Here is a 144,179-nt window from a genome sequence, read left to right as displayed (position 1 = left end):
CTTTGAAATTAAGTCAAGAAGCACTCTGTATATAATGTAGCCTAGTTTAAATCTCTATTTTCATATGTGGTTTGGCTTAAAGCAGAAAGTGCCTGGATCTCATTGGTTGAGAAAAATCCTTCTCTGTATCTTGTGCAAGGATTTAAAAAGGCCTACTTATATTCTGCCCTTTTCTTGCTGCAGTTGGTGGCAACAAACTGGGGGACAAGAGAGGCTGAGTGGTCAGCTGGTCAAGGTGCTGCCCAAGGAGGCAAGGGCCTGCCCTCTGTCCCTCACCAGCTGGGCAAACCACTTGAACTTTCTGGGGCTCAGTGTCCTCATCCCTAAAACAATGAAGCTGAACAAGACTAGTTCTTTCAAAGTCGACATTCAGTAAACTAGGCGGAAGGTAGGCAGACTCTCCCAGCAGACTATGGTGCTTACACCACCTGTGTTCTTTGCCTTCGATGCCATTGACATGGGAAGCGCATGAAATGATGTAGTCATTGTGCACGAAGTATTTACATTTCCTTGATCCTCCCTGGTCATCCTGGACTCCCCATAAATGTAAAGGGAGGTCACATCATGTTCCAGTTTCAAAAAGGATGTTAACAGACTAGCAGGACACCTGGCAGTGAACATCTCTTTACCTCTCTCCAAAACTAACTCTGAAAAAACACTTGGGCGTTTTTTTCCCTAACAAATAATCATAAACATCATAAAAGTATAAGATTATTCTGATATTTCATTTTCTACCAAGGGACACTATGATCTAATATAGGTAGAGAGGTTTGGGAAACATTAGGAAAGGGTTTATGAGCTGTATACTGAGTCCACTGAGAGCAATTAAGCATTTAAATTACAGCAATGTGTAAATTTAACAGCTGGTAAGTGTTGTCAGTTGTGAGCTATAGACCACCTGCTTGGCAGAATGTGCCTATAAACAAGAAAATAGATTGTATAGTAGTGAGTAGAATCTGGGTTTGGTAATTTGGAGCATAAATTCAGGTTACATATACAGCTAGAGTATCTTTAAAATTAATCTAGAAGTACAGGATCTCCTCTAGGAGTCCGGGACTGGACACAGGTTTGTTGGGCTATTTAAAATGTGCCTCAATTACAGTGTAATTACTCTCATAGTTAATAGCTTGGGATTGTTTAAAAAAAATCTGACCTTGAAGACTAATGTCTATTTATCTTATAATCCTTTTTTGGTACTAAAAAGAACAGTTATAATAGAGACCTAGAAGCTTCTACTTATATAAATGGTATTTACAAACTTTATTAAAACAACCTTTTCACCATGTCCCAGGATCCTCCCTTAACATTTGCTGAGGGGAGAAAGAGGGACATGCCTTCTTTCTGAGACATTGGTTTTCCAGCTTTCTATAACTGAGCAACTTCTCAGTTAAGTACATCTTTAAATCCTCTGTAATGAAGTGTTGATAATTGTTGAAGGGAAAAAGATCAGGGGATTTGGCTTTATACTTGGTCTCACCTGAACTTACTCCTTCTCTTTTTCATATCCAAAGTGATCCATCCTGGTCCATTGCTCTCTTAACTTCCTTTAAGGGAGCAGCTTTGGTAATTTCTGATAAACCCTGGAAGGACACCCTCCATGTTTTATTAATTTTAAAAGGGAAAGTTTGGAAAAATTTGAAGAATGTCTTAGGGCTCCTATCACTTTTTTTATTCCTTTTCTTTCTTAATTTTATCTTAGAATCTTATTTATTTATTTTTAGAGAGAGAGGAGGGGAGGGAAAGAGAGAGAGAAACATCAAGGTGTAGTTGCCTCTCACACGCCCCCAACTGGGGACCTGGCCTGTGATCCAGGCATGTGCCCTGACTGGGAATCAAACCAGAGACCCTTTGGTTCACAGGCCAGCACTCAATCTACTGATCCACACCAGCCAGGGCTGGTTCTTTTCTCAATCTTCTTACTTTTGTCTTAGAGTAGACAAGATCCTGAAACACATGCTGAGTTTTTTATGCATGCATAAGCTTATTCAACAAATGTGTATAGAGCGCTCACCATGTGCCAGGCACAGTGTTGAAGGTCAATGATACAAAGGTGAGTGAGACTCTTCCCGGCCCTGGAAGAATCCCATGGTCAAGTAGGAGGGACAGAAACAGAAATAATCCCATCATAATAATCATAGCCGTAAGGTTTTGACCACTTACTCAGTGTCAGGCACTTTACCAGATGGCTTACACATACTGCACAGGTAACCCGACCACAGGCCCTATGGGTAGGTGTGCATCTCCCTATTTGCAGAGGAGACCAAGGCTTAGAGAGTGACTGTGTCATTCTCTCACTCTCTTTTGTACATTTAATTCCCTTGCCTAAAATTTTCTATCTGCCTTCATCTAATTCCTGTTTGTCCAAAAAGCCTTCTTGCCCTGGCCAGTGTGGGTGTGTTGGTTGAGTGTCATCCTGCAAAGCAAAAGGTCACTGGTTCGATTCCCGGTTAGTCCACATGCCTGGGTTGAGGGCCAGTCTCCAGTAGGGGTGCGTGCAAGGGGCAACCAATCGATGTTTCTCTCACACATCGATGTTTGTCTCCCTCTCCTTCTCCTTCCCTTCCCCTCTAAAAATAAATAAATAACATCTTTTTGAAAGTGTCTTCTTTGATCTAGAGAAGGGTCAGTGCCTTGCCTAATGCTCCCTGCACATCTCTAGCAGTGCACCTGTCTCTCTAAATTTTAATTTAGTATTTGTCTGAATCCTCAACTAGATTGCATTAGGATTGAATTTCTCTCAGAGTGAGCACAGCTTTGTCATCTTTGTATTCCTGAAACATGGCTCAGTTATTTCATATAATTCATACTCAGTAAAAGCTATTTGATTGAATGGAGCGTGGCTGTCAGGATCTGACCCTGCGTCTGCCTGGCTCCCAAACTCCAGCTGTTTCACTCTGCTGATTTGATTACAATCTCCTGAGGTAAGTGCAATTGTAGAAATGAAACCTATTCAAAATATGGGGCACAGAGGAGAGAAAGTCACGTTAGGGTTCACAGAGATGGTGCTGTTTAAGCTGGGTTTGAAGCATGGGCAGTAATTTGAAAGGAGTAAAGCATCTCAGCTGGAGAAACAGTTTGCAAACAGCATGAGAAAGCAAGGTGCATTTGACCCGAGAAGAGTGGGGAGGGGTTCCATACTGATAAAGCATGGGCTGACGAGGGTGAATGAGAGTGGATGGGAAGGAAAGCCGGGGCTCTTCAGAACGAGAGGGACCTTGTGCCATCCTAAGTAAAGAAATTCAGCCTCTGATAATTTTTAAACAGAGCAGGTCCCACTTGATAGAGAGCAGCTGGAGTCAAAATACTTGGGTTTAAGACCTAATTTTGTCACTTACTATGGGATCTTAGGGATTCCTATGTCCTCAATTTCCTGACTAAACATTATAACACCCTACCAACCACCTCATAGAGTTATACATTCAATTAAAGTATGTAACCTAAAGAGCTTTGTAAATGGTAAAATTAAACACTATGGGCATGCCTTGTTTCATTGCACTTCACAGATGTTTTATTTTTTACAAATTAAAGGCAAGACCCTCCACCGGCAAAAAGATTAGGACTGACTTTATGGAGATTCTTGCTTTGTTGTGGTGGTCTGGAGCCAAACCAACTGAACCTCCAAGACATGCCTGTGTATATTGTAGACCGCTCTGCCTGGTTCTAGGAATTGTCACTCTCTACCCCTTGTGGCTAAGGGCAAGGGATGACCTTTGGAATGCCAGCCACAGGAGACAAACCTTGTCTCTGGTAGCAAACGCTGCCTCAGTTCCTCTCCCTGCCCCTAGAGCTTGGTCGGAAGTCAATGACGGGTAAGACCCCTCACAGCGGGGGGCAACCTAAGCCAAACTCGATCACCTGGGAGGCCTTCATGGAAGGACTCGGGAGGCTGCAACAAAGAGCAATGGACTCTCGCCCCTCATCTTTGTCAAAGCCCGAGTCCCCATGTTCTGTGGGAGCAGCGCTTCCTGGCTGTAATCCCCTTAAGCTGAATACCTGATGGGGAGAGGTGCAGCTCCTTGCCTGGCCAGAGCGTGTCCTGGGAAAATATCTGGCATTACAAAGATTTCCTGATAAACCTGTGAAATCTGCTCTGCTAAGAGTGTTTTCATTAATATGTTAAGGGTTCAAGCAGGAAACTCTAAAACTCTGTTCCTGACAGACTCTGACTCATAGTAAGCCCTCAGATTTCTTTGAAATGTTATCTACTGTTTGATCCTTGCCACCTTGTATTCCTGTGTATTAGAAGGCCCTAGAGGAGGGGGCTCAAGTCCTTTTTCCCCTGAGAAACTGGCCACTGCTCTTGGCCTTTTTCCTCTGGGAAAATGGCCACTTCTCCCTAAGCAGATCCATCATGTCTCAGTCCTATTTACTCTCATCTGTGGCACACGGTGGGACTTGCGAGGAAAGTCACTCCCACATGCGTAAATGTTAATTATTATTAACTTAGCGTGTGAGTTAGTTTGTTAGGGCCATCATGACAAATACCAGAGACTGGGTGGCTCAGATGACAGAAATTTATCTTCTCACAGTTCTGGAAGCTGGAAGGCCCAGACCAAGCTTTTGGCAGGGTTGACTTTTTCCATGAAGTCTCTCTCCTGAGCTTGTAGATGCCATCTGCCCTCTGTGTCTTCACTTGGCCTTTTCTCTGTGTGTGTCTGTGCTCTGATCTCTTCTTATAAGGACACCGGTCACTGGATTAGGGTCACCCTGATGACCTCATTTACCTTAATTACCTTTTTAAAGGCATACTCTCCAAGTGCAGTCACATTCAGAGGTGTTATTTTAACATATGAATTTTGCAAGGGATACAGTTCAGGTAATAACAGCATCTATAATAGAAAAAATGTAACGATTCCACAGTGACTACTCAGGAATGCCAAATGAAAAATGGAAAACCCAAGTTGTTTGCTGACCGCACCACTCAGACCACCAGTGGAGTAATGCCCCATTCCCACACCTTCGTCCCTATGGAGTGAATGCCCTGGTCAGATGCAATGTTGAGTGGGATTTCATATCTGCAGATCAAGCACCCCAAAGGCAATGCTGGCTGTGGCTCTATGAGCAGGAAAGGCAATCCAGTGTCTGGTATCCATCCCTTCCAGGGGTGTACTACCGGCTTGTCCAGGATGGGAGGGGCCTTCAAACTGATCTCTTTTAGGAATAGTTCCATAAGAGGAACACAGTGTTGGTCTATGTTGCTGACAGTTCGGACATTCTTAGGTAGCAGTAGCTCCACTGGCCATGGGAAGCAGAAGTCCATGATTTGGGTCGATATTTAGCTGCCATGATGGCCAGTCTGTTCATGAGCCCATCATGCCTGGTCCAGGGTTGACAAAGACTGGCTAAGATCAACTAGTTGAGAACTTTTGTCTGCTTTGTTCAGCACTTCTGTGGTGGGTGCTGCTGGCAGCCATAAACACAGGACACAAAAATCCTCACCCTCAGTGCCTACTCACTATGTCCTTCCATACGTCTGTGTTCCTTGTCTCCAGTCTTCCAATCCTTTTCTTTCATGCCTCTGACCAGACAGTTAGCCACCGCCAGGAGTCTGTGTATATTTTTGCCTTGGACCATTTCGCCTTCTGCACCACTGCACGGCAGGTAGAGTGAGTCACCTGGTTGGTGACTTTAGAAGATGAGCATCTTCCTTCCTGTTCCTCTACCTGTGAGTGTGTAGGTCAGTCTACCCAGTTCTGCTGCAAACCTACATCCTCTGAACAAGGCTTTGTCAGTAACTAAGGGGATATTTTGATCTCCAACTGTCTGACTCCTGCATCTTCCTCTTAATTAGTTCCAAGCTCTGGAAATGTTACTGATTTGGGGGCTGAAACCCAGACAGAAAATATCAAAGTTGGGGCTTCAGCTAGCAAAAGCCAGTGCTTCCCTGCTCTCAAGTTTCCCCACAGAGGCAGGCACTTTCCTGGGCCTGTGGATATACAGAGTATTTGATGTTGTGGTGGACACAGAAGCTGATGCTTTAAAGAACATTATTCCTTCACAGAAAGTTCTGAGAGACAACCCGGCCTGGATGACGTGGAGATAGGTGCGGCCTGGTCTCTTCATCTCTTGGTCTTCTGCAGGAATCCTTCTCCCAGGCCCAGCGTGATGAGAGCCAGAACCAGGCTCCTGCAGCAACTCAGATCCCTTGAACTCATAGTTCATTTGGACTGCATTGTGCAGAGAACTTTGGAAGTAATGGGGTGAAAATACTTTAATTCTCTTTGAAAACATATGTTTTTCTTTTCCTTTTTAATGCTCACCTGAGGATATATTTATTGATTTTTTTTTAGAGAGAGAGAGGAAGGGAGGAAGAGAGAGAAAGAGGTGAGTGGGGCGAGAGAGAAATTTATTTGAGAAACATTGATCAGTTGCCTACCAAATGTGCTCCAATGGGGGACCAAATCCACAACCTAGGTTTCTGCCAAATGGGAATCAAACCCTCAGTCTTTTGGTGTTACTGGATGACATCCACCCAACTGAGCAACCTGGCCAGGGCACATATTTTTCCTTCCTTCCTTCCTTCCTTCCTTCCTTCCTTCCTTCCTTCCTTCCTTCCTTCCTTCCTTCCTTCCTTCCTTCCTCCCTCCCTCCCTCCCTCCCTTCCTTCCTTCCTCTCCCTAATCTCTCTCTCTCTCTGATGTTGTGATCTTTATTCCACTAAGGGACATTACAACTAAGAAACAGAAACACACTTTTAATATACTAATAGCATAATCTCATCCTATTGCATTGAGATTGGCTTTATAAATCATAAAGCCATTTATAAAGGGTATAGAATAAAGTACTTTTAACAAGTCACTTTAAAATGTATTGATTTTAGAAAGAGAGGAAAATGAAGAGAGAAAAACATCAGTTAGTTATTCCTCTTATTTATGTATTCAATGGCTGATTCTTGTATGTGCCTTGACCTGGTATTGAACCTGCCACCTGGGTATATCAGGAGGACAGTTTAACCAATTGAACTGCTGGCCAGGGCAACCACTTGTTTTTCTTTATAGGCATTTTTATTGATTGTTGTAGAAAGATCCTTTTTATGCTTTGAATTCTACATGAATATTAATTGCCTACTGCATTTCAGGTGTTTATTATGAATGTGTATGTGTGGGGAAAAAAAAGCAGTTCTCATGTTTCTTACAAGTGTTCCGTGAGTGACTCCATGCCAGCATGGAGTAAGCAACTTTTTTCTTTTCAAAGCAATGCTGAAACACTTGAGCTCAAGCTAGAGAATTAGTAGGAAGGAAGAAGTATGGGAACTAGAGCACTTAATTTTACCTCACTAGATAAAAATCTTGTGTCTTTGTCCTAAATAAAAGAAACAGAATATATTTGATGTTCACTCAGTTTTCACAGTACCAACAGTCTCCCCACATCTGTCGTTCTGGTGGCCACACCTGGGGCATCACAAAACTGAAAACAGACGTGTGGGCTCCTAGAAAGCAGAAGTAACTGTCAGATTCAATCAGAGAAGCAGTGGGAACATCATAAGGTAAAGCCTGTGTTTAACCACAAGGTGCCAAATTTGATCAAGGGTTGGTGCTGAAAAAGAGAAGCCACAGATGAGTGGCTGGGAAAGGAAGAGAGGCAGAAGGAGAAAAGAGATGGAGGTAAGAGGTGGGAAAGCAGATACTGATCGACTCAGTGTGATTAGCTGGATGGTGTGTTTGGGGTTTAGGCTGCTTTGAGTGAGGCCAGTGGCACTTCTATCCCTCTCACCTCTCTGCACTGTCCAACATTTGACACCTGTAACATGCACACTCTCAGAGAAGGCCAATAACACAGCAGTTAAAGCCTGGGCTTTGGAGTCAGGAAAACTGTTAAGGCCCAGCATCATTATTGATCACTGTATAATCAATCATTCATTAACTTAGCAGCCAACTTACTAACTCTGGCTTTAGTCTCCTTATCTGTGAAATGGAATGAATTAGGGATTCTTTCTCTTAGAAAGCAGTGGTGATGATTATATGAGATGATAGACTCTAGAGTTCTTAGCACAGTGCCTGGCACATGGTGAGTCCCAATAAAAGTTCGCCTGCATTATTAAACTGGTCAGCAGTGCGCTGACTGACCTCCGGAAGACCCACAGGTGTACGGCAGTGTCTTTGTTTACTCCCCACCTTATTGTATGTGTTTTTCTGTGCAGCTTTTACTTGACTAAAGTTTTGCTTTAAAAAAAAAACAACCCTTCAAAGTCATGATCTAAATCACTGATATAAATCTTGAATCTTGGGCAAGTTCAAGATCTTATTCAGAACACTCTACCAGAAAATTCTCTCCAGACTAGTTTAATAGACTTTGGGTACAATGTCCCATCAGCTGTGAAGACACTTGTAATGCCATCTGCCTGTCTACTCTTTAACATTTTTAAAAAAAGATTTTATTCATCCATTTCAGACAGAGGGGAAGGGAGGGAGAAAGAAAGGGAGAGAAACACCAGTGTGTGGTTGCCCCCCACGTGCCCCGCACTGGGCACCCGACCTGGCCTGCAACCCAGGCATGTGCCCCAACCGGGAATCTAACTGGTGACCCCTTGGCTTGCAGGCCAATGCTCAATCCACTGAACTACACCAGCCAGGCCTCTTATAACATCTTATTCATAAGGAAACAATGGGGAATTTTTTGGTCAATTGCCGTGATCTAATTAGGAAACATTGCAGCCATGGCACATCCCCAATCCACCAGTTGGGGTGATGAAGAAAAAAATTGTTTTTCTTTGTTGTCATTGTTTCCACTGTAGCTTCTCCAGTAACAGATGATCGATGCTGGCAATGATCACTTGTAGGTTCTTAGATTAGCAACATAGATTTATGTCTTTTAGATAAAGGATCTTTTATGTAAATCTTGGATTATTGTCATCCATGATAAAGTTATTCCCTGGATACAGAGTCCAATGCCTTGGAAATTCACATAAGTCAAATAAAGGGAAGGGAGAGTAGGTGTAGGAAAAGCTTTGATTTCTACAATTTTATGTCCAGGAAATAGAATTTGAGTCCAAAGTGTTTTTTTTTTTTAATCTCATTTTGGCATTAGTTATACAGTTAAATGTTGAAATGATTTTCTTTAAGAAATAAAGCTAGATGCATTGACATTTTAAAAGGTAAGCTTAGTGCATCTTTTTATGCACGGAGTGTCCTTTCACATTAGAAGGTCCCAGGTGGGCTCTCAGATTGTTCTATGCTTGAACAATGCCATAAAAATGAGTCTGAGGTTGTATTTCCCAGGCTCCCACCCCCTTTTACCGAACTGCAGTATGATCTCCATCTGCACAGGGATAAAATTCACACTTACATCATGCAGTTCCCAAAGGTGCACACTGTTTTGATAGACAGGCTTGTGACGCCAGAAGGCAACACAGTAAATTTCATAACCTTAGAAGAGCAGGGATCTGGAAAAAGAAAAAAATTCACCACATTTGTTTGACAATGAAAAAAACAACTTTTTTAAAGGAATAGAAATATGTTTTTAATGATATATAAAGAAGTTTAGAAATTTTAACCTAGAAACCAAATAAAATCTTTGCTTACTTGAGTGTATTTGGTCAGAAAATAGGATGTATTGATAATAAAACACTGTGTGTGCACTATAAATACAGTGCTCTGGGAATTAAATCTTCAAAGCACTGAAATATGATGTTACCAAAGTAAAAATTAAATGTAATGATACCATTTAAAATTTTTTAATTACTACAGGAGGCCCAGGGTTATAATTGTTATTGTAGTACAGGGTTAAAAAGAGAAATGTCAGTTAACACCTTTTTTCTTACAAGCAATATAATGGATAGTAGAATTTACTGCATCCAATAACATCTAGCAGCCCATCACCTCAGCTTAAAGTGCTTTGCTTCAAAACTAGATTCTTTAATCTCATTCTACATTCAGTAAGTATTTTTGATTGCCTATCACTGTAACAGTTATAAAATTACAAAAGCCTTCTATGCTTAGCTGCATGAACCCTAAAGAAAGTGTTTTTTTTTTCTGGTTAAATAGTAAGTAATATAAGCAACTTATTATTTGAATATTTTTCTTAGGCAATCTGTATAGATGACCTTTATTTATTAAGGCCATTAAGTTAACTGTAGATAAAAAGCTATTTAAAATGTATTGTTGGGAATCTGCAGTTGTAATTTACAACCATCTGACTAATTTATTCTGGGAAAGGGCTGGGAGGCTGGTGAGCTTCATCTCGGACCTCTCCCAGTTTATCTGATGCAAATCCAGACCAGATGCACCACAACCACACCCGCCATGCTCCTCACAGGCTCCAACTGCTCAGTCCCTCCCCCCTTCCCTCAGTCAACCACAGTCCCTCTGGAGGGTAAAAACCTTTTGAACAGGACAATCTGTTCCCCAGTTAGACTCATGCCTAGATATTCAGGTGATTATGGAATGTCTTTTCACTGAACTTTTCTTTAAATTGAGTCTGGACTTGTTGAGCAAAATGTAATTTGCTCTTGTAGATTTTTTAGGACAGGTCGGTATAATGGAAAGATGAAACATCCAATTAAAGCATGAGAGCCTAAAGAATAAAACATTTGCTCACAGTCACTCAGTTGGAGAAAAAACTGGAGCTTGCATACAAGGTCTGCCCTCAAAACTGTCCCATGGACGGTTTACTCTGCTGTCTCCATTTTGAAATTCTTAAAAATTTTATCTTAAAAGTGTATGAGGGGGTTAGGATGAAAAATAAAAAATAGAAGAAATGTATATGAGTATTTTGTAAGTGAAGCTTGATGGGACAATAAAACCTGCACATAAGCAGAAGAGATAGAAACATCCTCCTTTTTTTTTTTTGGCTGCAAAATTTTCATTAGTTTTCTAGATTTGCCCCCAGAAACGTAAAATTCCAGTGTAGACCCACAATGCCTGAGAGTTCAGTAATACTCAAAGCAAGTACAGGTAGGCATGTCGTGTCCAAAACTAAGCGGGTCCCTAATGGCTGTGAGAGGCCATGCTTTCTGTTCAAACCAGAATTTGCTTCGAAAGCAGAAAGCAAGCAACCTAACAACGCAAGTGACTAAGAAACCGGATCATAGCCTTTCTTCCTTATGTCACTTCCTTGTATTAGCCAACCTCTTATTCTGAATATGATGATACAGAAGGGAAGGAAAAGATAGCAACCCATAGTTCTTTTCCTTTCAGTTCTACCTTAATCATCAGTAAGGTAGAGTTAGTGCTTGTAGAATGTGTGCATCTTAAGAAGTGAAATAAAAACAGTTGAGTTAGTTTTGTGCAGCTTTTCCATTGTCCTTCTGAGAATGAAATTCACGTGCATGCGTGAACTGCAAATACAAGGGTGGGCAAAAGTAGGTTTGTGGTCGTGAGTACCAGACAAAGAGTTTATTCTTTTATTGATATCTATTAATTATTGTATTATTTATTTGTATTACCACTGTAAACCTACTTTTACCCACCCATATATATTAATTGTATAATTTTGGTAATTCTTCATTAGTTAAGTGCTCTTACATTGGCACTTAAAATTGGCATTGCATAATACAAAAATGAACAGTAAAATTCATGCTAATAATTTAAATTACATTTTTTCTTTACTTAGAACACTAAATACCCAATTAAAAACACCATTTCAAGTCTAGGAGACTTTAAAAGAAAGGAAAAAACTTTATATTTTACTACCTTTTAAAAATATAGCTTTAAAACATTTTTTTTAAAATATTTTATTTATTTATTTTTAGAGAGAGGGGAAGGGAAGGAGAAAGAGAGTGAGAGAAACATCAATGTGTGGTTGCCTCTCACATGTCCTCTACTGGGGACCTGGCCTGCAACCCAACCCGTGTCCTGACCGGGAATCAAACAGACCCTTTGCTTCACAGGCCCGTGCTCAATCCACTGAGCTACACCAGCCAGGGCAAAGCATTTTTAATAATGTATTTTATTTAACCCAATATATCTAATATTATCATTTTAATACATAATAAATATAAAAATATTCATTAAATATATTTTATGCTAAATCTTTGAAAGCTAGTGTGTATTTTATACTTAAAGTATATTTCAACTTAGAAGCTAAAATTTTATCTGAAATATTTTATCTGTATTTTATAAAGTGTATGGTTGAAAAATTAGATTCACATGCTCAAGCTGCTCCAAGCATACTATTCTGATAACTAAATTGGGTTTCAGTTTTTTAATTATTTTTTTAATTTTTAAAATATATTTTATTGATTATGCTATTACAGTTGTCCCATTCCCCCCCCCATTTATTCCCTTCTGCCCTGCAACCCCCTCCCACTAGAATCCCTGCCCCCTTAGTTCATGTACATGGGTCACACATGTAAGTTCTTTGGCTTCTTTATTTCCTATACAATTCTTAACCTCCCACTGTCTATTTGTACCTACAGTTTATGCTTATTCCCTGTACCTTTTCCCAATCCTCCCTGTCCCCTTCCCCCAATAACCTTCCACAGAAGTTTACCTCCATTTCTGTGATTCTGTTCCTGTTCTAGTCATTTGCTTAATTTGTTTTTGTTTTTCTTTTTTAGGTTCAGTTGTTGAGAGTTGTGAGTTTGTTGTCATTTTAGTGTTCATATTATTGATCATCATCTTTTTCTTAGATAAGCCCCTTTAACATTTCATATAGTAAGGGTTTGGTGATGCTGAACTCCTTTAACTTGACCTTATCTGGGAAGCACTTTATCTGTCCTTCCATTCTAAATGATAGCTTTGCTGGATAGAGTAATATCAGTTGTAGGTCCCTGCCTTTAATGACTTGGAATACTTCTTTCCAGCCCCATTTTGCCTGCAAGGTTCTTTTGAGAAATCGGCTGACGGTCTTATGGGCACTCCTTTGTAGATAACTCTTTCCTTTCCTCTTGCTGCTTTTAAGATTCTCTCCTTCTCTTCAATCTTGGATAATAGAATTATGATGTGCCTTGGTGTGTGCTTCCTTGGGTCCAAATTCTTTGGGTCTCTCTGAGCTTCCTAGACTTCCTGAAAGTCTATTTCCTTTGCCAGATTGGGGAAGTTCTCCTTCATTATTTGTTCAAATAAGTTTTGATGTCTTGCTCTTCCTCTTTCTGGTAGTCTTATGATTTGGATGTTGGGATATTTAAAGTTGTCCCGGAGGTTCCTAAGCCTCTCTTCATTTTCTTGAATTCTTGTTTCTTCATTCTGTTCTGGTTGAATGTTTATTTCTTTCTACTGGTCCAAACCATTGATTTGAGTCTCAGTTTCCTTCCCTTCATTGTTGGTTCCCTGTACATTTCTCTTCATTTCATTTGCATAGCCTTCACTTTTTCCTCCATTTTGTGGCCATACTCAACTATTTCTGTGAGCTTCTTGATTGCTAGTGTTTTGAACTCTGCATCTGATAGGTTGGCTATCTCTTTGTGGCTTAGTTCTGGTTTTGGAGCTTTGATCTATCCTTTCAATTGGGCCACATTTTTTTTGTCCCACATAGCTGTTGCATTGTAAGGGGCAGGGCTGGGGTGGGGCTAGGGCAGCGCTAGGGTGGGGCAACCCACATTGCTGAGTTGTGGCAGTGTATATAAGGGGTGGGAGATTTGAGAGGCAACAATGCTGCTTGTTTGGGTCTCTGCTGGCTTTTAGTCACTTCTGCTACCCACAAGCAAATTGGTCCCTTATGGTGCTGATTCACACACACAGGTAAGTGTGTCTGTGTATGTTCTTAGGACTCTGTGGGTCTCTCCAGTGAACTCTCCTGTGAACTTGGGAGTTTCTCCTACCACTGCAATCCCCACAAATTTTTACCACCACAGGTTTTCAGACTATTTCCCCATGCTAGAACCCTGGGTTGCACCATCTGTCTCACTCCCCAGTTGTTCTCTTTTGTTATCTGCAGGCAAATGTGGGACCACCTCGTCCACCAGCTGCCACCCTGCCCCTAGTCCTCTCCATTCTGGCTGCCCATTTCCACCCCTCCTAGTGGTCTGAATGGATGTTTCTTTAACTCCTTGGTTGTCAGACTTCCATGCACTTTGATGTTCTGGCAGTTCTGGCATTTTTTGTTTTTAAATTAGTTGTTGTCCTTTTTTTGGTCGTGCAAATATATCTACCTAAGCTTCCATCTTGGCTGGAAGACCTAAAAATAGCTTTATTAAGCCATGGCTGGGTTACTCAATGGATTGAGTGCAGGCCTGTGAACAAAAGGTTTGATTTTCAGTCAGGGCATATCCTTGGGTTTCGGGCCAGGCCCCCCCGCATTGGGGGCTTGTGAGAGGCAACTGATCAATGTTTCCCTCACACATTGGATGATTCTCTCCCTTTCTTTCTCCCCCCTTTCCCCTCTCTCTAAAAATAAATAAATAGCCCTGGCTGGCATAGCTCGGTGGATTGAGCACGGGCCTGCAAACCAGAGGATCGCCGTTCAATTCCCATTTGGGGCACATGCCTGGGTTGCAGGCCAGTTACCAGCAGGGGGTGCACGAGAGGCAACCATACATTGATGTTTTTCTCCCTCTCTCTTTCCCTTCACCTCTAAAGATAAATAAATAAAATATTTTTTAAAATTAAAAAATAAAAATAAAGAAATAAAATCTTTTAAAAAAAGCTTTATTAAGATACAGTTCACATACCATAGAATTCTTCCACTAGAAGTGTATATTCAGTGGTTTTAGATAGGTGCAACTATTACCATAGTCAATTCTAGAATGTTTTCATCATCTCAAAAAGCCAAGTTTCCTCTTACCACTGCAGGTCTCTCTGCCCTGCCCAGCCCTAGGCAACCACTCATCTGCTTTTCTTCTCTATGGATTTCTGTTATGGATATTCCATAGGAATGGAATAATATAAATGTGGGTTTTTTGTAACTGGCTTCTTTTACTTAGCATATTGCTTTCAAGGTTTATTCATGTTGTAGCATGTATCAGTACCTCCTTTTTTATGGCCGAATGGTATTCAATTAGATGGAATATCACTTTTGTTTATCCATTTATCAGTTAATGGACATTTGAATTATTTCTACTTTTCGGCTACTATGAATAATTTTGATATAAAATTACATTTTAATACTTTTTATGGTAGTTCTTTCCTGCTTTTTGAACAAGGGAATCTGTATTTTTATTTTCTCTTTCCCTACATGGTTTGTAAGTTTTTCAATTCACTTAATTCGAGAAGTATTTGTTAGATGTCTTTTCTGCTCAAGGTATTATAGTTGATAGTTTCTGCCCTTAAGTGGTCTATGGTGTGGTAAGCAAGTATTGAATGCATGTCATGTTTGCATCAATTTTAATTATAAATTAAAATTATCATATTTAAATGTACTCAGCACTAAAACACCTCAATAGATAGGGTGCAATTAGACCTGGACAGGGAGTTATCCATGGAAGAAAGAGTGTGCTCCAACTTCTGTTGAGTGTGCTTCCCATCAGCGGTGGTGAACTTCATGAGAATACTGACTCCCGAGTGCTGATCCACAGAGTGCCTTTTCCCTAAGAGGTGCAGGTAACAGCAGACATGCTGATAAGAACCTGGAAAATCCAGCCTCTAAAGCTGCCTGGTACCTCTATCTACTGAAGATAGGGGAGAAAAGATTTAACTTTTGATAAAAGCCATTATAGTGACTTTATTTGATTTTGTCTTTCTACTTTGACTAGTGTTTGCCATTAAAGTAAATCATTGTTGACTGGTGAATAGTCCAAATGAAAAGAAGACTAGGATATCAGTCTGAATCAAAAAAGTAGCTTTACCACTCAAGAGTAAGAACAAGCCTAAAGCTTGTTTTATGTTTCAGAATTGAATAGAATGAGTGGAAATTGAGGAAAGATGGTCTCCAGGACACCCTGGGTTCTCTGTGGTTATAGCAGTGGGAAAGGAAAAAAGAATCTTATGAGAAGGAAACATGTAACAAAAAAAACCCCCATTGGGGTTTTAAAAATACTTTAATGGGTATATGTAGCCTAACTCTAATGGGAAAGCATGGGCAAAAAAAATGCTGTTTTTAAAAGAGAAAAATAAAAAGAAAGTTCATCTAATTTTTGATTCATTACTTATTTATATTGTGAGCCTGCTCTACAATAGAACAAATAAGGAGGAGACACAGTCCTTTCTTTTCAAGGAGCCCAGACTAAAAGGAGAAAACGAGTTACTCAATATCTAAATAAATCAATGTGAATGAGTGAAACATGAAAATGTTAACAAAGTGAACAACAGAAGGAGCTTTTCATTCTGGTACTGATGGAACTAAGATTTAGAACATCTGAACCGGCATTTGAAAGATGAGGAGGAGCTCACCATGTGAAGAAGGAAAGGAAGTTCACTCCAGCATGGCAGAAGACCCAGGGCTAGGGAAGAACTTGTTCTGTTTGAGAAATGTGGCTGTACTAGTAGGCTAGAAAGTGGGGTATATGTTAGGCAGGTACAGGAGAGGAATGTTCTGATAGACCTCAGGCTAAGGGCTCAGGAATGTTGCCTTTACCCTGTGGAATGAGTGGTGTTTGATAAGAGGAGTGATGTAAGATGCATAATTTATACAGACAAGTCTGGGCTGCATAGAGGAAGAATCATTGAAGGGAGAAGAAAATGAAGGTTCAGAGATTTACTTAGTAACACAGGAAGAAATGATGTAAGTTGTGTTAGGGCTGTAGCAATAAGAAAGGAAAGCAAGAAAGAGATCTGAGAGGCATTTTAAGGTAGAATCAAAAAGATTTAGTGGTTAGCTCCATGTGAGTCAAACACAGGATGAGAGCTTTATTGTAAAGCCTATTTGAAAGTTCTCACCCATAAGAAATTTACAACCAATCAGAGAAAGTCAGACAATTACACATGTACCCACAATCCAGCAAACAAACAATAGCCTAAGTAGTAAACAACACGAGCAAGAGTCATTTGTTTTGACTGGTACAAAATAGACACTTAATCTTGGATGAGTGAATGAGTGGTGCAGTTAACAAGTGCTGTAAGAGTTCAGAGGAACACAGCATTACACCATTTGACACAGTGTTTATGAGTACAGGCTTTGGAACCAGGCCTTTTTTCAAATCTCCATACTATTTAGCAGGAGGAAGAACTTGAACAAGTTATTTAATGTCTTTTAAATCATTTTTTATTTTTCAATTGCAGTCAACATACTATATTATATTAGTTTCAGATATACAACCCAGCGACTAGACATTATGTAACTTACTACGTGATCATCCTGATAAATGTCATACCCATGTGACAACACACATGGTAATTAGAATATTATCAACTACATCCCTTTTACATCCCCATGACTATTCTGGAACAACCAATTTGTATGGTACTTCTTAATCCTTTTGCCTTTTGAACCTATCCTCCCAATCCCCTTCCCACCCGGCAACCATCAAATGTTCTTTATGAATCTGTTTCTGTTTTGCTTGTTCATTTATTTTGTTTTTTAGATACGGTTTTTGGATAGATATGTATTTATTGTCATTTTACTGTTCATATTTTAAATCTTTTTGCTTCTCTTTAAAATTTTTATTTATTTATTTTAGAGAAAGAGAGGGAGAGAAGAGAAACAGACGGGGGGGGAGAGGAGAGATGCATCAATTTGCTGTTCCACTTATTTATGCCTTCATTGGCTGATTCTTGTATGTGCCCTGAGTGAGGATGGAACCCCCAACTTTGGCATATCAGGACCACTCTCTAAACAACTGACCTATCTGGCCAGAGCTGCTGCTGCTTCTTAAAGAAGACCCTTTAACATTTCATAATATTGGTTTTGTGATGATGAACTCCTTTAGCTTTTTCTTGTGTGTTAAGGTCTTTATATGCCCTTCTATTCTAAATGATAGCTTTGCTGAGTAGAGTAATCTTGGTTATAGGTCCTTGCTTTTCATCACTTTGAATATGTCTTGCCAATCCCTTTGGCCTGTGAAGTTTCTGTTGAGAAATCTGCTGACATTCTAATGGGAGCTTCCTTGTAACTGCTTTTCTCTTGCTGCTATTAAGATTCTCTCATTGTCTTTAACCTTTTGCATTTTAATCATGTGTCTTGATGTGGGCCTGTTTGGGTTCATCTTACATGTCTATTTCCTTCACCAGGTTATGGAGGATACTTTTTTTTTTTGAGAGCGAGAAGAGAGAGAGAGAAATGTTGATGTGAGAGGAAAACATCAGTTGGTTGCCTCCTGTTTTTGCCCCGCCCGGGCACTGAACCTACAACCCAGGTATGTGCCCTGGCCAGGGATCAAATCCACAACGCTTTGGTATGTGGGACAATGCTCCAACCAACTGAGTAACCCAGCCAGAGCTGTGCTTAGGCCCTTTAATAGGAACTGCCTGGGACTCCTATAGTTCTCTGCCTCATTCAGCCACAATTCCTGATGATTTTTATAGCCAAAAATTATGGGGACTTATCTTCTCAGTGCTGGAACCCTGCACTGAGTTGGGGGGCCTGATGTGGGGCTGAGATCCCTTGCTCCTCAGGGGCTCCTCAGATAACTTCTGAGTTGAAATATCCTTCCTGATTTTTATCTGTCACACATGGGTGTGGGACCAGCTTGTTCCATGTCTCTGCCCTCCTATCGGTCTCAGTGTGGCTTCTTCTTTATGTCCTTATGTTCAGCTATGTTTTGGATGGATCTGAATGATGGTGGCTCTGTAATTTAGTTGTAATTTTTATCTGATTACAAGAGGATGCGACTACTGTATTTACCTATGCTGCCATCTTAACTGGAAGCCTATTTAATTTTTGTAAGCTTCATTTTCTCCTTTGTAAAGTGGGTATAACCAACACTTCCTCAAAGGGCTGATGTGAGGATAATAAAAGTATTGCCTGTATAAGGGCCTAGAACATAGTATATTGTCAATAAATATGTGTTACATTTATTATGTCTTGGGGATAGTGCAGAAAGATTTCTCTAAGCAGGTGGAACTTTATAGAACCTAAGCTGAATTTCATAGGAAGGGCAGATTTATTAAATAGGCAGTAAAAGAGTAAGGCAGTTGTTACAGTCATGAGGATTGATATAAGCAATATAAAGAAGACAACGCAAATTTATAAACCAATTCTTTTGTGCTTCCTCTCTGTATTCCCATAACATTATGTACTTATGGATTTTCCAGGATCTAATTCCCTTAATCCTGGAAAGCAAGAAATGTATCATTTATGGCTGTTGCTCTATTCTCTGTAACTAACATAATGCCTGGTGCACAGTAGGCACTCAAGCATGATGCTGAATGAGTGGAGAAATAAACAGATCTCTGGGTCAGCTGCAAGATTAATTGGAGATGGATTTTGTGGAACAATGTCAGTGATACACATTTCATAAGCAAGATATCTTTTTTTTTCTATGAGGTAGCTATTTCAATTTCAGTCACGACTGGAAGGCAGTTTTACATCCTTGGCAAAGTAAAGGCAGCAGTTTGCTTATGTTCTGGCTTAGGACTTTAAAGAGTAAATATCTTCAAAAGGAAGTTAAAAATCCATTAGAAGAATAGAACTATACAACTTGCAAAACCAGTTATTAACAGATTCTAGAACAGATCTCTGAAAATTCTTTGCAGTGGCTCAAGATCCTCAGTTAAAAGCAAGTGCGCTCAACCTTTTAACACTGTATATTTTTAGCACTTTCTACAAAAATTAATTTATATGAGAAATATTTTTATAACTTATGAAATGACCCTGTTGCTCTTTCAATAGCTCACTATGTTTCTTAAATAGAATCTTGGTGAAAATTATAGCCTTACTTTGCAGCTAAAAGTTTAAGTTATCTAAACCATGGAGGGGGGCAAAAGTACATTTACAGTTGTTTATGTAGAAATACGTATAATACAAGAATAAACCCTTGTTTTTTGTACTTGTAACTGTAAACCTACTTTTGCCCAACCCTGTATCCTTTTAGAAAGCATTGTGGATAATGGAGACACAGGCTCACCTCCACCTCTCCTTGGCACCCTCGTAGTAGTTAAAACAGCAACTTCCTTTCTTCTCTTGTTTTCATTTTTTAAATATATTTTATTAATTATGCCATTACAGTTGTCCCATCCCCCCTTCATTCCCCTCCATCCTGCACACTCCCTTCCACCCACCTTCCCCCCTTTAGTTCATGTCCATGTGTCATAAGTTCTTTAGCTTATTCATTTCCCACACTACTCTTGCCCTCCCTCTATTTTCTCTCCACTGTCTATGCTACTTATTCTCTGTACCTTCTCCCCCTTTATCCTCCTCCCACTCCCTTGGTGCTAACCCTCCATGTGATCTCCATTTCCGTGGCTTTGCTCCTGTTTTAGGTGTCCACTTAATTTGCTTTTGTTTTAGGTGTGGTTGTTAATAATTGTGAGTTTGCTGTCCTTTCACTGTTCATGTTTTTTTATCTTCTTTTTCTTAGATAAGTCCCTTTAACATTCCATATAATAAGGGCTTGGTGATGATGACCTCCTTGAACTTGACCTTATCTGAGAAGTACTTTAGCTGCCCTTCCATTCTAAATGAAAGCTTTGCTGGATAGAGCAATCTTGGATGTAGGTCCTTGCCTTTCATGAGTTGGAATACTTCTTTCCAGCCTCTTCTTGCCTGTAAGGTCTCTTTTGAGAAATCAGCTGACAGTCTGATGGGAACTCCTTTGTAGGTGACTGTCCCCTTATCTCTTGCTGCTTCTAGGATTCTCTCCTTCATTTTAATTTTGGCTAATGTAATTATGATGTGCCTTGGTGTGTTCCTTCCTGGGTCCAACTTCTTTGCAACTCTCTGAGCTTCCTGGACTTCCTGGAAGTCTATTTCCTTTGCCAGCCTGGGAAAGTTCTCCTTTATTATTTGTTCAAATAAGTTTTCCACTTGTTGCTCTTCCTCTTCTCCTTCTGGTATCCCTATAATTTGGATGTTGGAATGTTAAAGATGTCCTGGAGGTTCCTAAGCCTCTCCTAATTTTTTTTTGAATTCTTGTTTCTTTATTCTTTTCTGTTTGGTTGTTTCTTTCTTCTAGTCCACTCCATTGATTTGAGTCCCAGTTTTCTTCCCATCACTTTTGGATCCCTGTGTATTTTCCTTCATTTCACTTAGTGTCACCTTCATTTTTTTTAATCTAATTTGTGACCAAATTCAACCAGTTCTGTGAGCATTCTGATCACCAGTGCTTTGAACTGTGCATCTGATAGGTTGGCTATCTCTTGGTCACTTAGATGTATAGGCTCTGAGGCTTTGATCTGTTCTTCCATTTGAGCCTTTTTTGGGGGGGGTCTGGTTACTCCTGTGATGTATGAGGGGCGGAGCCTTAGGTGTTCACCAGGGTGAGGCGACCCAGTCACTGGGTTGTGACACTATATGTGGGGGCGGGGTCAGAGAGGGCACAGTGGCACCTGTTTTACACTTTCTCGGATTTCAATCCCCTCTGCCACTTCCCACAAGCCAGCCACACCTTTTCAATTGGTACTTTTAGGGTTTATTTCCCATCGCTGGGACTCTGGGTTGCACAGTCTGTCTTGCTGCCCATTTTTGCCTAGTTTATCTGTGCACAAATGTGTGACAGTGGTCAGCCCCACATTGCCTGCACTCCCTGGTCTGGCTGCCATTGCCTTTTCTGCCATGATCCCTCTCTGCTGGCCACCGACTCCACCCCTCTTACTGGTCTGGTTAAATGGTTGTTGGACTTCCGTACAGTTCAATTTTCTGTCTGTTCTGGTTGTGTTTTTGTTTCTAAATCTTTGTTGTCCTTAATTTTGGTTGTGCAAGGAGGCACAATGTTTCCACCTATGCCTCCATCTGTTTTCACATTTTTTATTATCCAATCAGTTCTCCTTATCAGTACATTGAAAGCTGCTTATTATCCTTACAGCTACATGGTATTCTACCTATGGATGTACTATTGTTTATTCAACCAGTTCTCTACAACATGGAAGTGGGAAAGATTTTGTCCCATTTCACCCCAGCACCAGGACACATTTGTCAGTTCCTGTAGTCATTTTAGTTTTAGGGGAAGAATTCCATTAGTGTCTATGGGTAGAGGCTAGAGATGCTGCTAAATATCCCACATTGCACAGAATGCCCCCCACAACAAAGAATTTATTTGGTCCTAAATATCAATTAGTGCTGAGATGAGAAACCCTGCTCTATGGATAGACAGTTGGGCTACTTCCAGTCTTAACTAGTACAAACAGTTCTTCAACAAATAACCTTGTAAGTTTGTCATTTTGTATAAATGCCAACATATTTTTAAGGTGACTTGCTAGAAGTGAGATTGCTGGGGAAAGAATGAATGCAATTGAAATGTCTTTTAAGTTCTGTTCAAGGAGGGTGGGTTTCTTTTATTCCCAAGAACAGTTTATTTATTTCCATGATCTTATAAACAATAGGTAGTCACACTTTTATTTTTTAGCAATCTGAAAAGTGGGGAAGGAGAGAGAGAGAGAGAGAGAGAGATCGGTTGTTTCCACTAGGTTCCCTGACCAGGTATTAAACCCAAAACCAGCAACCTAGCATGTGCCCTGAGCAGGGAAGAAATCTGCAACCTTTTCTGGTGTAAGGGACAATGCTCCAACCAAGATAACATCTTTTTATATGTTTAAGGGCCATTTGAGTTTCATTTTCTGTTGTTTGAGTGTGAGATTCAGTTGTCTAAATATTGCACGGGGTTTTCAGAGGATTTTGGACAACTACTTTCTCTACTGTGTCATGCAAGAAACCACCAGGATAGAGGGTAGAGTCAGGGGACTTTGTTCTGTTATCTAAAAAAGAGTCAAAGCTTCTATTTTAATTGAACTATCAAGATGGGAAAATCACCAAAGATTGATCTTTTAGGACTCTTCCTGTTGTGGGGTTATTATAACTTACGACCTACCTTCCTTGATAATGGAATTTCTAGAGATCCATGAGAATGCAAAAATGTGTCTGTTTATTGATGTATCCCCAGAATCAAGAATAGTGCTTGGTACATAGCAAGTGCTCAGAAAATAGTTGTTGGAATGAATGGATAATCCGCAAATTGTGTTATAAAGATGTGCTAATGAGAATGAAAAGAAAATAACAGGCAAGAGGCCTAGACCAAAAAATCTACTGAATTTGTTGTCTGGGACTGGGAGTGTTAACAGAAATGAAGGAATAAAGAGGATCTGGTGGATTAGCAAACTGGTGACTGGGACATATTGTCCCATTGACATAAATAGGGAAATCAGGAGGGTGTCAGTTAGTTTGTGGGCATGTTACATTAGAGGAAGTAACTGGAAATGTAAATCGAAATGATCAAAAGGCAGAGAAGGGACAGAGTTGGAAGTATTGATTTGGAAGATATTTATTAAGAGAGTTGATATTTTAATATTGCATGAGATCTTTGAAGAGCAGAACATTGAAAGAGATGTTTCCTAGGGAGAAGTTAAATTTTAAAGATTAGTTTGAGAAATAGTTGAGCTCAGCCAATTATTAAAACAAGGCCTTGTTTCATCAATTATCCTCATTTCCCTGTATTTACAAGTTGTCTATCTCTATTGGTACCTCTCTCTCAATCAGTAAAGGCACTCAAATATTTCCATGACTAATAATACCCATACTCACTGTCCTGATAAGTTGCCTTTCTCCTCTGCAAGCCCACAGGGTGTCAGATCTCTGAAGTTGCAAAGGTTTTCCCAAACAAAGAAGAGTTCTGGTGCCAGGGGGTAACATTTTGACCTTTTATTATGAAAAATTTCAAACATATACAAAATTAGAGAGAATAGAATAAAGAATTTCCATCATTCTGATTCAATAATGATCAACTCATGGACAATGTGTTTTAATCTATTGTGCCCTATGGATCTTATCATTTTTAAGTATATTTTATTGATTGCTATTACAGTTTTCCCAATTTTTCATCTTTTATCCTGACTCTACCCTGCACCTCCCAACCCTCCAGCTTCCCCCACCCACTTTAGTTCATGTCCATGGGTTATACATATAAGTTCTTTGAGTTCTCTGTTTCTTATACCATTTTGACCTCTCCCATCTATTTAATTCCTACCAATTATGCTTCTTCTCCCCTGTACCTTTTCCCTCCATTCCTCCCTTTCCCTCCCCACTGAAAACCCTCCATCTGATGTCCATTTCTCTAATTCTATTCCTGTTCTAGTTGTTTGCTTACTTTTTGTTTTCATTGTTTTTCTTTCTTTTATTTTTTTAGGTTTGTTGACAGTTGTGAGTTTGTTGTCATTTTACTGTTCATATTTTTTATCTTCTTTTTCTTAGATAAGTCCCTTTAACATTTCATATAGTAAAGCCTTGGTGATGATGAACTCCTTTAACTTGACCTTATCTGGGAAACACTTTATCTGCCTATCCCTTCTAAATGAAAGCTTTGCTGGACAGAGTAATCTTGGATATAGGTCCTTGCCTTTCATGACTTCAAATACTTCTTTCCAGCTCCTTCTTGCCTGTAAGTTTTCTTCTGAGAAATTAGCTAATAGCCTGATGGACACTTCTTTGTACATAACTCTTTCCTTTCCTCTTGCTGCTTTTAAGATTCTCTCCTTGTCTTTAATTTTGGATAATAGAATTATGATGTACCTTGGTGTGTGCTTCCTTGGGTCTGACTTCTTTGGAACTCTCTGAGCTTCCTGAACTTCCTGAAAGTCTATTTCCTTTGCCAGATTAGGGAAGTTCTCCTTTATTATTTGTTCAAATAAGTTTTGATTTCTTTCTCTTTCTCTCTTTCTGGTACCCTTATGATTTGGATGTTGGAATGTTGAAAGTTGTCCCAGAGGTTCCTAAGCCTCTTCTCATTTTTTTGAATTCTTATTTCTTCATTCTGTTCTGGTTGAATGGTTATTTCTTTCTACTGGTTCAAACCATTGATTTGAGTTCTAGTTTCCTTCCTGTAACCGTTGGTTCCCTGAATATTTTGCTTTATTTCACTTTGGATATCTTTCATTTTTCAGTCAAGCTAAATCAGTTCTGTGAGCATTTTGATTATCAGGGCTTTAAATTCTCCATCAGATAGGTTGGCTATCTCCTTATCATTTAGCTCTCTTTCTGAAGCTTTGTTTTGTTCTTTAATTTTGGCCCTGTTTCTTTGCTTGGGGACCATGATAAGTTGTAAGGGGGTAGGGCCTTAGTATTCACCTGGTCAGGGCAACCCTCCTTGTTGCACTGCTTGTGGGGAAGGGGCCAGAGAGGGAACAATGCAGCTCCCCTCCTCCTCTCTAGCCCACTTTTCAATGAACTCTCTTGTGAGGCTGGCAGTCGCTCCCACTGCAGCACCTGCCACAGTCTACCACCATCTCTAGACTTAGTTTCCCCTTAAGTCAGCCCCACCCATGCAGCCTGCTGCCTTGCTGTTGCCAGCCTGCCTGAAGGGTCACTGCCTTGCCGCAGTCTCTCCATCCACCACCCAACTGGTCTGGTTGTTCTGTTTGACTGTTTCTTTGTTTCCGTGGCTGTCAGAGTTCCATGAAGTTTGATTTTTCTGGCACTTCTGGTTGTTTATTGATTTTAGATTGGTTGTTACCTTCCTTTTGGTGGTGCAGCAAAGCGAAGGGTTTCTACCTACACCTCCATCTTGGCTGGAACTCTTACCAAGTTTTCTTAAAAGTAGGACATATTTTCCTGGGGAGAGGGACCTTGTTTATCCAAATATTTGCAAAGGAGTCCTCATCTTAGTTTCAATCTTACCATTTCATAGGAGCAAATTCCAGACTCATACGGTTTACTCTACAGATATTTCAATGTGTACCTCCAAAAGAACAGGACTTTTACACAAACATAATCACAAAATTATCATTATATGTAAAAAATGAACAATTTCTTAATACTATCAAATATTCCATATTCAAATATCCTTGATTATCTCACAAAGTTTATTTTTTACAATATTTGCATCAGGGTCCAAAAAGTTTTCATGTATTGCAATTGGTTCCTATTATCCCTTAAGTCTTTTTTAATCTATAGGTTTCCCTCTTCTCTCCCAAGTGGATATTTATTTGTTGGAGGACCCAACAAATAATTTTTTTTTGTCCTATGTTTCCACAGTCTGAATTTTGCTTAGTTATCCCCATGATATTGTTTAATATATTATTTTGTCCTCTGTATTTCCTGTAAATTGGTAGTTTAAAGTTAGGCTTGATTAAATTTAGGCTGGGTTTTAAAAAATTTTTTTTTAAAGTTCATATGCTGTGAGGGAGTTCTACCCACAGAGCCCCCCTGTCTGACACAGATGAGAATAAGTCTACCAAGGGGAGGACAGGTGGCCACCCTCTCAGAGGAGAAGGGCCAGGAGCCTGTTCCTCAATGGACTTTTACTGGGTTCAGTTTGCACAGGAATACAGGTAAAGCTCATCAATCATTGTCAGGCAGTGAGGTCCAACCAATGATCATATTCAGAGAACTAAGAGGGCTTATTCTGAGTCAGGGTCAGTTAGCTAAAGGGCCCTGAAACTTGGGGAAATAAACTCAGGCCTAGACCCTTATCAGAAAATTGAGGGCATTCTTAGCAAAGCAGGTTCCACAGGATTTTATGCATTCTTTCTGAGGCCTGATCTCTCCTGGGAACCAACAGCCTGTTCCTGCCCAGGGCTGCACCACCCTCCAGCATTGTTTCAGGCTTAAGTCAGGCAGGGGGAGTAAGGCAGCCAAGAGATTAGGAGACTTCTTACAGACAGAATAAGGACTCAGGCTATGTCAAAGACTTGGGGTGAAGGTCCATTACCCCCTTTTTCTGTAGCTCCCGAAACCCTTCCCTGAGGGCCTCTTCATGACTGTGCCTGTCTGAAATCATCCCTCCCTGGAGGAATCTTACCCACCATTGGTTAACCAGTTATCTACCTGGGGCCAAGCAGAGTAAAGTAAAAGAGGGCAGAGGTAGAGCCCCAGCTGGGAAGATAAGCTTTGTCTCTTTAGTGTTTTATAGTCCCAAGGTCCTTTATTCAGCCTTAGCCATGGACGGTTACAGCTTCTGAAACTAGGCAGGGTGGTTCCCAACAATATTCAGTGTTAGGCACTTACATCAAAAGACAAGCAATGTTTAGTTACCTCTGTTTTTGTAGTGTTAGCAGTCACTGATGATAAAGGTCTACAATCATTAATTCATAATTAATGTAAAATGATGACATTCTACCAGTCTTTCTTCATGTTTATCATCAGATGTTTTCTTTCAGCAACTATTTGGTAGAATTCATATAGGGAAGGCAGAATAAATGCTTGATTCTTACACATTGGTTTCCAGAAAAAAGTGTTGGTACCCCAGCATTCTCTAATTGTGAATGACTAGTTTTTTTCTAATCATTATGAATTAATGGGTTTAAATAAAGTTTGTTTTTAAACTCACTGTAGTTAATTTCTTTATTAATAACTCATTAACACAAACTATTCCAATTTGGCCAGTTGGCTTCTGAATTCTTTTGACGTGACCCCAGTGATCTTTGATGCCTTCTTGATTTCTGGCATTACAAAATATTTCAAGCTTTTTAAAATATTTTCTGCCTTAGATGGAATCAGTCATTTCTCTTAGGACTTCTTTTAGTGGAAAGTGCTGCACACTGGGCATTACAGTTGCTCATTACTTTTGGTTTGTCATTGTTTACAGAACACTTTAAAGGATAGTGATAAGAAATACATACTTAAAGAAAAAATACATTGAGTGCACACTGATATTGCCAATTCAAATTCAGCATTGTGAATTTACATTTATGTCTCCTCTCCCATGGCAAAAATCCTAGTTCTCAATAATGCCAATGTCATTGCTTATTGGCTTTAACCCACAATACACTCATAATAATTTCAGGATAACATCAGCACCTCCATAACAATATGAACACAGGAAAAGCTTTTTATTTTTGAATGTCTTTTGTTCCAATTCTTTTTACCTTAGAATATAGACCAGTAGGAATGTACATTCAAATTCCTGTGTTTTAAAATCACTTGGAATAGTTCCTATCTCTGTGATTATGCCACCTACAGAATATGCAAGTAAATCTGTTTCATTTTGCTTTTAATTTTTAGAGATATAAAAATATTCATTTTGCTGCATAATTATATTAAATATTTACATAGTTTTAGAGTCTAAACTAAAAAAAGCAAGGAGTAATTAAACACATTTTTTATCTGTTTCCTCTGCCCTACTCCTTTCTCCCACAGGTAACCACTTAAAAATTGTGTGATTTATCATTCCATTTTTTAAAAGTATATAGGCAAATGTATATGCATTCATTCTTCCTGCTCTTGCTTAGATAAATGGTAATCTACCAAAACACTTTTCTCCATCTCACTTTTTTCGTTTAGCAGAATATCCTGGTGGTCATGCCATTCTAATACATAAAGGTGTTTCTCATTTCTCCCTACAGCTTTGTAGTTCTGCAGTTCATACATGTATTACAACCTATTCAACTATTCCCCTATTGATGGACTATTGTTTCTTTCCAGTCTTTTGATAATATGAAGAATATAGTTATGAATAGCTCCATGCAAACTTTTTTTTCTTATTTTTGTCTGCACATTTGGGACAAATTCCTAGAAGTGGGATTTCTGAGTGGAATACACATGTAATTTTGCCAGATATTGCCAGTTTCCCTGCCACTAACACTTGCACATTTTGCACTCCTACAAGTGATAATGGAAGTGTACACTTCCCCACACCCTCACTGAGTGTTGTCAAACTTTTGAATTCTCACCACTCTTGTACTGAGAAGTCATATCTCACTCACTTGTAATTTTTTTAATCTTCACATAAGGACATGTTAATTGATTTGAAGAAAGGAGAGGAGAGGGGGGAGAGAGAGAGAGACATTAATATGAGAGAAAAGCATCAATTGGTTGCCTCCTGCACATGCCCTGACCAGGAATAAAATCTGCAGCTGTTTGGTGTATGGGACAATGCTCCAGCCAACTGAGGCACTCAGCCAGGGCTCACTGTAGTTTTGACTTGCATTGTTTTTAGGAGGGAGACTGTGTGCAGTCTCTTTTCATATGGTGAGATTTTTGCTCTTTGTGTGTGTGTTTGTGTGTGTGTGAACTTCTGTCTATATCTCAGTTCAGTTTTTCCATGGGATTTTTTTGTCTTTTATACTTCAGAAACTTTTTTTATATACTGGGGACATTAATCCCTTCTCTATAACAGATGATGCAGAATTTTTCCCAGTTTGAAATTTTTCTTTTCATTTTGCTCATTCTGTTGTTTATCATGTAATTTAAACTTTTTTGTGAAATTGAAATAGTTTTCCTTTTTACTTCTGGAAAATTTTCTTTATTCCTAAGTTGTAGAGAAATTCACTAATTTCTTATTTTTACATTAAAGACTCTAACCCCATTAGGATTTATTCCAGTATAAGTTATAAGAAATGAGTTCAAGTGTATCTTTTTCCATATGATTCCCTACTTATTCCACCATTGTTTATTTAAAAAGCCACATTTTACCCACTAATTCATAGTGCTGTCTTTATCAATCACTGTATTTTGTTATACATCAGCATTTATTTCTTGACCTCTATTGTATTCTCTTTGTCCATCTGCTTATTCATGTGCCAGCACCACTTGGTTTTAATGATGGAGGCTTTGTAAAATGTTCATTTATCTGATATGAATAGCCCCATCTCTCATTGCTTCTCTTTTTTAGATTTTTCAAGTTATTCTTGTTATTCCAAATAAACATTATAATCAACATCTGGTTCCAGTTTTTTAAAAAACTAAGATATTTTTACTGGGGTTGAATTAAATTTATTCAATAACTTAGAGAGAATTGACATTTTTATGATATTGAGTTTTTGTACCTGAAACCATGATATATTTTTCTATTTGTTCAAGTTTATTTCTGTATCTTTCAATAGTATTTTATGGGTTATATAAGTTTTGGACATTTCTTGTTCATTCTTAGGTATTTTCTTTTTTAAATTACCCCTTTATAAAGAGATTTTCTATTATAGCTTCTAAGTGGTTTTGAATATATTAAAAAAGCTAGTAATTTTTGTGTGCTAATTTTATGACCTGATGTTTTACCAATTTCTTTTATCATCTGTAGTAATTCTTCTATTGGAGAATAACATATTTAAACTTGGTGTACTAAAGTGAACGCATGGTTCTGCCATCAAGAAATGGAAAGAAAATTGTCTTTAATTCACTATCTGTACAAATGGGTATTGAAAGAAACTCCTTTATTTTTTAGGCTACTTCCATTTGGAAGCCAACCAGAATAGGGTTAGGAGAGGAAGAAAGAAACTTGAGGCATTTATCTGATTTGAGCCTACATTAGAAGATACTGGAGATTCTCACACCTTTTGTTATTCCTTGATGCTCCCCACGTGGACCTCAACTTCCAAAACTCTAATGGTAGATCAGAGGATGAAAGAACCTCCTGGCACATGCCCATCTTCACGACGGTAACAGACTAATGAGAAGTTTTAAGTTTCTCAGGCCCTTGTTTTTAAGGTATAAACTTTCCTTTGCCTGCCTATAGTTTTAAAGTTATATACCTCTATTCCCACACAAACTCCTTGTTCCAGTAACATAGGCCTAGTCACTTCTCACTCCACACTACTTTTTTAGAGGTGCAGTCCTTGGATGTCATCTATCACCTCACATTTTTATGTCATTGGAAGTAGAACTCCTCCCCGCCCCTCCCACACACACACATAATTTCACTTTCTTCCAGCTCTTTTCCTGTGCAACCTTAAGGGCTTTTCTGCTTCACAGAACTTTTATTCTATTATAGCATTTAATTTGTATTACTTTGTTTATTTACTTTTTTCTTCACTTAAACTATGAGGGTAAGATTCATAAAGGCTTTTTAATTTCTGTATGTCCTATATTTGTGCCTGACACATAATAAACACTAAATTAACTTTTATTCCAGGAAGGATGAAGGAAGAGAGGGAAGCATTTATGTTAGCTCCTGATCATGTTCTATATTTTCCCATATCTGTATCCAGTGCTGATCTTGAAGTCCCGCTCCAGCCACCCAGCTGTCCTCTATTTATACTTATTTGCATTTTAAGTAATTGGTTTTGTACTCTATATTGTAACATTTTCCAACTCCACTTCCAAATATGCTAATTAACTCTGATAGTTAAAATGTCTATACCCTTCTAATCTAAAGTAATAAATATACTTGGCTAATCATTGCTACAGCATATTCAGTTCTATTTGTGTGTTTGTTATTGAGCAGAAACTCAGGGTGTGATGAGAATCTTATTCTTAGAAAACAAAACAAACTCATATGATGTCCCTCTTTCATGTTCTTTGTGAATATTTGATTTCTCACATAAGACTGTGACTCTCATGCCAAGTGAGATACTCTATTTTATAAATGTGTATTATGTTTCAAACTGGATGCTTCTTGATAACTTAGCAGGACATACATTACTTTCAACACTAATAGACTATTAGCATTAAACTGTGAAAATTAGTATTTCAGAAATATTTTTCGAAGACAGACAATGCCATCAACGTTTCTGCTGAGTTCGATAAGTATGTTGTGAAAAGCAGTCTAGTGAGAGTTTGCTCAAAGCTTGATAATTATAAATTAAAGTACTTACTATCTTCTATGTTCCTAGTACATTCTCAGTAACAGAGCAATGCAAACTCGAGTAATACTTATTTCCTACCTCCCAGGAAGTCCCAGAGTAGTGAAAGAAATAAGCAGAAGTTATAATTAATAGAATACAAACCAGGTATGTGGTGGTTCCCCCTCCCTTTTTTTAAAGCCCCAGTTGTGATTATAAGCAAATGCTAAATTAATGTGAAGGTTGAGTCAGGAATAACTTCATAAAACTAGTGACATTTGCTGTAGACCTTAAAGGAAGAATAATATATAGAAAGATGAGAAGAAGGGCCTAGGCGGAGGGAAGAGCAGGAAAAAAAGGAAGAGCAGTAAGTAAAAATATCACACATCTGATATGCCCAAAACAGTAAGTGGAAGTGGAGTAGAAAACAGTAGACACAGAGCCAAGATGGGAACACAAGGAGAGTGGGTATTTTTAGTGGGAGAAGTGGAGGAAATAATGATAGATGATAAGTAACAGTTGAAGGCATGGAAGTTGTGAACTAGCTTAGGAAGAGTTGACTAGAAAATGAAAAGTCAAAGAACTGAGGAAGCAGTGTCCTGGTTTTTATTTATGGGCTCAGCAAGGGAAGAAGAAGAATCAGTAATCACGTAGATGGCAAATCCATCAAGAAAAATATTGAGATTTGAAAATTCATAATATTTTTTTAAAATAATGGATTTTATTTTTTAGAGCAGTTTAAGGTTTACAGAAAAATTGAGTACAAAGAGTTCTCATATACTCCCTGCCTCAGTTTCCCCTATTAGTATCAGGCATTGGTGTGGCACATGTGTTGAAATCGATAAACCAACATTGATACATTATTATTACTGAAGTCCATAGTTACATTACAGTTCACCCTTTGGGTTGTACAATTCAATTTTTTCTTTATTGTGCTTCTCAAAGTTCTTCCTCACTTCAGAGAAACATCTTGATGAGTTTATTCATCTCCTATTGTTCTTCATGTTAATATTTTATAGTCATATTAACATTTTTTTTGAAATCAAGTAACTTTTCTTGAGGATGTCTTCAATTGTGGTTTCATGGTGTTTTTAACATTAGCCTCCAAACTGGATACAAGAAAATAAAAAGTTCATATATACATCTAGTCACACTTCCAGTGTTTTTTCATTTATTTGGTATTTTTAGACACTAGCGCATTTATTGTAGGACTCATCGGTGAAATCCTTAAGATGAACTGGCCGCTGCAACAGCTGCCCTCTCGGGTGTAGGTGTTGTTCCTTCATGGAATCCGTGCCCGAATCTGTAATGTTTAGGTGCGTCATGTAACCAGTCCCCCTGTGTTTCGTTGTTTAGTCTTGACGCTCCAGCTATACTTCCTCTTCTGCTTGGCGGGGTAGCCACACTTGCTGCAGGTGGACTTTCTGCAGGTGGTAGGCCCTAGAGCCACAGCGGCGGCACAGCGAGTGCGTCTTGTTGCGGCGCTTGCGGAGCGATGACATCCCTTTCGTCGTCCTGCTTCTGCCGCTGATACCGAAGGGCACGCTTCTAGTATCTTCTATTTCCAGTTTAAATATGAACCATGGATGTCACATTTCTATCTTCTTTTTAGAAGTGGTTTATGGATCTATTTGAAACCTTAAAAAAAGTGGTTTATATGGGAATATGAACACTAAAATATTATTGGTATTTACCTACACATGGATTATGAGTAATTTTATTTTATGCTTTACGCTTTTTATATTTCTCTAGAAAAAACACCAGTACTTTTTAATTGGAAACAATTTATCTGTTAGAGACAAGTATTAAGTTGTACATTTCTTTTTTGCTTTTGCAAAAATACAGAAGAAATATCTGTTATACCACAATGAAAATATATGTTAACAAAAGAACCCTTTACAGGAGTCTTTATAAACAAAAGAAAAATTAAGGCCAAACAAAACGTCACATACTGGCTTAAAAGCACTTTCATTTCAAGGACACAAAATCTATTAACTTAAACAGTAGGGCTATTGTCTATTATAGTACCAAATATTCCAAATGGATAGAAGCCTCCAGCTGTAAACTGATGGACTTTTGTGATCTAAAAGCAATTGAGGGTTTCTACCCTTTAAGAAACCATTTCTCATGTTACAGCAATTGAGATTGTGAACAATGTATAGAACAGATTATGTTTCACTTTCTTTATTTGCACGGCTTGTTGAAAGTAGGTTAATTCTGTGGGAATCCTTATTCCATTCACAACTCTGAATATGTACTTATGGTATTTATACATCTAGAGTTGAATCAATCACTCTGGTCACCATCTGTGCATGGATAGTTTTTACCCTAAGAGCTATTTGTTCCAGCGTATTGTTTTGACACTGTACACTATAGTTGATTCAAACAGAAGTAAATACCAGGCTCAGGTTTCATGCCGCAGGGGAGACTGTGTTCGTGACTATATATGGTTCATTATATTGTGGAGTTTGAATAATGCTGGTGATGATGAATTAACTATTTGAGTTGGGAAAATCATCAGGAATGTGAAAAAACTACAGGAGGAAGGATGGCTAGAAGGAGAACTAAGTAGAAGAAGAAGGTTTCCTGATAGTTTGGAGAGAGACAGAATCCGTGGATGACAGTTTTCCCATCAAATGGGAAAGGCATGGGAATGCGGCAAGTCTTATACAATGAATAAGCACCTATAGATGCACAGCTGGAGGAATTCAGCCATATCCACAAAACAAAAACTTTAGGAAGACTAAGAAGTGTCAGTGTAAAGTTCTCTTTGAGTACATTCCACAAAATGATGATGAACTGGAGCTGAAAGTGGGAGATGTTATTGATATTTACGAACAGGTGGAGTGGAGCCCTGAACAACAAGTCAGGACTGTTTCTCTCATATTTTGTGAAAGAATTATAGGTAACAGATGATCATTTAACTCATGAAACCCAGGAGTATTCAGAAGTTGTTTGGACTGGGCCTACCTTATCTTCCCCCTCTCTGGGAAGTGGGAATGAAACTGTACCTGGATCAGTGACACAGCCAAAGAAAATTCAAGAAAATGGATCTGGAGATATTTTTAAAGAAGTCTCTGTAAAGCTTAGGACAAGAATATCCAGTGAAACAGAAGAGGAAAAAAACAAAACAGAAAAGACCTTAGTCAAATAGTTGCTAGGTTCCAAAACTCAGAGCATGGAGATAGTAAAAACAGACACTGAAAGTGAAATTAAAGCTGAGGAATATGTTATGACAGTATCAATGAGGATGAACTTAATATTTTAAGAGGGAGAGCTAACACATTTGATAAACAAGGAGACTGAAGAAGCTGGCTGATGGAAAGGTAAAATTAATCACAAAGAAAGAGTATTTCCAGATAATTTTGCTGTTCAAATGAATGAACTGGGTAAAGACCTTCCAAAACCAAAGAAATCACCACCGTGACCATCTCTTAAGGGTTGAGCCCCAAAGCCTGAGCTATCTGCACAGAAAAAGTGTTTTTCTGTAAAATCTGAAGAAAAAGATGTCGCTTATTTTTCCACTTTTAGAAAAAATTTTCCACTTTCCTTTTGTTGTTATTCTAAAGAAAAACATCTCTCCACACTGAGTTATTTACACTGTTATTTATCAAGTGTTCAATGTTTACTTTGCAATGCTCAGTGTTTTCTGGGAGGAAGTACTTTGTTAAGATCCATAGGAAATTAAGACTTGACTCAAACTGATACCAACTTCCATTCATTAAAATGTTAAACCATTTCTTTAGTAAGGATGTAGTATTTATTCATAGTTATTTCAAATAATGTACAAGAAAAGTAAGCATTAGTAGTTACACTTTTACTATTTCTAATAGTGTCCTACTTTAATTAAACTTTTAAAAACTTTAAGAAGAGGAAAATAACACAATTGGTGCCCTAAAACAAAATTCAGCCCAATAATTTTGACTTTTTTTTATGGTGAAATCTAATATACTCATCACTCACATTGAGTTTATCACATAGAGTGAAAGCTCAGGAAAGAAAGAATGAGAGGTTTGGGTAGAAATTAGCACCACTTGCTTGACCAAATATCTTAAGTGAAATTAACTGAGACTAAAGAGTTCAATTTAGGAGAGTTACATAAACTTAGAATTCCCAAAATTTATCAAACAGGATTGTTGACTAATATTTATGGCCTCCCTTTCCATTTCTATTTTGTTGTTTCTTTTCAATCATGATATAGTATAACTTGTTTAATGTTTTTTCAGGGACTGAAGATTCAAAAACAAACTAAACAATTTAAAAGGAAAACTTCTTTGGATTATAGATGCAACCTAGAAATATGAACATAAAATATGGAAAATCTTTACAGTTTTAACTTTTTTAAATCCTTGTCTGAAAATGTGTTCATGGATTGCAGAGAGAGAGAAGGGAAAGAGAAACATCCATTGGTTGCCTCCTGTGTGCCCTGCAACTTGGGATCAAACCCACAACCCAGGTATGTACCTGACTGAGGATTAAACCTGCAACCTTTTGGTGTACAGATGATGCTCCAACCAGCTGAGCCACCTGAGCTGAAAGCTCATTTTTAAAAGTTTGACAAACAGCTTCCCCATAATCATAACACCCTTCACTAGCTTAAAGAAAAAGCAGAATGTTTTTAAGTTTCCTCCCTGTCTTTTCATTGCTTCATACCTCATGTCTTTTTATCATTAAATAATATGTCATTGTCTGGATGTACCACAGTTTTTCCATTTGCCTATTTTTAAATTTTATTTATTAATTTTTATAGACAGAGAGGAAGGGGGAGAGAGGGAGAGAGAGAGAGAAACAGTGATTTGTTGTTCCACTTATTTATGCATTCATTGGTTGCTTCTTGTATGAACCCTGATTGGGGATTGAACCTGTAACTTGGTGTATCAGAACAATGCTCCAACCAACTGAGCTACCCTGCTGGAACTGTCCATTCACCTACTGAAGGACACTTTGGTTTCCTCTAGTTTGGCTGCAAACATATATAACATATACAAACATTCATGTAAGAATTTTTGTGTGCACATATTTATTTGGGTAAACACCTAAGAGTGTAATTGCTGGATTATATGTAAAACCATATCTAGCTTTCTAAGAAACTACTTAACTGTCTTCCAAAGGGCATCATTCTCCAACGATGATTCTCATCAGAGTTCTTGTTGCACTATATATTTATCAGCTTTTGGTATTGTCAGTATTTTGGATTGTAACCATTGTAATAGATGTGTAGTAGGGTCTCATTGTTTTAATTTTCAATTCCTTAATGACAGGATATTGAGCATCCTTTGATATGCTTTATTTACTTCTGTGCATCTTCTTTGGTGAGGTGTCTGTTCAGGTCTTTTGGCCATATTTAATCATGCTGGTTGTTTTCCTATTGTTGAGCTTTAAGATTTCTTTGTGTATTTTGGATATATCCTTTACTGGATGTGTGTTTTGAAAATATTTGTCCCTTGGCTTTCTTTTCATTCTCTTATTACTGTCTTTCATAGAGCAAAATTAATTTTCATAAAGTTCAATTGATCAATTTTTTAAGTCACAGAGCATGGCTTTGATGTTGCATCTAAAAACTAATGCCAAACCCAAGTCATATAGATTTCCTTCTGTCATCTTCTGAAATTTTTACATTTTTCCCATACTTAATATTATTTGTTAAATAAGTTAATAAAGGCTAATGGTAATAGAAATGGAATGGATGAGTTTAGGTGGGAAGAAAATTACTGGCTCTATAGATTTTGAAAGCACAAGCATAAAGTTAACAGCTAAAGCCAGTTGGGGACTAATCCAAAGAACTACATTGCCAGTTAAGACATACTTGAGGCAGTCAGCTGATCAGAAGGGCATGATGTAGGGTAAACCAAGGGCAAATAGGTCAAAAGAGAGACCCAAGGATCTAGTTCATTGATGAAAATTTCAGAAAAGGCAGTCCAGTACCCTGGAGAGCTCCCCCAAAGAGCTCATGTTTTGAGAGCCTGTAAACTTCCGGATGCCTCTACCTGACATCGCCTAAATTTTCTCATGGGTCACTGGACCAGAAACCTATCTCGCTGCACTGCATGAGTTTTAAATAACCTTTTATCTATTACAAGGATAAAAGAATTAGAAAAAAGAGGGGAACAGAAAGAAGAAAAAAATCTTACCGTGTAGGGATAATCATTAACTGTTCTAATTATTAACTGATGACAATGGTGAAACACGATCCACAAATTGACCCTGCTTACTTATTCCTACCTTCCTTTGTCAGCAATACTTAAAATACTCCAGTTTAATGTGCAAATTTTGTGAAATTAAGTTTTGATACTCAAGATTATGTAATTAAATATATTCTGCTTCATTTATAATTACTATTTATGCCAAACTCTTGTGCCTGACATGGGAGAGTCAGGGAAGAGCACTGGTGAAGCAAACTGGACTGGAGTACCAAGGCTGGGTTGGATCCGTAGCTTTTCACTCAGTACCAGCCCTGTCCTTTCTTGAGCTCCACATGCATTTTTCAGCTGCCTACTAGGCATACTCATTTTAATATTCCATGGGCACCTTGAACTCAACTTGTTCAGAACTTACTTGATTAGTTTTTCACTTAAATTGTTCCACATGTTTTTTTTTATCCTGGTTAATTCAAAGCAAGTTACCTCCAATCTTTGCTAAAATGAAAAAGAGAAAAAGAAAGGAAAGAGGAAAGAAGAAACAGGCATTATCTCTCATCTCACTAAAGCCATGAACCTCAAAAGGTTATCCTTAAATCAATTCACTCCTTCACCTATTTCTTCCAGTGACTGCTAAGTTTGTTGATATCTCCTTCCAACCATTTCTGGAGTCTCTTTCCTCTTGGTTCAGTCTTTTGCCCATTATTCACCTGCATAGTTGCAGTGGCCTCTTTATTTGTAGTTTTCCCCCCTCTTGAATAAAATTTCCACACCACTACAAGACAGATATTTCCAAAGGATGGATTTATTTTAAAGCCTCTGATGGTTCTTCTATTTCTCTGTAGGACAGTGGTTGAAGGGTAGTCTCTAGAGTCAAACAAAATTGAGTTAAAATGTGCACTTATTGTTGTGTGACTCTGGACAATTTGCTTATCTTCTCTTTACATCAGTCACTCTATCTGTAACATAGGAATAATTTCTTCATAAGGTCAAAGAAAATAACATTTATGAAGTACTTTCACACAGCTTGGTAGAGGGAAAACATTCAGTGAATGTGGCGATGCTGCTGCTGCTGCTGATGATGATGATGGAAGTCCAAACATCACTGCATGTTAGTGGATTCAAAGTATTTTGACAGTCCAGAATAGCACCCCTTTCTCCAGGAAAACACATTCTTTCCAACTCCAATTATGTACTTCTTATGGTGGCAGCTAATAAAATACTTTAGTTCTTTGGCCACAGGGTTGAGCCAATTATTATTATTATTATTATTATTATTATTATTATTATTCAACATAATACCTCATCTTCTTGCTTGTAACATCTGCTCCAAGTTGGGCCTGTGACACAAGCAGAGCCCATCAGAATGTTTCCCTGGGATTTTTAAAAATTTATGCTGCAACTCTAAGGGTGGGGAGTGGGGATGAGGGAAGGAGGTAGAAGAGAAAAATTCTCTTTCTTAACTATTGGCTCCTAGAGCAAAATGTAACTTTGTTGAAAGCCATGTTTCTCACTAAATAGAAAAGGCCATATGCAAAAGCAGGGAATAAAAACACCATCCAGAGACAGCAGAAACAGAGATGGGGTGGGGAGACAGAGAGAGAGAGAGAAGGAAATATGGAAAGTCCTGATATCTCTCTAGTCCCTGTTTCCAGGCAACACCAGGGTAAGGGTTGCTGCCCTCCCACAGCTTGTTTAGGTTGCAGTTGTGACTTCTGTAATAAAAAAAGTCATGACTGTACCACTTGTCATATGAGGCCTCTTACATTTACGCACAATTTTTCTGTGCCTGTTTTTAACCTCCGCCCTAGGTTCTACTAAACATTTCTTTCATTCCTAGGATACATCACACCCTTTCACACCTCTGTACATTTGTGTTGCATCTTAGTTACTTGATAATGTCACTGTCTCCAGACTCTGAGGCTCCCTGGCCCACTTTTTGTGGATATGACATATTAATACTTATATCCTGTCCTAAATACAGCACAGCTCTTTACATATAAAAAAACATATTTAACATTGTTAATAAATCTCCATTTAAAATTTTAATTACGTAAGGGTTGTTCTGTGGTCCAGGTGTATTTCCAGAAGCAGGGATATGAAGAAGAGTAAGCCCCTCCTATCCTCAAGGAGCTTACAGTTGAATTGAGGGAGTAAGACATGTAATAACTGCTATGAGAGAAATATAAAGCACTTTTACACATTATCTCATTTAGTCTGTATGATAAAACTTTAATGTTGATATTCTTATCCTTCCCATGGAGCTCACAAAGCTCAGACTGTGAGAGCTGAGGAAACTTGTCCAAGATCACTCAGTTAATGGAGACAGAGGTCAGCCAGCAACTGAGGTCCTCTGTCTTCCAGGGTTCCTACTTCTGTTATTCTGCCTCTTACTTTGTTTACATCTTTGAATGCTCAGTGGACAAATTAGCTGTGTGAAGCAAATGAGAGGGTTTATCTTTCTTAACTCTTGGATAATTCATTTTCATTCTCTTTCCCCCCACCCTCATCCCTCCCCACATCAACTGAATTTTGGTGATTTAATCTTCAAAAGCTTGTGTCATAAGCACAGTATATGGAGACGAAAATTGGAACCTAGCTCTTCTGATTTTTAGTTGAGTGGTCAGTTTTCTTTAAGATATATTTTATTGATTATGCTATTACAGTTGTCCCATTTCTCCCCCTTCACTCCCCTCTACCCTGCACACCCTGTCCCACCCACATTCCCCCACTTAAGTTCATGTCTGTGTGTCATACTTATAAGTTCTTTGGCTTCTACATTTCCATACTATTCTTGCCCTCCCCCTGCCTATTTTCTACCTACCATCTATGCTACTTATTCTCTATACATTTCTCCCCTCTCCCCTACCCCTTCCCCTGTTGATAACCCTCCATGTGATCTCCATTTCTGTGGTTCTGTTCCTGTTCTAGTTGTTTGCTTAGTTTGCTTCTGTTTTGTTTTAGGTGTGGTTGTTAATAATTGTCAGTTTGCTGTCATTTTACTGTACATATTTTTTATTTTCCCTTTCTTAGATAAATCCCTTTAACATTTCATATAATAAGGGCTTGGTGATGATGAACTCCTTGAACTTGACCTTATCTGGGAAACACTTTATCTGCCCTTCCATTCTAAATGAAAGCTTTGCTGGATAGAGCAATCTTGGATGTAGGTCCTTGCCTTTCATGACTTGGAATACTTCTTTCCAGCCCCTTCTCGCTTGCAGGGTCTCTTTTGAGAAATCAGCTGACAGTCCGATGGGAACTCCTTTGTAGGTAATTGTCTCCTTTTCTCTTGCTGCTTTTAAGATTCTCTCCTTTTTCTTGTTGGGCAATGTAATTATGATGTGCCTTGGTGTGTTCCTCCTTGAGTCCAACTTCTCTGGGACTCTCTGAGCTTTCTGGACTTCCTGAAAGTGTATTTCCTTTGCCAGATTGGGGAAGTTCTCCTTCATTATTTGTTCAAATAAGTTTTCCACTTGTTGCTCTTCCTCTTCTCCTTCTGGTACCCCTATAATTCAGAGTTGGAACGTTTAAAGGAGGTTCCTAAGCCTCTCCTCATTTTTTTTTTTTTGATTCTTGTTTCTTCATTCTTTTCTGGTTGGGTGTTTCTTTCTTTCTTCTCATCCACACTGTTGATTTGAGTCCAAGTTTCCTTCTACCATGATTGGTTCCCTGTACATTTTCCTTTATTTCACTTAGCGTAACCTTCATTTTTTCATCTAATTTGTGACCAAATTCAACCAATTCTGTGAGCATCCTAATTACCAGTGTTTTGAATTGTGTGTCTGATAGATTGGCTAGCTCCTTGTGGCTTAGTTGTATTTTTTCTGGAGCTTAGATCTGTTCTCTCATTTGGGGCATTTTTTGTTGATGTTGGTCTTGATGTACCTGTTATGTAGTGAGGTGTTTTCAGTCAGTGGTTTGAGGCTTTATTTCCCAGCTCTGGGACGCTGGGTTGTGCAGTCTGTCCCACTACCTAATTTTGCCTGGCTTATCTGTGGACAAATGTAGGACTGCCTGGTCCGCCAGCCACCTTGCACACCACATCCCTCCACAATCCACCCCCTCACTGGGTCTGCCAGCTACTGCCTTGAGCGCCAGGGTCCGCCCCTCCTACTGGTCTGGATGAATGTGCCTTCTTTAACTCCTTGTTTGTCAGACTTGCACACAGTTCAATTTTTGGGGCGTTCTGGTTGTTTTTTTGTTTTTAAATTGTTATTGTCATTGTTTTGGTTGTACAAGGAGGCACAGTGTGTCCACTTACGCCTCCATGGCAGGACATGAGTGGTCAGTTTTGAATGCACACACACTTTTCATTCACTCACTGTTGTGGGGTGGGGGCTCCGCTCACAGAGCACCCCCCATCTGCTACAGATGAGAAGTCTACCAAGACATGATCTGCCTGGGGAGGACAGGTGACCGATCTCTCAGAGGAGAAGGGCCAGGAGCCTATTCCTCGCTGGGCTTTTACTGGGTTCAGTTTGCACAGGAATACAGGTAAAGCTCATCAATCATTGTCAGGCAGTGAGGGCCAACCAATGATCATATTCAGAGAACTAAGAGGGCTTATTCTGAGTCAGGGTCAGTTAGCTAAAAGGCTGTGAAACTTGGGGAAATAGACTCATTTAAGGCTTAGACCCTTATCAGAAAATTGAGGGCATTCTTAGCAAAGCAGGTTCCACAGGATTTTATGCATTCTTTCTGAGGCCTGATCTCTCCTGGGAACCAACAGCCTGTTCCTGCCCAGGGCTGCACCACCCTCCAGCATTGTTTCAGGCTTAAGTCAGGCAGGGGGAGTAAGGCAGCCAAGAGATTAGGAGCCTTCTCGCAGACAGAATGAGGACTCAGGCTATGTCAAAGACTTGGGGTCAGGGTCCATTACCCCCTTTTTCTCTAGCCCCCCCAAGTCCTTTTCTGAGGACTCCTTTATGACTGTTTCTGTCTTAGGATGTCCTTCCCTTGAGGAAACTTACCCATCATTGGCTAACCAGGCATTTGCCCAGGGCTAAGCAGAGTGAAGTAAAAGGGGTCAGAGGCAGTGCCTCTGCCAGAAAGATAAGCTTTGTTGCCTTAGTGGCTTATGGTCCCAAGGTCCTTTACTTGGCCTTAGCCATAGGGGTTTACAGCTTCTGAATCAAGGCAGGGCAGTTCCCAACAACTCACCTTAAATTTCTGACTGCTAAGACAGCACAAATATCACTTGATAGAAGGACGTGCAAGTTCTTCTGGGGTTAGTCTAGTAAGATGATTTGACAAGCCTGAGGAAGGTGCGTGTGCTGCAGGATCCCAGCTCTGGGTAAGCTGTGCACACTGAAGGAGGTTGCTGAGAAAGCACTTTGGAACCAGGGAGGAAAAACACTATAATACATGGTCTCTCCACTGACAAAGCTTAACATTCTGCCAGCTGAGAAAGTAAAACAATTAAAGGGCCATATCTATTTTCACAAAGCATGTAATGAAAGGTAGATTTGGAAGTGATAGGTAATAAATTAATAATGGGCACACTATATTTTAAGGTGTATTATACAAAGAGTACAAATTTACTATCTACACTTTTTATAACAAATAACTGGGTTTAAAAGCAGTGTTCATACTATATATGGATTCTGTGACTTTTGAATGATAAAAATTCGAGAATTACCTAATGTTTTGAATGTTCTGATTGAATTTTCCTATTTTTTCAATTTTGTTTCTGATTACAGAAGAGGATTCAATACTAGTTCTGAGTTCTGTTACATATCAGCATATCTACATTGTATCAGTCAGAGGAGATTAACATGCTGGATGGCAGACAACTCCAAACTGCAATTGCTTAACACAGCAAAAGTTTATTTCTCCAATTGAATATCCACATGCAAAAAGATGCATATAGACCTATGAACTCAAAATGGATCATAGACTTACATGTGAGAGCTAAGCCTATAAAACTTCTAGAAGAAAACATAATAGAAAATCTCTGATCTTGAGTCAAGCCAAGACTTCTTAGGTACAAGATCAAAAGCATATGGCATTAAAAAATAAATTGTATTTCATCAAAATTAAAAATCTTTTGTGCTTCAACAGACACCATTAAGAAAGTGAAAAGCTATTGACTGGGAGAAACTATTTGCAAATCATGTATCTGATAAAGGACTTGTTTCCAGGATATATAAAGACCTCTTATAATTTGGTAATAAGACAAACAACCCAGTTAAAATAGGTGGGTAAAGGATTTTAATATATGCTTTACCAAAGAAGATCTAAGAAGAGTTAATAAGCACATGAAAAAGTGCTCAACATCATTAGCCATTAGGGAACTATATATTGAAATCACAATGAAAAACCACTTCCCTTTCAGTAGAATGAGTAAAATAAAAGAGATAGACAACAGTACAAATTGGTGGGGATGTTGACAAATCAGAATCCTCAAACATCATTCATATTTTGGAAAAACAGTTCAGTAGTATCTTAAAATGTTAATCATAAACTTACTATACAATACAGCAATTCCACTTCTAGAAATCTACACAAGCAAAATAAAAGCAAATATCTACACAAAGACTTGTATGTAAATGTTCATAGCAGCATTATTTATAATAGTCCCCCAAATTGGAAACAATCCAAATATGCATCAACTGGTGAATGGAAAAGCAAAATATGGTACAGTTATACAAGAGTATTATTCAGCAATATAAAAGAAAGAACTGACACATGGCACAACGCAGATGAACCTTAGAAATACTGTATTGGGTGAAAGAAGCCAGAACAAAAGACTATATATTGTGTGAGTCCATTTATATGAAGTGGCCAGAAAAGGCAAATCTATAGAAACAATAGGTTTACCTGGGGTCGTTAGTGGGGACACGGCTGACTGAAAATGGGCATAGTGACTATTTTTGGGGTGGTGGAAATGTTCTAAAACTGGATTGTGGTGATGGTTGCACAAATCTAGTCTCTGCTTATTTTCGCTTAGGGACCCAGAGTGACAGGTATTCTATCTCAACACATGCTTCCATGATCACCAGTGCAATGGGGATGGGACTGTGCCTCTCTGCCTCTTAAAGATTTTCCTAGGAAGTGGTATCACTTCCTCTCTCATTTTATTGGTAAAATCAAGTTGCAGGGCCATGCCTAACTTCAAGTGTGCAAGAGAGTACAAGTCGAAAGGAAAAGAAGAATTTTGGGGAACCCTAATGACTTTCACAGAAATAAATAATGACGGCAATAAAGGGAACAGTGTACTCTGACTGTAGTTATTTTGCTTTGTACTTCTGAAGGACTTGACATTTGTTCTTTCTTAAAGTCCTAATCCTTTCCATGCTCCTTTGAGATTTCTAAGAAAACAGTAACAGGGATTCTTTGTGTATTAATTACTGTGACTCCCTCAGTGTCCTTAATTCCCTGAGCACCTAGTTTCCTTATATTAGAGGACTGACTGCGCTTTTGCAGTCATATGTTTACACAGAAAAACAAGCTTTTTAAAAAACAGGGATCATTGACTTCTCTAATGTTTAAGGGATTAGAACACTTCTGTTCTAAAGAGGCCAAAATTATAACAGTAAACAGAAATTATAGGAAGGCAAATTGTGCATCCAGATAAGGGAGAATTTTCTAATTATTAGTGTTTTTGAAATTAAAACGAGTGTCTCTGAGGTGCTGAACCACTGAAGATGTTCAAGTTGAGAGAAACGTGGAGAACTTAAGACCAAATGTTCTCCAAAGCTGGTGTTCTATGATTAGGCTTAGTTGCACAGCAAACCAAGCTGTTTGTGTAATATCTTTATCTATTTTTGACTATATCTACATTTTTTTAAAAGTCAAAACTCTCCTACCAAAAGTGTGAAAGGAATTGAAGCAGAATTTATGAAAAAATATGTTACAACAAAATTCAGAGAAAATGAAACTTGAAAGGTAGCAAATAGGTTAAGGCTGTAGTAAGAAGACAGACTTAAAACCTGATTAGGACTATTAGTCTGGAGAAGCAAAAGAGTGGAAGGGTGTAATTAAAATATTTAAAATATTTAATAGTGTGAATAATATGAATGTTATTTGCCAGATCAGAGGCTGAGGGAATATCTGTTGAAATATGAGCAAAGTGAGTTTAGGCCATAAAAGATATTTTTGCTGAGAGAAAAAAAAAGCATGGTATTAATTATCGCTGTAATATAATATGAGATAAAAACATGAAATATTTTGAAAATATTTTGACATACTTATAAACAAAGGTACCACACGTGGCTGCTAATAGGAACTGGGTTGTATCTAAGTCAGAGAGACAAGCTTGCACTCTCAAGTTTGTCGCTTGGGACCTCTGACCGCAGCGGTGGATTGGCAGGTCTGCCCTAGTATCAAAAAGTTTGTGTTCCTAAAATAAACTACTTTGCACAGGATTATTCTCAGATTTCACCACAATTAGGAAGGATTGCAAAGCAGATACACAGAAAAACCTTTCACTGTCAGGGGAAAACCCTCCGAAAACCTTCCATAGAAGCAGCTCCTGATTAGCAGGAATTTAGGGCTGGGCAATAATCGCCGAACGAAATTTAATTGTAACCTCCAGGGTATTTTGCTCAATGAAGGAAATTCGACCAGCAGGCCTCAGGGTGAAGTCAGAAGAAAGGTACTGTATCTAAGGTTTTCTCCACGGAAAAGGAGTCGGCACGGCAAGCCGGAGCAAGCAATGTTCCATTCTCCAGGAGAAGACTATGCACAGCACACACCCGACACTTCACAGAGGAGAAACCACAGAGCCACAAGCGAAGGTCAGAAGCGCAGCGCTCACTATTGTGTTAGCACCGGTGGCGGAAGGACGTAGTCCCACCGCAACATTAAAGAGTCCTTCTTTGTTCAGTTTTGGTCGTAGACGCTGACAGTGGTGTTCTTCCGCGCTCGCTGCGCAGACCCCGCCTCCTCACGGCCCTGGAGAGCTGCCATTCGGCACTGGAGCGGCTCTGCGCTCCCAGAATGCACCGGCAGTCCGCGGGAAACCAAAATGGCGAAGGGCTGTAGCGGAGTAGGCTGTGTTTAAGGCTGGTGTAAGAACACTCACTGTTAGCCCCCAACCCTCGTCCTCAGGACTTTGGTTTGTGCGTGTGTATGTGCGGGGTGCCCGGTGGGGCGGGTGTCCAGTAAGTGCTCAGACTCGCAGGGGAAGCGCCCACGGGGACGTGATTGGTTGTTTTTTCCTGTATGAAGCGGTTGGCACCACTGAAGCGACCGAATGAGGTGAGAGACCTTGGCCTGGGGACCATGCTTTTCGGGAGGAGATTGTGGGGGGGGGGGCGAAGAAAGGAAACAAGTAATAAAAGGGAAAGATGGAGGATCGAGGTGGGGGTGGTGGCTGCAGTATGTGTTATGTGGGTGCCTTGCATTTATGCTTATAATGAAAAGAATGGATGAAAAGGAGTAGTCAGGTGTTGGGGAAACTAGAGAATAAGGGAGGTAGCTGGGCATTAGGGAAGTCGGTTGGAGGAACGTTGAGACGGGGAAACAGTATTTGGAGGGGCAGGAAGGAACCTGGGGGGGGAGACGGTTGGAGGGGCAGGATGAACCTGGTGATGAAGGGGTGGGGAACTGAGGGGAGGAGCCGTTAGGAAATAAGGACTGAGGGAGATGTGGGGTACAAAGTGAAGGGGCTGCCTGGGACCTTAGGGGGCGCAAAGGGAAGTAGGAGATTTGAACGGGAGTGTGGTGAAATTGAATAGAATTGGAGTATGGGGGTATAGTAAAAGGGCTGGATGGAGTACAAGGATAAAGGGAACACTAAGTTCCCCTGAGGTAAACCCTGAAAGCTTAAAGGGAAGAGCTGCCTTACATTTGGAGGACACCAAAAATCTGAGGCCACTCTTCCATTTAATTGAGTCTAATTGATATGTCTGCTTAGATGTAGACTTTTGTTATTGTGTTCATTTTTTTAATAACTGAGGTAATTGCGGTTTAAGGGATTTAAACTAATTTGCCAAGATTTCTTAACATATTTTGGTAGTGCCAGAACTCTGAACTCTGGGTGTTTTACAATCTGGTGTCCTTGGTTGCTAGAATTTGTCTTTGGAAGCAACTAGAAGGAACAGATGGATTTGTTGGGGCGATATGATGAACAGTGAGGGTTCATGAACAATGAGAAAAAGTATATGGAATGATATTCTATTCCTTAAAGCGTTTAACTTTAGTGAGAGAAAGAACCCATTTACTAATACAAATAAGAAAACCTAGGTCGGCCTGTGCATAACATAAGAAAGCATGTGAGGTCAGTCATAACTAGAAATATGTAAATAGTGCCTGATTTAATTTGACTCCAGATGCTCTGGTAGTAACTTTCTCCTTCAGATTGATTCCATGTGACCCTCCTGTATACTTTGCCTACAGGCTGGTTTCAATTTCCTTGTTTTCATTCTCTCGAGAATTCCTTTTTTGGCAGTGGATTGCAAAGACAGTGAATTGAAAAGTAATGTGGGTAAGGTAAATACTGAAATTCTTGAGTGACTTTTTAAAAAGGTTTAAATTGCTTTAAATGGCACCATTTTTACTTAAAGTTTTAGGTACCCAGTCTTTTTGACAAGGAAAGAGTTGATTTTAAATTTTTAAAAAGATTTTATTTATTTATTTTTAGACAGAGGGAAAGGGAGGGAGAAATACAGAAACATCCGTGTCTGGTTGCCTCCTGCATGCCCCCCACTGGGGACCTGGCCCCATAAACTAGGCATGTGCCTTGACTGGGAATAGAAATGGTGACCCTTTGGTTCCCAGCCCTCGCTCAATCCAATGAGCTACACCAGCCAGGGCTGATTTTAAATTTCTTAACATACAGCATTCTATTCTTGATATTTGGAAGATTGTTCACATTCCAAGTATTTGCTGTGATAGCTTGAGAAGGAACACAAGGTGAAATCTTTTGTTTTTGTTAGTTTAGGCTCCTAAATTTAAAAAAATTTAATTCATAATACCTACAGTTGTGTGTTTTTTAAAAATATATTTTCTTTCCATATTTTTTGAGAGAGGGGAAGGGAAGGAGAAAGAGTGGGAGAGAAATATCAAGGTATGGTTGCCTCTCATGGGTGCCCTGGTGGGAACTGGACTGCAACCCAGGCATGTGCCCTGACTGGGAATCGAACCACGATACTCTGGTTCGCAGGCCCACGCTCAATCCACTGAGCTATGCCAGCCAGGGCCCATAATACCTACAGTTGTTTTTAAGATACTAAAAATATTCTAAAATATTTGAATTAAGAGTGCACCTGTTTCCTGACAATGTGTGTGATGTTAATGGGCATAAACAGTAATCTATACCTGTTAGAATGAAAGCACACACAATTTTAGAACTAGAAGTACAGAAATTACCTGGCTAAACTTTTTTTCTACATGAAACAAAATATATTTAACAATACCTGTTACCACAGAGCTCAATTTTGCAAGGGATTTTATTCTGTGTATTTTGCTATGTATGGGTGCTTTGATGTCATGGATTATAAATATACCTTTTTATTAGATCCTTGACTAAAAGGATAATTTGCTTCATTTATATTTCATCATAATCTTTATATTTGACTTTGGGAAACTAGCACTATAGTGATCATCTATTTTTCTAAATTAATTAATTTGCTAGAGAGGGAGAATAAGGGAAGGGGGGAGGAAGAAAGAAAAAGGGAAGTGTTGATTTGCTCTTCCACTCATTGATGCATGCATTTGTTTATTCTTGTATGTGCCTTGACCTGGGATCAAACCCACAACCTTGGTATATCAGGGCAATGCTCTAACAAACTGAGCTGCCCACCCAGGGCATGATAATCTACTTTTACACATGGGGAAATTTGCCTGTGAGGTGTTTCCATGGCCAACATCTGTAGCTCGGTGGTTCTGAAAGTAAAATTGACTGTTTCATTTAGTCTAAACTTGTACAAATGATATTCCTTGTTTGACATTTTTATGCTGTGTTTCTCCTGTTTTTCATTGTTTATTGATACAGTATAACAACCCCAAATTGGAATGTGGAAGTTTCCCTGTGGGTGTGTTTATGTATTAGGAGAGTGCTGTCCAATAGAACTTTCTACACTGATGGCAGTGATGTTTTATTGGCTCTATTCAGTATGGTAGCCAATAGCTACATGTGGATGTTGAACACTAAAAATGTAACTGGTGAGACTTGAGAACTTAATTTGTAATTTAATTTAATTAATTAAAACTAAAATTTCAGTGGAGCAGCTAGTGGCTGCTCTATTGGACAGTACAATCTTAGGGGTGATTGCACCTGTTTATTAGGAATTGTCACATCAATTAACCATGGAAACCCAAGGGTAAAGAATTATCTTACAACTAAGGAGATTGAAATCTTCTTAGTACATGTTTAAGATAAAGTATTTTTCTTTTTTGCTACACATCATGTCTTCTGTCATATCTCTGTTTTCATATAACATTGCCAAAAAATAATGAAAGTAGCAACCTCTGTCTTTTCAGGAGAGAAAAGATTGTTTCTTTTGTTGAAAAACAATAAAAATGGAATTAAGGAAAGTTTATTTTATTTTTTTTTTAAGATTTTACTTATTTATCTTTAGAGGGGAAGGGAAGGAGAGAGGGAGAGAAATATCAATGTCTGGTTGCCTCTCGTTCATCCCCTGTTGGGAACTGGCCTGCAACCTAGGCATGTGCCCTAACTGGGAATCAAACCACGATTCTCTGGTTTGCAGGCCTGCACTCAATCCACTGAGCTACACCAGCCAGGGCTGGAAAGTTTATTTTTTAAATATTTAATTTGTTATTTTGAGACATCAGTTAAAAACTTTATTAAGGAAAATTTCAAACATACACAGAGTGAACACATATATTTATTATAATGGACTTTTTTTTGTATCCATGCTTGTTTCATCTATACCTCTACCTATTCCCCCACTTCATTCCATTGTTCCTACTATTTTTTAAAGTTGTTTTTAAGTAAGATATACTTGTATTGAAATGCAGAAATCTTAACTGTACACTTAAAAATAGTAGATTTAGTGTGATATAATATACATACCATACTTATATGTACATAATTCACATGTGTTACCTTTTAAGATACAATTCAGTTATTTTTTTTAATAGTCACAGAGTTGTACAACTGTCATCATTATCTAACTTGAACATTTTCATCACCTCCAAAGGAAAGTCTGTATCTGTGGTCAGTCACTCTTTATTTGTCCCTCCCCCTACCTCTGGCAACCACTGATATATTTATATTTATATTTATATTTATATTTATATTTATATTTATATTTATATTTATATTTATATTTATATTTATATTTATATTTATATTTATATTCATATTTTACCTCTCCTGAACATTTCATATAAATGGAATCATACGATTCTTGACCTTTTGTGTCTGGCTTTTTTCACTTACCAAAGTGTTTTCAAAAGGTACATTCAACTTGTAGTATGTATTTCTACTTCATTCCTGTTTATGGCCAAAATATATTTCATATTATATTTTGTTTATTAGTTGATCGACTTTTGGGTTGTTTCTACTCCTTAGCCATTATAATGATGCTTTGAACATTTACGTACAGGGTTTGTGTGGACATGTGTTTCCATTTCTCTTGGGTACATACCTGAGTGGAATTGCTATGTCATATTCCTCTGTGTTTAACATTTTGAAAAACTTCCAGTTTCCAAAGATCCTGTACCAGCAGCTATGAATATTCTAATTTCTCTGCCCTTGCCAATATTTAGTGTGTCTGCCTTTTTTTATTCTAACCATCCTGGTGGGTGTGCGGTGGTACCTCATTGTGATTTTGATTACCATTATCCTGATGTCTAATGATGTTGAGCATCTTTTCCATGTAGCCATTGGCATTTGTATACCTTTTTTTTTTGAGAACTGCGTATTCATGTCCTTTGCCTGTTTTAAAAATTGAATTACTGCTTCTCTGGCTGGTGTGGCTCAGTGGATTGACTGTTGGCTTGAGAACCAAAGGGTCTCTGGTTCAATTCCCAGTCAGGGAACGTGCCTAAGTTGCCCGTCAGGCCCCTAGTTGGGGGCACACAAGAGGCAACCACACATTAATGTTTCTCTTCCTTTCTTTCTCCCTCTCTTTCCCTCTTTCTAAAAATAAATAAATCTTTAAAAAAAAACCAAAATAAAAATTGGATTACTGCCCTGGCTGGTGGGCAGTAATCCTGGCTCAGTTGATTGGAGCATTGTCCTGTAAACCAAAAGATTTCAGGTTCGATTCCTGGTCAGGGCACATGCCCAGGTTGCAGGTTTGGTCCCTGGTCCAGGCACATAGGAGAGACTACAGATCTGTTTCTCACATGGATGTTTCTCTCCCTCTTCCTCTGTAAAAACTAATAAGCATGCCCTGACTGGTATGGCTTAGTTGGTTGGGCCACGCCCCACAAAGTGAAAGGTCACTGGTTCCATTCTTGGTCAAGGCACATCCCTGGGTTGCAAGTTTGGTCCTAGTCAGGGTGCACAACCAATCAGTGGTTCTCTGTCATGTGGATGTTTCTCTCCCTCTTTGTCCCTTTCTTCCCTTCTCTCTAAAAATAAAAAAAAAATTAAAAATCAATAAGCATGTGCTTGGGTGAGGATAAATAAAAATTGGATTTATTTTACATTTTTTAATTTATGTAAAAAATGATTTGAGAGAGAGAAAAAGCGAACGGGGGGGGGGAGAGAACATTGATTTGTTGTTCCACTTATTGATGCATTCTTGCTTGATTCTTGTATGTACCCTGAGCTGGGTTCGAACCTGCAACTTTGGTATATTGGGAAGATGCTCTAACCAACAGAGCTACCTGGTCAAAGCTGGATTATTTATCTTTTGTTGAGTTATGAATAGTCTCTCTTTATGTATTTTGGATACAAGTCCCTTATCAGATTTATGATTTGCTATTAGTTTTCTCCCATTCTGTGTTTTTTTTTTCATTTGGTGGTGTTCTTCAAAGGACAAAAGTTTTTAACTTTTAAGATTTATTTTATTTTTTAAAAAGATTTTATTTATTTTTAGAGAGAAGGAAAAAAAGGGAAAGAGTGGGAGAGAACATAGATGCTAGAGAGAAGCATCAGTCGGTTACCTCTTGCATGTACCCTGACTGGGGACCAAACCCGCAACCCAGGCATGTGCCTCCAGACCAGGAATCAAACCAGGACCTTTCGCCTCGCAAGATTGTGCCCAACCAACTGAGCCACACTGGTCAAGGCTGCTTGTGCTTTTGATATATCTAAGAGTAGCGTGCCCTTACACAGTGTTACAAAGATTTACTCCTATGATTTTTATTTTTAATTTTTTAAAATCCTCACCAAGGACATTTTCTCATTGCTTTTAGACAGAGAGGGAGGGAGGGAGGGAGAGAAGGAACATTGACTAGTTGGCTCCCATAAACGCTGAGACTAGGGATGGACCCCACAACCTAGGTATGGTGCCCTGACCAGGGATCCAACCTGCAACCTTTCGGTTTATGGGACAGTGTTCCAACCAACTGAGCCACACTGGCCAGAGCACTCCTATGATTTTTTTTTAAAGAATTACATAGTTTTAGCTCTTATATTTAGCTCGTAATTCATTTTGAGTTAATTTTTGCATGTGGTGTGAACTCTGGGTATCTAGCTCCATTCTTTTGCATGTGAGTACCATTTTCCCAGAACTGTTTCTTAAAGTCTCTTATTTCTGACTGAATTGTTTGACAAACTTCACAGATCAATTGACCATAAGCGTAAGGGTTTGTTTCTGTATTCTCAACTTTAGTTCAGTGATTTGTGTGTTCTTATGTCCGCACCATAATATCTTGATTACTTTTGCTTTGTATAAAATTTCAAAATTGGAAAGTGTGAGTCCTTTGGTTTTGTTCTTTTTTTCAATATTTGGGTATTATGCCTTAGGATCAGTCTGTCCGTTTCAACAAAAAAGTCAGCTGGGATATTGATAGATGATGCATTAAATCTGTAGATCGATTTGGAAAATAGTGTCATCTTAATGTTAACATCCATGAACATGATGTATTTCCAATCCTATTGGTCTTATTTAATTTCCTTTCTCTGTTGCTATGTAGTTTTCACTGTACAAGCATTATGCCTTTTTGTTAAATATATTTTGTAGTTTTTGGTACAATTGCAAGTAGAATTTTTTTCTTAATTTAAATTTCAGATTGTTTATTGCTAAGTGTGTGGAAATGCAGTTGATTTTTGCGTATTAATCTTGTATTAATCATGCAACTTCACTGAAGTGATTTATTAAATCCAATATAATAGTTTGTGTGTGTATATTCTGAATCAACTTTTGAGTTTTATAGCATATTCCCTCACAGTGTCAGTTTTTGTGCCATCTTGAGTGTTATTGGTGACAGCATTTTTTAAACTAAAATATTAATTCAGAATATATAAAATGTTACATAAAAGTGCTGGCCTCTCTACCAGGTTGGTAGTTAAGTGTAGTTAACTGTAATTTGTTCTTGCTTCTTACTTTGGGAAACTAACTGAACGTGTCTGATTTACTATGTACCCCATCATCTCCCACCACTATGTGGTTTCTGGAGAGGTAAAAGATGCCTTAGTATTTTCTTTAATATTTTCTCCCCAGTGGCTGCTGATACCCATTTTCTATGTTTTGATGCTGGTGCTCTTAGTGTATGTGTATGCATTACCATTGAGGAGTACTTTGCTACTGCTGCCTGGCTAGTTAGTGATTATAAGATACTATCAGTTATAATACAGATCTACAGTTCATGAAGTTAAAAAGTGAAAATTGTATGCCCTTTAGTTAATGACTTCTCAAGGCACCCCTAGGACTCATTGGAACTCTTTAAGCAAAGAAGTGAATGATTAAAAAATAGGTTTTCCTTACTGAATTGAAAGTGCATTAAATAAGCAAGAGGGTTGGTGGCAGGAAGAAATATTAGGAGTCTATGGTAATAATGAAGGAAAATAAGACTGATTATAGGAGATCTTTGAGAGATGATCATTGAGGGAGTGTCAGCAGGATTTGGTGAGTATTTCAAGGGTTAAGGAAGAGGGGAGAGTAAAGAATAACAGATTTCTAGATTGAGAGATGTTCAAATGGTAATGGCATTAATTAAGATGGAATAATAGAGAAAGGAGAAATTTGGAGAAAATGTTAGTTTTGTTAAGGTGTCGAGGGAATCCAAGTTGGATATCTAGTGGGCAATTGGAAATAAGGGTCTGAAGCATGAGATAGAATGGAGCTGGAAAGAAGAGGATTTAAAATTGTAAACAGGTAAAAAGTAGGTGAAACATTAGGAGAACATGACTTTTTAGGACAGGTAGAACATGTAGAACAAGAGGAGGGAATCCTAGGCAACTTCAGCATCTAAAAGGTTGGCAGAGGAGGAAAACTGAATACAGAAGAGATGGGAGAAGAATCATTTACTACAGGTGACAAGTAATTCAGAACTCAAGGTAAGTGAATTTCAGGAAATAGATAATCAATTACTATACAAATAGTGGGTTCAATGAGAACCTAAATTAAAGCACTGTCTGGTATTTCGTCATTTGGAGGTCCTTCATGTGATTGTTAACAGTAATTAGGAACAGTCAACTTGCCACGGATTAAATGGAGTGTGCTTTTGTAAGTTTTTTGGTGAAAAGAATGAGAAAAATGGAGAAATAATTTGTAAGGACTTAATGTTATTGCTTTGTTTTTGATTTTGGTTATGGTAGATAAGCACCAAAGAGAGTTGGAGATTTAAAATAAAGGAAAGGAGAAAAATTGATAACGTGAAATTCTTAATGTGAAATCTCTTTAATACTGGAGAGAAGAACCATGGCCTCCTTAGAGAAGCAAATTACATAATGCTTTCGTGGATAGGTTTAGGGGGGAAAGGGTGGGGAGGAAGTTGAGGAATTTCATATTTGTAGCATCTGTTTTATCTGAAATATAACCCAACCTTGAGAGTGAAGTTGAATGCTCCAACAGACCTGCCATCAAGTTCTTCTTTTGAAGGCGTATACATAGCAGAGATGATTATAATACATATAAAAGTTTTCTTTGGTCATTAATTACTTTGCATATATTTAGTTATAGCACTAAGCTTTTTGAAAAATATGATCAGTTTTCTGAGATTATTGTAATTTTTCTGAGGCCAGGAGACTAGGTTTTAATCATCAAACTTTTAGCTCTTTGAGGAGTGTCTGGCACATACATACCACTTTCCTATTCCTAGAAGAGGTTTTTTGGTTTTTTTTTTTTTTAATGTTCTTTTATGGGTGCCCGATCCTCTCTATTGACTGTCTGCAACTTTTTGATAGCAGTTCACAAATTCTCTATAGATAGAAGAGTTTATGCAGTTCTGGTTAAGAGCGCTACCTAGTGCTAAAAATATACTGAATTTCAAAACATTCTCATTAGAGTATAGTTTTGGATCCTAATGACATTAGCTCTTAATTGTGAGTTAATGTCAACAAATGTCTGTTGATTGCCCATCTTGAAGAAAGTACTATACTTTGGTGTATTATATGCTACAAAGAATTAATTTACTTATTTGTTCAACAAATTTTATTGAGGATCTCCTATGTGGAATATAGTTTTAGATGCTACAGGTGCATTGTTGAACAGCATAGACATTTTCACTGCCCTTGTGCAGTATGCAATATTTTGTGGAGTGGGATACACACACACACACACACACACACACACGTAAACACAGCTTCTGTATGGTTTTTTACTAGAACTGTTTAACCTGACTTTAATCATGAGGAAACAATAGGTCAAATTCTGTATGCATAGCATACTATTTAGATAGCTGATTTCAAAAAATGCCTAGTGTTTTATAAAAACAACCAAAAACAAGGGTATAGTTGAGATTAAAGGAGACAAAAAGGACATGACAGATGCAAAGCGTGAACCTTGACTGGATCCTAGATTTTGAAAAAAGGTTTAAAGAACATTTTTGTATCAAAAATTGGGAGAATTAGGATTGTACATCAGTGTGGGGGGGCTCTGCCCACAAACACCTCCCCTCGCGGCCCCCAGCTGTCACGGATGAGAATAAGTCTACCAAGACATGATCTGCTTGGGGAGGACAGGTGGCCAACCTCTCAAAGAAGGGCCAGGAGCCTGTTCCTCAATGGGCTTTTACTGGGTTCAGTTTGCACAGGAATACAGGTAAAACTCATCAATCATTGTCAGGCAGTAAGAGACAACTAAGAGGGCTTATTCTGAGTCAGGGTCAGTTAGCTAAAGGGCTGTGAAACTTGCGGAAATAGACTCATTTCAGGCTTAGACCCTTATCAGAAAATTGAGGGCATTCTTAGCAAAGCAGGTTCCACAGGATTTTATGCATTCTTTCTGAGGCCTGATCTCTCCTGGGAACCAACAGCCTGTTCCTGCCCAGGGCTGCACCACCCTCCAGCATTGTTTCAGGTTTAAGTCAGGCAGGGGGAGTAAGGCAGCCAAGAGATTAGGAGACTTCTTGAAGACAGAATGAGGACTTGGGCTCTGTCAAAGACTTGGGGTCAGGGTCCATTACCCCCTTTTTCTCTAGCCCCCCAAGTCCTTTTCTGAGGACTCCTTTATGACTGTTTCTGTCTTAGGATATCCTTCCCTTGATCATTGGCTAACCAGGCATTTGCCCAGGGCTAAGCAGGGTGAAGTAAAAGGGGTCAGAGGCAGTGCCTCTGCCAGGAAGATAAACTTTGTTGCCTTAGTGGTTTATGGTCCCAAGGTCCTTTACTTGGCCTTAGCCATAGAGATTATAGCTTCTGAAACCAGGCATGGCAGTTCCCCAACACATTGGGCAATAATATTAATGTTAAATTTTGTTGGTATGGTATTGGTCTTCTGGTGTCGTAGGAGAAGATTCATTGTTTTAAGTAGGGGGTACATCTGTTTACTGGTGAAATGTCATGATTCTGTAACTTTCAAATGGATCAGCAAAAATTTGTTGGGGGAAGAAAGGGAAAGAGAAAGAAATGTGAAATAATGGAAAATCTAGGTGAAGAATACACTGATTTATTATACTTTGATTATATTTGGCAATTGCCAAAAGAAAAAATTGGGATAAAAGAATATAATTATAGGTTATAATAAAGAACAAGACTTCTCTTATAGAGAATATTTTAGAGTACAACCAGTTTGATAGAATTACTTAGAAGAAAGCTGTGTAAAGAATGGAGGAGTTGGGAGGGCAATTGTGGTAGGAGGTACAGTATCTATGAATATTTCAAGTGGGAAAGATATTTGTTTTTGAAGAATTGAGAGGAGGCCTATATGGCTAGGTTTTGAGATATAAAGATGTAATACACCAAAGAGAGGAGAAAACTAACATGCAGTACTTGTAGCAGTTTCAGCCTAGTAAGTATCTTAATGTCCCAGTTTATTGGTGTTTGAACTATAAAGGTTTTTTTTTTTTTTAAATCTTTTAAAAATAAACTGGAGACAGTTGTCCTTGAGTTTTTTATTTTGTCAAAATCAGGGATAGGTAGATATTTCTATCTCAGGAAACTGAGCAACCAGATTGAACCATCTCTAGAAACACATTTCATCACTTCAAAGCATCAAATGCATTTTATCACTACTAGACTTAAATTAGGCCTATAAAAGTCTTGGCAAAATATTCTATGGACAAGTGGCTTGAAAAAGGACAATGAATGACTGGATTTCACCACTTAAGTCTGAAAACATTCTTGGCCTTTCCACTGTATTTTGTGACATCAGTACATAATTGGGATCCAAAATGACAAGTATCTATAATAACTTAGTTTGTCTCCGATAATGTGACCTGCTAGAGTTTACCATGCTAGGAGTTGAGAGTTTTGAACTGTAACCCAGCATTACTTGACTTTCTTTAGAGTTTTAAGGAAGTGATTTTACTTCTGAGTTACAGATTTTTTACTTGTTAAAGGGAATAGTAGTATCCCCGTTCTCTCTTACGGTATTGTTTTTAGGAGAAAATGAACATGTGAATGCTCTTGAGAAAGTTAAACACAATATAGTAAAGTGAAGGGTTTTTTCAGCCCTTTAATTTTTTAAAAATCCTTGCCCAAGAATACATTTATTGATTTGAGAGAGAGACATCAATCAGTTGCCCCCTCTGAGTGTCCTGACTGGGATCAAATCCATACCTTCCTGGTGTACTAGACGATGCTCCAACCACTTGGCTAGGGCTCAAGCTATTTTAATCTGTCTGCTCTGCTACCCATGATTCAGTTAAGAATTTTCTTGTAAGAATTGAAACTTCTTAGCTCTGTGGCAGAGTTAATGGATTACAGCAAGGATACCTCAGTTCTATGATACCTTCTTCCCTGGTCTTAGGGCCAAATTCTCCAGGGTCATAATGAACAATTTGAACTTCTCATTCAGTTCCTTTTTCCTGAATTGTTAGTGAATTTCATTTATGAAATTGTAATCAACCTTACCAGTTACAGACTTGAAGTTAACTATGGTTTTTATATATATTACTAGCATTGTTGGTTTTCGGTGTTTTAAATCTGTAGTTACCTGTCTGTTGCATATATAAGATAACTAATCATTTCACAGCTAATATTGTCATCAGGGGCCTCCAGAGTATTTGTTAGCTGGTATTAAAATGTCATTGTGGAGATATTTTGCTTTTAATTTGCACAAACAGTTAAGTATTTTTAAGTTATGATTTTTGATGATTTATACAGATCTTTTACTGATTATACAAATACTGTGTACAAGTTGCAAAAGCCTAAACATACAGAAATATTCTATCAGACTGATACTTTATTTTTAATTTTAGGATATTTAAACATATTTTCTGTAATATCACAATCAGAGCCAAAGTCACACTCACCGAAACTGTATATACCACTGTCATTGCTTCACCTGTTAGGTGGCTAAGCTATTTTTAATTCCAGAGGGCTCAGGCTAAATCCAGGATCATGGTGGCAAATTTGGTCCTTCCTTTAGTTTCAATCTTGAAGAAAGATGAAATTAAGTACAATTTTAGAAAAGTTTTTGTCTTTTAATTCTACACTTAAATACACAGATTTGGAGCTGTGCGTATTGGAATGTGCACATTCATAGGACAGTGGTATTTGATTAATGGAGGCTTTATTGCCTAGTGTATATTAGTAAGTATAGGCTATAATTATTTATTTAAGAGATAATTATTAAGTACCTGCTTCATGCCAGGCACTATGAAAAGTTTTAGATATCTAGTGATGAGCAGAATATTTTCTTTAAATTGTAATTTGAAATGCATATTCCACTTGTTTAGTTGGGTTATTTAGGTCATAGGTTCTAGAAAATTATTTAATTCTGCTTTAAATATGTGTTTTACACAGAATATTCAGAATCATCAGTGTATGAAAATAAAAGTAAATTTGTTAGAATTTGAATATTTATGGTTGAGCTATTTTTCCTCTAGTTTCAAGAACTTCTTGTAACTAGTAGCTTGTATTAATGCTCAAATTATTCCTACCCCAAAACCTTCTGTATCCTTCTTGAGTAGTTAAACTTTTAGAAAGAGTAAACTAAACATATTCTGTTAGTCTTCACTTCTAAACCCCATGTGGCCTGACATTTGAACCCAGTGGTGATAGGTGACTTTGGGATTGTTAACTTTAATAACAGTTTTTATTATCCATTTTACCTGACCTTTTGGTAATTTGATAAACTATTTTATCCTTTTTTTGTTTGTTTATTGGCTTGTATAACCAACAGTTCAGAAGTATATCTTCAAGGTGGAATAATTTTAAGGCCTCAAAGATCATCAGCAGAATATGGTTTATTTCATTTTACATTTATTCATTAAGCTGCACCTGTTTGAGCTCTATTTTTAGGCTCTAGCATCTCCCTATGGAGAATGACACTTCCCCAGTGTTTCCAAATGAAACAGCTTAATGGAGTTTTAGAGGGCTCTGATTAGTCTAATTTGTGAAAGTGCCCACCTGAGAACCAGCCATGATGTCCAGAGACCCAGGGAGTGCTGATTCTCCACCAACACCATGTATCCAATCTGTGAAAATGCTATCCTGTGAGTCCTGTGACTTTTTCTTTATTTTGATGATGATGATGATGATGATCTTTCTGGGTTGTCTTTCTATTTCTGTGGTGACTTTTTTTCCCAAGAAGATTCTTTTAGAAAAAAAATTTATTTTGCCCTGGCTGGTGTGGCTCAGTGGATTGAGTGCTGCCCCGTGAACCAAAGGATCTCTGGTTCGATTCCTAGTCAGGGCACATACCTGGGTTGCAGGCCAGGTCCTTGGTAAGGGGGTGCACAAGAGGCAACCACACATTGATGTTTTTCTCCCACTTTTTCTCTTCACCTTTCTCTAAAAATAATAAGACCTTTTAAAAATAAATGAATTTTTTAATTGATTATGCTATTATAGTTCCAGTTTTTTCCCCTTTGCTGCCTTCCACCCAGCACTTCCCACTCCCTCAGGCAATCCCCCCATGACTGTTCTTGTCCATGGGTCATGTGTATAAGTTCTTTGGCTACTCCATTTCTTATACTGTTCTAAATATCCCCTTGACTATTCTCTAAACTACTTATTTGTATTTCTTAGTCCTCTCACCTCTTCACCCATTCCCCCACATCCCCTTCCTCTGTAGCAACCATGGAAAGTGCTCTCTGTATCCATGATTCTGTCTCTGTTTTTGTTATTTGCTTAGTGCGTTTTTTAGACTCAGTTATGGATAGATATGTATTTATTGACATCTTAATGTTCCTAGTTTTGATCTTTTTCTTAAATAAGTCCCTTTAACATTTCATAAAATAATGGTTTGGTGATGACAAACTCCTTTAGTGTTTTCTTGTTTGGGAAGCTCTTTATCTGCCCTTTGATTCTAAATGATAACTTTGCTGGGTAGAACAATCTGGGCTATGGGTTCCTGCTCTTCATAAGTAACTATCTCTTGCCAGTCCCTCCTTGCCTGCAAAGTTTCTTTTGAGAAATCAGCTAACCATCTTGGGGGAACTCCCCTGTAGGTAAATAACTGCTTTCTCTTGTTGCTTTTAAGATTCTGTCTTTATCTTTAACCTTTGGCATTTTAATTATGATGTGTCTTGGAGTGGGCCTCTTTGTATCCATCTTGTTTGGGCCTCTCTGTGCTTCTTGGACTTGTGTGTTTATTTCCTTCACCAAATTAGGGAAGTTTTCTTTCATCACTTTTGCAAATAGATGTCCAACTTGCTGTTTTTCTTCTCCTTCTGGCACCCCTATGATGCAAATGTTAGACCTCTTGAAGTTGACCCAGAGGCTGCTTACACTGTTCTAGGGTTTTTTTTGGATTCTTTTTTTCTTCTTCTTGTTCTGATTGGTTGTTTTTTGCTTCCTTATGTTCCAAATCATTGATTTGATTCTCAGCTTCGTACACTCTACTGTTGTTTCCCTGTAAATGTTTTGTATTTCAATTAATGTAACCTTCATTTCTGACTGGATCTTTTTTATACTATTGAGGTCCTTACTAAGTTCCTTAGGCATCCTTACAACCAGTGTTTTGAACTGTGAATCTGATAGATTCCTTATTTCTATTTTGTTCTTTTTCTGGAGTTTTGATCTGTACTTTCATTTGGGCCCTGTTTCTATGTCTCCTTGTTTGGGCAGCCTCCCTGTGTTTGTTTTCTATGTATTAGGTAGAGCTGCTGTGACTCTGTCTTGGAAGCATGGACTCCCTGTTTAGGTGTCCTGTAGGGTCTAGTGCACAGCCTCCCATATCACCCATGCTTGGGTATTCCAGGTACACTCTTTGTGTGGGCTGAGTACACCCTCCTTTTTCAGTTGAGCCTTGATTGCTGTTGGCAGGTCAGTGGCAGGGATTTTTCCAGGCCAGTCAGCTCCAAGGACTGGCTACGATTATTGGCCAGCAACCTCCACCCTCTGTGTAAAATCAGCTGTACAGGGGCAGGATGGTGGTGCTCCAACAGGATCTGCAGCTTTCCACTGGGTGCACAGGTTCTGGGGTTTCCTGGGTGGTGCAGGCCAAGGTCAGCCCCTACCTGTGTTCTGCCCCAGCCACTCTGTATAAGCTGTAAAGGAGTCAGAGTTGGCTGCTACTTGTGCTGGGCTTGGAGATTCCCAGACAAAGCCAAGCTATGAATCTAGGCTGGCTGCTGCTAGTGTGTAGCATGGGGCTACTTAGCAAGGGTTACAGAGTGGGGAAGGGACTGGAGGCTTACTGGGGCCAGCTGTTGCTTGTTTGATAGGATTTAGGAAGTTGTGAAACATAAGCTAAGACCAGCCATTCATGTGGAGCAGTCACCGTTAATGATTTGGGTGTGCTGGTAATTTGGGTAGAAAGAGTCTCGGGATCTCCAGGGCAGGACACGTGGTGTTGGCCAGGTGATTGAATCTCAGATATGGCACCCATCTGACAGCTCTGTAGCTCTTTAGCTCTGTGGCTCTGGGGGAGGAGTGCTCAAAACAGTGACAGTGGCCTCTGCCCAGAAGGCTGTTCCCCAGCTCCTTCCTGGATGCTACATACTTTCATTTCCTCCCTGTATGCCATTGATGCCTCTAAAGCTGCTACCTTGGTGCTGGAGCTCAGAGGTAGTGAGTCTGAATAAGTCCATGTGTGGGTTCTTTAAGGGAATTACATGGGATTCCAGAACTTTCTTCTACCCACTCAATCCCCACTGGAACCCTAGGTTGGGGGGCCTGGTGTGGGACTGGGACTCCTCATTCACGAGATAATCGCTTTCAAATTTTTATCCACCACACATCAATGTGGGACCAGCCTTGTCCACTTCTCCACCCCTCCTACCAGTCTAGATAGTTTCTTTAATTCTGTAGTTATCAGATTTCTGCCTTCCATTTAACTTGTTTTCTGATGGTTCTGAGTGATGGTTGTTCTGTATTTTAGTTGTAATTTTGATGTGGTTTTGTGAGGAGGTGAGCTGTGTTCACCTGTGCCACCATCTTAACTGGAACCCTCCTAAGAGGATTCTTTTGCTCATCGTTTGGATAAGAATTTTCCAGATTTCCAGATTTGACTTTCGGGAACCATTAACTTTTTTGGTGGGATAAGGGTAGCGTATTGACATAGGTTTGCCATCTTTTTATGTTGGAAAGTCAGAAGGTTATTAAAAACTGCCTTTTAACACCATCATTTTATAAAAGAAGATTTTATCTCTAAGAGTGCAAGGAAGTACTCTCAGATTATTGAATGGTTTCTTAAGTTGCTTAATTTTAACTTAATCAAAAACTCAGTACATTGTCCTTGCATTTGTTTGTAATGGTCTGTGGACTTAATTATATTTGAGAACCACTGCCTTAAACAGTAGTTTCTCCAGGTGATTCAGGAGGAGGGAGTGGGTAATTCTTGTGGTCTAATGTTAAGGGAAAACTATAAAGTATGTTTTAACATACATGGTGGGGCAAAAGTAGGTTTACTGTTTGTATGGAAAATAATACAGTAAATTAATAAGTAATAATATAAGAATAAACCATGTATTTTGTATACTCACAGTTGTAAACCTGTGTTTGCCCCATCTTGTATTAAAGGCTCCAAGTTACGCCCTGGCTTGCGTGGCTCAGTTGGGTGTCTCCCAGAAAAGCAAAAAGTTGCTGGTTGGTTTCCTGGTCAGGGTGCATAGAGGGGGCAACTGAGTGATGTTTCTCTTGGTGTTTCTGTTCCTCTCTTTCTCCCTCCCTTCTCTTCTGAATGAATGAATGAATGAGTAAATATTTTAAAATACGTGCTCCAAGGTAATCCCGTCAAATGCTTTCCCCCACCCCAACCCCCTAGTTTATACATACCAACTAGTATTAGTATTCTTTAGAACTGTTATTCAAGAGGATGCCCTTTGGGAAACACTGCTATGGATGTTGATATTATCAATGGTTTCTTTTCACTTTTATCACTTTCTTTCTTTTAAAAGTCAATGTTATAATATTTATCAAAAATGAAGTACTTGTAACATTATAAAATAATTAACCAGCTCTGGCCAGTATGGCTCAGTTGGAGTGTCACCCTGTGAATTGAAAGTTGCAGGGTCCGATTCCTTGTAAGGGCATTTGCCTAGATTGAGGATTGGTCCCCAGTTGGGATGCATCGGAGAGGCAACTGATTGACGTTTCTCTTCGTACCTTCCTCTCTCTAAGATCAATGAGCATGTCCTTAGGTGAGGATTAAAAAAACCCATAAGAAACTTTTAACCAAAAGATACCATGTCTTAAGGGAACCCTGGTGCACTGTTGGTGGGAATGCAGATTTGTGCAGCTGCTGTAGAAGACAATATGGGGGTTTCTGAAAAAAATGAAAATGGAACTGCTATATAACCCAGCAGTTCTACTTCTCAGTATATATCCTAAGAATCCCAAGATAACAGTTTGAAAGAATATATGCACCACTATGTTCATAGCCATAGAGTTATGAACAATAGCCAAGGTCTGGAAACAGCCCAAGTGTCCATCAGTAGGTGAATAAATAAAAAAAGCTGTGGCACATTAACACAGTGGCATACTACTTGACTGTACAAAAATAAAGGAAATCTTATCTTTTACCTTCTGCAACAACATGGATGGACCTGGACAGTATTACGCTAAATGAAACAAACCAGTCAGAAAAAGACAAATTCCATGTGATCTCACTTATATGTGGAATCTAGTGAACACTATAAATGAAGAAACCATGACTAGACTCATGGATACAGAGAACAGACTGATGGTTGCTCGAGGAGAGGGGTTGGAGGACTGGGAGAAAAAGGTAAAGTAATTGAGGACGATAGTAATGGGGATGTAAAATACAGCATAGAAAATGTAGTCAGTAATATTTTAATAGCTATGCATGGTGCCAGGTGGGTACTGGAAATGCCAGGGAAACAGTTTGTACCATATTTGATTGTCTAACCACTATGTTACACACTTGAAACTAAAAATTAATATTAAAGATCCAAAACCAAAAAAATTAAAAAGTACAGTGTCTTACTGTTCCCTCCATCCTTCTTAGAGACAACTATTTACTCTTAGCTGTATTTTTTGTATTTCTAAATATAAAGCAATAAAACATTGCTGTAGCTTCATTTATCAATTTTAAACATTTTATTCCTATAATGATAGATGAGGAATTTCTCACATAGCCTCTTATCCCATTCTTTCAATATCCTTATACAAAATATTTTGAACCCTATTTTCTTTGTATGATCATATACAAGTTTACATGTGAGCCACATAGGATATGGTACTGTAATGTTGAAGATGAAATGATTTAATACATGCAAAGTACTTAGAACAATGGCAAATATTTGTTAGATATTTTTAGTTGTTATTTTTAGTATTACATTTCTCATACAGTTGGGCTTAAAAATTCCCTCATTAAAAAATATAATTTGCTTAGTATTTTTTGAACATTGAAATCTTCGTGTATCTTGAAATAAAACCTTCCGGACAAGATGGAGGGAGATGTCAGTAGATGCACTTTGCCTCCTCACACAACCAAAAGAACAACAAACTTAAAAACCAGAACCGCCAGAAAATCAAACTATATGGAAGTCCAACAACCAAGGAGTTAAAGAAGAAGCATTCATCCAGACCAGTAGGAGGGGTGGAGATGGGCAGCCAGGGAAGAGAAGACACTCAGTAAAGCGGCAGCTGGAGGACCCACATTTGCATGTGGATAAACTGAGAGGAACAACTGGGAAGAGAGACAGACCATCTAACCCAGGATTCCAGTGCAGGGAAATAAAAGCCTCAAAACCTCTAGCTGTAAAAACCTCTAGGGGTTGAAGTGGTGGGAGAAACTTCACGCCTCACAGGAGAGTTTTTAGGAGGGACCCACAGGGTTGTAGAACATACGCAAACCCAGCCACCTGGGAATCAGCACCAGAAGGGCCCAATTTGATGGTGGGTAGCAGGGGAAGTGAATGAAAGCAGCATAAGAGCCGAGCAACTGGCATTGTTCCCTCTGACCCCTCCCCACATATAGTGCCATAATGCAGCAACATAGGTTGCCCCATCCTGGAGAATACTAAGGCTCTGCTCCTTACAATGTAACAGGAGTGCCAGCACAAAGAAATATGGCCCAAATGAAAGAACAGATCAAAACTCCAAAAATAGAACTAAGCAATGAAGAGATATCCAACCTATCAGATGCAGACTTCAAAGCACTGGTAATCAGGATGCTCACAGAAATGATTATGGTCACAAAATAGAGGGAAAAGTAAGGGCTATGCAGAGTGAAATAAAGGAAAATGTTCAGGGAACCAACAGTGATGGGAAGGAAACCGGGACTCAAATCATTGATTTGGAGCAGAAGGATTCAGAAATACACATTCAACCAAAACAGAATGAAGAAACAAAAAAATGAGGAGAGGCATAGGAACCTCTGGGACAATTTTAAGCATTCCAACATCCAAATCATAGGGCTGCAGGAGAAGAGGAAGAACAAGAAATTGAAAACTTATTTGAAAAAATAATGAGGAGAACTTCCCCAGTCTGGCCAAGGAAATAATAGACTTCCAGAAAATCCAGGAAGCTCAGAGTCCCAAAGAAGTTGGACCCAAGGAAGCAAACACCAAGACATGTCATAATTACATTACCCAAGATCAGAGACAAGGAGATAATCTTAAAAGCAGCGAGAGAAAAAGGATACAGTTACCTACAAAGGAGTTCCCATAAGATTGTCAGCTGATTTCTCAAAGGAAACCTTGCAGGTAAGAAAGGGTTGGAAAGACATTCCAAGTCATGAAAGGCAAGGACTTATATCCAAAATTACTTTATCCAGCAAAGCTATCATTTAGAATGGAAGGGCAGATAAGTGCTTCCCTCCCAGATAAGTTCAAGTTAGAGGAGTTCATCATCACCAAATCCTTATTATGTGAAGTGTTAACGGGACTTGGATATCTAAGAAAAGGAAGATCACAATTATCGACAGTAGAAATACCACAAACTCACAACTCTCGACAACTGAACCAAAAAAAAAAGCTAAGCAAACAACTAGAACAGGAACACACAAATGGAGATCACATGGAGGATTATCAGTGACGAGTGGGGAGAATAGGTTAATAGATGCAGGGAATAAGAAGCATAATGGGTAGGTGCAAAATAGACAGGGGGAGGTTAAGAGTAGTATAAGAAATAGAGAAGCCAAAGAACTGTATGTACAACCCATGGGCATGAACTAAGGTGGGGGGGAATACTATTGGGCAGGGTGTATAGGGCAAAGTGAGGAAGAAAAGGGACAACTGTAATAGCATAATCAATAAAATATACTTAAAAAAGAAAAAAAGTCTTCACATATCTTTCCCCTGTTCTGTAAAATATCTCAGTGTGTTTTCCCATACTTGGATGTCTGCCATATGATTTATCAGTTACATTGATTTTTTTCTTTTTTAAGAGATGCTACCTGGAGCTCTTCTGGAGTCCTTCTCTAATCTGGACTTGTTGCTCTCTGGACTTCTGCATAGATGTGGTGATCGCCTTCACTGTTTCCTTTGTTTTCAAGCTGTGTTGACAACCTTTCATCTCATGTCTGCCTTTTTTGTTTTTTGGTCTCTCCTGTCAGGCCAAAGAAAAGTATGCTTGAGCAAGAAATCTTTATAGACTTTATATGCCTGAAAATGTACCTACTTCACCCTTAGTATTGATTGATAATTTCATTGGCTTTAAAGTTGATTTTCACTCATCTTCCCTTTCACTTAGAATTTTGAGTGAATAGTTAGTTCCTGTCTTCTAACTTCTGGGTTTGATGTAATAATTTCTTTACTATTCTCAGTCCTGTGTGAGTTGCCTGTTTTTCTGAGTCTCATTGATTGTCTGTAATCTCTTCTCTTTCATAGGTGATTTTAGTTTTTGGAAAAGCCAGAAGTAGCAGGGAACCAAATTGGGTTGCAGAGGGGGCTGAGTGACTGGATAATTTGATGTTTCGTCAAAAAACTGCACAAGATGCGATTCACCGTAGGTGTGTTGTCGGTGATAAAGGTACCAATCACCAGTTGCTCATTCTGTGGTCTTCTGAATCATCCTAATAGTTTCCATGGAGGAATATTCAAACTTCATGCAAAATTTGATGCAGATTCTTCGCTCTACTCATTCAGTCATTTTGAGTGTGACTGCCAGACAGTACACATAGTTACTCAGTGGTGTTTGCTGTCCCCATTGATTGGTACAGTGAAGTCATCTTGTTCAAGCATACTCATTACAGTCTGCTCTCCTTGGCTGCCAGGTTACATCAGTGTTGTGCCAACCATTCTCATTATGTTAACAGTGGCTGCAATTTTTCCAAACAGACCTCGTAAATACTGCATTTTCTATATCCTTTTATCCATCGATGGACCACTAAGGTTGTTTGCATACCTTGGCTACTGTAAATAATGCTGTGAACAAAGGGGTGCATATATCTTTCAGAGTTAGTATTTTTGTTTTGGATAAGTATCCAGAAATAGATTTGCTAGACCACATGTAGTTTTGTTTTTATTATTATTTTTTCATCCTCACCCAAGGACATTTTTTTATTGCTTTTAGAGGGAGGGGAGAGAGAAGGGTGGGAGTGAGGAGAGACAGAAAATACCTATATTGTTTGAGACAGAGAGAAAATACCTATTGTTTGCCTTCTTGTACATGTCCTGACCGGGCGTCAAACCTGCAACCTGGGTATGTGCCCTGACAGGGATTCGACCCTATAACCTTTTGGTCTGTGGGACGATGCTACAATCAACTGATCCACTCCAGCCAGGGCTGTGTTTCTAATTTTAATTTTTTGAGGAACTTCCATACTGTTTTTCATAGTGGCTGTACCAGTTTACATGTCAACCAACAGTGCACAAGGGTTCCTTTTTCTCTACATCCTTACCAGCTGTTGTTGTTTGCTGGTTTGATGATGGCAGCCATTCTAACAGGTATGAGGTGATACTTCATTGTGGTTTTGATTTACCTTTCCCCAGTTAGTGAGGTTGGGCACCTATACACCTACCTCTTGGGCATCTGTAAGTCTTCTTTAGAAAAATGTCTATTAAAGTCTTCTACTTAATTGGATTGTTTAGGGATTTTTTTTGTTGTTGAGTTGTAAAAGTTCTTTATATATTTTTTGGTCATTAACCCCATACTAGATATGTGATTTGTAATATTTTCTCCCATTCAGGAGGTTGTCTTTTCATTTCATGGATGGTTCCCGTCTCTCTGTAGAAGATTTTTAGTTTGATATAGTCCCACTAGTTATTTTTTGCTTTCTTTGCCTTTGCTTGGTGTCAAATCCAAAAAAAATCATCAAGGAGCATACTGTCTATATTTTCTTCTAGGAGTTTTATGATTTCAGGTCTTATGTTCAAATCTTTAATCCATTTTGAGTTGATTTTTACATATGGTGTAAAATAGTGATCTAGTTTGATTCTTTTGCATGTGACTGTCCAGTTTTCCCCAGCACCATTTACTAAAGAGACCCTATTATATATTCTTGCCTTCTTTATCATAAATTAATTAACCATAGATGTGTGGATTTATTTCTGGGCTTTATTTTCCATTGGTCCATGCTTCATTATGTGCCAGTACCATGCTGTTTTGATTACTATAGCTTTGTAATATAGTTTGAAACCAGGAAATGTGATGCCTCCAACTTTTTTCTTTTTTCCCAAGATTTCTTTAGCTATTCAGGGTCTTTTGTGGTTACATCCAAATTTTAGAAGTGTTCTATTTCTGAAAAATATTCCTGGAATTTGTATAGGAATTACATTGAAATTATAAATTACTTTGGTTAATATGGACATTTTAACAGTGTTAGTTTTTCAGCCTGTGAGATGAGATAACTTTTTGTTTGTGTCTTCAGTTTCTTTCATCAGTCTTTTACAGTTTTCACTAGACAGGTCTTTTACCTCCTCGGGTAAATTTATTTATTTATTTTTATGCAGTTGTAAATGGGATCGTTTACTTAATGTCTCTTTCTGATTGTTACTAGTGTATAGCAACACAACTATATTTTTGTTTTACGGATTTTTTTTATTTTCGGAGGGAGAAAAAGAGGGAGAGAAATACCAATTTGTGGTTGCCTCTTATGTGCGTGCCCCCCCAGGGTCCTGGCTTGCAACCCAGGCATGTGCCCTCACTGGGAATCAAACTGATGACACTTTGGTTTGCAGTCTGGCCCTCATTCTACTGAGTAACAACCAGCCAGAGCAGATTTTTAGATATCGATTTTGTATCTTGCAAATTTTATTAGTTCTAACAGTTTTTTTGTTTGGAGTCTTTAAGGTTTTACATATATGTAAATATAAATAAAATACCATGTTATGTGCAGATAGTGACAGTTTTACTTCCTTTTTAAATTGGGATCTTCTTTTCTTCTGTAGTTGCTCTGACTAGGACTTTATTACTCTGTTAAATAAAAGTGGTGTGAGTGGGCTTTCTTGTAGTACTTCTGATCTTAGAGAAAAGCTTTCAGCTTCCTACCATTGAGTATGATGTTAGCTGTGGGCTTGTCATATATAGCCTTTATTATGTTGAGATATTTTCCCTCTGTATACCACTTTATTGAGTTTTTTATTATAAATGGATATTGAAGTTTGTCACTTTTTCTTTTCTGCATGGACTGAGATGATTATGATTTTTCTCCTTCATTTTCTTTTTTAAAAAATATATTTTATTGATTATGCTATTACAGTTATCTCATTTTCCCCCCTTCATTCCCTTCCACCCTGCACATCCTGTCCCACCCACATTCCCCCCCTTTAGTTCATGTCCATGTGTCATAAGTTCTTTAGCTTCTACATTTCTCACACTATTCTTGCCCTCCCCCTGTCTATTTTCTACATACCATCTATGCTACTTATTCTCTGTACCTTTTCTCCCTCTCTCCTCCTCCTCCCACTCCCCTGTTGCTAACCCTCCATGTGATCTCTATTTCTGTGGTTCTCTCCCTCTTCTAGTTGTTTGTTTATTTTGTTTTTGTTTTTGGTGTAGTTGATAATAATTGTGAGTTTGCTGTCATTTTACTGTACATGTTTTTTTATCTTCTTTTTCTTAAATACCTTTAACATTTCATATAATAAGGGCTTTAACATTTCATATAATAAGTGATGATGAAGTCCTTTAACTTGATCTTATCTGGGAAACACTTTATCTGCCCTTCCATTCTAAATGATAGCTTTGCTGGATAGAGCAATCTTGGATGTAGGTCCTTGCCTTTCATGACTCGGAATACTTCTTTCCATCCCCTTCTTGCCTGTAAGGTCTCTTTTGAGAAATCAGCTGACAGTCTTATAGGAACTCCTTTGTAGGTAATTGTCTCCTTTTCTCTTGCTGCTTTTAAGATTTTCTCCTTTTTCATGTTGGGTAATGTAATTATGATGTACCTTGGTGTGTTCCTCCTTGGGTCCAACTTCGTCGGGACTGACTGTTTGAGCTTCCTGGACTTCTTGGAAGTCTATTTCCTTTTCCAGATTGGGGAAGTTCTCCTTTATTATTTGTTCAAATAAGTTTTCCACTTGTTTCTCTTCCTCTTCTCTTTCTGGTACCCCTATAATTCAGATGTTGGAACATTTGAAGATGTCCTGGAGGTTCATAAGCCTCTCAATTTTTGGATTCTTGTTTCTTCATTCTTTTCTATTTGGTCATTTTTTTTCTTCCTTCTGGTCCACTCCATTGATTTGAGTCTCAGTTTTCTTCCCATCCCTGTTGGTTCCCTGTGCATTTTCCTTCATTTCACTTAGTGTAGCCTTCATTTTTTCATCTAATTTATGACCAAATATAACCAATTCTGTGAGCATCCTGATTACCAGTGTTTTGAACTGTGTATCTGTTAGGATGGCTATCTCCTCATGGCTTAGTTGTATTTTTTCTGGAGCTTTGATCTGTTCTCTCTCTCTCTCTCTCTCTCTCTCTCTCTCGTGTGTGTGTGTGTGTGTGTGTGTGTGTGTGTTTTGATGCACCTGTTATGTAGTGAGGGGTGGAGCCTTAGGTGTTCACGAGGGTGGGTCAACCCAGTGACTAGGTTTTGATGCTGTATGTGGGGTAGGGTCTGAGAGGGAACAGTGGTGCTTGCTCCACTTTCTGCTGGATTTCAGTCACTTACCCCACTTCCTACCAGCAAATGGGCCCTTCTGGTGCTGATTCTCTTGTGGGTGGGTTTGTGTACATTCTAGGGAGCTGTAGGTCTCTCCAAGGAATTCTCCTATGAGGCTGGGAGTTTCTCCTGGCACCTCAACCCTCACAGGTGTTTTCAATCAGTGGTTTGAGGCTTTATTTCCTTCCCTGGGGCCTGGGGTTTCACAGTCCCTCTCACTCCCCATTTATTTCTCTTGGTTTATCTGCATGGGAATGTGGACCCGCCTGGTCCACAATCCACCACCTCACTGGGTCTGCCATTCACCACCTTGCCACTAGTCCTCTCTGCCTGGCTGCTTGTTTCCTCCCCTCCTCCTGGTTTGGATGAATGTGTCGTCTTCAACTCCTTGGATGTTGGACTTCCATACAGTTTGGTTTTCTGTCAGTTGTGGTTGTTTTTTGTTTTTAAATTGTTGTTGTCCTTCTTTTGGTTGTGCGAGGAGGCAGAGTGTGTTTATCTATGCCTCTATCTTGGCCGGAAGTCCGAGATTTTTTATGTTTGTGTATGTAGGCATTTATTGATGTGAATTTCCCTCTTAGAACAGGTTTTGCTGTATCCTGAGTTTTCAATACTACAATACTAATTTTAATTTTACCCAAGATATTTTTTTAATTTCTTGTTTTATCTACTGGTTCTTCAGTAGCATGTTTAATCTCCATGTTTTTGTGAGTTTTCCAGTTTTCTTCTTGTAGTTGATTTCTAGTTTCAGACCATTTTGTTCACAAAACACTGTAATAATAGACACAGAAGATTGTTTCATATGAAGAGGGATGAATAGAGCAAGAGGATATAATATTTGTAATTATCTATGCACTCAAAAAGGAGCACCTAAATATATAAATATTAACAGACCTAAAGGGAAAAATAGGTAGAAATTACAATAATGCTAGGGGACTTTAATACCTGACTTTCATCAGTGGATAGGTTATCCATACATATAATCAGTAAGTAGACATTGGCCTTAAACGACATGTTAGAACAAATGGACTTAATAGGTATATACAGAACATTCCATCTAAAAGCAACAAAATACACAATCTTCTCTAGAATAGATCATATTTTAGACTTCAAAACAAGTCTTAATTTTTTTTAATAACTTGTTAGACTTATCTAAGTACTACTTTAGCTGCTTTTATGAGTTTTAATATGTGATATTTTGATAATATTCACTTCAGCATACTTGCTAATTTTCATCATGATTTCTTTGTCCCATGGGTTATTTAGGACTCTGTCTTGATTTTCAAACTTTTAAGTTATCCTTTTCTTGGATTTTTAGTCTTACACCGTTGCAGTTAAGAACATATGCAAAATGATTTTATACCTTGAAATTTGTTGATACTTGCTTTGTGATTCAGTATTTAGTCAATTTTTATAAATATTTTGTGAAACATACACCCTGCGATGAAGCATAAATAATTTAATCTTAATTTTTCATCATCAGTGCCAACTGCTGAATGTAATAGTATAGGAATATCAGGAAATTTGTATGGGAAAATTATTTTCAACATAAAATACCATATGTAGAAAAGTATTTGTCAGATGCGAGGGTAGAACTGAAGTAATTTTAGATACATAAATTCTCAGAATATTCACATACGTACTTCCTTTTATTAGCAAGCCATTGCTTCAGCAAAATAGTATATGATGCAGAATACAGAGTAATAAGGAGAACTTTGAAGGTGACAAGGGCTAGACTACAGGGCAATAATCCAGATTGGTACAGGAACATGGAGAGCTCTAGAAGCATGTTGCTTGTGAAAAAAAGAAAGGTTTGAAATGATCCTTGACAATTTGAAACAAGGGAACAATAAAGGGACACATTGATAAAGAGCTCTGGGAAAAATAAAAAGTGAGTAAGAAAAGATGTTTAATAAGGTTATGCCATTTAGCTTCTGCTAGTAAATCATTGATTATTGTGTTCCTAACATTCTTGGCTCTGTGTTAGGTACTTGGAAAATAATGATAAACAAAATGGGACAGTCATTTTCCCTCTCTGAATACAAATTATTAGAAGATGGGGAGTAAAGATAAGTAAATGGGCTAATGGGACACAGTGTGAGAAGTATAATGATGGGAGAACTATAGCAAACCAAGAGAACATCTAACTTGAACTTGGTGGATGGATCTCAATCAAGAAAGGAACCTTAAGAAGGAAGGTCTAACTGAGTCTTTGCCTACCAAAATCTTGGGCTTTGAAGGTAGAGACTTTGACTGTTTTAAAGGGAAAACAGTTAACCTGAAAGTGAATTGAAATTCTTCCAGGACTTACAGAGAAATTATACTATGTCAGATCCTTAACTCATGTTTTTAAATATTAGCCTGATAGTAGTCCTCAGAGATTATCTAAGATAGATGAAATAAACTGTCCATGGTCTCCACATGTAATGTTCAGGTAGTTTCCTTGTTAGTTGGGGGAATAAAGTGGGGATTGGGTAGGGAAGGGGGGAAAAGCCATATTATTTGAATTATACATTCAATTCCCAAGTTCTTGAGTCAGGTTCATATTTATTATGGGAGTCAACCAAGAAGGAAGAGCTTTGTCCGGGCATTGTCTTTCAAGATGGATATCAGTTGCAGTTATGAAGAAAATACTTCACTAATAATAATAGCATTATAGATAGCAAGGGTTTATCTCTGTGTGTTGTCAAATAGGAAAAGCAGACAGCAAATAGTGATGATAGTAGTGACTATTCTTGAGATAGTGACTTAACTATTCTGCTACTCCTGTAATGTGTACTGTGAGGAGGGGATGTATTGAATGAATCAAATCTTAGAAACATTGGAAAAAGTATACAAGTCTGTGATAGGATATGTTCAAATTCCCTAGTTTTCAAGTTTCCACTTTAACCTACCAATCATCTTAACATACCCACTTGAATATATTTAATATACATCCTGCATATGTGTGTGTCCTTGCAACATGTATGGGTTATATGCATGTTTTCAGTTTGCATAGATGGTAATTGTGGTCTAAATTTTGTCCTGCTTCTGTTTTCATCAACACATTTGCAAGCTCTTTTATGTTTCAGAATGTGTGCTTCACTTCGAAAATCACAATAATATTCTACATTTTCTGGAGTTCATTTGTGTGTGTGTGTGTGTGCTGTAAGTTGGTGATACAGTTTCTTCTTTAAGTTGGCCAGTTTCCCAAATACAATTTACTAAATAGTGCATCCTTTCTCTACTGATTTGTGTTATCACTTTTATCATTTATCAACATCCCATAAATCTGTTTTGGAGATACCTATTTCTATTGCATTGCTTTTTTAAAAAAAAATTCTATTTCACTTTTTCCAATTTCCTGTCCATTTTTTAAAAGATTTTATTTATTTATTTATTTTTAGAGAAAGGGAGAGAAATGTCAGTGTGTGGTTGCCTCTCGGGAGCCCCCGACTAGGGACCTGGCCCGCAACCCAGATATTCCCTGGCTGAATTAAACCGGCAACCTTTTGCTTCATAGTCTGATGCTCAGTCCACTGAGTCACACCAGCCAGAGCTATTGCATTACTTTTATTGTCTGTTTGCTTTTTTTCTAGAAGTTTTCCTCTAGAATCTGTCACAGTGTCTGATAGGGCAAGTATATTCTTTGTTCTTTTAAAAGCTGACTGAGGTAGTCTATAGACTTTTCATTTAATTTTATAAAATATTTGCTTAAAAGAATCCTGCTGGAATTAATTGGAATTTTATTAAACTTCTGTGGTAAAATTATCTGCCAAATACATAGAATTTAACTTGAATCAACTCCATTGATAGAAGCAAGAGTATTCTAGATGCTTTTAACATCCTATAAAATTAAAAGGTATGCACTAGAGGTTTAATACATGTTGGGAAAATGAGGGAGCATCTTACATAACCCCACAGCAGACGTAGGGAGTATAGAGCTTAAGGAAAGGGCATTGTGGGCCAGTTCCTTTGTTTTGGTTTTCTGTTTAAATTTTCTTTGGTCTGACCTCTTAATCAGGAAAGGATGCCTATCCCGGATGCAATATGAGTAGCTTTGTAGCTACTGACCAAAGTAAACTGGGCACACAGAAATACTGATTCCTGCCCTGGCTGGTGTTCCTCAGTGGATTGAGTGTGGGCTCTGAACCAAAGGGTCACTGGTTTGATCCCCAGTCAGGGCACATGCCTGGGTTGTGGGCCAGGTCCCCAGTAGGGAGCTTATGAGAGGCAACTACACATTGTTATTTCTTTCCCTCTCTTTCTCCTTTCCTTCCCCTCCCTCTAAAAATATATAAATGAAATCTTAAAAAAAAAAAAAAGGAAGAAAGAAATACTGATTCCCTTATCAAAAAGTCTATTTATCACAGTGATTTTACAGTGTATGTACTGGGGAAAATATTTCTAACAAGTATAGTAATACGTTATTGTTTATAATATATAAAATGCTCTTGAAGATTATGAAACAGATTAACATTTTAGTTTATAAAACAGGCAAAGAATATCAACCACAGTTTCCAGAATATGTACAAATTGTTACCAATTCTATGAAAAAAAAATGCTTCTACAATAATAGAAATGCAGATAGAAACTGCGTGTGTGTGTGTGTGTGTGTGTGTGTGTGTGAAGTTGCAAAAGGATAATAACTCATTGTCAGTGAATGTGTGGGCCATCAAGTTTACTCTCAGTGTGAGTGAGAATGTTAATTGGTACTTTTTTTGGAGATTGATTTGACGATATTTATCACATTAAAATATATACATAATATGGGTTAAGGGGAAATGGAGTCTTTAAACAAAACAGTATTGGCCATGAGATCATTGAAATTGGACGGTGAATACCGGATGGTTCGTTTTAATTGTTTTATCTACTTTTGCATATATTTGTAATTTTTTCAATAAAAAGAAAAAATGTACATATTCTTTGATTTACTAATTATTCTCTATGAATATATATTATATAGTAGTTGGAACACTTAAACATAGGATGTGAAAGAATGAAATTTATATTATTGTTTGTAATAGTGAAATATTGGGAATATCCTGAATGTTCTTTAGTTAGATAATAGTTTTAAACTAGCTTAGCAGTTGATGAGATTATCTTATATACTTTTATATGTATACAGGTGGACATTACATTGTCAAAGATACATTGTTGTATGAGAAAAGTTACAGAATAGTATATAATCTACTTTTTGTTAAAATAGATATGTCAGTTATATCTATGTATGTAGTATGTACATAAGAAAAATCAGAAGTTTAACAGTTTTATTTTGTGGGAGGAGGTAGAATAGGAAATATTCACTTTGACTATGTATTTCTATATTATATATTTTTTCATGTTTACCTTGAAATCACAAAGGAAAGAATAAATTCGAACATTAGAAAAATTAGCTTGACTTCTAATAAAGGTGACATTCTAGAGAGGAGGGAAGTTATCAGTGACATTAATGGAGGGCGAAACCTTAGGGAGATGTGTACAGTATTTATCCTAGCTGTGTTATATGCATTGTTTATTTACCCTTTTCTTTTTTGCTTTTCTGTAAAATTTCTTAGGGCAGAGAAGTTTTAAAAGAGAATAATACTTTCACAAATAGCTTTATTAATGCAGTTTTATATTTGACTTCTGTTCTTCATGTTTATTTATACGGATAAAGAATTGGTGTGTATCTGCCTTAGAATGTAAATTAGAATTTGTTGCTTACTCAAAACAGAACAGATTATTTGTGCATGCAGTTATTTTTAGAAGAAATTTAACTCTTTAAATACAATTTTTTCTTGAATTAATCCTGAACTTTATAAATTCCATTTAACCTGCTTATTATGTAGTACACACTATGCAGAACATTGAGACACATCTGTAAATAAGAGTAAGAGAAACACATGCACTGTTTTTGATGTGTTGTTTGCTTCAGGAATGGTAGTATGTGTTGCAGTGTGCTTCAGACTAAATGGGCAACACTAGGAGTAGAGAGAGTTATGTGTGCCTAACTTGGCTGCAGAAATTCGTGCATGGGAGGGAAGAAATAGGAACACAAGGAATCAAGAGAATTTTAGTTGTCTTTACCCTATAAATTCTTGAAAATATTTAAGCATAGTGGAATGTCAATGGAAAGATGCCAGTGGAAAGATTTATTGAAGGCCGGCTCCGGCCTATAATTATATAACCTCGGTCAGTTTCTTTAATCTGCTTTCTTACAGTTACAGTTTCTTTTTTTTTTTTTAAAGATTTTATTTATTTATCTTTAGAGGGGAAGGGAAGGAGAGAGAGAGAGAGAGAGAAACATCAATGTATGGTTGCCTTTCGTGCGTCCCCTGCTGGGAACTGGCCTGCAGGGAACCCGCCTACAACCCTGGCATGTGCAACCCTGGCATGTGCCCTGACTGGGAATTGAACCGCGATAGTCTGGTTCCCAGGCCTGCGCTCAATCCACTGAGCTACACCAGCCAGGGCCAGTTTCTTTTTTTAATTGTTGTTCAAGTACAGTTGTCTCCATTTTCACCCTCCTACTCATCATCCCTAACTCTAACCCTCCAACCTACACCCTTTGGCTTTGTCCATGTGTCCTTTATACATATTCCTTGTTGGCCTTTCCCCTATTATCCCATTATCCCTTCCTCTCTAGTTACCGTTAATTTCTTCTGTATATGTAAAAAGGGATCTGTGAAGTCAGCATTTGTAATAATGTCTCTGTAGCATTGTTTTGAGTATTAAGTTATTTTTGTTCCCCTGCCACAGTAAATGGCTCATAATAGGAACTCAAAATGACCTGTGAAAAATAAATATGCAGAATGCTTAATGCATAGTTGAGCACATAATAAGAATTTAGTAACTTTTCTCCAGAGGTTCAGCTGTGTATGGAGGGGAAGAATAAGAAGGTGGTAGTGGAGGGGGCATAAGGAATCAAGGGTAACTATAAGATTGGGTATCACTGAACATTAGGGCAGAAACACTAGGAGACGAAAACGTAAGGAAATGTTTGTTTAAGGATATACTGTGCAACGAGAGTAATACAGTGGGAAGTAATGTGGAGACAGACCTGCCATCATGAAAAAGGGAGAGAATTTGTAGAAGCAATAGCAGAGCATGTGAAACTAACTGGGAATATTTGCATTTTAATTTTTGTACATCTTCCATTCTCTAGAATTGGTAGACTCTAGGTCCTAGTAGTCACCCTGACATTCTATTGAGGTCATTTCTCACCCATAATTATGTTGCTCAGGCCTTGGTTCATTTCTTTAACTTGAAACAAAAATCCCTCAACCACTGGATTTATAATAAGCTTTTTAGAAAGTTGTAATTTTAATATCATGATTTGAAGGCATTAAATTGTTTTCAGTGTCTGGAGAAAGAAGGTTCTCAGCCTGGCATTGAGCATTCCTGATGATAGAATTCACTGTAGTGATTCATCGGACATTTTTACTCACCTCTAGCACCTATCTTGTTAGACTTCTAAATCTTTTAACCCCTCTGGTCATAGTACTAAAGTGCCTTTTCCTCACAGCTATGTCAATATTATATGGCAATATATATATATTTTTATTTATATCATTGGTTCTGAGAGTCAGGGGATATACAATGTCAAAACTGGTTTCATTATAATACTAAGATGTTACTTGCCTTTACCACTGTTTCAGCATTTGTACAGATGGTATGAAAACAATGTGTTGTCACCCTGGCTGGTGAGTGCGGGCCTTCGAACCAAGGGATTGCAGTTCAATTCCCAGTCAGGGCACATGCGTGGGTTACGGGCCAGTTCCCAGCAGGGGACACACAAGAGGCAACCATATATTGATATTTCTCTCCCCCTCTTCTTCCCTTCCCCTCTAAAGATAAATAAATAAAATCTTTTTTTTTTTAAGAAAACAATGTGTTGTCAGACTCCTGTGTACCTTAGCATGAAACAAGTCAATGGCATCAAACTGCAACTAGTATACTTCATAGTGAGAGAAAAGTAACCCTCAGTCTCTACTTTTTGAAGGTCAAGGTCAAATATTTCAACTTGGTCAAGGCTTCATCATCGTCAACATGTTGTTTTCCTAAGCAGAGTTTTTGTAATGTGATCTCATAGAGCCTCTCTCAAACCTATTGCTGTGTTCATCTCATCATATTGTAATTATTGATTAAGTGTCACTCTTCCACAAATTACCATGAACTTAGCCAGGAGATGTGTCATTTACTCATTTGTGTGCTATTTTTTGGTTATTACGATAAAGTTCACCGAAACTGCAAAAAAAATCAATTCGGTAGTGATTTCCTGTAGCAAGGTCATGACTACCCTTTCAATGAATTGAATATACTCAGCTTCCCCCAAATCATTGATTAATTATATTAATCGGTGTGTTTAATTATATGTGGCATAATCATTTTTTATCTTTTTCAAGTGCTTATGAAATTTTGCCATGTAACTTTTTAGTTTGCCTAAACCCACTTTTGAGATTCAAAGCATCCTTTGCTGATGACCATGGCCCCTCCACTTGCACTTAGAGCTGTTGTTTTGATGATAGCTGCCATTATTATCTTGGAGTGGTTGTTGAATCCTGGCCTTGCCTCAGATAGGCTCTGAATGAATATTGAGAACTGTCATTTTTGTTTTAAACTTCTTTGTTTCTGGAAAGTGTTTGTGATTTGAGGTATTGGATATATTTTCCCTCAATTTAAGGATTTTTATAAATCAAAAATTTTAATATATGATATCATTGGTATAAAATAAGCTCTGCAAGTAAATTAATCTTACATATGCTTATCTTTTATTTTCTAACCAGAGACTCTACAGGGGCAGGTAATTCACTGGTCCACAAGCGGTCTCCTTTACGCCGAAACCAAAAGACCCCAACATCCTTGACCAAGCTGTCTTTACAGGATGGACATAAAGTCAAAAAGCCAGCATGTAAATTTGAAGAGGGTCAGGATGTCCTAGCTAGATGGTCAGATGGCTTGTTTTATCTTGGAACTATCAAAAAGGCAAGTTACCTTAATATAAAATATTCTTTACAGTTTTATAGTAAACTTTTAATAATTTTGCATTTAAGTTTAACTTCATGTTTTTAATTTTAAAAGAAATCACAAGTATTCCTCTGTATTTCAGATAAACATATTGAAACAGAGCTGCTTCATCATATTTGAAGACAGTTCTAAATCCTGGGTTCTCTGGAAGGACATTCAAACAGGTAGGTGCTATGGTTTCTCGTGAACATGATTTATAGTAACGTTTGATATTTTTTGACTTGTCCTTGTATTAAGATATCTCAGAATCACTTTTGGGGAGAGGCTAAAAAAATCAATATTGCTTTCATAGTCTTCAGGGAGTAGTAATCTATATCAGTGATTTTTATCCTTTTTCATCTCATGGCACATATAAACTAATTACTAAAATTTTGCTGCATACCACAAAATAACATATTTTGCTGACATGGCCCCCCAAAAAGTATAACTTTGATTCATTGATTTATTTATACGAGACAGCTATTGTGTTGGCTTTTGTCATTTTTTTATTTGACAGTCTAAGGGAAAAGAGGTCAGTGTCCCTGACTGAATATAGTCACGTATTACATATTTAAAAATTCTCCCATCACACTGACTGAAAATCACTGATCTATAGTAAAGAGCACAAAAGAAAAAATTCAGTCCTCTGGCGCAGAGGTAGACTAAAAGACAGATAGATGTGTCACTGATGTACACCTACCTTTAAGCTTTTTAGGACCCTTCTAAGAACTTAGAGAAGAAATACTTTGGGCTTCATCTTAACCATTAATTGCTTATATTAATACAAAGTAATGTAGAGAACTGATAGGTACCGAGAACATAGTATTTGTTAGATGGGGAAATTAGGATATATTAAACAGGCTTAGAGTACTAGCAATATTCATTTATAAGAATGGTTTTAAATTACTATTTTTTAATGTTTATATGGGGAAATAAGGCTATATTGGGTACAAGTAAAAATGAGTACAAGTATGCCTTGGCTTGTTATAGGTATGTTTCTTACAATGCTTTCTGTTTTTACAAACTGTAGTTGCTGTATGCCCTTTGCATCTGCTAAATAAAGGTGTTTTCCTAGGAATCTCTTTCATGGAAGGTGCTTTATTTTTACAAAGTGTGAATACTAAAAATCTTAGTATTTTAGCTGCACACTAAAGCAACGGTTTTGGTTTTCCTTTTACCAAGTTAATAGGCCTGCACTAAGACCTGTGTTTTATATTTCCTGTTGTAGAAAGGAAATGTAAATTCTCTTTGGGTACTTTTCTTAAGTATTTAGCTATTGGGCTTTGTATTAGAATCCCAAGTGCAACTTTATGATAGGTTACTGCGTGTTGTATTATATTTTTGAATCTGCTGCAATTGATGGGTCAGTGAGAAAAGCAATAGGAGGATAGGATGTCTTCAGCAGTAGTGATATTGGGCAGATCTTACTACCCCACGTACAGAATTTCCCTTTTTCAGTTTGTAAACCTTAGTCTGTGGTGGGACCGAAACACATTAAACTGCTTCTGTTCCGTCTCTGTTAGTTCTGAGTCTTTCAACTCTTCTACCTTTTCAAGGTTCCTGTGAGTTAAATACTGGTTTCTCTGGTTTTTATCTCCTTTTTTTTCTCCCTCCCTCCCTCCCTCTTTTCCTTCCATTCTTCCTTTCTTGCGAAGATAAGTGAGTGGTACATAGGGATAGAAAGTTGTCATGGAAGTTAGGGTCGTGTCCAACATGTGCCCCACCCAGTATATCAGTTTAGTAGTCTGGTGGTTCTTTCCTCACTGGCTGCTTTTACTGTCCTTAGAATTACCAAGGATTACTCCTTGGCCATTAACTCTTTGTGACACCCAGGAAGTAGTACACATATAACTTGGAGTTGCTATAGAATGAGCAAGTGAACCTGAAACTGCATTATGACAGATTTCAGTGTGGAGAGAAGTTTTAGTGGTTTTCTTATTGTAAGAAACTTGCTAATAATAGATAATATCAAAATAACTTAATAAATTATAGTAATTTCACTCATCTAATAAGATTCCTTTGAAAAGTTTACATAAATAAGGAAATATAGTCATGTTAGTAGTCAAAGAAATGTGCATTACAAAAGGGAGGTAACACGTTAGAATCATTAAATGAACTTAAAGGGACTTTTAATTTTAACACCTAATGCTGTTATGGTTTTTGTGAAAATGATAAACTGCTGTTGACAGTGTAAATTTCTATTTTGGATATTACTTTCAACAGTTGTGTTATATGCATAAAATGTTTTATATTCTTCAATTTATATAGCAGTTTATTCAAAACAAATTCAAAAATAAAAATAACTAGATGAAAAATACTTACTGTAGTTGTTTTTAGCAACAACAAGAAAGTTGGTATATTGAAGATGAAATGGCTTGAACTTTATAGTCAATTGGATTTAGAATGAGGGAGCCTATAGAAGGCCAGTAAACTACAGAGCAAGTTCTTGTCAACTTGATGATAAAAAAGGTGTGCTTCGATTTCACAGGTAAAGGCAATTCCCTACTTTCTCATGATTGTTTCCTGAGGTGAACACATATTGTTTATTGAATCAGCATCTGCTTTTCTGAGGGAGCTACCTTCTCCCACACCAGCCCACATAGTTGCAGAAGTTAGATCAGGCACCTACCTCAATCTGGGATTATTGGTCCTTTTCCAGGCAATTGCAGATTTTGGCAGAGAGGTCCTAGTGTCAGTCTGGTTGCTCTCCTGATGATAGCCATAAACTCAGAAACTGTGGGGGGACATGTTTAGCCAACTGTGCAAGGAAATAAATAAACCTTGGAAAAGCAGGAAGCTAGAGAAGACAAGAAACCAAAGCAAACCAGGAAAACTGCAAAAATTGAACAAGAAATTTGGTTTAACTTGTATGCGTAAGAATAGAAGCATAATAAAGTAAATTTGGTTCTTTCTACTGGATAGAATAATAATGTAAGTATTTGAAATTAAAATTTTGAAAACTGGAGTGACAAATGCTTTTGATAGAAGAAATATTATATAGTACTAATGAAAGGAAGCATCTCACAGTGGATAGAGTATTAACTGGCATATCTGGGTTTGAATCCTAGCCTTGATACTTTATGACTGAGCATCCTTGATTTAGTTACTTTATTTTTCTGAGCTTCAGTTCTTCTCTTTAAATAGAATACTTATCTAATAAGTTGTAAAATTAAACAAAATAGTATATGTCCAAAACCTAACAATGCTTGGCTCATAGCACAGAATTGAAATTTTTTATTGTTGCTTTGGGAATAAAACATATGTGTTAATATTTTAACTATGTATGTTGAAATTGACGAGAATATTGGAAATATGTTAGAGGATTAAAATCATATTCTGAATTTTATAGAATACAATTGTTTTTAGCATAAATATGTTCAAGAAATAATTTACCTGTGTAGGTAAAAAGTATACTTAGTAACTAGAACCCCCAAATTTTGTGCAGTGGGATTTTCTTGGGATATAATATTGAGTACCATATTCCCAGATTTCAGAAGCTAGACATTAAATAATAGATATTCAGTTCCTTTTATAAATTAGTAAATAAAAAGAAATGTTCCAAATCCAAAGAAAAGGAGATATTGATATATCTTCTTTGCCCTTTTTTGTTAGTCCTTAGGCAGTGTAGATGGAGTGAACACACCATACATGGAGTAGCTACAGATGTGTGTTTTGGAAAATAGTTCTTATGTTAACAAAACACATCCTCTTCCCTACCCCCTACTCCTCAGGACAGTGAAAATATTAGAAATAAATGATAAGGTATCCTGCCTGAGAGCAGGTTAAATTATGCCCTGTGCCAAAAATCAGGTTAAATTTTCAATGTAGACAGGTATGCATATTGAAGGTGGGAAGAACACAGCAAAGGAGCAGAGAGATAGCATTTTTTATATAGTATTTCACCTTGAAAAAAAATAATGGGTCTAGTGAACAAAAATCTCCAATAAGGGCTACTCAGTGAGTCAAAAGTAGTTTTGTTACAAGGAATACTTCTTTATTATTTTAAATAAATAATATTTATTATTTTAAATATTTCAGGAGCCACTGGAAGTGGGGAAATGGTCTGTACAATATGTCAGGAAGAGTATTCAGAGGCTCCCAATGAAATGGTTATATGTGATAAGTGTGGCCAAGGTAAACATTGATTTCTTTTAATCTTGTGGGAAAGTTTTGTTACATATGTAATGCCCCTGTTGAAGATTAATGATTAAAATTACTTTACATTGGTAATTTGAAGCTGTTTCAATAAATTTATTCATCAGTTGTAATTATATTAATGTAGGAAAAGAGAATACTAAAATGCCTTCTTGAAATTGTGTTGCAGTATTTATTAATAAAATAGAATTTGCTTTATGCTTTTTTTGATATTAAGGATATCATCAGTTGTGTCACACACCTCATATTGATTCCAGTGTGATTGATTCAGATGAAAAATGGCTCTGTCGACAGTGTGTTTTTGCAACAACAACAAAGGTATCTTTTAAGTGTTTTGGGCTAAAGCCCTAAATGGAATTTGTAAGGCACTATCAACATAACGATTGTGTATGTTGAAAGTTTATGTGAATGAAATGAGCAATCAGTGCTGGGTAGAAAGAGGTGCTGCTTATTGTTTGACTAATGATCCTTAAGTGACTTGCAACTGTTCTTGCAGTTGTTTTCTGAGAGTGGTCTTGGAATTGGGGCAGTAATTTGAAAGAAAAGATAAAGATTATTATTAGTCCAACAGTTTGTGATATGGTAAGAAATTTAGAATGGAAATTTCTTTAGAAGTGTCAGAAGCATTTTTAAGTTACAGAATTGTATATAAATTTTATCCTTCACTCTTTAAAATAAACTTTTCCCTCTAATATAGAGGGGTGGTGCGCTTAAGAAAGGACCAAATGCCAAAGCATTGCAAGTCATGAAGCAGACATTACCCTATAGTGTGGCAGACCTTGAATGGGATGCAGGTCATAAAACCAATGTCCAGCAATGTTACTGCTATTGTGGAGGCCCAGGAGAGTAAGTAAATATAATTATTTAATGCCCTTTAAGTAATTTTTATTTGCTTATATTGTTGGTTTTATTTTTGTTATTGATTGTAGTGTTGGAGTGATAGTGAATTGTAAATTCATGAAAGTATCAATAAAGAAAATGGGAGGAGGGGAATTAGAGGTTGTAGTTTTATTCACCTTTTTCATTAAATATTTGTTGAATAAATGAATCATTTCTAACAAAGAATGTTTAGAAAGTTACCTTTAAGTTGTTTAGTGTTCTTAGTTCTGCTCTTTGGAACTAAACAAATAAGTCGTATCTCCCTGAGGAGGTAACTCTTAAAATATTTCAGTCCAACCCTGATAGTGCGGCTATGAATTGAGTGCCAGCCTGTGAACTGAAAGGTTGCTGGTTTGATTCCTGGTCAGGGCACATGCCTGAGTTCTGGGCCAGGTCGCCAGTTGGGGGCATGTGAGAGGCAACCAATCAATGTCTCTCTCTTTCCTTCTCCCTCCCTTACCCTCTCTTTAAAATTAAATAAAATCTTTAAAAACTTTTTCAGTCCAGCAATCATATTTCCCACTCCCATGATTCAAATACTAATGGTGTTCTCTTTTCGAGGCAACAATCTCCATTGCCATAAAAAAACTCTATGTGAAACAACTCCGAAACCATGTATTTCTTGTTCACCAGTTCTTTTCTTCAATATATTTTGATTATGCTATCGCAGTTGTCCTATTCCCCCCTCACCGTTAATTCCTCTTCACTCTGCACACCCCCTCCCACCTGCATTCTCCCCTTTTAGTTCATGTCCATGGGTTATACATATAAATTCTTTGGCGTCTACATTTTCTATACTGTTCTTAACCTCCACCCGTCTATTTTCTCCCTACCATTTATGCTACTTATTCTCTGTACCTTTTCCCCCCTCTCTCCCTGCCATGTGACCTCCATTTCTGTGATTGTCTTCCTGTTCTAGTTGTTTGTTTAGTTTTTTGTTGTTGTTGTTTGTTTCAGGTTTGGTTGTTAATAGCTGTGAGTTTGTTGTCCTTTTACTGTTCATATTTTTTATCTTTTTTTTTCTTAGATAAGTCCCTTTCACATTTCATATAATAAGGGCTTGGAGATGATGAACTCCTTTAACTTGACCTTATCTGTGAAGCACTTTATATGCCCTTCCAATCTAAATGAAAGCTTTGCTGGATAGAGTAATCTTCAATGTAGGTCCTTGCTTTTCATGACTTGGAATACCTCTTTCCAGCCCCTTCTTGCCTGTAAGGTCTCTTTTCAGAAATCCGCTGACAGTCTTATGGGAACTCCTTTGTAGGTAACTGTCTCCCTTTCTCTTGCTGCTTTGAAGATTGTGTCCTTATCTTTAATCTTGGCTAATGTAATTATGATGTTCCTTGGTGTGTTCCTCTTTGGGTCCAAATTTTTGGGGACTCTCTGAGCTTCCTGGACTTCCTGGAAGTCTGTTTCCTTTGCCAGATTGGAGAAGTTCTCCTTTATTATTTGTTCAAATAAGTTTTTAATTTCTTGCTCTTCCTCCTCTTCTTCTGGCACCCCTATGATTTGGATGTTGGAATGTTTAAAGAAGCCCTGGAGGTTCCCAGTCCTCTCCTCATTTTTTTGAATTCTTATTTGTTCATTCTGTTGTTGTTGAATGTTTCTTCCTTTTGCTCTAAACCGTTGATTTGCATTCTAGTTTCTTTCCCATCACTGTTGGTTCCCTGTACATTTTCTTTTATTTCACTTTTCATAGCCTTCATTTTTTTGTGTGATTTGTGACTATACCCAACCATTTCTGTGAGCATCCTGGTTACCAGTGTTTTGAACTCTGCATCTGTTAGGTTGGCTATCTATTCATCACTTATTTCTATTTTGGGAGCTTTGACTCTTCTTTCCTTTTGGCCATATTTTGTCTGGGCACACCTGTTATGTGATAAGGGGTGGGTCCTTAGGTATTCACCAGGGTGGGGCAATCCATGCTGCTGAGTTGTGGCACTGTATGTAGGGGAGGGGTCCAAAAGGAAACAATGCTGCTGTCTACGTTTTCCGCTGGCTTTCAGTCACTTCCCTCAAGCAAATTGGGCCCTTCTGGTACTGATTGCCGGGCAGGTGGGTTTGTATATGTTCTAGGACCCTTTGGGTTTCTCCAACGAACTCTCCTGTGAGACTGGGAGTTTCTCCCACTGCCTTCTCAACCTTCACTGGTTTTTACAGGTAGAGATTTTGAGGCCTTTATTTCCCCATACTGGAACCCTGCATTGCGGGGTCTATCTCTCTCCCCAGTTGTTCCTCCCAGTTTATCTGCATGGAAATGTAGGACTGCCCCATCCGCCAGCTACTGCCTTACTATGCGTCCTCTACACCCTGCTGACTGTTTCTGCCCCTCCTACAGATCTGGATGAGTGTTTCTTCTTTAACTTCTTGGTGTTGGACTTCCATACAGGTCAATTTTCTGGCAGTTTTCTGTTATTATCCTCCTTCTGGTTGTGCAAGGAGGCACAATGTGTCTACCTGTGCCTCCATCTTGGTTGGAAATCCTTTTGTTCACCAGTTATTAAAAGTTATTTTTGAATACAGTGTTACGATTAGAAACTTCACTGTTTCTAGTGCATGGAGTATAAAGGGGTTATTAGAGTTCTGGACATTATGTTTACGTAGCTTCAAAGAGGGATTGTGTTACTTACCCTTCTTTGGTCATCCCATTATATTCTTTTGGATCATTTTGGGTTTGTTAGGTGGTCAGCTAATACCTTTAGCTTTTTTTGTGTGCAGGCTGGTGTTAATCCAAGTTGTATATCATATATTTGTACTACATTTAAAAAATATTAGTGAATAACTTTATGTTTAACTTTATTTAAACTGTAATTATTGGTTTCTTATATCTTTCTTTTGAGACTGCTTCTCTTAAGATGGTGGTATTTAGGAGAATGCTGGGACATATAGGTACTCAGTGATGAAAACATGAATAAGCGAATATATAAATGAATGAAATTTTAGGTCTTTGTTCTATGTCATCTCTGATCTTAGGGAATTTTTTTGATTTAACATTTTTATAATATTTTTCAGTTTTTGGTTACCTACACATTTAAGAAACTGTTTTTGTTTTTTTTATTTTTTTGTTTGTTTTGTTTTTTTGTTTTTTAAAATCACTTATAAAATAGAGAAAATGGAAGACTTCCACCAACTTGGAGGTGTAGGTGGAAACATTTTGCCTTTTCACACAACCAAGTGTAAAAACAACAAAGTTTTAGCAATAAAAAACACAGCCAAACCACAGAAAATTGAACAATGTGGTCATGAGTCTGACCACAACCAATCACTCAGCCAGGCTGGTAAGAGTCAGCAGCAGAGCAGGTCGGGCAAAAAGGATTCCCGACCCAGGCACACAGGCAGCCAAGGGTGAATCCCAGGTGTGGGGTAGTGACAGGTTGACCCAGTGAAGGCGCAAGGCGGCAGGCTGACCTCAGTCACACATTCGTGCACAGATAAGCCAGTGAAGGAACGAGCAGTGAGACAGACCGGGCAGGCACCAGTGGTGGGAAGAGCAGAGGAGATCGCCATTGCTCCCTCTCTGACCCCAACCCCCACGTACAGCATCACAAGTCAGCGACCTGAGTGGCCCTACCCTGGTGAACACTTAAGGCTCTGCTCTTCATACGTAACAGGTGCGAACAGATCAAAACATGGCTCAAGAACAACTCAGAGCCCCAGAGCCGATAAATCTAAGTGAACAAGAAATTGCCAACCTATCAGAGGCACAGTTCAAAACACTGGTGACCAGGGTGCTCACAGAACTGGTTGATTTTTGCCACAAATTAGAGGAACATATGAAGGCTAAACTAATTGAAATGAAGGGAAATGCACAGGAAAGCAATAGCAATAGAAAGGAAACTCAAATCAAGGGAGCGGACCAGAAGGAAGAAAAAAATGACCAAACAGAAAAATATGAAGAAACAAGAATTCAAAAAAATGAGGAGAGGCTTAGGAACCTTCAGGACATCTTTAAACGTTCCAACATCCAAATTATAGGGGTACCAGAAGGGGAAGAGGAACAGCCACGAGTGGAAACCTTATTTGAATGAATAATAAAGGAGAACTTCCCTGTTCTGGCAAAGGAAATAGACTTCCAGGAAATCCAAGAAGCTCAGAGTCCCAAAGAAGTTGAACCCAAGAAGGAACACACCAAGGCACATCATCATTACATTAGCCAAGATTAAAATGAAGGAGAGAATTCTAGAAGCAGCAAGAGAAAGGGGACAGTCACCTACAAAGGAGTTCCCATCAGACTGTCAGCTGCTTTCTCAGAAGAGACCTTACAGGCAAAAAGGGGCTGGAAAGAAGTATTCCAAGTCATGAAAGGCAAGGACGTACCTACATCCAAGATTGCTCTACCCAGCAAAGCTTTCATTTAGAATGGAAGGGCAGATAAAGTGCTTCTCAGATAAGATCAAGTTCAAGGAGTTCATCATCACCAAGCCCTTATTATATGAAATGTGAAAGGGACTTATCTAAGAAAAAGAAGATAAAAAAGATGAACAGTGAAAGGACTGCAAACTCAACAGTTATTAACAACCACACCTAAAACAAAAGCAAACTAAGGACAGCTAGATCAGGAGCAGAACCATAGAACTGAAGATCACATGGAGGGTTAGCAACAGGGGAGTGGGAGAAAGATAAGGGGGGAAAAGGTACAGAAAATAAGTAGCATAGACCCTAGATAGAAAATAGATAGGGGGGGGGGAATATAGAATCTAAAGAACTTGAGATACAAGGTCATAAACTAAAGGGGGGATGATGGGGGAGAGGTGTGCAGGGTGAAGGGGAATGAAGGGGAGGAATAGAACAACTGTAATGGCATAATCAATAAAATATATTTTAAGAAATAAAATAAAATAGATTAAATGAACAGGCCTACAGATTGATTTTTTTCTTTATTCATTTATACCTAACATTTAGTTTAAAGCATTATTCAAAATAGGCGGAAACTGTTATAGACATTATTTTATGAAGCAAAATCATGCATTGTTCTTTAACTACCTTAACTACATAAAATTAGATTGCTAACAACTAACTTCAGCAGCTAGTAGAGTATTTGGAACATAATATTCATTAGTCTTTGATGAATGAATACTTTAGTGAATATCAGTTTTCTTGCTTTTGTGTATATGTGACTTAAAATTTATGGGGAGCTCACTTGTTGAGCAAAAGAGTTATTTGGGGGAAAAACACATTATTAGGGTGGCAGATAAGGATACCAATATATCAAAACCAGGTACTAACTGAAAAGAGAGGATACCCTCAGCTGAAGATTCAGTTTTATCATCCCCAGCTCTGTGAAACAGAACAAAATCTTTCACAAAGCCTTTACACCTGGTAGAGTCTTAGATTAGATTTACAATTATGTTAATTAAATTATTGATTGCTATATAGTTGTGTACCCCTTAACAACGGGGATACTTTCTGACTAACATCATTAGGTGATTTCATCATTGTGTGATGTGATATGAATGTACTCACACAAACCTAGGTGGTATACACCTGGGATATATGGTATGTTGCTGATGTATACGTGGTCTGTTGTTGACCAAAATGTTATGCCATGCATAACTGTACTTCTTTTCGTTTTAGTGGACAAGCATAATATAAGCACAATGAAGATATAAAGCTGCTTATGCCCATTTGGTATATGGAGCAAACAGCTCTGATATCAGCGCTATCTGAAACTTAATCTCTTCTAGAGTATGGAGTTGATATGAAATCCCAGGCTTGTTTTTTTTGTGGTGGTGGTGGTGGTGGTTTTAATCCTCACTGGAGGATATGTTTATTGATTTTAGAAGAGAGGAAGGGAGGGAGATGATAGATAGATAGATAGATAGATAGATAGATAGATAGATAGATAGATAGATAGATAGAAAAACAAACAAACATCAATGTGAGAGAGCGAGATTGATTGTTTGCCTCCTGTACATGCCCAACAGGGAATCAAATTTAGACCTTTTTGGTGTGCAGAATGATGTTCCAACCAACCAAGCCATCTGGCCAGGACCCAGGCTAGATTTTTTCCCAGTGTAGGAACTATGCATTTGTTGACTAGAAATAGATGTGTCTCTCTAGAACTTATAAATTCTCATGAATAAAAGAGAGTAACGAAATGGTCAATATTAATAATGTTTTTGGGAAAGAAAAAAAACCTAACACTAAGTATAGGGAGAACTGGATTCTGCAGTCTTTTTACTTTTAAACCCTTTACCTCATTTTAAAAGGTAGTAATTTTAATTTTTTTTTCTTATAGCTGGTATTTAAAGATGCTACAGTGCTGCAAATGTAAGCAGTGGTTTCATGAGGCTTGTGTGCAATGCCTTCAAAAGCCAATGTTATTTGGAGACAGGTGAGAAGGGCATTTGAACTTTACTGTTTGATTTTTTTCTTTTTTCTTTTTAGCTTTTTAATTGTAGTTATATTTTCAGTTTCAGATTTCTAGTTTTAACAGTGATTTGTAAAGCAGACACCTTAGAGGGAAAATATTGAGTAATATACTTAAATTATATATCATTTTTAAATAACATAATTTTTGTACTTTTAGATGTTATTCCAATAAGCATTTAAGTATTTGATTAGTGATTGCATTTGCTCATATCACCCCACAGTGTTCTAAACTATTCTCATTGGTATCTTCCTTTAAAGAACCTCAAAGGGATCCTATGACAGAAAATTGGAAAAGACCAAAGAACCTTGATACACACAGGTCATACCTCAGATTTAAAGAATTTCTAAAGGCAGATTTAATGTGATTTCTGGATTAAGAGAATGTGGAATAGCAGAGAGAAGTCTAGGAAGAAAAATTAAAGGTAGAGCACTAAACTTGGCATCAGAAATCTGGTTTTAAATCTTGACTTATGTCGTGTACCATCTTTCCGAATTTAGGAAGGTCAGCTCGTCTCCTCTGGATTTATTTTACCAGATTGTTTTAAGCATTAAAGATAACAATGTAGATGAGTAGCCACCACAATTCCTGATACACACAAGCCTTTAGTAAAGTATGCTTGTATATGAATCAATGTATGAACTCTGAAGATTTCTAATGGTTAAAAAAGGAATGTGTGTTCTCCCCAGATATGAACTATTTCATTATTTGTCATTACTGGAAAAGAAATTCTTTAAATCACAGACAAGGTCATAATTCAAATTATATTTTGCTCTATCATTCCTTGTGTCACCTGTAGGATATGCATTTGCTGAATATTAGCTTTAATTGATAAATAATTTATGTATACCATTGATTATTTAATGTACAACTTTTTCTTTTTCTTTAGGTTTTATACATTTATTTGTTCTGTCTGCAGTTCTGGACCTGAATACCTCAAACGTCTACCATTACAGTGGTAAGTGAGGACATTTCTGTTAAGGAACAAAAGCACCATATTCTTAAACTTACATGATGAAATTTTATATATACATTTACTTGGCTTAAATAAAAATTTGATCTTCTTTATACCTGGCTTTATTTCTTTTATTTATCTTCAAACCTGATGTTAATCTTCACTGATAATTATCTAGTTTTATTGCTAAAGTAATAAGGCCATTTATTTATTAATGATATAAAATGTAACTTTTAAAAATATTTTTTAGATCTTCAAAACATTTTTAGTTCTTTTGGGCCTTCAGAATAGCATACAGTAAAAGAAAGTTCTTATTATAAATATTCCAGTTTCTGCTTCAGTGTAGTAATTGGGCATGGGAAGTATGATGAATTTTGAGGATTTAATGATAAAATGTTACGTAGTAGTTCCCCCTTATCTGTGGGGGATACGTCCAAGACTCCAAGCGCATGCCTGAAACTGTGGATAGAATCAAACTATATTACACTGTGGTTTTTCCTATACATAACTACACTTGACAGCTTCTCTTTGGTGAATTATTAGCATCACTACTCTTGGCCTTTGGGCCCATTGTACCGTAAAATACAGCTTACTTGAATACAGCCACTGAGATACTGTAACAGTTGATTTGATAACCAAGATGACTACTAAGTGACTAATGACTGGGTATAGTGTATGCAACCTGGATACACACAAGGATGATTCACAGGTGGGACAGAGTGGGGTGGCACAAGATTTTATTATGCTACTCAGAATGGTGCACAGTTTGAAATTGAGGAATTGTTTATTTCTGGGATTTTCCGTTTAATATTTCTGAACTGTGATTGACCACAGGTAACTTAAAACATTGAAAGAGTACATACTTAGAAATTTTTATTAAATGTTTTGTATATTTTAGGAAATAATAACACTTGTGAATGTGCTAAAGTCTATTAAAGTATAATCTGTAGTTTGTATGTAGTAGTGAAACACAAAATTTTTTATTGTATAAGCATTATACAGCATTATCCAATATTTTTGGAGTTAGATTCTTTTTTAATGCATTTTAACACATTATTCAAATACCTTTAGTTTATAGTTACTTCAGGATAACTAAATGTTTAGTTAATGCTTTCCAATAATTATCAATGAAATGATTTATTACATCATAAATATTACTTAGAATATTGACCCTCTGTTCACCTAAATATTCCACATTGGTTTTTTAAATTGGTGGTGTTATAAAAAATTGTGTATTTTTTTTTAAACAGTTACCAAAAACATTGTTTTTGTATATTTTGATTACTTTTGGATTCCAGGGTAGATATAGCACACTTATGCCTTTACAACCTAAGTGTTATTCACAAGAAGAAATACTTTGATTCTGAACTTGAGCTCATGACATACATTAATGAAAACTGGGATAGATTGCACCCTGGAGAGGTAAGTGGTTTTAGATCTAACTATTAGCTACTTGATATGGTTTGTTTTATTTTGTTTTAATTAAAAGAAACTAAGACACATGTATGAGCCACACATCTAAAGTAGAATTTTACTTTTAGTTCAGGGAGAAGTAGCTCTGGTAAGATTATCAAGACTAGCCCTTTCATCGTCTTATATGTTGCCTGTTGATTAGGGGGAAAATGTAGGAGGAGAAAGTAAATTTATAAAATGTTAAAATTTTAGTTAAGAGGCCGAGAACAGAAAACAATAAAAATCATAATTAGACTATTTTTAAAGAAATGAGTTCACTTTATGAATTTCAGGTATCTCAGTTACAGCCAAACTTCTGATAAATATCAGAAGAAATTTATTTCAGCAATAGATACAAATCTTCATTTCTCTGTAGTTGGTGAGATAATGTCTTAGAAACAAGAAGTTTCCATTTTTTATTTTTTGACAGTGGAAAAATGTTTTTCTTTTTATTTAAAAATTAGGAAAAACATTATAATCAGATAAAACTTGATAACAAAAATATTTTTGCATTTTATTTTGAACCAGTTTCTGCTTCAGTGTAGTAATTTTTGGGCATGGGAAGTATGATGAATTTTGAGGATTTAATGTTCAGAACAGTCATTCGAATCATTTCTCATTGTTCATCCTCTGCACTTAAAAAAGAAAAAGAAAAGAAAATGTCCAGACTTCTTAGATTAGTCTGGACTAACCTGGTTGTTTACAGATGGAACTTCAGGTTTTACTTCTTTGTTAACTTTCTACATCTTTATATAATAAAGAGACCATAAAATTTATGCGACTCGTTAATGTTTATTCAGTGATTTTAATTTAGTTCATTTAAAAATTTTTTGTGGTAATAGAAATCATTCCAGATTATTAAAATAGTAAATAAATCTCTAGTTAACTGAAATTGAATTGCAAATTAAATTTTGTTACTAATTCAGGGGGAAAAAAACTTTGTTTATACCTGTGTTCAACATTTATAAAACAGCAATTACTACCTTCAAAATGTGGGAACTACAGTATGCTATGTACATATCGTTGGCTAATTGACTTCCTTGGAGTACTCAGGGGTCCTTTTGAACATCAGCTCTTACTATACATGTGACATACGCACTTACTCTATAAGTTTTTCCCTGGAAATGACACAGAGCAGGAAAGTAGTTGTCATTTTACTCTCTCAGATATGGGCTTTCCTCCCTTATTCCATTGAATAAAAAGGAAAAAAAAATCTTGTGATGATTTGAGAAGTTTTTTATGGCATTTTGTTTAAGTACTTATAAAAGACACCTAGTCAGGGACACACTCCTATTTATCATTTCTGACCTGCATTATAACGTATTTACATGTGACAATGGGCTAAAGTCATACAGTATTCTATGTTGAGAAGCCATATAAGCATCTATTTACATTTATTTATTTATTTACTCGTTTATTTATTTATTTATTTAATACGTGTTGGAATTATACCCAGATTGCTTTTTTTTTTTTTTTTTAAAGATTTTATTTATTTATCTTTAGAGGGGAAGGGAAGGAGAGAGGGAGAGAAATATCAATGTATGGTTGCCTCTCGTGCATCTTGTGCTGGGAACTGGCCTGCAACCCAGGCATGTCCCCTGACTGGGAATTGAACCACAATCCTTTGGTTCGCAGGCCCACGCTCAATCCACTGAGCTTCTCCAGCCAGGGCTATTTACATTTCTAATAGGAGCAATTGTATGTTGAAATGACGGTATCTGTTTAGTGTTCTGTGCTGCTTCTTTTTTTTATTGTATAAAGGAAGTATTATGACCTCTTTTAATGACAAAAAAGTTTCAAAAACATTAAACTTTTGGAGAGTATATCCTTTCATACTGAAAGGCAAATTTAACATTTATGTAGCATATGTATATTTCAGTTGATTACTCTATGATTTCTGTGAAGAGAAGCTGAAACTTACAGAACATATTCTAGAACACATAATTTGATATGTTTCCTTACATAAATTGTTGGGGTTGTTTGCTTGTTTGTTTACATCTTTGAGAGTTAGTGACTTCATGATGATATAAATTGAGTATAGCTATTTTAGAAAACTATGTTTTGAAATATTTTATTTGGGTTAGTAAAAATTTGTAATACAACATTTGAGACCCCAAGTAAAGCTTGCTTAAGGTTTTTATTTAGAATTGCTGTTGTAACGAATTTTTGTGGGGAGTTAAAATGAAATACTGATATTTTATGGAATCTGTCTGTTATTATTTGTTTTTGATTCCTAATCTGATTTTAAATATTAGTCCTGGGAGGACAATTACTTTTCTGTTAACTGTGCTAGTCTTAACAGTGTGTTGAGTATCTCACTTTTGAGGGATGTAGGGGAAAAAAAGCATAGATAAAACTCAAATGAAATTTCATGGCAGAAATGATGTTTTGGCCAGAGGAAAATGTAGCATAGTAGAAGTAGTATACTAAGAAATCTAGTTTAAAAAATATGTGGGGCCTTGAATATTATATGGTAGCATACAGTGTATATGTCTGTAAACAAATTACTTAAGATGTTTGTCATGTTTAAGCCATTGTGGCATGGAATTCAACATGAGTGCTTGAAGGGTATATTTTGTTGAAGTAAAAGAGGTATAACTGTACGTAATAGCATTTATATGTGTACAGAAATATACAAAGCCCTGAAAATAAAAGCGCGGTGTGAGAATGGTCTTCTCATATAGATTATTTGATGTACACTATAATAGTTTCACTCTTTTATAATAGTGTTTAAAATACAGAATGGGATCCCTTCATTTATATGAATTGAAGTATAGTCCTATGCCAAATAGAACAGTAATGTTAAAGGAACTTAACAGATAAAATTTCTGAGAACCATAGAGAATAAATACTAAAGGAAAGATAGTAGTTCATTGTGATTCTTCAAAAGTAGAAAGGAGTAGATCTGAGAAATTAGAAAGTCAGTTTTGTTGTTGGTTGTCAGCTAAATTGTAGAGCACATTTTTCACATACACAGTTTGTGAAGAATTAAGAAGCAATAAGAAAATAATACCTGGAGCACGGGCCTGCAAACCAAAAGATCGCGGTTTGATTCTCAGTCAGGGCACATGCCTGGGTTGCAGGCCAGTTCCCAGCAGGGGCCAGTTCCCTGCAGGGGATGCACAAGAAGCAACTGTACATTGATATTTCTCTCCCTCTCTCCTTCCCTGCCCTTCTAAAGATAAATAAATAAAATAAAAAATATTTTTAAGAAAGAAAGAAAATAATGCCTGATATATTAGAATAAATCATGTTAAATACTCTAGATTTTTTATTTAATTTGTTTATTTTTAGAGAGGGGAAGGGAGGGAGAAAGAGGGAGAGAAACTTCAGTGTGTGGTTGCCTCTCAAGTGCCCCCAACTGGGGACCTGAGCCACACTATCCAGTACCCTGGATTCTTTTTTGTCATGATTAGCAAAACTGTTGTGGGCATGATGTAGCCATAGTACAACACAACTCAATTTCATATGAGATACTGAAATGTGAATAGTTAAAGCAAAAATTAAGTAGATTTGTAACTAATTGAATTATAGTAACAAAAGCAGTCAATGACTTAGAAATATTCTTGAGGGAGAGTCTAATGGAGAGAGCCCCAGGTTCTCTCTTTGACTCTACTCTTAGTATGACAGAATCAAGAGAAAAGATCATTTGAGCACTTAGCTGCAAACAAAATCAGTTATAAAGTTCTGCTCTTAGATTTAAATACATAAAAAGTACAGAAGAAGCATGTATGATAGGGGATATTTTATTTGACAGAACTTCATTTGATCAGATTTTAGAGTTGGGGAGGGGATGGGGGAAGGATGATGAAAGATGGAATTAGTCAGCCAGTGCTTAATATGAAATACTCATGTGGTGTTGCTGCTAAAAACTTCAACCTAATCTTATACTTAGACATGATAGCTGCTGTCAAATATTTGAAGAACTATCTTGTAAAAGAGGGAATAGAAGAATTCCAGGAAGGAAAGTTTCGTGCACCTATGGAATGGGCTCTCTCAGTAGGTGCCTCATCAGCTTTCATCAATGGTAATAGTTAAGCCAAGGTTCAATGACATTTGAAGTCTCTTTCGAGCTTTAAAGTCTGATTCTGTTATTTTTGCTTTAATAGAAATTCTTTATAATTAGACACTTCATAAATTACAATAGGAGAAAATGGTAGAATGATATGGAGGGATGAGCACAAAACTGCCCCCCCCTTTTTTTTTTAGCATCAGCATATTGGCGCAGGGTTGGTTCTCAGTGAATGGCAAATGAATGGATTAATTGTCATTTGGGTGCAGGGTCTGGTTCTCTCACTAACCAGCCCTGTGGATTTGAGCAGTTCATTTCATCCCTATATGTGTTAAATAATAACAAGTTGGAGTAGATGACTGTAAGTCTTTTACCTCCAGCATTCTCTTTGGCAGGTTTGTTTGCTCTTTTTACTAGAAGCAGTTCTGAGGTTTGGAAGTTTTAACTGGTTAAAACATAATTGGTATAATTTTGAAAGTCAGCTATGATATTTTGAAAGTTTTTTTGTTTTGTTTTGCTTTGTTTTTGTGGCTTTAATAGAGGATGGCCCTTTTGTAATTTAGATTCCGACCCCCACTCTGGTGCCACAGTGTTTAAACTGAAGAGACAGAAATGACTCTGCAGGAAACCCTTTTGAAACAAAATAGAATATTTTATAGAATTAATTCAAATTTAGTTAGATTTTTAAATGGTTTTGATGATAAAAAATTGCTGAGTTAATTTTGGTTTTATTGCGAGGTGGAATCTATAATTGTTATAAAATGAAATCCCCAAATTTCAATTAAAAAAACTTTTTTAAAAGATTGATTAATCGGTTTATTTATTTCTTGAAAGGATTTGTTTGTTTGTTTGTTTGTTTATTAAAGATTGGGGATGGGAGGGAGAAAGAACAGGAGAGAAATATCAGTCGGTTGCCTCTCCTATCCATCCCAAATGGGAACATGGCCTATAGTTCAATCATGTCTCCCGACCAGGAATGGAACCATCTACCTTTCACTTTTTGGTATGATGCCCACCCAACTGAGCCACATGGGTCAAGGTCCCACATTTTACAGTTTTAAAAATTATAGCAATTATCAGTTTGTACTAATACTAGAAGTACTGGGAAGTGAAATGATATGTTCACTCATACCATTTCACTTCCTCACCATATGCACTATCTGTTAGAAGCTTTTATGGTTGATATTAATATAATTCAAATGTATTATTTTTCTAGGTTATAAAATGAAAATAAATTTAATGATAACCTCATTTTTGTAGTGTTACATAGTTTATATCGATAGTTCTTTCAGATATATCATTTAATCCATACAATTACTAGTAAAGTAACTTGTGCGGGATTTATACTCCCCATTTTTTAATAGATGAGAAAACAAGCCTTGAGAGGTTAAGCGAACTTAGATCTTCTATCAGTCAGTACACTTCTCTTCTGTGTTACATTGCCTCTACCTAGCACCTGTATATTACTAATTGATGAAATTAAACTACGTTAAATTGTTTCTTGATACTTCACAGCTGGCAGACACACCAAAATCTGAAAGATACGAGCATGTTCTGGAGGCATTAAATGATTACAAGACAATGTAAGTTGATTTACTTTATGTATCCCTATGAAGGAGACTTTATTAAGTATAAGGAATAATGGCATGGTTTAAGAATCGTGGGATTTGTGTGTAGAACTCATACATACAATTTTAACATTTCTAATGTCCTATTCTCTTTCAGTTAGACTACAGCATTGGTTTTCAAGGATCAGAGAAGGGAAGAGCAGTCCTATAGGAAGGGGGCGTGGGAGGTGGCATATCAGTGTCTCGGGGCAATTTGACCTGGTCATTTGAAAAAGTGTAGTCAGTAATGACTTGTTTTTATATTGCACTCTACTGAAAGTAAAATAAAATCTTGTTAGCTGGTGGAAATATGCAAAGGTAGGGAAATATATTGTAGAGAGAATACGGGTTTTTAAATGAGGTCTTTCATGGTTTTAAAATTAATTATTGCCATCAGGTATAGAAAAGTAGTATTAGTGGTCTGAGTTTTGATAATGAAGTTATATTGTTTAATATTTTCTTATCTGGGTCTTTCCTTTGTTAAAAAACCCCAGTATATCTATATTTCTTTAAAATATTTTCATAATACAATAGAAATACATTTTTAAGTGTATATGCTGGCTCCAGCCACTGAGTTACATTATAAAATTTCTGTAACGAGTTCCTGTTTTTTTACTTGACTGCATGCTTTTTCTCATTTTTAAAAAATGTTATTACTAGCAGCTAGATCTTTAGACTAGCTCAAAAAGCCATAAAGTATCTGAGCAGTTACTGTGTTGATAAAAATACTTAATGGAACAATGAATTCTGTAAGTTTAGGGTGCCAGAAATATATGTGTTACTGTTATAGAAGAAATGGGAGCTTTCCTTTTTCACCCCTACATAAAAGAACAATACAAGCATTTAATAGTTGTTCTGTGGCTAAGCAGGCAGAGCTCAGACCGATTGGAGTGTTTTGGAATAAGGACCCTAAATGCTTTTGGGGGAAGGGTGAAGAGCATGTTTTTCAGAGATCCAAGCCCACACTGAAGTAACATGTCTGTGCTCCAGGTTATTTCCAATTTCAGATCTGACACACTGGGTATCCCTTTTATTTTCTGGCCTTCTAGAACTGGTTTTCTACTTTCTTTAACAATGTTATTACCTGTTGTTTTCTGGCCATAGTTTCTCACAGATACATTTCAAATACACTTCTTCTTTTCTTATACTTTTGGAGATATTTTTAACAGAAGGCACTAAAATCTGGAAAAACATAATGGGACTAACGAGACACCACTCTATACTCTCCTTTAAGAAGTTAGATGCCATGTTTTTAGAAGAAGGTGGACATGTGCTCTTCCCTCTTCCTTCTGATCCTATCCCTCTCTCCCTATTCTTCCATCATATCCTACTGTGGACTGGCCCTGGGGCAGATAATAATCAAGGAAAGCAAGGGGAAAGAGTGAGTATTGGGTGGACTTCCATGTATAAAGGCTTCATATCTGAAAGTTGAGTTATGGTCTGCCATGTATGTATGTTCAGTTTTAAAATTTTTAGTTAATTTTTTTAAAAATTTAGGTTTATGTCTGGGAAAGAAATAAAGAAGAAGAAGCATTTGTTTGGGTTGCGAATTCGTGTTCCTCCTGTGCCACCAAATGTGGCTTTCAAAGCAGAGAAAGAACCTGAAGGAACATCCCATGAATTTAAAATTAAAGGCAGAAAGGCATCCAAACCTATATCTGATTCAAGGTAAAAGTTGATCTGTGGCTTAGTTTTTTTCTTTAGCTTATTTGTAACTAAAAATGTGTGTTTAGTCTTCATTAGTATATTTTGAAAGTACAAGTGGTAGTTACCCTGATTTGTTTTACTGTTTATAATTTTTTGCTTAGACAAAAAGGTACAAAGAGTTAAGGTACAAAGGTAAAGAGTTAATGCTAGATGTTTATTTATTTTAGATCTTAGGTTTTCCAGGAATAAGCCTGACTGATGTGGTTAGCAAACAGCTTGAGTTTGCTGTTAGCCTGTTTATTTGTTTGTTTACTTCTCATTTATTCATTCATTTCATTTATCAAGCCTCTTACTATCTAAGTGCTGGGGATACAATAACAAACAGGACAGAATTCCTTTCTGCCTTGTTGGGGTATACATTATAGTGGGGAAGAAAAGTGATAAAATAATTATAGGTCATGCTAGTGCCATTTTGGAAATAGCATACAGATTTAGACTATACTGGGATGGATAGAGAGCATTGGTTCTAGTTAATTTAGGAAGAAGGATTGAGGGAGGCCTATTTACATTGAAACTTTAAAAATGAGAATGACCTAATAATTTGAAGAATGAAGGGAAGAATACTCCAGTAGCAGAAATAACAAGTATGAAAGCCGTGAGGCATGTTCTGGGAAGTCTTAGGATTTGGAGGTAAGATTAGGGCTGGAGAGTAGCAGCAAGTGTTGGAAAGGTTGGGTGGGGCATGATCATATAGTCTTTCAGGTGTCATAAGGACTTTTGGTTTCCTACAAATAATGAGGAACTGTTTAAAGATGTGAGGATTGGATTATCCTTTTAAAGTACCTCTTTGGAAAAGATAGGTATAAAGTTAGGAACAGAAGCAAAAGAAAATGAAATTAAACCCCTTAAAGTTGTCTAGGTAAGAGATAGACTGCTTGTGCAGTGGTAGGTGGTAACAGTGAAGTGGAGAGAAAATAGGTTGAGGATCTCTATTGGCAGCAGAATTTAGTGGCTTTTGTAAATGAATTAAATTTATGAAAGAAAGGGAAGAATGAAGTTAAACAATGCCTAGATTTCTGACTTGAGCAACTGGTGGGTGGTGGTGTCTGTTACCAAGATCTGAAAGAACAGAATTTGGCAAGGCAAATTGAAGCATTCTTCTGTTTCATACTCATTGAGTTCAGGATTCTTAAGGGGGATTTCTAAGTGATGATGATGTTAAGGATAGGCAATTGGGTGTGTAAGTCAGGAGCTCAGGAGAGGTCAGGACACATGATATAAATTTGGAAGCCGTGAGAATGAATGAAATTACCTAGGGAGCAAGAAGAGAGAAGAGACTGTGGCCCAGAACAATGCACTGATTTTATTTGGAGATTTGGAAGAGGTAAAATAAAAGAAAGAGATTAAAAAACAATGATCGGTGACACAGGAGGAAACCAAGAATGTTTAGTGTCAGAAAAACCAAAGAAGGTAGTGTTTCAAGAAAAATGGGTGTGTTAAACAATATTGAATGCTACTAAAAGGTGAATTAAGATGAGAGAAAATGTTTATTGGATGACATTCTGTTAGTAAGTGACCTTGACACAATTTTTTTTTTAGAGGTAAAGATAGAATTCAGATTGAAGTGGGCAGAAGTGTGATTAAATATTGCATTGCCCAATGTACATGTCAGAACTGGGCTTTTTCTACAAATAAAGGGCATAGGGAGATTCAAAATTGATAATAATAAAGGAAAAGGAAAGAATTTTTTAAGAATTCTGAGTGAGAAAGGAGAAAGTAGAAAGGGTATGTTTCTTCAAATCTCAGGTAGTTTTACTGTGAAGGGATGTAGACAAATGAAACTGAAGAGGCATAAGGGAGTAATCAAGTGATAATTTTTAATAGGTGGAGGTTAATTGGAACCTTTTTTTGGGGGTGGGGGTGCTAGTAGGAATGATACAGTGGAAAAGAAGAGATTGGTGTAGGAGATAGGGAAGGTAATTGAAGATGTTGTCAAGTCTTTGGGAAGCCAAAAGGGAAGGGATTTTAGAGCCTTAATGTGGGAGTGACCTTTGATAGGAGGATTTACACCTTTCTGTTGAAATGGGTGAAAAAGGAGAAGATGGGTACAGATGCTGGTTCTCTTGTAGATTTGCCACTCAGAAGATGACTAAAGTTATTGTTGATAGCTTCTATTTTCTCAATGAAATAATGAGGTAAAGATAACTGAGAAGGAAGTAAAAGGTATGAGGTAGTCATCTTGGAGAGTAAGAAAATGTAATTACAGAGGGTTGACACTGCTTTATATCATTTGAGTTTGTAATAAAGTAAGTACTACATCAAGATTTTTTTTGCCCTGCAGGAAAGAATATGCGTTCTTATTACTTGCAAATTTTATTATTAATCATTTGCTAGCAGTTGCCCATATTATAATTAGGAGGAGGTTTGCACAAACTTTCTCATTCCTATCATGAATTTAATAGGACACTCAATTTGTGGTAGCTGTCAGGTGATTTGATGCCACCAGGTAATGGTTGGCTTTCTTTAAAGGCTTTCTTACTTCTTTCTGGGCCCCATGTATGAACTGGTCCTTTTAATCAGAGAGTACTTTCCTCAGTGTAGGGGTCGGTCTGTTATAAATGTTATGTGATCATCTTTCAGAAAAGATGTATGTTCTCTCCATCTTATCATTAAGACTTTTGATTATAGTTTTAGTTAAGGTTTGTTACTCTAGTTCTCCTACTTGTATATACTTCCACCTTGATTCCCCAACCTTAATTTGGTGTCTGGAGGGAGAGTCTTTCCTACTTTTCTCCATTTACCCCTTCCAGCCTATTGTATATTATTTTCCCTTCTTTTTATTTGTTTTAATTTCATTTTCCTGGGTAACTTTCTTATAGTGCTTTACCCATTTTATTAGCTTGCTTGTATACACATTTGTCACCTTCTAACTATATTGTGAACCCCTTTGCACAGGGAACATCTTGGTATTCCTATTATCTCCTTTATATGAGAATATTGAATAAAGTAGATATTTTTATTGATAGTACCCTTTTTTTCTTCTTTTGTAGTAATTAGGGGTATTCTTGACTATTGCTTTATTTCTTGGTATTGCTTGATATTTGTCTTTATATTTCAAAAATGGTTTTCTAGATCTTTCTTATTTTGCCCTTTGAATGACCCACTCACTGCCCGACATGAAGGATTCTTTGCTCCTTTACCTGCCTCTGTCACCCTGGGTTTCATTCTCTTTCTGATGAGCATCATGCAAGAACTGTACTTCCAAGTTTTATATATATAAAATTTGGATATATACATCTAAAGGCAGCCTTTATAGACATTGTATTTTAACATAGATACTTCTGGCTGTATGAAACTAACTACTGAATTCCTAAATGCTTTTAATAGTAAATCCTTGGGACTTTTAGGAATTCTGAACTCTTCCATTCTAAATAGTCTGCTTTTTGCTTTTTAAAAAATTTTTAAGTGGTATATATTTTTTATAAGTGTACTAAAGAAATTTTTTATTAAATCTTTTATGTGTAAATATCTCTAAGTCAAGAAGTATTTAAATTAGAATTTATTATTTATGTATTTGAACAAACTTGTGGATTCAACTAGTTTATTGTTTTTGTATTACTATTAATATAAAATAAAATAAGTATAACCTAATTATGTAGGTAGAGATGTGACTGTATATAATCCATTTTTCCCTCATTATGCAGAGATTAAATATATAATAATTTTACATTTCAGGGAAGTAAGCAATGGCATAGAAAAAAAAGGAAAGAAAAAATCTGTAGGTCGTCCACCTGGTCCATATACAAGAAAAATGATTCAGAAAATAGCTGAGCCATCTTTGGTAAGAAAATATGTTGGTATATGTTCTCAGAGAAGAAGAATGCTTGAAATAACTGAGAGATTAGTAACTTTTCAGCTGATTTTAGAACCATGTTGTGTGTGTGTGTGTGTGTGTGTGTGTGTGTGTGTGTGTGTGTGTGTGTATATATATATATATATTTGTTTTTGGTTTGTTTGTTCGTTTGTTTTTCAGGATAAGGAATCAATTTCAGAGAACCCTACCTTGGATTTACCTTGTTCTATAGGGTAAATAGAAAGTTATTTTCTCCTATCCTAGGAATTTTCTTTTGGGTAAAATTAGTATTTCTGTTGTTACGTAATACAGTCATTTTACCATTTAATTTTTTTTTCTCAGGAGAACTGAGGGGACTGCACATTCATCTAATACCTCAGATGTGGATTTCACGGGTGCTTCCAGTGCAAAAGAAACTACCTCGTCTAGCATTGCCAGGCATTATGGGTAGATATTTTATGTTCTTATTCTTTGTTAATTTTCCTGTAGACTCTTTTCCTTTGTGAAGTGATGATAATAAATTTTTTTCCAACTGAAAGTGATACAAGTATGTTTTTCACTGATACAGCTATGTTTTTCACCCTTTGAGAAGTAATCCATACGTTGATTCCTTAGGTTGTTAATATTCATTTGAATAATACTGCTTTTCAGAGCCCAAACATTCAGATTTTCAAATGTGTTAGAAAATTTGCTATGTGCATAGCGAAGAGGTATACTAATGTTTATAAGCTGGGGTTTTATTTTTTTTTTTGAGAGACCTTTTTATGTTTTTGATATACAAGAGTGCCTTGATTTAGAAAGGCTTATTATTACTATTATTATTATTATTACTATATATTTTTGTAAGTTCCCATTGGGAATGTAAGTTCTTTGGTTAGTAAAAGGATTTTTAAGCTCAGGATTTTTATCAGTAGCAGATTTAATATTTTATTTAACATACTCTTCAGAAAGATGACTTTTCCCTCAAGTGTAATTATCAGTTATGAAAAGTTTTGTTTACTTGGGGTCAGAGTTATAAGCTTCCAAAAATTACTTTTTGTTTAATTTTTGTTCACAATTTAAGAACTGCTCTTGTAAATTATATAAAATTCTAAGTATTTAAAAGCTTAAAATGTAACATTTTAAAATGAATCATGAATAATAATAAGGTATGTTATTTTTTGTCTTCTTACCAAGTATTATGCTAAGCTTTTTACATACTGTTTTAGTTTTTTTTTTTTTTTACCCTCACCTGAGGACATGCTCATTGATTATAGAGAGAGGGGAAGTAAGGGAGAAAGAAAGGGAGAGAAGTTTTGACTCATTGCCTCTAGTACTGGCCCCACCCAAACCTACAACCTAGATATGTAATGTACCCCGACTAGAAATCGAACCCAAGAGCTTTCAGTTTACAGGATGATGCTTCAAGCAACTGAGCCACACTGGCCAGGGCTGTCTTACAATTCTGGAAACAATCTTTAGATTTTTAGGTCCTGGGTGGTTTTTTTGTTTGTTTGTTTTTGTTTGTTTGTTTCCATTTTACAGATAAGTAAACTGAGACTTAGAAGGTTTTAAGTAACAAACCCAAAGTAGCATGTTTAGTGAGTATTCAATATAACAGAGCTGAGATGTTAACCCATGTAAAATGATTGTAAAGTCTTTGAATTTAGCTGGTATGTTCTATTCTCCTTTTGTTAAGAAGGCCATAAAATCATTGACTTTTCGAGCCAGAAAGGACCTCAAAGATTATTTACTTCATCCCCTTCACTTAATCTATTTTACTTACGAGAACATAGCCCTGGCTGGTGTAGCTCAGTGGATTGAGCGCAGGCCTGCGAAGCACGTGATCACGGTTCGATTCCCAGTCAGGGCACATGTCTGGGTTGCAGGCCAGTTCCCTGCAGGCCAGTTCCCAGCAGGGGATGCACGAAAGGCAACCATACATTGATGTTTCTCTCCCTCTCTCCTTCCCTTCCCCTCTAAAGATAAATAAATAAAATCTTTAAAAAAATAAAATAAAAAAATTAAAAAAGAGAGAACATAGAAGGTAAGAAATTTGAATTTGACCAGTATTATATAGAGCTACACCCAGTATACCCTGCTTCTAGTTTGTGCTTACTCCAGTTCATTTCATTACTTCACCAGGCTTAGAACTGATAATCAGACACCCTTTATTCTAGTTTTATAATCTCTTTAAGCACATGGCACAGTGTCTTATACATAGTAGGTGCTTATTGTTGTCACATCAAATAAAGGAACTGAGTTTTTTGTGTGTGTGATTGTATGTGTTTTTTAAATGATAAAACAGTTGACAAAACCTGACTTATGATTAGGTCCTTTGGTAAGAATTTGACTCAGTCTCATAATTAAAATTTTTCCTATGATTCTTTTAAGTTTAATAGAACATAGTTAAGGAAGAAAAGCTCTTCATAGGTCAGCCACAGAAGATATGGAATCTTAACAGAGGCAAATAGTGGTCCATTTATATGGCGTTTATTGTTTTGATTTGACTAATTTTTGTCACCAGGGTATATACTTGTAACAGAGTGATAGAAAGCAGAGAACATGTTCTGTGTGCATGTGGATGCTTTGTAAGTTTAGTGACAACATTGGCCTTTTTTTCTTCCATAGTTTATCTGACTCCAGAAAAAGAACTAGAACAGGAAGATCTTGGCCTGCTGCGATCCCACATTTACGGAGGAGAAGGGGTCGTCTTCCAAGAAGAGCACTCCAGACTCAGAACTCAGAAATTGTAAAAGATGATGAAGGCAAAGAGGATTACCAATTTGATGAACTCAACACAGAGATTTTGAATAACTTGGCAGATCAGGAGTTACAACTCACTCATCTAAAAAACTCCATTACCAGTTATTTTGGTGCTGCAGGTAGAATAGCATGCGGTGAAAAATACCGAGTGTTGGCGCGTCGGGTGACACTTGATGGAAAGGTGCAGTATCTTGTGGAATGGGAAGGAGCGACTGCGTCCTGACTGTAGGACTGAACATTATGTTCACTGCACTGTCATTCTCTGTAGGTACAGTTCAAAGCCCTAAAGAAGCCTGGCTTTTACTATCTTTCTTTAAAAAAGTCAAAAAATTCCCAAAAGAAGATGATACTAGCCTTAACGTGTGTGTACCTGTCAATGTTATGGATATTGTGATAAAAAGATATCTTTTAAAAATCAGAACAGAGACTTAATTTTTTTAATCTTAAGATTTGTAGAATGTTTCTAGGATAGGATATTAAAAATGATTCAAATCCATGCATGGTGTTAGGTAATTTTTCTAATTATTCCATTGAGTCAGATTTTGTGATTAGTGAGTATCAGCAAACAGATCATGTAGTTAGATAGCACAAGTATTTGAAAAAATTGTGTTTTGTTACCAAAATGTTGGAAAAAAATTATTTCAATACCCTTTAGATTTCATAAAGTGCAGTGTATATAATGCCTATTAAAAGACTGTAAAATATTGAAATTTTCTTTCAAGCAAAATGTAAAAAAATATATTGAGCCTGTAAATTGCTCTGTGACTAGACTTCATTGTCGTCTTAATATATTCTTTGCATGTGCATATATATATACACATGTGTATATATATGTGTGTGATTATGTGACCTATGCAATACAAATTATGGGAATGGGCAGCTTTGGAGTATATATCCCATAATTCTTTTTTCAGGAATAGTTGCAGTATTTACACAGCAGCATTTCTTCTCAGGCTTTTTTGGGTGCTGTTGCTTGCTATGTATGAAGAGAAATGTGTCAGACGAGTTTAGTGTGTTCTGAAAAAGGGTGTGAACAACATTGTTCATGGGCTTTTAGATGCTTTTCTCTTTCAGTCCTTGTAACTCAGCTGTTCAGTACCTAAAACAAATTCAAATAATATGAACATTATCTCCTACTAGAAGTGACGTTTTCAAGTTTTCATGGCACATTATGATTGTAAATGTCTCTCAGTTTTAACAGTAAGTCTTTGGGAGTCCTGTGAAGATTCCTGAAATGTCTGTAGTAACTGTTAGTCATGTTGAATAAGTGTAGTATGAACAAAGTATTTTATTGCACAGGGTTAACAAACAGTGTGTCGCCTGCCAAGGCTACAGCTGTTTTATTACAACATTACCTCTTGTTTTTATGAAATGTACCAAGATTTAAATTGATAACTTTATTTTACATGTAAAAAAAAAAACGATTTCTTTTATCACCAGTGTTAGAGTTGTCTTCTGATTTATTTTTCTTTTGTTTTTGTTTGTTTTCTTTTTTAGCCAAAGAGTAAACAGAAGAATTATCTCATTTTGGTGGCTATTCATTGTATTCTTAAAAGTGATTGGTGGATTTTAGCTTAAAAATTGGGGAATTTGCTGCCAAAATGAAAAATATATAAAGTGTAGTGATTACAGAGCGGTAAAAATGTGGGTTAGTACTTATTTATTCCATTGATTGATTATTTGACTGTTTATAAAGAAAGTTGCTTTATTTCTTTAAACATCTTCAAAAGATGATCTTTTCTTGTCATATTATAGCCAAAAGAAGCAGAGAACTTCGTTGCCCTGCGTTTGGTTCCTGGTTGGCCAGGTATAAATGAGCTTTACAAAAGTGCGAATTAAAAACTGTCTCTTCTGTTTACCTCCACCAAAACTTGATTTCCCCCTAGCTATTAATTTAAAGTTGCCTTTCCTGCAGCTGCAATATTTTGAATAACACACAGAGTTTGTGTTGATTTTGAATGTTTGTTTATATCTAGGGGTAATGGAAAATGTAAATCCCGTGTAACCTTACTTACTCCACTTGTATCATATTATTTCATTCTCCCCAAAGTCCTTTAATTCTAACTGAACACCAGCAGTATTTTTAGTAACTCTTTGGCATACTTGGAAGATGATTTATTAAGCTGAACTGTCTTTAGACGTAATTATTGTGAATGTCTGTTTTTATTTTATCACAGTGGTTCACATGGCTCTGATGTTCAGTTTGTATTTTTGGAATTGCTTTACTTAGAATTAAAACAGACCATTAAATGTGTGTATTTTTTAAAGAGCTAATGAGTTTTGGTTCTGTATTTGCTTGAAAATACACACTGGTACAGCAGATGACTACTTTTATTTTGCCAGGGAGCTAAGAGTTTTCCAATTCTGTTATAAAAATGTTCACGTGAATTAATCTTCATAAAACTTTGCTTTCATTTTTCTTGTCCCCCTAATAATATTAATAATTATTGCACAATAATCTTAAATGGTCCTTAAAATTTTACCTGTTTAGCCAGGTTTGTACACTTTATACTTGAAAGACAGTATACCTCCCTCTCTCTACCATATCCCTGAACTTGAACAAAATTCAGGCTTTTCAACTGTGGGTTTTTTTGTTTTGTTTTGTTTTGTTTTGTTTTTCTTACATAGAAGGTGTCAGGGATCAAATAAAAGAATTTCCTGTTTTTTGTTTTTTGTTTTTTTTTCCCTAAAAGCTTTGTACCTAGGCTACAGAAAGAAAAGATGTAAAAATAATACACCTTACTCTTTTAATTCCATTTTTGTTTCAAACAAATACATATTTATAAATACCCTGATAAAAAAATTATAAATATGGGTTCTTAGGCCCACAGGTTATCAAACAAGATTAGAACATGAGCTGTCAGAGTTAATCTATAAATTCTAATGTGGGGATGATGAAGTCAGATTTTGCTAGTTATATTTTATTACTTTATGTTCAACAGAAGTGAGTGTTGACGGATATGTGAGTTGAGGATACCTCTCCTGTTATTTTGCAAGATACGTCCAAGTAAGCGTGTTTGGTTTCTACTGTGAATACAGAAGATTTCTATTAGCAGTTTTGGGGGGTAGAACTAATTCTGTTTTGGGGGGTTACTTGATTGAGTTTCTATTAGATACTATTAAATTTTTATTGGAACATAATCTGACTTGCATTGTTGTAGCACACTGTTTTATAATGTGGTTCTAGAGTTGTTTGACAATGTGATGGCAAAGGAAGATGTCCATGCAACTTTGGGAAATAGTAAAAAAAAAAAAACCTGTGTGTGAGGATGTTTTCCTCTTTAATTACATTTGAGTATCTTTATGAATACACATTCCCAAAATTCTCCCTTGGTTTCCTCTGTGGCAGTTGGTGGGTCGTGTCCATTCCTCAGGAAAATAAAAACTTGACAGTTAAATGTAAAGGAAGAATTTTATCTGATCATGGATTCTTTTCTAACTAATAGCAGTTAAGATACCAGATGTCTGATAATCATTTGTAGGTGAGTTTGTTGTGGAAGCAGACTGGCTTTTGGAATAGCAAATAGATGGGTACAAGTACATTATTTGTAACCTTTAAATTATAGTATCAAAATGTCTTGGAGAAACAGATAAATACTATGTTGCCTTTATATTTGAAATTAGAATAGGAGTGCAAATGAACAGGCTCCCTCTTTTTTTCTCCTCTCCCCTCACTTCTACCCAACACAGTCCCTCTTTGCTCCCTTTGGAGATGACAAGTATTAAATCTGGATGGTTAGTAAGAGCTCCTCATTTTTGCAGCATCTTCAAGGAATGTGATGTCTCATTCAGGAAAACTTTCCATTGGATTTAAGCAAACATGCAAATGAACAAAACCTCCATAGATGAAAAACCATACATATTAAATAAAACAATATATTTTGTCATTATCATTAGTGTAATTTCCATTCCCACGGTATTCAGTCTTTATTTTTCTTAAACTCTAACTTGTTTAACAATAAGGGTAATGTAGTCCATAAACTGGCGTGCATTGATTCCTGAGAGGCAAGGAAATCTTACCGATCACCCTGATAAATCTAGTACCCATCTGACACTATATATAATTATTACAATATTGTTATCATTTTTAAAAAATTTTATTTTTAGGAAGAGAGAAAGGGAGAGAAATATGGATGTGAGAGAAACATTGATTGGTTGCCTCTCACACACTCCCAACTGGGGACCTGATGTATAACCCAAGCATGGAAATCGAACTGATATGCTTTTGTGCTGTGGGATGACACCCAACCCACTGAGCCATTTCAGTCAGGGCATTATATTATTGATTATATTCCCTGTTTACTACTATTCATCCACATGACTATTGTGTAACTACCAATTTGTACTTCTTAATCCCTTGCTCCTCTTCACCATCCCCTCTACCCTCCTCCCAATCTGGTAACCATCAAAATGTTCTGAGTTTCTTTCTGCTTTGTTTTTAGATTCTACATTTAAGTAAAATAATATAGTATTTTTCTTTTTCTGTCTGACTTATTTAGCATAATATTCTGTAGGTACATATGTTGTTACAGATGACAAAATTTCATTCTTGTGACTAATACATTGCATCTATGTACCGCTTCTTCAGAGCCACTTAGGTTGCTTCCATATCTTGCCTGTGGTAAATAATGCTGCAGTAAACATATGGATTAATATGTATTTCTGAATTAATTTTGGGTGTCTTCAGATAAAACCTAAATGTTGAATTGCTGGGTCCTTTGTCTCTTAATGTAGCCTTTGTTTTTAAGTCCATTTCATCTTGTATAAATATTGCTACCCACCTTTGTCCTTCATTTCCATTTTCATGAAATTTTTTTCCATTCATTTACTTTTAGCCCATGTGTGTCTTTTGATCTGAAATGATTTTCTTGTAGGTTTCATATGCAGGGGTCTTGTTTTCTTTTCCATTCAGCCACACTGTCTTTTCATTAGAACATTTAAGCATTTACATTTAAAATAATTGTTGATAGAGATGTAGTTATTACCATTTTACTGTTCGTATTCTTGGTATTTTATTCTTAAAGAAGTTTTTTTAACACTTCTTACAGTACTGGTTTGGTGGTGTCATTGAGTGTTCCTGAGTATCACAGGAGCAGCACTGACATTGAATTCATGGAACATACACACAGTGTAAGCAAGATCAGTCCTGTGAGACTAGTGAATGGATAGCTATGTTTTGGGGAACTTGGATGGTTTAGCCTTGAGGTCACATAGTCAGGGGTGGGTCTGTACATGCCCGTTGTCCTCTATTGACTCCCTTGTAGATGGTCCTCTATTGACTCCCTTGTAGATGGTCCTCTATTGACTCCCTTGTAGATGGTCCTCTATTGACTCCCTTGTAGATGGTCCTCTATTGACTCCCTTGTAGATGGTCCTCTATTGACTCCCTTGTAGATGGTTATGTTTGATCCTCGCTGCTTTTTGTTTGTGACCTGGGCTTGGAGAATTAAATAAAACTGGTTCATATTTTGTTATTTATTCAACCAAGGTTATTCAGCCCATCATTAATTATGTCAAATGCTGAAAAGAAAAAATATTGACAATATCTGAATGAATGTCTAGCAGGTAGTTTAAAGTAGTTTACTGTATCAATCAGGAGTTAAACGTAAGCTCACCAAAAAAATTGTACAAAAGAAATTAAGTTTCTTGAAGATAGAGGCCTAGGTAGATATGCTTTGCTTTTTCACACAACCAAAGAAAGATAACAACCAATTTAAAAACAAAAAACAACCAGAACTGCCAGAAAATAGAACTGTATGGAAGTCTTGACAACAAAGGAGTTAAAGAAGAAAGATTCATCCAGACTGGGAGGAGGGGTGGAGGGAGGCAGCTGGGGTGGGGAGGATGTGTAGTAAGGCAGCCACTGGTGCAGTCCCATATTCATGTGAAGATAAACCAGGAGGAACAACTGGGGAGTGAGACAGACCATGCAACCCAGCGTTCCAGCATGGGAAAATAAAGCCTCAAAACCGCTAACTAGAAAGCTGTGGGGGCTGTGGGGACTGTGGTGGCAGGAGAAACTACTGGTATCCCAGGAGAATCCATTGGAGAGACCCATTGGGCCCTAGAACATACACAAGCCCACCCACCTGGGAATCAGTACCAGGGCAGCAACTGGAAGGGCACAATTTGCTTGTGGGAAGCAGGAGAAGTTGCCTGAAAGCGGGGTGAGAGCCAAGCAAGCAACATTGTTCCCTCTGATTCCTCCACCACTTAAAGCACCACAGTACAGCAAAGTGTTGCCCTGCCCTACAAATACCTAAGGCTTTACTCCTTACATGTAACAGGTGCCGTAGACAAAGAAATATGGCCCAAAATGAAAGAACAGCTCAAAACTCCAAAAATAGAAGTAAGCTATGAAGAGATAGCCAATCTGTCAGAGGCACAGTTCGAGACACATAATCAGGATGTTCACAGAAATGGTTCAGTGTAGTCGAAAATTAGAGGAAAACGTGTAGGCTACGCAAAGTGAAATAAAGGAGAATGTACAGGGAATGTACAGAGACAGGAAGGAAAGTGGTACTCAAATCAACAATTTGGACCAGAAGAAACAAGAATTCCAAAAAATGAGGAAAGGCTTAGGAACCTCTGGGACAACTTTATACTTTCCAATATCTGAATTATAGGGGTGCCAGAAGGAAAAGAGAAAGAGCAAGAAATTAAAAATTTATTTGAAAAATGAATGAGTATTTTCTTCAATCTGGCCAAGGAAATAGACTTATAAGTCCAGGAAGCTCCAAGAGTCCCAAATACGTTGGACCCAAAGAGGAACACACTAAGACACATAAGTTACCGAAGCTTAAAAATTAGAGAATCTTAAAAGTGGCAGGAGAAAAGGAGACAAAAGAGTTCCCATAAGACTTTCAGCTGATTTCTCAAAAGAAACCTTGCAGGTAAGAAGGGGCTGGAAGGAAGTATTCAAAGTTCTTGAAAGGCAAGAACCTACGTCTAAGGTTACTCTATCCAACAAAGCTATCCTTTAGAATGGAAGGGCAGATAAAGTGCTTCCCAGATAAGGTCCAGTTAAAGGAGTTCATCATCATCAAGCTCTTATGTGAAATGTTTAAGAAAAAGAAAATAACAATGTGAAATGTTTAAGAAAAAGAAAACAACTATGAACAGTAAAAAGGCAACAAATACAACTATCAACAACTGAACCTAAAAAGCTAAGCAACCCACTAGAACAGGAACACAATCACAGAAATAGAGATCACATGGAGGGTCATCAGCGGGGAGGAGGAGGAGGGATAATGTGGGAAAAGGTACAGGGAGTAAGAAGCATAATTGGTAGGTACAAAATAGGGGCAGATAAAAATAGTATAGGAAATAGGCCAAAGAATTTTATATGTATGACCCATGAACTAAGGTGGCGGGGGCTGGTGCTGGAGGGAATGGGGCTATTGGGCAGAGGAGGATATAGGGGAGTAAAAAACGAGACAACTGTAATAGCATAATCAAAATGTTTTACTTATGGAGAAATATTTTTAATCATTCTTAAATATTTAATACGTTGCTATTTATGTAAATTGGTAACTTGCATATGTAATCTTAGATACATTACAATTTAAGTAAATAAAACTACAGTGGAAGATACACAAAATGAAGTAAGTTGAACTTAGATGAGATGTTAATACCAGTATTAATAATAATTGAGGTGTGTTCAGAAGGTATCTAGCCATGTAAGTTGCAACATGGAGACATTTATTGCCCTGGCTGGTGTGGCTCAGTGGATTGAGTGCTGGCCTGCCAACTGAAAGGTCACCAATTTGATTCTCAGGCAATACCTGGGTTGTGTACTAGGTCCCCAGTTGGTGGCTTGCAAAAGGCAACCAATTGATATATCTCTTGCACATCAATGTTTCTCTTCCTCCATCCCTTTCCCTCCCTCTAAAAATATAAATAAATAAATAAATGACACTTATTGAAGATACAATAAACATTATACATTGGACAATAATGCCTCAGTCTCCCTCAAAGTAGGCAGCTTGGGACTTAACACAGTTTTCCCAATCGCCATCAGCTGCCTCACTGTTTTCCTGAATGTCATAACAGCCTGAAATCTCTTCCTTTCCAAGGTGATTTAGTTTTGGAAAACCCAGAAGTCGCTGAGCACCAAATCTGGGTTGTTGGGGGCCTGAGTCACCTGGGTGATTTGATGTTTTCCCCCAAAGTTGTACAAGACATGATGCATGAGCAGGTGCTTTTTCAGTGATAAAGCTCCCAATCACTAGTTGCCTATAGCTTTGGCCTTCTGAATCATTCTAATAGTTTCTGTGGAGGAATGTTCAAGCCTAATACAAGGTTTGATGCAGATTTGTTGCTTTACTCAGTCATATTGAATTGCAACTGGCACACAGTACACAGGCTCCCTCACTGGTGTCTGTCACCCCCACTGACCAATACAGTGAAATCATTGTTCACATATGTGCATTCCAGTCCACTGTCTTTGGCTGCCAGGTTACATCGATGTCACACAAACCATTTTCATTATATTAACAATAGGCGGACTTTTTCTGGACAGACCTTTGTAAACTTAGTAGAGGATTATAATCATTGTTTTAATAATTGACTTCACATTCCACTGTAAGGAAATTTTTTGCATATAGAATTAGTGGAATGTAAGGAACTTTTTCTGTGTAGAATTTGAGGCAAAAACCAGATTTTGTGAGAATTTCTGTCTCCTTTGAGAATGTGGAAAGCTTGCTTAGATATCCCTGAAGTTCAGCTTTTCTCCTGAGGAGACATGGAACTTTTAGGAAATGAAGCTTGTTGGAGTTCTGGTAGGAGAGTTCTTTTTTTTTTTTTAATTTATTTATTTTTATTGATTATGCCATTACAGTTGTTCTATTCCCCCCTTCATTCCCCTCCACCCTACCCCCCCATCCCCACCATTACCCCCCTTTAGTTTATGACCATGTGTCTCAAGTTCTTTAGATTCTATATTTCCCATACTATTCTTACCCTCCCCCCTATGTATTTTCTATCTACTGTCTATGCTACTTATTTTCTGTACCTTCTCCCCCCTTCCCCTCCTCCCACTCCCCTGTTGCTAACCCTCCCTGAGATCTTCATTTCTATGGTTCTGCTCCTGATCTAGCTATCCTCTTAGTTTGCTTTTGTTTTAGGTGTGGTTCTTAATAACTGTGAGTTTGCTGTCCTTTCACTGTTCATCTTTTTTATCTTCTTTTTCTTAGGTAAGTCCCTTTAACATTTCATATAATTAGGGCTTGGTGATGATGAACTCCTTGAATTTGATCTTATCTGAGAAGCACTTTATCTGTCCTTCCATTCTAAATGAAAACTTTGCTGGGTAGAGCAATCTTGGTTGTAGGTCTTTGGTTTTCATGACTTGGAATACCTCTTTCCAGCCCCTTCTTGCCTGTAAGGTCTCTTTTGAGAAATCAGCTGACAGTCTGATGGGAACTCCTTTGTAGGTGACTGTCCCCTTATCTCTTGCTGCTTCTAGGATTCTCTCCTTCATTTGAATCTTGGCTAATGTAATGATGATGTGCCTTGGTGTGTTTCTTCTTGGGTCCAACTTCTTTGGAACTCTCTGAGCTTCCTGGATTTCCTGAAAGTCTATTTCCTTTGCCAGATTGGGGAAATTCTCCTTTATTATTTGTTCAAATAAGTTTTCCACTGGTGGCTGTTCCTTTCCCCCTTCTGGTACCCCTATAACTCGGATGTTGGAGTGTTTAAAGATGTCCTGGAGGTTCCTAAGACTCCTCATTTCTTTGAATTCTTGCTTCTTCACTCTTTTCTGTTTGGCCATTATTTGCTTTCTTCTGGTCCACTGCATTGATTTGAGTCCCAGTTTCCTTTTCATGGCTATTGGTTTCCTGTGCAATTCCATTCATTTCAATTAGTTTTGCCTTCATATGTGTGTCTAATTTGTGGCTATAATCAACCAGTTCTGTGAGGGTCCTGATCACCAGTGTTTTAAACTGTGCATCTGAGAGTTTTGCTATTTCTTCATCACTTAGATTTATAGGCTCTGGGGCTTTGAGATCTTCTTGAGCCATTTTTGGTCTGTTCTCGCCCGTTAGGTATGAGGAGCGGAGCCTTGGACTCTCAGGTCGCTGGGTTGTGACGCTGTATGTGGGGGCGTGGTCAGAGCAGGGAAATGGCAGCGTCCTGTGCTGCGGCTAGTTGTGGGGCCTGCTCAGTCCCCTAGTCTCACCGCCCACTCCCTCGCTTGTCTATCTGCGCACGAAAGCGCAACCACAGTCAACCCACAGCCCTGCTCCCTCGCTGTTTCCCCGCGGTAGCTCGCTGAGTCGCTTACTAGGTCCAACTCTGCGCCTGTGTTCCGCGTGCCTGAGTCCGTCTGACAGAGTTTTTTCTGCTGTGTACCCCTGAAACAATATAATATGTATGTGCAATGCTGCTCCGCCAGCTGCTGGCTTCGCCCCTCTTACCGGTCAGGCTGAAGAATTTGATGTTATCAGACTTCCAAAAAGTTCAATTTTCTGTGTTCTGGCTGTGTTTTCTGTTGCTATATTTAGTTGTCTCTAAACTTGGTTGTGAGAGAAGGCACGGCGTCTCCACTTATGCCTCCATCTTGGCGGAAGTCCTGAACTGATTCTCAGGAGAGTTCTGTTGGAGTTCTTGCTAGCTCACCTAAGTCTCAGGTGTACGTTGTCTATCATGGACTTGTAATACAAGAATAATATCATTATAGATAATAGCATATTGTCATGGTTTTATTACATGCATATATATTAGTCAAAAAAATAGCCTAAAGGTCAATCAATAATTGAATCTAAAAAACTAAGAAGCAGAACAGAAATGGACTCACAGATACAGAGAACACTTTGATGGTTGCCAGTGGGGAGGGGGGAAAAGGTGAAGGGATCAAAAAATAATAAAAGAAGTATACATTGTTTGTTACGGAGTGGTCTTGGGGATGTGGAGCACAGCATAGGGAATAGTCAATGGTATTGTGACTGTGGTGTCAGATGGGTGTGGGATTTATCAGGATGAGCACTTGGTGGGTCATGTGTCTGGTCACTGCTGTGTACCCCTGAAACAATATAATATGTATGTCAAATGTAATTGAAATATAAAAAAATTATTAATAGAAAAGTAATGTGAAGGAATAGAGAGGGGGTGGTATGTCCATCAGAGCAAGAATTCGATGCTAATTCCCATGACCACATAGGTTAAAGTGAACTTAAGAACTGATGATAGTAATTTAACTTCAGTAATTTTTTAAGTGCTGAAACTGAGTGAACTTCAAGTAAGTTTAAAATGTCAAACTTCAGAGGATCCTAATTCTTAAGAAAATAGTTGTTTTACCAAATACATGTAATAATGTTTGATCTTGGCTACGTAAGTCAGAGAAATGAGGAAAATTAAGTTACCTGTACTGGTTATTGCATGTATATGGAAGGTATCATTTAAAATGTGTCAGTAGGGTAAAGCTTGTATTTTCTGAAATTACTTTGAAATACTTTTCAAAATTTTGAAAATATTTTAAAACTAAATTTGTACTTTTATTAAAAAATAGTAGTTAATTGAACACTCATGTACTTGAAAATATAATTTATATTTATTTTGGGACTCTTTAGATAAAATATGTATGTTGGCAGCCATGTTACAATCAAATTTTATTTGCTAATTAAGATTATATTAGTGTTATAGATAAGCAAACTCAGCAAAATACCCAATCATTTCTATTATATTTGGAATTGAAAGGCTTTAAACAAATGATTCGAGAAAGAGAGAAACATCCATTTGTTGTTCCACTCTTGTGCATTCATTGGTTGATTCTTATATGAGCTATGACTGGGGATTGAACCCACCACCTTGGCACATTGAGATGACACTCTAACCATCAGAGCTACTCAACCAGGGCTGGAATTGGAGCACTTTATTATTCATCTAGGATTCTTTAAGTTATTTTGTATTCCTCAAGCATACTGTGACTTAAAAAAGCAAAAATTGGATAATTTAGAAACATGGCATAAGGATTAAAGGGGAGCACTGGATTAAATTTTTTATACAGAAAAAGCAAAATAGCAACTCATACCTAATATCAAAGTACATTGATCATATGAACCTTCTCCATTAAAAATAACATTTAAGATTTGTATTGTATCGCTGGCTGGGTGGCTCAGTTGGTTGGAGTGTCATCCTGTACACCAAAGGGTTGCGGGCTTGATCCCCAGTTGGGGTGTGTACAAGAGGCAACCAATCGATGTTTCTCTCCTACCCCCTTTCCTCCTGACTCTCCCCTTCCCTCCCTGCCACTGTCTCTCTCTTCTCCTTCCTCTCTAAAAATTAATAAACATATCCTCAGGTGTGGATTTTAAAAAGAAAGATTTATATTGTAGTGGAAATACCAATAAAATAGAACTTCATCTATTCACCAGGATTATTTTCTTTAGAAGTAGCATGAATTTTTAAATTACAGTATATATGAGTATAACTATGGTTTTACATCTTTTAAAACTTAACACATTCCATATTTAGTGGTTTTACTGAATTCAGTGTAACACAAGCCACTGCTTATTTATAAACAAAATCCATTTTATACAAGTTCAGGTAAAATATGGTTTTAATTTTTAAAATCTGTTTATTTCTTAACCTTATTTTGCACATTGTTTATTTTTCTGAATGTTTAAAAAGGTATACTATTGAAGTATATGTATTATTGCTAGGGCTACCGTAAGAAATGACCACATACTTTGTTCCATAAACAATAGCAATTCATCTCATAGTTCTAGAGGCTGGAAGTAAGAGGTCAGAGCGATGGCCCGGTTGGTTACTTCTGCAGGCTTTGAGAGAGAAGCCATTCTGGTAGCGGCCAGTAGTCCTTGGTATTCCTTAGCTACAAACTAGCATTACTGCAGTTTTCCGCCTCTAATTTACACAGCCTCTGTGTCAAATCTCCCTCTCCTTCCTCTCATAAGGATACCACCAGGGTGGTAAGTCCAGGGTGATCTTGTCTCAAGGTCTTAATCACATTTGCAAAGATCCTGTTTCCCATAAGGTCACATTTACAGGTACTTGGAGTTAAGACTTGAGAATATCTTTTGGGGAGGGACACGATTTAATCCACGTTAGTATTATTACAGGGTTTTTTGGTATGCTTCAGTTTCTGAAAACATTTTTAAAAGCCATGTTCTGTTGGAGAGCAGGATGAGAGGGAGGAGGAGGGGAGTTTAGAGGGGAGGGGTTGAGCAAAAAGGGAACGGGACTCATGGACAAACAGTGCGGTGATTGCTGCAGGGGGGAAGGATAACGGGACTAAATGGTAATGGGGAAAATACAATAGTGTAAAAAAAAGCAGCAGTCATGCTTCAAATACCTGTGAGTTGCTGTGAAAGTAGAAATGAAATGTTAGGATCCTTGCTCTGACATTTTAAATTATGGAGGACAGGAGTAAATATAACTAAATTTGAGCTGAAATGTGATAAGTGCTATGGAATATCGGGGCATGTTTCCATAGGAATGGAGAATAAACCCAGGACCTACTAAAGGGAATCTTATTTGAATTTGGATTTGAAGGATGACAGAATTTTGGCTGGCAAAGATAGGGTAGACTAAGAAACAGTATAAATGAAAGAGATGGACTTTTGGGAGGAAGGACAATGAAAGGGATATACTTTAGGGACTTGTACAGTCTTGGGGAGTTAGGACGTGAAAATTAAACAATATTTGAAGACAGTATCTGACAGTATTCAAGTATGCAGCATATCCCTAGAGAACTGATAAACTAATTTGGAGTGAATTATTTGTTAGGTTGTACCTTGAAGGGAGAGAAAAGCTTGGTTCCAAATGAGCAAAATGAGGAAGCAGGGTAAGAATAGGCCTGCTGCTGAGAAGTAACATCTCACACAGTATGTGAAGGCCTGTTTTCCAGGACACCACTGGGAGGACAATGAGAACGAAGTGTGATTACCTCCATTCGTGTTCTCAGCCGGAAAGATAATTAGAAGGGTCACAGTGGCAAGAGGATGTAAAGGAGAGATTACTTTTGCATGGGGCCCGGCTATAGAAGACATTTGGGAAAAACGAGTTGTATTTTGCCATGTATAGTGCGCATATTTTGCCCAAGTTTTTGAGGGAAAAATATTTCAGGCACTACCCATCCACATTACAGATGGGTAGTGCCTGAAATACCTTGTATCTATTCTTGTGTTTTGTAATTATTTGTTACATAAAATTTCTTATACAGAATAAATGCCAAAATTCCTTTATAACACAAAAAAACAAGCCCTGGCTGGTGTAGCTCAGTGGATTGAGCCCGGGCCTGTGAACCAAAAAATCATGGTTCGATTCCCAGTCAGGGCACATACCTGGATTGCAGGCCAGTTCCCAGCAGGGGGCAGCTCCCAGCAGGGCACACATGAGAAGCAACCATACATTGATATTTCTCTCCTTCTCTCCGTCCCTTCCTTTCTAAAACATAAATAAATTAAAAATAAAATTAAAAAAGACAAGTATCTAAATATCAATTAGTGCATTAAAAATTAAAATGAGAGTCTTTTTCCTGAAAGTTTGAGCCAGAAATGTGGGTGCATGTTATACATGGGAACATGTCATACATGGCAAAATATGGTATTATGGAAGACTTCGTGAAGGTGAATGAGAATGAAGGTTTTGAACCTGTAGAGAAGGGAACACATTGAGACATTCAAGTGCAGGAAGAGTGAACAAAGTCATTAAGTCCACACACAGAAAAGAACAGTTGAGTTTGGGTAGTGTGTAGTATACCTGAGGCTGGAATGATTTGGATTCTGATAGGACTACTACCCTAAGGTGTTTTTTAAGTTAATTTGGCACCAATGTGTGTGTACGATGATTCAGAGGGAAGTGATGTGAGGCGCAAAGCCAGGAAGGGCTGATCTAAATCTAGGCAGATCTGAGATAGTAGAAGCAGTAGGAATGTTAAGAATACATATGAGAGATTTTGGGAAAGGACTGAGTAGGTAAGACGTCTTTAAGTTTTGAGGACCTAGGAGGCTAGTGATGTCATTACACGGAGGAAAGAGGAGGAGACCTGTTCAGAGGACAGGAAGGAATAACACATGCGTGAAAGTAGTGGAAGAAGTAAGATGTTGAATGGGATTGGATTGTGAAACAACACACATTAGTAGCTGTTGCCTCTGACAGGCACTTCCCAGAAGCTTCTGCATTCTGTCATTCAAAACTTGCCTGTTACCATTCTTTGAGCAAAGACTCGGTTTCTTTATGGTAGTACTGTGGCAGGTATGTAGAAAATTTTCCATAAAACTGAATTATTATTTTTTGCCTGTTACCATAAGATTGGGATAATAATTAGAGAAGATTTAAGATTATTAGCTGAATTAGAAAAGTATTTGTTTTTTGAAGCATTAGTACTTGTATTTGTAGTGAGAAACTATTGTGTTGTTTTATTTAAAAGCTTATCCTGCCCTGGCTGGTGTAGCTCAGTGGATTGAGTGCAGGCCTTCGAACCAAATTACCACAGTTCGATTCGCAGTCAGGGCACATGCCTGGGTTGCAGGCCAGTTCCCAGCAGGGGATGCACAAGAGGCAACCATACGTTGATATTTCTCTCCCTCTCTCCCTCCCTTCCCTCTAAAGATAAATAAATAAAATCTTAAATTAAAAAAAAAAAAAAAGCTTATCCTGAGGCAAGAGCACTTGGAAGTGTTTCCAGGAGAGTACTCTGTGGGGCTTTCTAGGTGGATGATCTGTTAGGGATTCAAAAGCCCATACTGTATTCAAAAGTGGTGTTGTATAAAAAGCAGGTTGTAATAAAAATCAAACCTGAAAAACTTTGTGAAAAAAATTGAAGCAAAGTAATGTACAAATAACGTAAGCTCTTTTTTTTTTTTTAATATTTTATTTACCTTTAGAGGGGAAGGGAAGGAGAGAAACATCAATGTATGGTTGCCTTTCGTGCGCCCCCTGCTGGGAACTGGCCTGCAGGGAATCGGCCTGCAACCCCAGTATGTGCCCTGACTGGGAATCGAACTGTGATTGTCTCAAATAATGTAAGTTTTTAAATGAATGAGGAAAATATTTTATCCTGGAAGGAAAATGCACAGCAATACATAAAATATAAGATATATAGAGTGGTGAGTAAAAATGTCAAGTGGTTTTTTTGGCTAACCCTGGAAAGCAGCATTAAAATGTTTCAAGTAAGTGAAATTGACCTTTTTTTTTAAATTGATTTTAGAATGAGAGAGAGAGAGAGAAACATCAATTTGTTATTTCACTTATGTATGCATTCATTGGTTGAGTCTTGTATGTGCCCTGACGGGATTGAACCTGCAACCTTGGTGTATTAGGATGACACACTGACCAACTGAGCTACCTGGCCAGAGATGAAATTAACCTTTTGAAAATTACACTGTTACACTAATTTATCTTTTGTATTGAAGAATATAACTTAAGGTTAGACAAATAAGAAATATTCTCTGTAGTCCAATAATAGGGAAGCCTTGGTAACTTACTATTATACTCACCAATTAATTTATCCTCTTCCTAAGGCAACTGCTATAGTCTCTCCAATCTGGATTTTCTTGCAATAGAAATTATTCACATCTAGGAAAAAAAACTCCTTTACTCAGCTAAACTTAACTTAGAAGGAAGCAGTGCTAATTTACATGTTTTTCTTCTTAAGCTTAAATTGTATCTGAGCTGGCAACAAAAAGACTTGGTTAAGCAGTTCCAAGAGAATGAAGATGCGGTGTATGAGAAAGGGGCAATGATAGCGAAGAATGGAGGAAGTAGTTGAGGAAAAGGGGCGGAAGTTTTATAGCAACTGTTGTTTTTACCCCCCAAATGAAAAAGCTTTACTGTTTCCTAAGTATGATATACAAATATTTCTCAGTGAAAAAAATGTAGAAAACACAAAAATATAAAATATTCTAAAAATCCTCCCAGATCTGCAATCCAAAAGAAAATGGTATGTAAGTCTTACTTTTTACTTAATAATATGCCTGACCTCCTCCCAGCAAATACTGTGGCCTAACCACCAGGTGCAAGGGATTGAACATGTTTGTCCTCTGCCTTCAGATACTTTGTTCAGAGTCTAGTAAAGGGTTTATATACATTAAATGCAGTATGATATGTTCAATGCTCTGAAAGCGAAGTACAGATGGAGCACATGATAGGGGCACAAGCTAAATTTGAGGGAGCTCATCAAACTTCCCGGAGCAATGAATGAGAAAGCTGACTGGGAAAAATTAGTGGTTGATAATTCCTAAATACTAGTCTCCCTAGTTATACTGTCAAGTCTTTAAGGGTAGATTCTTTGCTTTTCTGTTTCTCAAAGGCCTGGACATAGCAATGCTTAAATTTTCTTTCTTTTTTATTTTTTATTTATTTATTTTTAGAAAGAGGGGAGGGGAAGGAGAAAGAGGGAGAGAAATATCAATGTGTGCTTGCCTCTTGTGCACCTCCTACTGGCAACCTGGCCTGCAACCCAGGCATGTGCCCCTACTGGGAATTGAATTGGCAACCCTTTTGTTTGCAGCCTGTGCTCAATCCACTGAGCTACATCAGCCAGGGCAACATTTTGCATATAGTACAATATCAAATCCAGTAAATTGTCACCAGTACAATTCAGAGTTTATTCAGATTTCACCAATTTTACAAGCATTCATTTGTGTATGTAATTTTATCACCTGTATACTTATTTAACCACAATTAAGACAGAATTATTCTACCACAAAACTGCCTTTATAGCCACATTTCCTTTCTTCCCTCCATCCCATTCACATTCCCTTTCTTCCGCCCGTTCCTAACACCTGAGGACCACTAACCTGTTTTCTATTTCTGTAATTTTGTTATTTCAAGAATGTTACAGTGTATAAAAGGAATCATACAGTGTATAACCTCTTAAGATTGCTTCCCCCCCCCCCCCGCTCTGCCACTAACCTAATTCTCTTGAGGTCCATCCAAATTGTTGCATGTATCAATAGTTTATTCGTTTTTTATTGCTGCATAGTATTCCATGGTGTGGATGTACGATTTAACCATTCACTTTTTCAAGGACATTTGCGTTATCTACAGTTTTGGGCTGTTACAAGTGAAGCTGCTTACATAACATGTACAGGATTTTACCTGAACGTTTTTTTCATTTCTCAGGGATAAGTGTCCAACAGTAAAAGTGCTGGTTTGCATGGTAAGTTCATGTTTAATTTTATAAGAAACTGCCAAATATTTTCCAGACTGACTACCATTTTATGCTCCACTAGCAATGTATGAGTGACCCAATTTTTCTTGCATCCTAGCATCAGGTGTTGTGTTTTTATTTTAGCCACTCAGGTAGATGCGTTGTGATAATCTCACTGTGGTTTTAACTCAAATTTCCTTAATGGCTAATGATACTGAACTATCCTTTACATGCTTATTTGCTATCTACATATCTTAAGTGAACTGTCTGTTCATGTTTGTCCATTTCTAATTGATTTTATTTTTTTCTATTAAACTTTGAGAATCCTTCTATATATTCTAGTCCTTTTTCAAGTAATGTGGTTTGCATATATTTTTCCCCATCTGTAGCTTTATTTTTCATCCCCTTTACGAGTTCTTTGATACAGCAAAAGTTTTTACTTTTGATGACATCCAGTTCATCAGTTTTTCTTTTTATGGGTTAAGCATTTAGTGTCAAGCGTAAAAACTCTGTCCACCCATGGGTTCTTAAGATTTCCTGATTTTTTTTTGAAATGCTGTATAGGTTGGGTTTTGTTTTGTTTTTCATTTAAATTCATGTTTTTGCCTATGTTTGTCCCAGTTGCTCCAGCACTATTTCTTTAAAAGGCTGTCTTTTCCCTTATTGAATTGCTCTCGCACCTTTGTCAAAAATCAGTTGGACTTGTTTTGGTGTTTCTAGAATTTGTTTTATCGACCTATGTGTCTTTTCCTCCATCAGCATCACAGTGTTGATTATTGTAGCTAAATAGTAAGCTCTAACTTAGGCAGTCTTTATTCTTTTCCAAAGTTGTCTTAGCTGTTCTTGGCCTTTAAAAAAAAATTATCTTGTTCAAGTACAGTTGTCTGCATTTACCCCATTCTTAGTCTTTTGTCTTTCCATGTAAATGTTTTAGAATATCTACAAAAACAAACCTTCCTGGATTTTGATAGGAATACGTTAAATTTATAAATTCAGGAAGAATTGAACTTTTTACTATGTTGAGACTTCCAATCTGTGAACATGGCATTTTTCTCCATTTATTTAGGTCTTTGATCATTTTCAGCACACAGATCCTGTACTTGTTTCGTTAGATTTATACCAAGATGTCATTTTTTTAAGTGATTGTAAATGGTATTGTTTTTCATTTCCAATTTTTTAGTGTCAAGCAAGAATCCAGCAAAATACAACTCTAAAATGTATCTCTTGAAGCCGTGGCATATCTTTAAGCCTCTTCCTACATATGGTATTATTGGGTTGGCCAGAAAGTTTGTTCTTTCCCCGCTTAAGATAGCTCTAGTAGCATTTAGTTGTCTTTGACTTTGTTTTAAATAATTTTGTTAGATTGTATTGTGATGGCTGTCATGTCAGCATGCATTAAAAAAGACATCAAAATTGGTGAATTTTTGTGTGGCCATTTTAATATTGAAGATGGAAGAAAATATGCAACATTTTCAGCATATTATGCTTTATTATTTCAAGAAAGGTAGAAATGCAACTGAAAACACAAAAAAGATTTGTGCAGTGTATGGAGAAGGTGCTGTGACTTACTGAAATGTGTCAAAAGTGGTTTGTGAAGTTTTGTGCTGGAGATTTCTTGCTGGACCATGCTCCAAGGTTGGGTAGACCATTTGAAGTTGATAGTGATCATATCGAGATATTGAGAATCAACATTATACCATGTGGGTGATAGCCAACATGATCAAAATATCTAAATCAATGAAATTATTGGTGAAAATGAAGTATATGTCTTTTATGAAAAAAACCATAGAGTTTTTGACCAACCCAATACTAGTTTAGATTTGAAATAAGGGTAGAAAGAATAGGATAATTAGTCCATCCTCCCACTTGATATCAGATGTAGAAGTAATCCCTTTTAATAACATCTGATTATTGCCACTTGAAAACTTCCAGGGTGGGGAAGTAGTCTCTCTATACATACAAAGGAGCTCATTTTAGTGTCAATACTGATTGTCGTTGTTTATTTTGCTGTTGACTCACAATAATTAAAAACCTCCAATTAAAAAAAATTGTTTTAGAGATGGGGGAAGGGAGAGGGAAACATCAATGTACAGTTGCCTCTTGCGTCCCCTACTGGGGACCTGGCCTGCATCCCAGGCATGTGCCCTGACTGGGAATCAAACAGGCAACCCCTTGATTCACAGGCCAACACTCTGAGCCATGCCCGCCTTGGCCAAAAAACCCTCCAAATTTTTAACCTGCCCTGCATTTTCTTGCCTTTCTTGTTCAGATTCAAGGATAGAGTCCATCATCGTAAGAGTTTTCTTTCACGTAGCATCTTAGATATGGATTACCTTGTGCCTTTCCCCCAGACATACACACAGCAAACGTAGTTTGACTGTAGTTTCTAATGACACAAGCCTTCCGGAGCCCAGACACCTGAAAGTGAAGAGTGAAGTAGAAAGGTGCCTTAGCTTGTAGGGTTGAGTGACTTTGTCTAGATGGTGTGAAAGAAATGGACTGTATGGTATGCTATTTTAACTGAGTTTTAAGATGTCTTGAATTCCCAAGATTACCCAGTTAACAGTCCAAGGATGATGGACACCCGAACCCCAAATTGTGTTGTTAATTTAAGATTCTGGAGTCATATTCCAGACTGAAACAAACTATTTCTGGGGTGGGACAGAGGAGTAAGCAAGCTCCTCGGGTGCTTATTTAGCATTCCTCTTTCAGAACTGAAGATCTTTGCCTCTGCAAGTATTTTGAGCACCTTTTAGTTATAATTCATGCTTGGACAACAAATGAATAACTATACATGTAAAGAGAATGCTAATGCAAGGTAGAAGGAAATAGTGAACTATGGCTTTTTAGGAGGCCACTGCCTTATCGGTGAGGCCACTGGGGCTTCTGAACTACGGCTTTTTAAATGGAAGGGAGAGCACACTTGGCTAAGAGGAAGTCAATGACGACTTGGAGGATTAGACAGCACTTACAATGACTGGTAGATAAGCTAGACTTTTTCCTTTTAATTTTTATTATATATACTTAGTGCAGTATTCATTTCTCACTTAATATGGCTGTTCACAACTAAAAAAGCAACGTGAACAACGTCTGCATTATTACATTTCAAATGAAAAACCACTATATGCTGAATCAATTTTTTAAAATTTCATCTGGGGAGGCATACAATTATAGGTACTCAGTCTTTGTCAATTTTAAGACATAATAACAATGCTTAAGAAAGAAATATAATATGAAATTACATTAGAATTTGTGATTTCAATGCTATTTCAACCACTTATTTACCCTCTATGTTGATATCCACATGAAACAGCAGCATACTAATTATGAATGATCTACTTGCAAACCAGAGTGAAATGCTAGGCCCTAGTAAAATATTGTAGTATTTTAAAAGTTTAATTAAAAACCAATGATAAAAAGCTGTTGATTTATAAATAGCTTACTCAGTTTTAACAAATTTTAATTTTGAAATTGAATACTGACATTAAAAAAACATGAAGCAAATAATACATCCTTAGAAATATTAAAGAACTTAGTTCTTGCTTACAAATTTTGTTTTTGGTTAACACAGGTAACATGCTTCTTAAATCTCTCCACTTTGTGTCTATAAAAATAAAATTGTCCTCGGTATCCCTAATTTCTCTTTTCTAAATAAGGCTATTGTTACATGGTAAAAAGTTACTGCATCACAGGTTTAATTTAACATCATTGTCAAAATATGTGCGGAAGATGTAACAAATTCATTGTTAGGTAAGGAATCAAGAGTACAGTTCAGTACAGTATTCTAGTCATTCATAAGAGGTAGAATTCTTAATCACAGTTTTATAAAAAGATGCAGTAGTTTATATCTGTACTGTCTTATTACTTATAGTACTATAAGTTTCCTTCCTATTATAAGGTTAACAGCACGGTGTATGGGAGGGCTCCTTAGAGGCAATGACCTTATTGGTCCTTATTTTGCAAGTGTTACAGGGATGATTCCTGGACACTGAGCGCACTTAACCAATGAAGGTAATTGACCGTATATGACATTTATCTAATTTTTTAAAAGTTACAGAGTAGGGAAATCTAAGTTTCTGTTCTCCCAAAAGCATAAAGAGGAAAATAAATCTCTTTTTGCACCACTCTGTAAATCACAAATGAAACCATTCTCTCTGGCTATTAATTATTGCTTAAGAGTTCCAGCAGTACTAACCTACGGGCTCTATACTTTAAAAGTTGATTGTTTTTAATATTTGTCATAAACCTTATGAGTAGCTCTATACCCTAAAAATCCTATTCCATTCATGATGTAGCTGAATTACTAGTATCTGAGTAACACTCCACAGACTGCAGTAAGCTAGGATGGCACAGACTTTATTTACATAGTTACTAACACATGTAGTTCACACAGGATTCTGTGGGTTTCCAGTCTCACTTGAATGTCAATAAAATGATCAGAGAAGTCATTTTATGAAAATTATAATAAAAATTGTAATAAATATGTATACTCAGTGCTAAACTACAGTAGGCCTTATATTTCATAAAATATACCTGAATATGGTACTTAGGTAACTGAAAACAGAATAAAACAGTTGTAAAAAAATAAAACTCATAGCCAGGTAATGTTTCTTCTAGTTAACTGGAAATTATGATTTGTATTAGGATTGGATCATTATGTGAGCCAATAAGATTAGAGATAACTTACCTAAATCCCTAAGTGATTTTATTAGTTTTTTACTGATTTTGAGAACTCAGAAAAGGAGGTATTTATTTATGTTAGGCCCAGATTCTTTTAGCAATATTTCCTTCACAACTGCTGGTAATAATGAATCCAACTCAATAATCATGTTAAAATTTACATTAACACTTCTGACAAAAAATGAAAACAAAATTATTTCCCTCATATTTAAATTTCTACACCTTGGACCAAGGTGTCAAACTCATTTTCACTGGGGGCCACAGCAGCCTCTTGGGTGTCTTCAAAGGGCCCAATGAAATTTTAGGACTGTAGAAATGTAACTACTCCTTAACTGTTAAGGAGTTGAAATTACACTCGGCCCTTTGAAGGCAACCACGAGGCCGATGTGGCCCCGCCCCCCCACCCTGTGAAAATGAGTGTGATACCCTTCCCCTAGACAGACTGAATGTATCCTTAAGGAAACTGAGCAACCTATAGCTATTTTACTTCAAAGAGATAATTTGTCCTAATTTTAGTATGACTTGGCTTTTAAAAGAATTATCACAATGTCAGCTTTAGGAATGTTAAGACAAGTATATAAAATTAAAACTTTTTGTTAGTATTTTAAATTGAAATATAGTTGGTTATAAAAGTCTCACGAATCTGTTTTTTAAAGCCATGCTTCTCCTTAGAGATGAAAACATAAAAAACAGAAAACCAGAAAAGTCAAGTGTTTGTCTTCTAAAGATATAATCAATCCATGATTAAGTAATTCTCAGATGATTTATAACTTAACATATTGAAAACTTCTACAATTAATTTGTAATTGCCACATTTACAAAGAAACTTCTGGGTAATAGAATCTTTTAAAAAACATTGTTTGGTGTTACATTTAAGCCCAAAGTTCATTTATTTTAATCACCCATGACACATTTGTAAAAAAATTTTTAAACTTAGGAAAATGCAATTATTAATATGGCTTAATTCAATTATACCTATATTCTGTAAAATTTTGTCATACACTTAAGTACTACTAGAGCAGTAAGATTACTTGCACAGAAAAAAAGCAAAGACTTTCACATTAAAATTATAATTGTTTCATACTTATGGTAGTAACTGAAAATATTTTGGAAAATATTATTAATGGTCTTGACTGTAACAGTTTATTGCATTTTTTTGTCTCTCTTTTTCAATATTAGGTTCTCTGATTTGGAGTTTTAAGTTCGGCTTTTCCTCTTGTCTTCAAATAGACTCTTCAGCATATAAACTTGAATGGCTGACACCACCACCATAACCACTAAGTTAACCATGGACCAGAAATTGACTCTGTCGAAATTGCTTTCTTGTATATTTCGATCACGAGCTTCAAATGCTCTAAGCAGAGTTTGGATATGACCACTTTTGCTTAGTCTGGACTTGATACTGTTGATAGATTCCTGGAGATAAAGAAAACAGTTTCACTATAAAAGAATAATCAGTAATTTTAATTTAAAAATGTGTTTCATAGCACCCTGATATTCATAACAGTTCTATATCTAAATACAATGTTTCTTAAAAAAGATTTTATTTATTTATTTTTTAGAGGGAAGGGAAGGAGAAAGAGAGAGAAATATCAGTGTGTGGTTGCCTCTCATGTGCCCCCCCAACAGGGGGGGCTGGCCCGAAACCCAGGCATGTGCCCTGACTGGGAATTGAACTGGCAACCCTTTGGTTTGCACGCCCATGCTCAATCCACATAACTACATCAGCCAGGTCTACATACAGTGTTAATTAAGGGACAGATGCTATTTAGATTACCTTAGAGTACCTAAAGATCTTCTTCTGTAAGTTTATGTAATAGTTCTGACACTTTAAATTATTGTTACAGAATTATTTAACAAAGGAGCAAAGCTACTGTGAACTCAAAATAAATAATATAAATATATATTCCAATGGCATTATGCCAGGAATTTCACATACATTATTTCTTTCTTAGCCCTCATAACCATAATGAAGTTTTAAAAAACTGAGCTGGTAAGTTTTTAGATACTTACTTCTATATAATGCATTGTATGTTAGTATTTTCCCCTTTAATGTTAGTCTGGTCCAAATTAGTATTTAGCAAAACACCCAATGTTTTTATCTCACAACACAGTGAAATTAGAAAATACTTCAATTTGCCCTGGCTAGTGTAGCTCAGGGGACTGAGCACAGGCCAGCGAAGCAAAGGGTCACTGGTTCTATTTCCAGTCAGAGCACATGCCTGGGCTGCAAGCCAGGTCTCCATTTGGGGGCACAGGAGAGGCTACCATATACCGATGTTTCTCTCCCTCTCTTTCTCCTTGCTTTCCCCTCTTTTTAAAAATAAATAAAATTTTTTTAAAACTTCAATTTTATAAGTGCATTCTATACATATAAAAGTATCATGTATTTTTAATAAAAACATATTCCAGTCCTGGTCAGTGTGGCTCAGTGGATTGAATGCCAGTCTGAAAACCAAAGGGTTGCTGGTTTGATTCCCAGTCAGGGCACATGCCTGGGTTTTGGGCCAGGTCTCCAGTTGGGGGCATGTGAGGGGCCACCATACAGTGATGTTTCTCTCCCTCTCTCCTCCCCATAAATAAATAAGTAAATTAATTAATTAAATCTTAAAAAAAAGAGAAGTAAAAACATATTCCAACATCACAATCATTGAACAAACTTACCAGGATGCATTCTAAGTTACATATCTTCTGAAAAAGCTATTTTACAGGAGGGACTCGGTCAGAAATCATTTGAAAACTAACTACAGACTATATGAACATAAGGTAAAATTAAGTTGAGATTTAAAATGATGTTAAAGTATTTATGGCAAAAATAAGAAAATCCAAGAAACAGACTTTTCTGGAGAATCACTTTGCTTTAAAATCCTCATTTAAGCAAAAAATATACTCAAAATTTCAGCCTGTTGTGTTAATTTTACAAAACCACAAAATATAATATTTATCATATGGTCATATTTGTAAAGAAATACAAATATTTTCCAGAAAAATAAGGGGTTCAGCTCCTCAAAGAGAAAGTATAATGATGATAGTCATACATAAAGTTATTTGTTCCAGTTTGCTATTGTAATACAAAATTAGGGGGAGTAAATGTCAAAAAGCTCCTGAAAGACACTTTTTTTTCCTTAAAAAGGGATTTGTAAGTATTTTAAGCCATATTTAAACCTAAACTTTCTAGTCATTTTGTTTAACTATGTGAATAAAGTCAATCTCTTGAGAATGCAGTGAAGCACTAGTAAGATTTACAATTACTTGTATCTTATTCCTGTTGGCAAAATAAATTTTAAATGGAACAATATACACATGTGATTGAGATTTTTAAAATGGGTGTGAAAAGCCCTGCCTGGTGTGGCTCAGTGGGTTGAGCACTGGTCTGCAAACTGAAAGGTCGCCAGTTTGATTCCTGGGCAGGGCACAGGCCTGGGTTGTGGGGCCAGGCCCTTGGATACGGGCTTGCAAGAGGCAACCAATCAATGTTTCTCTCCCTCTCCTTCTCTCTCCCTTCTCCCCTTTAAAAATAAACAAATAAAAATGGGTGTGAAGACTGGATTATAGTGAAAGTATAAATATATCATTTGCATTTTAATTTTACGCCAGTACACCTTATCTAAAAAATGGAAGGGGAAAGGAAGGAGACTGGAACTATACTAATAATAAGTAAATCACCTTCTAGCTGTAAACTTCAGCTAAGTTTAATGCACTTACAAAATCAGGGTGAGATCCAAAACTGTCATGGTAAAAATTCATGCCAGTCAAACTTAATACTTTCAGTTTGTGTTCACAGTAACATCGGTGGAAAAGGTAAGAAAACTGACATTTGTTGTGTGCCAGACACTGCTGAAAGCACTTATACACATGGTATATCACATTTCATCCTCACGCTCGTGAGGTATTGTCCCCATTTTGCAGGCTGGAAGCCCTGAGGCTCAAGGCTCAGAGGCTCTCTGAGGCTCAGAGAACTCAGTCATCAAGGAATTATGCATACAATAGGACCATTTAATATTTCAACTTAACTGATTTATGTCTCTTCCGCTGTAATTTGTTCCTTTCCTAAGAAACTTAAAATGACCAAAATATCACATTATAAAAAGGAAGTTCAGGTGATAAGCATATAGAGCTTATACCATTTCAAACTTGCAATAACAATGTCATTTCTCTTGCAGGAATCTCTCTGATAAAGTTATACATGCTGTTTACATATATCACTGAGTAAATTCCTTTTTTAAAAAAACATTTTCCTTAATTATTTTTAGAGCCAGGGGAAGGGAGGGAAATAGGGAGAGAAACACTGATGTCAGAGAGAAACATCGATCCACTGCCTCTCATATGTGCCCTGGCCCCAGGAACAGAACCTGCAACCCAGGTACCTGACTGGGAATGGAACCGGCGACCTTTTGCTATGGAGGACAAAGCCCAATTGAGCCACACTGGTCAGGGCTCACTGAGTAAATTCTATCCTTTGATTACATCTAGCTGTGGCTGAAGGGTTATGACTTTTCCCTCTATTGTTGGCAGTACTATTATTAAATGCAAATAGATTCTTATACATGTACATTTCAGATGCATGTTTATAATAAATGAAGTGTAAAGGAATTCAAGCAAAGAAGCCATATCCGAAGTTTTTACTCCTGAGTGTAATGCTAGTTTCTGATAACTGCTAGCTTTGGTTTGGGCAATGAAATCAGTGTTACCAAATTACTCAAATAATATGAAATCTCATGTTATAAAAACTGTGCAGGAAAAATGACCGAACATCTTAAATTTCTACAAATTACTTGGGATTATTCTATGTGCAAGTATATTATAGATCATTACATTCTTCTATTACTGGACGTTCTAAGGGAATTTTGTAGTTAAGAGCCTGTATTCAATTCTAGTTCTCCCTCTCTCTGGTTATATGACAGAAACATCACCTAATCTCCCAAAGATGACAATGTCCTCAATGGAAAGATGGAGGATTACAGGAGACAGTGCAATTGAAATACTTAGCTCAGTGCCTGTCACACAGTAAGGCCTCTGGATGTTATAATTTTTATTCTATTAAAAGACCATACTGACCAGGATATCTTCCAGCTTCATATCCAACATGTCTGTGCCAGTAATATATTTCTTCCAGTCCTCCTGTTCTTGCTCCTGTTCTCCCATATCATCCAGGATTAATTCAAAGAAAATCACCTTCTCAGAAATGGTGCTGAATGTATTATCAAAGCAGAACATGTAGTCACCAACTTCAGTCTCTACCCTGTATTTAAAAAAGTACACCTTCAGTTATTTGTACTTGTATTTTCGATAAAAGAAAAAAAAAAGCTACTACACAGTAATGGTTTATAATAATTGGGCAGCTTACTGATAGACTTCCTTAGTATTCAAAGTTAATTTATAAGTTCTTGGGAAAGAGGCAACCTGGAAATATACAGGTGTGGGCAAAAATAGGGTTATAGTTATAATACAAAATACAAATAACAATACAATAATAAACTGCTTCATGTACTCAGAACTATAAATCTACCTTTGCCCACCCTTGTATATTCAGGTACTTGAAATCTACGTGTGCTTGGCATTATGGTAAATGATCTTGACCTCATTTTTGGAAAATAATATAATTAAAAACCTAGACACATGAAATCTCACAATAAATTTCAAGATTTATGTTATAAAAAGTAATTTATCATGAGTTCAATTCATATAGAAATATGACTAGAAACCTCCCCTTCAATTGAGATTAATGTGTAAAGTGAGTTTTGTTTTCAAAAGCAGTGATGTATTTAAATGCTTTCTTTCACACCTCCCACCAATTAAGTGCATCTTTGGAATATAGTTAGGGTAACAGTAATTCAGTTGTCTAGAAAAATACATTTACATGTAACTCCTCATTACAGGCAGTGCTAGACAAATAGATATTATTTATACTCTTTAAGGTTGTATTTGGAGAAATTTTTGCTAACCCTAACTTTTAGAAGGGCAGTATTTATTTTAAAAATTTAACTTAGAAGGGGCGGGGGAGGCTGGGAAGGGAAAAACAGACAAAAAACTGTACTTGAAAAATAACTAAATAAAATTAATTAAATAAAAAATAAAAATTTAACTTAGGAAAAAAGATTTCAATGTCATAAATGAGATTTTAGTTGCCTTTAAAAAGTTAATATAGTTAAAAGATACAATTTTTGTTATAATCTAATTTTGACAAAGTAGATGTGTAAATTTGATATAGTGATTAAGATTGATTTGGACTGCCTGGGTTTTAAACCCAGGCTTTGGTGATCACTAGCTGTGGAACCTTCCCTCAGTTTACCAAACAGCTCTACACCTCACTTTCCTCATTGGTAAAATGATGATAATAACATGTACCTCAAAGGACTGTGGTGAAGAATGAAAACATACAAGTTCATGTACAGTGCTTAGAACAGTGTCTGGGCACATCAAACTCAGTAAATGTGAACTCTTATAAACTCATTTTTATCTCCTAATGTTTAATGAGAGGTAATTCTATGCACTAAAGCAGTAAAATACTTTTTCCCCCTGAAAGTCAATATTTATCACTAAAGGAAAGCAGAAAATTAAAGAACAAAAACTAATAAATTCTACACATTTTTTATGTTCAGAAATGTAAAGATGAACTACATTTTTAGTTCTTATTCATATATCTATCAAAGTATAGTGTATAATGCACACTTTTTTGCCCAACTTTTTGAGGAGAAAAATAAGGATGCATATTATCCATGGGTAGTACTAATTCCATATCTATATGTTTTAACTTCTTTTACTTATGCTTATGTGTTAAAAGTATAACTCGAGAAAGCAGTAATAATATCCATATGCAAAATACCCCAGAACATGATAATCACTTTTGTTCCTAAATATAAGTAAATAAATAAATAATTGAATTAAAAATTAAAATTAAATATTTTTTTCCTGAAAGTTTTGGCCAAAAATGTGCATGTGCATTATACACATCAAAATATGGTAGTTAATCCCAAGTATATCAATCTAAACTGACCTTTTAAATTACTACTCCTCACCCTGGCTGGTGTGGCTCAGTGGACTGAGCACTGGCCTGTGAATTGAAAAGTTGCTGGTGCAATTCCTAGTCAGGGCACATGCCTGGGTTGCAGGCCAGTCTCAGGTTGGGGTCATGTGAGAAGCAACTGATGGATGGATGTACGTCAATGCATTTCTCAGAAATCGCTGTTTCTTTCCCTCTCTCTTTTCCTCCCTTACCCCCTTCCTAAAAGTAAATAAAATATTTTAAGAAAGTAAATAAATGACAATTTCCCTATTTTATATATTAATAGTTTATGCAAACTATTTTTCTGAACTCTTCATAGCTAAAATGCCTCTTTACAAAGCAATCTAAAATTAATACCTTAAACTATGATGGAGATATTTCCCCCCTCATTTTGTCATACATGTATTCAGTTTTTACTATCAATTACATGCCAGGTACTTTCATTACCAAAGACCAATAATTACAATAATAGCTAGTACTTACATAGTGCTATGTGCTACGGATGTTCTAAGCATCATATAGTAGAAAGAATTTTGGCCCATCCTGCCTCCTCTTAATAAATGTATATCCCTGCAGACTTATTTAACTTCTCTGAGCTGCCTTGTCTGTAAATATTCCTTGTCTGTAAAATGGGAATTAGGGAATCAGAGAATCTTTCTCACAGTGGTTTGGAATAATTTAGAAGCATATAAAATGCAAAGCCTTAGGAAAAAATTCCACTTCAAATAAGTCACAAGATTTTCTCTTTTGGTACAATGTCTATCTAGCATTAAATAAATAGTTGTTACAATATTTATTACTGTACCCTCACAACTGAGAGAAGAGCACAGTTCTGAGGATGTCATAATTGAATAAGAGATAATTCTACTTTTCTTAATGGGCAAACTGACCATATCTGAGGAACTGTTTTGGTTTCTCTGGTACTACACTTTAAGAGGAGCTTAGAGCATCTTCCAATGAAGATAAAAGAATTCACAGTCTTACAAAAAAATGGTCAAGGGAAGGAAGAATGATTTACTTGGTATAAAGATAACTTGAAGGGAACATGGTATCATATCTATCTTCAAATATTTAAACAGTTATCCCATAAAAAAAGAAGGAAAGCCATATTAATGGGCAGAAATTTCAGGAAGATACATCAAAAAATGTAAAGTTTAGTTTATGGCAAATTATTAGATACTCTGTATTCTTTCTTCTTCCTATAAACTCAAAGAGTTTTGTTTTAACAACAATACTGAGTAACAAAAGTGGTAAAGTACCAAAAAGGAACACTGAAACATCAGTGACAGATTAAAAAAAGGGAAATAAGGTTAAGAAGCGAATATATGGCGTGTTGTCAAATTTAAACTCAAAGTGTTGTAACAAGTATTTTCTTTTTATATGGTTTTCTATGGTCAGATTTTTTTACTTTTGGGTCTTCCAATGGTCTAAAAAAGTGAGGCCTGAGTAAAAAAACAACTTTTACATACACACACACAAATGTATTTATTTTACTGTTGTTTTAAGGAAGAAAAGAATGGGCAAAGATGATAGCAAGCAGCTCAAGAACTTTAGGATACACACCCGGAATGGTAACTGAAAGTTAGAACAGAAAGCCTGTGCTAGCCAGAAAGGCAGGTTAAAATTGCCAAAATAGACTGAATGCAAAACCTAGGGAATGCTCATTTATTTAACCAGAGCAAGGAAGAAGTTTAATCAGGATCAACACAAAATGCCTAAACAAAAAGAAAGAGGTCAATGGAAAATACTGTAGTTTTTAAGGCAGATTACTATCAAGGACTGGTTAAAATGTTCATATAGAATTGATATTTAGTACCAAATGTGCTAAATTTCCCTGCCCCACAGAGAGCCCAGAAAAATCAACTAAGAGGTTACTTACGTGTGAACTCCATCCGATTTTCTTTGCTCAAAAACTAAGGTTCTTCCTTCTGGAGAAGCAAGATGGAAATCAATATCTAATCCTGCTCCATCTAAAACCTGTAGAATAGTTCAGAAGAGAAGAACATATATTACAAATTCTGAAAATAAATGATATAAAGTAGATGATAAAAAAATGTCTTTATAAACCTCGAGGGGAAAGAAAGCCAATGGACTCATTAGGGCAAGAAAAAACAGAAAGATCATCTAGTTCAATTTCAACAATTTTTGGAACTGGTCCCCTTCTTACCAATTCCTGTTGGCTATCATGGAAATTTAGACCTTATAGGTATTACTAAAATAATCTTTCTAAAAGCAGTGCCTTCACTGAGAATCCTGTAGAGTAAAAAGAGACAGAAAAAAGTTCAAATCTAGGACCTTTCACTTAGGCAATTTATGGTATGCTATGTAACTTTTCTGAGTTTGTTTTCTCTTCAATAAAATAAGAATTAGCTATTTCTTAGCCTAGAATTCAAGACCTCCATGATTTGATTCCAATTGACTTCTTCAACAGATTCATCTATTGTCCCCAGTATGAACCACATATTCAAGGTAGGCTGTGTACTTGCTGGCCAGTGAACACTGTTCCTTTACAATCCAAACTGACCTCCTGCTGCTGCTGCTGAGAAGACAGCTGCTCCCAATTACAGTTTATACCACACATGGTTGATTATTTATTTAATTTACTTACGTACACATTTATTCAGAGGATATGCTTATTGATTTGACAGAGAGAAACATCGACCAGTTAGTTGCCTCTCATACATGCTCTGACTGGGGATCAATTCCAAAACCCAGGTATGCACCCTGACTGAGAATCGAACCAGCCACTTAACTGTTTTAGTCTACAGGATCATGCTCCAACCAACTGAGACACCCAGCCAGGGCCATACATTGTCTGTTAAGTGCTTTATATGGATTAATTTATTCCTCACAACTCTAAAAGGTAGGTCCTATTATTCTCCTTTTAATAAAAAATAAAAAACTGAGGTTCAAAGAAGTTATTTTCCTGAGGTGATACAGCAAGTAAGTGGCATGGCTAAAATATGAACTCAGCAGTCTCTCTCCAATGGCTACTCTTTTCCTTATGAAACACTCCATTTTATTTTTCTTGGAATGGGATGATATAACAGATTACCTACTCCTGTTCTCTACTTACTGATCAAAAGAACCTATTTCAAATGACTAGTTAAATATACACAATTCTTTCTCCTCTTTAAATCCCAATGAAATGAAGAAAATATAAATACTCCATAACAATACTGGAAATCTCAAAAGCCTGTTAACAGACTTGAAGAGGAAGAAAATTCTGAAAGATAACTACACCGATCAAAGGCTGTATCTAGCTACAGGTATCTCAAAACTCTCAATTAAATGTACTTTACAAACAAATGTAATGTTAGCAGAATGAACATGGATGGAGACTAAAAATCAGAGAACTAGAAAGAGCCAACGAATTCTCAGAACAAGATGAAAAAGTATAAATGAAAAAGTATGAGAAATAGTAAGACCCTTCATGAAGGACAGAGCTAAAGATCTGAAATTATCCATCTAATAAGCAGTTCAAAAAGAGAGGCACCAGAGAAATAAAGGGAGGAAATTATCAAATAAGGGAATAAAAATTCCTGTTTCAAAAAATAAAATTCATTAGACTGAAGCAGAATAAATAAAAGATCTAAAAATCCTACCATCTTTCCAAAAGGATTTAAAAAGAACAAACTAGAAAGAAACTTCTAACACTAGTAATAGAGAATTGCCAAAAATAAAAACAAAACCCAAAAACCCCTCGCCACCCCCAAACTAAGCAAAACAAACAAATGAACAAGAATTGGGGTTGGTGACAGAATTCTTATATATAAGAATGGGAAAACCCCCTACAACGAAGCCATGTCTTCAATGTTCCCAAGTAAAAAAATTACACAGTTTACTGAAGTGAAAGCAAAAGTAAAGCCACTTTCATATTATCCAAGGCCTCAAAACATTCTACGAGAATCACTCAAGGCTATCCCCCCCCAAAAGGTATCCATTAAATCAGAAAATGAACTATAAAACACCTAAGCAAATTTCAATAAAATTAAGTTTAAAAGATATTTTTCATGGTGGCTATCAGGCTTTTAAAAATGGTCCTTAAGAACAGACATTAACTATAGACATTAACTTAAAAATATATAAAATACATATTCAAAATGTAAATTTTTAAAAATATAAATTTTATTTAAAAAATGTTAACCACCACAATCCAAAACTAAACGTCCAGATAATTTCAATGGAACATGGTGGGCCAGTGCCACTTCCCCCGTCTGTACACCGTGGTAACAGTGTTTCAACCCCTCAAAAGCAGCCTTCTGTCTTATTCCTCAGGGCCCTGTCACATGCTGCTCTTTTTACCCATCACCTTGTTCTACTGACTTCCTTAGGCCTAGCAAGCCTGATTCTTCTGCAGATCTGAATTCTACTTCCTCTGAAATGTTTTCTCCCAATTCCCAGATCAAATCAAGTCCTCCTTTTAAATACTCTCATAGCTGTATACATTTATTTACCTTCATAGCACGTGTTAGACTTGTAATTTCACTCTAAATTTGTGTAAATTTGTGTAATAATTAACATCTGTCCCCACACAAGATTGTGTAAGAGTATGAACTATTCATAGCACCTAGCAGAGTGCTTATACAAATTAAGCACTCAATAAAGATTTAAATTTTTAAATGAGCTATTCATGAAATATATATATACTGACAATTAAAATTTTTGAGAATATAATGTAGGGCTCATCAATTATTCTGAAAGTGTCCTCCTAACCCTGAAAAGCAAGAAATGGTTAATGATTTCAGTTTGTTCAATGGCAATGTTTGGAACCTGCATTCTCTGAAATTTTAAAAATCAACACAAAACCCAGTAGCTTATAGTTAATGCAGTTAAGTACAGAGTAGGAAAATGCAGACAAAGGGCCAAAGATGATCTCTACCCAACACTCCTCCAACACTGTCTAGGATTATAGACATTAAATTGTTTTACTTTTCTTCTCAATTAAAACAAATTGTTTAGGGAGCATGAATGCTTTGGGGGAATAGCCCCTTTAAGAGTGACTAAATATACAATGTATAAAGCTAAACTAAGCCAGCAATATAACACTAGCAGTGTAAATGTAAAAAAAAAAAAAACAACATTCATTTAATAGTTACTATGTGTCATAGACAGTTTATGGACACACTTATTAACTCATTTTTTCAAATCTCAGAGGTAATTACTATTATCTCTATTTTATCACTGAAACACCAATGCCCCCTATTATCTCTATTTTACAAATCAGAGGTTAAGTAACTTGTTCAAAATCACACAAGTAGTAATTGAGAGGACTTCAACCCAGTCATTTTATCTCTTGAGCAAGAGCTCTTAATCTTAAGAGGTCAGTAGTTAAACTGGATTTCCTCCCTAAATTACCTGGGTAAATACTGAGGAATTTTTGAGCAATACAAATTG

At 37.0% G+C, this 144,179-nt stretch overlaps 2 protein-coding genes and 2 pseudogenes across 8 annotated transcripts; 2 read left to right on the top strand and 2 right to left on the bottom strand.

Moving 5' to 3' along the window:
* Nucleotides 1–32,555: 32,555 nt before the first annotated feature.
* On the bottom strand, nucleotides 32,556–33,457 carry LOC119061498 (60S ribosomal protein L37-like; annotated as a pseudogene).
* Nucleotides 33,458–33,640: 183 nt separating this feature from the next.
* Nucleotides 33,641–46,453, top strand: LOC119061497 (CD2-associated protein-like; annotated as a pseudogene).
* MTF2 (metal response element binding transcription factor 2) lies at nucleotides 46,188–127,223 on the top strand. 7 transcript variants are annotated; one of them, XR_008392206.1, is made up of 17 exons: nucleotides 46,398–46,669; nucleotides 81,084–81,282; nucleotides 81,407–81,488; nucleotides 85,342–85,437; nucleotides 85,676–85,776; nucleotides 86,156–86,304; nucleotides 92,579–92,674; nucleotides 93,600–93,668; nucleotides 94,964–95,087; nucleotides 100,645–100,712; nucleotides 102,234–102,404; nucleotides 106,119–106,224; nucleotides 106,417–106,469; nucleotides 106,579–106,683; nucleotides 108,847–110,788; nucleotides 111,924–111,988; nucleotides 127,069–127,223. XR_008392206.1 is itself a non-coding variant. In XM_037162035.2 (15 exons), the coding sequence occupies exons 4-15, from the start codon at nucleotides 85,362–85,364 to the stop codon at nucleotides 109,202–109,204; spliced, it is 1,476 nt and encodes a 491-aa protein (XP_037017930.1). In that variant the 5' UTR covers nucleotides 46,188–46,206; nucleotides 81,084–81,282; nucleotides 81,407–81,488; nucleotides 85,342–85,361; the 3' UTR covers nucleotides 109,205–111,916. The 7 variants fall into 7 exon arrangements, 5 of the variants coding, with proteins under 5 accessions (XP_037017930.1, XP_037017927.1, XP_037017926.1 ...); XR_008392205.1 differs by lacking the exon at nucleotides 127,069–127,223 and having other exon boundaries at nucleotides 111,924–113,917; XM_037162035.2 differs by lacking the exons at nucleotides 46,398–46,669; nucleotides 111,924–111,988; nucleotides 127,069–127,223 and adding an exon at nucleotides 46,188–46,206 and having other exon boundaries at nucleotides 108,847–111,916.
* Nucleotides 127,224–132,973: 5,750 nt separating this feature from the next.
* On the bottom strand, nucleotides 132,974–141,363 carry TMED5 (transmembrane p24 trafficking protein 5). The gene is made up of 4 exons (XM_053668232.1): nucleotides 141,307–141,363; nucleotides 140,662–140,759; nucleotides 136,835–137,018; nucleotides 132,974–133,192 (listed from the first exon to the last, which is right to left on the bottom strand). The coding sequence occupies exons 1-4, from the start codon at nucleotides 141,361–141,363 to the stop codon at nucleotides 132,974–132,976; spliced, it is 558 nt and encodes a 185-aa protein (XP_053524207.1).
* Between the last annotated feature and the right edge of the window lie 2,816 nt (nucleotides 141,364–144,179).

This window comes from Artibeus jamaicensis, unplaced genomic scaffold, assembly GCF_021234435.1.
Source record: "Artibeus jamaicensis isolate MK-2021 breed Jamaican fruit bat unplaced genomic scaffold, CSHL_Jam_final contig_482, whole genome shotgun sequence".
Classification (NCBI taxonomy): domain Eukaryota; kingdom Metazoa; phylum Chordata; class Mammalia; order Chiroptera; family Phyllostomidae; genus Artibeus; species Artibeus jamaicensis.
The sequence above is the reverse complement of the archived record's forward strand: the minus strand, read 5'-3'. Positions and strand labels throughout refer to the sequence as shown.

Coding starts and splice junctions, on each gene's coding strand:
- MTF2 (XM_037162031.2), top strand. Junction 85,777..86,155: donor TTTTTGCAACAACAACAAAG/GTATCTTTTAAG, acceptor CCTCTAATATAG/AGGGGTGGTGCGCTTAAGAA. Junction 93,669..94,963: donor AAACGTCTACCATTACAGTG/GTAAGTGAGGAC, acceptor TTTGGATTCCAG/GGTAGATATAGCACACTTAT.
- TMED5 (XM_053668232.1), bottom strand. CDS start 141,363: ATGTGTGGTATAAACTGTAATTGGGAGCAGCTGTCTTCTCAGCAGCAG. Junction 140,760..141,306: donor CTCAGCAGCAGCAGCAGGAG/GTCAGTTTGGAT, acceptor ACTATTCTACAG/GTTTTAGATGGAGCAGGATT. Junction 133,193..136,834: donor TGAAGCTGGAAGATATCCTG/GTCAGTATGGTC, acceptor CTTTATCTCCAG/GAATCTATCAACAGTATCAA.